At 40.3% G+C, this 144,179-nt stretch overlaps 1 protein-coding gene and 1 non-coding gene across 5 annotated transcripts; both read right to left on the bottom strand.

Annotated features, from left to right (window-relative positions):
- Positions 1-22,392: 22,392 nt before the first annotated feature.
- LOC131238060 (small nucleolar RNA R71) lies at positions 22,393-22,499 on the bottom strand. Its single transcript, XR_009167481.1, has one exon. It is a non-coding gene; the product is annotated as a small nucleolar RNA R71 (small nucleolar RNA).
- Positions 22,500-53,937: 31,438 nt separating this feature from the next.
- LOC131237320 (peptidyl-prolyl cis-trans isomerase FKBP17-1, chloroplastic-like) lies at positions 53,938-121,125 on the bottom strand. Of its 4 annotated transcripts, none has more exons than XM_058235029.1 (5): positions 120,668-121,122; positions 90,716-90,838; positions 88,566-88,682; positions 84,108-84,216; positions 54,069-54,206 (listed from the first exon to the last, which is right to left on the bottom strand). In XM_058235029.1, the coding sequence occupies exons 1-4, from the start codon at positions 121,073-121,075 to the stop codon at positions 84,154-84,156; spliced, it is 711 nt and encodes a 236-aa protein (XP_058091012.1). In that variant the 5' UTR covers positions 121,076-121,122; the 3' UTR covers positions 54,069-54,206; positions 84,108-84,153. The 4 variants fall into 4 exon arrangements, 3 of the variants coding, with proteins under 3 accessions (XP_058091011.1, XP_058091013.1, XP_058091012.1); XR_009167177.1 differs by lacking the exon at positions 84,108-84,216 and adding an exon at positions 81,232-81,605 and having other exon boundaries at positions 54,088-54,206; positions 120,668-121,119; XM_058235028.1 differs by lacking the exon at positions 84,108-84,216 and having other exon boundaries at positions 53,938-54,206; positions 120,668-121,113.
- Positions 121,126-144,179: the final 23,054 nt, after the last annotated feature.

The raw sequence follows: 144,179 nt of genomic DNA, 5'->3' as shown, positions 1-144,179 counted from the left end.
ACTCGTCATCCTTTCTCTGTTTGTTATTGTTGGTTGGGGTTTGTTCATTCTTAGGTTGTGTTTCCCTATCCAAGCTTCCCTTGTTCTGAGAAGTTTCTCCCTAGCTAAAAAGCTCCTCGGCGTTTGAGTATTTCTGAGCTTAATTGAGATCAGCTAATGTTATCGGTGGATTCTTACTGAGTGAGAAGAGAAACCACCCCTCCCTTAGGCCTCCCATCATGGTAGCCAAGGTTATCTCTTCCGGGTTGAAGTGTTTGATGTAGTCCTTCAACAGCTCGTCCTCTTTCTAGATAATGGTGAGGAGGTGAGCAGTCGGCTTGAGCCTTTCATTTCCTCCAATGAAGTTGGTGATGAATGCTTTGCTGAGCTATGTGAATGAGCTAATCAACTATGACTTCAATTGTCGGAACCACTTCTGAGCTGCTCCTATTAGGGTCAGAGAAAATGCTTGGCACATGATAGCGGTTGATGTGCCATAAGGTTCGATTCAAGCCCTAAAAGATTCCAAGTGTTTGGCTGGGTCAGTGGTTCCAGAGTATGAGATGATCTGGGGCATTCGAAACCTAGGTGGAAGTTCGGCATGCATGATGTCGGCGGTAAAGAGCGGCTCGATTTCTTCCAGTATTGCTTCTACTGAGGTTGGATTGTGTGTGCAGTAAGCCTGCCGTATGTCACCGATCTAGCCCCGCAGTTCATTAAGCTCGGCTTCCCAAGAATCTTTGCTTTCGGCCGCGGTTTCGGGAGCTTTGTCGCGCCTCTTCTTCTACAATTCATGGAGTAAGTCGGAGGCAGCTAGCGCAGCAGTGCCCGAAACATGAGAGGGTGCCGGCCTAGATACTTCAATCTTCTTGCTCCTTTCGGAGCCGACTGGTGCTTCAAATGGTGCAAGAATTTATGTGATTGCTCGAGCCGCTAGTTCCCTAGCTCCCTGGACAGGCGGAGGGTTTTGTTACTCTAATATTCGATTTATCAAGTCGATATTATTAGTCAGTGCCTCAATTTGCTGCTAGAGAGAGATTTGTCCTCCCCGATTTTGGAATAATTGCATCGGTCTTGCGGGCACAAAGTCAACCTAGAGTTGGGAAGATGAGTCCCGGTGGTTAGCAGACTGCTCTAGTGGCATAAGATCGGGTGCGGTGGTGGAGGTCTGAGCTTGCTTTCTCCCTTTCACCATTATTGAGCCTTGGTGAATTATGAGAATGACTTTTGACATCGTTTTCACAGACGGTGTCAAATTGTTGATGCAAAAATCTGGTTAGCCTTCCTTGGACCTTTAAGCACTCGCACAAAGAACGAAGAAAGGAAACCCTGTCTAATACAGGAGAGTCTCCGATGTCTAAGTCAGGTAGTGAATCTAGGTCGGTTGTAAACAAAATTTTAAGCTATAGAGTATACGTACCTTTCACCATTAGGGATGCTCTCATTTATAGGTGAGGAGTGGGTGGTGTCGTAGATCGCAATCTTCCCATTTAGTAGGAGCGTATTGTAGAAGGATTTGGATCCCGGACAAGTCGTGGATATTATCCAAGATCTTCGGTTAGGATCTCGGACTAATCTCTTTAATATGATCCGATTAGCCAAAATTAGAAGTAATATGCGATAGAAGGCCAAGGTCGAGCAGAACGTTCACAGTGGGCCGGATAGCCATCCCAAAGAATAGCACATCGACCTAGCCTTCCTCTTGAGCCGTGGCTTGGCTTTCCCTTAACATTGGGCAAATTGCCATCTTGCCGAGCTGAAGTAATGTTCGAGGCCGAGCAAGACGTGTTCCTTTCCATAGTCTCTCTCCGTCTTATTCTTCAGTGTTAGGGTCCTTCAAGCATCCAAAGCAGGGCGTGATTGACTCCACGCGGGATCATGCCTCGGGAGCTATACCGTCCCAGTGGACCTCTACACTATCCAAAGGCGAGTGTTACTTTGACTCTTCAGGGTCGTCTTGGCCTTGAGTGGCACTGGTCGGCTATGCTGACTCATCATGGGCATCCGAGCCGAACTTGCATTTCTGTCAAACTCATTTAAACCCATAACATAGACAATTAATTGCACTAAGGTGACCGGAACATGGTTTTTTCCTGAAATGACTAACTAAACTAATGGAATAAGGTATACAAGTCCTACAATAGATGAATAAATAATCTTTCAAACCAATTCGCAGTATGAGTTAGGATTATCAAGATGACGAGATTCCATTGAAAGTGATGCATGATTCACCTCAATAGGTAAGGCCGTATGACGTGATCCAAACATACCACTGTGAGTGGATTTCAAGATATCAAGGACATGCTTTTGCTGGAAAATAAAAATGCCATTAGCGAAACAAACAACCTCAATCCCTACAAAGTAGGGTAGGAGCCCAAGGGCATGCTTTAATGTTGCTGTGGCTAAGAAATGGACACATTTCACACGTTAGGATTAATTTGGAAGGATGTTCTCATCCACCCGTTTGTTTTGGATACCGTGGACCATCTAATTGGTGGACTGACCAGTTTTTGGATACCGTGGATACCTGGACCATCTAACTAGCCACTGTCTCACAACAGGTGGGCCAGACACGACGCAATTGTATAAGAAGTTTATTTTACTGGTCCCACGGAAGAACTAGCCTTAGCCTATTATCAAAGGTGTTGTGAGTGAGCTAGGATCATGCCACCAGCAGCAACTTTTATTTTTAATTAAATTTTCTTGACTCAGGCAAGTGACTCGGTCCGAGTCGTATTGAGTCAGACGCTCAGCAGGTTCCACCGTTATAACGTCCCAAGTGAACGCGGATTGGGTCCTGCCCACCATCTAGGCAGATCTATGGAGGATCCCACCGTGATTTACTGTTTATCCATGCTGTCCATCCTTTTTTCTGTTATCATTTTAAGCTATGAGCCTAAGAATGAGGTATATGGAACGCTCAAATGGACCACACCATAGATGAATCTTGTATTTAATGAAACCCAAGTGCCCAATTTGGTGTGTTCCACTTGAAAGTTGGATCTACCTCTTTCCTGAATTCATACCCTAAAATGATCCGAGAAAAAAGGATGGACGGCGTGGATAAACAGATACATCACGTTGGACCCCTCCACAGACCTGCCTGGACGGTATTCCGTCCAGGCGGGGCAGGACGCAATCCGTGTTCGTCCCAACTGGATTTCATGGTCTCCAGTCCCAGTGATTTTGCCAATGGGAATTGTCGTACAGCTAAGGCCATTTGGATGGACGCTAGCACGGACTCTAGCCTTTAGTCCATGCAGCATAACTGTGCGTCCTTTCAATTGCCTGGCCCACATGAAGCTGCTGTTCTGGGAAGCTATAAGGGCCCACATATATTCTCATGACAAATCCACTCCATCCATCAGTTTCTCTGGAACACAATAGTACAGAAATCAAAAAAATCAGACAGATCCAAAACTCAGGTGGGCCACATCGCATGAAACAGTGAGAACGGTGGACCCAATCATGACATTTATATGCCATCCAAACTATTCATAGAGTTGTTACCGCTCACATAAACTGAGGGCACAAACGCCTTTCTGATACAAAACTTCTATGGCCCTACAAATTTCCAATGGTGGCTGTTTAAACCCTGCTTTTTCGGTTTGAGTGGCCCACCTGAGTTTTGGATCTGCCTGATTCTTGGAATCCTGTCCTATTGTGATGTTGAGAAACCAATGGATGGAGTGGATTTGTCACCGGCATCTCCGCAGGCCCACGTAGCTTCCAACTACAGGAAGTACCTCCAGGGTCACAGGCAATTCCCGTCCTCTTTTTTATATGTGCCACCATGTACCACCAGTAGTACATGCAAACTGTACAGTCAGTAAGTCTGACCAGGTGTGCTGCAGAGCATAAGATGAAGATTTGAAGGAGATACACTTCCACGCTTGATCTACAACTTAGTCTCTTCACTAGAGTATCCACAATTTTATTGTTTTCTCTATATAGAAACTGTGTCTTTTAGTCTAACAAATTACAAGTTTTCTACCATCGGTGCTTGATGGATCTTGTTGGGGGATTTTCTGAGGTTTGTATCATCAGGGAATGAAGAAATGAAGACAAGTTCGATTTGAAACATATATCGCCTAACTTGTTCAGTTGTTTGCAGACCTAAAATGTTGTAATAACCAGTAGTAGATAAGGTGAGATGTATTTGTTGAATGATGAATCTTTGTCATGGGACATTATCTCCACGTGTATAAATGTGTGCATGTGTACACATTAATTAGATCTAGGAAGTCAAGTTGTATTTTACAGTTTATTAACATGTACTTCCTATCTCAAAGGACCTAGGAATTTAGTAGGGATTTGATTGATTACTTTAATTCATCATATATAATCTTTTAGTTTCCTTTTCTTTTTCTTTTTTGGTGAAAGGTGAATCAATGTGACTTGGGTGATCATGCAAGTTTTCAATGGGGGCTAGGATTTTCAATAAAGAATCGATGACCTTGACGAACTTGCAATTTTAGCCTTATATTAATTAGGAATCAAAATGGTTAATCAATATAGTTGACCAAGCTTACTTTTATAAATTGTTTTGATTAAACAATTGATTATGAAAACATCATCTGCAATTGTCTTGTAAAACCAATGGTTTTGATTTGTTTTTGGATTGATCAATCATGGTCATGGTATATGGGATGGGGCTTAAGGTGATTTGTAAAAGTATAAATATATAAAAGAATGAGATAGGGCGGTTGCATACATTTTTGTGCGGTGTACATAAGGATAAAATACCAAGTTCGATTAAACATACTTAAAGGTTTGACTTGGTCAATGACCCTACATAGTTAAAGTAACTTACAAGGATAGCCCTGTATAGATCCTTTGGTGAATAGGAAAGTTAAGTGGCAAAAATAGATAAGAAGTCCATGGAGTCTTGTAGAATTTTACACCTTTGAAAAGTTTTATTGACACAAAGTAGAAACTCTAAGCAGGCTAGTTGCAAAGGTTATATAAAGGAGCAACCATGCCAATCATTTTATTAGTAAAATAAATGGAGGAGACTAAATGCTTTAACATGGATCATCGACCACACGATCTTTAAGACAACACTGAAAAGGATTCCAGGAAGTCTGCATTCAGGAAAGATTGTTATTACACAATAGGTGCAGTACTATTACACAACCAAACACCTTTTAGACTCAGAAAGACAGAAGTAGAGAGGGCATTAGAGAGATATATTATAAAAGTATGAGATAATTTTCTTGTATCTAGAGGTTCTTTTATAAAATTCGAATGGTTGTTGGAGGGGCCTGAGAGAGTGCCTTGAAAAGGCAATTGACTATTGGCAATAGACACTTATGTGTCTTTTGATTTGAAATGGGATTATTATTATAATTAAATTACAACAGTCACCTTAACCAACTAGGTGAGCACCCTTTCACATCACCCTAGCTAATTAACATCTCAACTGCCACTAGGGAACCGCCATGTCATCCAACTATATAACACAAGGGTTTCATGTCATACAATGGTTAACCCTTCATTGAGCCTTCTTTCTTAGTCATATTGAGTTGTGGGTTAAGCCATAGTATGAACTATTGGAGTTGTGCTCTGAAAAACTAATGTGAGCCTAATTCACCAGCCATATAAGATATGACAATGATGATCTCAACAGTAAATCATGATGACCAAGGGCCTCAATGAGACTAATTGGTGTGCCTTGGTTAATACATGTGTTACCTTAAACATGCATAAATATGGGTTAAGTGGAGGAGTGATTCATCTTGTTGTCCTTGAGAACTCAAGATTGGATACAACAGTAGGGAGAGTTGTGGTCCATGGATCTTAATACCATGTTATATCATATCTCAATTTTTAGGCCAAACTTGTGATCATCACATGATAATGAGTATGGCCAAAGTGAACTTGTTTGACTTGAAAATCAGTTTAAAGCCATGTTTGATAAGAAAACTAGTTGAAACTAAGTTTTCATGAATTTTTAGGATATACAAAACATCATTAAAGTAAGAAATTTTTTGGATGATGGGTGAAGATTCACCTTTCCTTGTCCTACAACTTTCGTAGTAAATGAGTTCTCCATGAATAACTCATGCCCATCTCATAGGACTTAAACATGTTCCTATTAAAGGTGACATATCTTAAAGTGTCAATGTCAACCCACCATTTGCCTCATTTCCCATCATTTTTACTTCGGATATTACAACAACGGTGTTGTGTGTTGTTGATGTCTTAAATTTGACATTAACAAGGTCTGTCGATGCCATCGACGGACCACTCGATGCCATCAATAATTGTTCAATCCCATCAAGAAAATCTGAAAAATTTCATGTTGATTGCTGAAACTTTTTAGTGTTGCTAATCGATGACATTGAAGGAATTCAATGCCATCGACAGATCCTTGACGGGTGGTCGATGCCATCGAAGGTCCCATCGACGACGAACGTGGAATTTTGTAAGTGCGGGATTCCTTTCCTATTCCAGTTGTGATAGTTTATATATCGGGTGTAATTGAGATTTGGGAGTGAAAGAGTTGTTTTAGGGCTTTCTAATTCGCTTCTAAGGGTTTAAGGGCATAGCTAGGGCTTGTTAAGTAGATTCAAGGCTTGTTCGAATCGGTAAGATCATATCTCTTGTAATTTCTGCTTTCTTAGTGCATTACTCGTCCCTTTGTGCCATGGTTTTTCCTGAATGGGTTTTTCCACGTAAAATTTGAATTGTTCTTGTTTGGACTTGGTTGTGCAATTGCGAGTACTTTGTTTGATTCATCTATGGGTGTTGTTACAATTTCCAACAAGTAGTATCAGACCTAACATTAGGAAGCTGATCGAATCTAAAAGTAAGGTATTCATGGCATCTAACCTGAAGTTCGATTTAGAAAAATATTTTGACAAAAATAATTTTGAACTATAGAAAGTTAAAATGAACAGTGTCCTATTTCAGTAAGGATCAGATGAAGTTCTCCTTGAAAAGTGATCGGAATCTATGACAGAAGAAGAATAGAACAAGATGGATAAGAAAGCTAGAACCTCTGTCTAATTATGTTTAACAGATGATGTCCTCTATAATGTTATGAGAGAGAAAACTACAGTAAGTACATGAGCGAAATTAGAGAATATCTATGTAAAAAAAATCTCCTGAGAATCACTTGTAGTTGAAGCTACAGTTGTTCAATCTTAAGATGGCAGAGGGGGCTAACGTCGAAGCCCACATTAGTAGCTTCAACAGGTTGATTTGCAAATTATTGGTGTGGAGGAGATGATGAAAGATGATGATTAAGCATGTATAATATTGAATTCACTTCTAGCTTCATATGAGTCATTCAAGGACTCTTTGTGCACCAGTAAAATGACCATTATTGTTAAGACCATTATCTCACCCCTTCAGTTGAAGGCGATGAGAAAGAAAAATGGTAACGTGAATGCCTTTACAAACGCACTGGTTGCGAGGGAGAAAAAATCTAAGAAGGACAATGGATCTTCGCAATCAAGGTCCAAATCTAATGTAACGTCTCGAAAAAATTCGTACAAAAACCCAAGTACCACCTCAGGCAGAAATTACCCAGGACCAAATCCTTTAAAAATTAGGTTAATATTAGCAAGTGCTAAACTAGTGTGCTTATGAAATTAGCACTAATCACTTTAAATATGATCTGCAAGACCCAAAACGTGTAGAATCATTGACGCTACATTACCCTGAAATCTAAAATCCATCCTTAAACCCGGTTGCTCTCGGGAGCATCTCGAAACTCTGTATCGAACCTGGACCGCATGTCGAAAGTCCGATTACCCCGAAACTATATAGTTATGACTGCATTACTGGACTTGACAACCCCCTCGAAAATCAAGTCTTAATTGTGTCTAGAAATGCACAACTTGAGCCCGGACCAAAGAGTGTGAGAAACGTGAAAATATTTAGAAATAAAAATCCGAATTTAAGTAATCTGAGTCGTGTCACTTGTGGGCCAAATATAAGGATTTAGACCGTCAGAATCTGACCCAAATACACCCTCGGATCAGGAGAAATGTCCCACACATGTCGATGTACTTGTGGCCCTGATAGAGTGACCGTGACCGTTGAACTGAAACTGGTCCACCACAGCTGATCTATAAATCCAATCGGTACGAAAACTCAGCCTGACCTAGATCCATGGTCAGGGAGCTTAAGTCCGACCGCATGTGAAAAAGGGGCCACCAAAAGTGCTCCATTGGACCGGAACGACCCATATTTAGATATAACCTAAGTATACCTTGGCCCTGGGGCCATTCCCATCAAACCCGGGCCTATATAAGGACCTTAAACCCTCTCCCTCTCACCCCATACGAATTTGATAAAACCCTAGGAGACAGAAGAAAAAAGAAAAGGGAAAAGAGGGAAAGTGAGAGTGAGAGTTGGAGATTCCTCCTGGGATTCGATTCCATTGCTCATCGGCTTCAGCTACCGCATCTACATCACTAATCCGGCGTTTTCAACAACGTATTTGGGTAAGAAAACCTAACCCAAATCCGTTTTAGGGTTTCTGATAGTGTAGGTTACCAAATAACTAACCTAATTTATCCTATAGGTTGCCAAATCTGCCGTAGACAAAGACTTAGCTTTAAACTGAGTTCCTTACAAGTCTACTGGCGAAAGGTGTGTACTATAAACATATAGGTTATGGTTTTCAAGGCTTTCAATGTCAGTTAATGGTTTATTACTGTTGTGGGTGCAATTTCACATGCCAAATGCGATATTTGTATTGCGTTTCTGATATATATGAACTATATTGAGATTAGAGTATTCCATGTATATGTAGAAAGTATCGTATACATATGAGATATGAACATGTGTTTGCCATGATTAATTGTCATGTGTTTGTGCTAGTTGTATGTGTAACAACTCCTTGGTGAAAGGATTTGTTCTAATATGTGCTATCACCAACATATGTCATGTATGTTGGAATATGTAGTCTAAGTGTTTGTAGAAATGTTTGAATGAGCAAGTGTGTAATAAATTGTACTTTATATGGGTGTTGAGAAGAGATTCTCAACTACCTTAATGATGTGTATGATTTTCTCCATGCAACTTACATTCTTTGTCTGTTTAACTTAGACACTGCTTATGTGTGAATTAATGTTTAAGTTGAAATCCATCAAAAGTTCACATGCTTGTATGATTGGAATTGTTGATCCATTACTGTTCTGATTTTCTTGTATGAGTATCTATTATAATTGAATGGTTTGGGACTACGGAATAGTCTAGGCAATCGGTAACAGGTCCTGATATGGTGGCTGAGGTTGTCTCGCCACATAGGACGTGATCGATGAATCCGAGCCATACTTGGGTTGTCGGCAGTGGTTAGGCCACACGGAGTGCTCACGCACTTCATGTTGATCAACTCAACGTGCGCTCATACTAATCGAGCTCGTCAAGTAACCCGATTGACTCGATGTATGTTCACCATGTATGGACGTTACTACTTGAATTTAAGGTACCAAACCCACCAGTGAAAACCCTTTTAAACCTTGGTACCTCGATCCGCTAAGACTCATAAGCCGGACATGGTGGTATGGGACACCGTGGTGGAGCTGTTGGACTATGCTGGGGTGACGAGGCTCCCCCTAGTGACCAGTGAGCAACCCAGACTCGTGAGCCGAATACGGTGGTATGGGACACTGTATTCGAGCTGTAGGCCTATACTGATAAGGTGACGAGCGCTTTGTAGTAACCTCGAGCGTACACTAAGACTATGTAGAGGCGACGAGCCCTTTGCAGCGACCTAGAACCGTATCATCGTATGAGATTTACTAGGACTGAAGACTCTAAATGGATCATTGTTTGGGAATTGATATAAGGGAGGTACCTTAGCTTCCCAATCCTGCTGTATGAAAAGGACTAATAATAACTCGGTAATCACGATCATGTCATCGCACTGCATGTGCTCCGGGTTGAAGAGCATAGAGGGAAGAACGCATGCCGCGACCGTAAGATGGTGTCGCACGAGAGAGTGTAGGCGAGGGCATGCATCATGCTTACATTTCATCCTTGCATTAATCAGAGTACTTAGGGATGTTTGATTTTATTGCTTTATCATTACTGCTTGACTGAATTGAGAACATGTTAACCTTTGCTTTATTGTTCCACTGAGTTGATCACTCACTCCCACGTTCTGGGACGGTGTTCTGAACACCCACCAGACTCTGTCTTAGTTGCAGATGATGATGCGACTAAGGAGGCGAAGCCTGATTACTATAATGATTAGGACGAGTTCTCATATATGCAGTTCTCCAGGGGTTTCGCTTAGGCTATCTGGATTGACGGGGCCACAGGGTTTATTTTTGTAGTTGAACTATTTTGAACTATTACATGTATATGATGACTCAGTGATGTATTCATACTTTGGAGATCGATCGCAATCTTTTGGTTTATACACGTTTATATACATTTTTAGTCTTCCGCTTGCATTATATAAATTGATCTGGAGTATGAATTACTATTTTTGTATAATCCCACTCATGATTAATGCACTAACACAGACAACATTTAATCATCATTATTTATGTTGCATAAGTGATGCGTTGGAACTCGTGGATTGAGATTATACTTGACCCTCGATTTTCAGGGCATTACAAGTTGGTATCAGAGCATGATTTGGATTAAACCGGACCTGGGTTATGATCACATAATGTACACTGACGCATTTAGACATATTTGGGTGTGAGAGAAATGTAGAAACAAGCTTAGGTTTTCCAGATTTCCCCAATTGGCAAAGTTCACCGAAAACGATCGCTGAGATCGGGTCTGTACACATCTGTGATCACATGAGTCGACCCCAGATCATCCCTAGACCATCAATCGATGAGTTTAGACCATGATTTACCTAATCCTAGCCTTCAACAACCGGCAAAATACGTAGTTACACTAGAAATTACATAAAATGACCCGAAACAAGTCAAACCAGAGTGAGAGGCCAAACGACACCCTTCCAGGGGGACCCAGGGTGGGACCCACACCTTTTTGGGACCCAGGGGGCAGGAGGACCTTGCCCAAAGGGCGAGCCCTCACCGAAAACTCCAGTGGCCTGCGAGGACCTTGCCGGTTTGGCAAGGCCTCGCCGCCAAACGGGCTAGGCCAGGCGGGCCGGCTCGGGCCGATCATTCCTGGCTGTTGTGGGGCCCACGTACTCAGGGGGGTTGAGTAAAAACCCTCATACGCCACCTCTCCTTCACAAACCACCACCCCAAGCTTTCCTTTCCTCCAAAAATTTCAAATTTTTCACTCAAATCCCTCCTTCAAGCACTCCCTTTCTCATTTTCATGCAACCCTTGCACCACCCCTTCAAAAACCCTCTACCACCGCTGCCAACCCCTTCCCATTTTCTCATTTGAGCCCTTAAACCCTCCATTTGAGTCTCAAATTCGTGTAAGCTCATTAACCTACTTGATTCCATCATTTTTCCTCTTTATTTCCCTTTCATTGGAGCCTACATATCCCCCTTTTGTAGCTCAAGATTTCAAAAACCCAACAATCCCTCATCTAATCTTCCCTATTCCTTTTACTTTCTTCATTCCTTCTCTTTTTGGAGCACACAACTACCATTATGTGCTTCAATACTCTTGTGATCCCATAATCCATCTTATAACCACTTTTTCCTCCTAGTTCAATGGCTCTTTTTGAGCTTGTGGCGACTATTTTCTCTCTTTTCGTCCTTTTTTCTCTCATGGGAAAGAAAAGAGCTCCTGTGGAAGAAGCTAGGCCTAGTCGCCCTACTCATTCGAGGAAAGCGAGAGGTGCCGCCGTAAGTTCGAGCATCAATCGAGAGTTTTAGACTAAACGAGATCTTGATCCCCAGGCTCCCGTCGGAAGGACACTGTTGGTGGAGCTGTCGCATGGAGTTTATGAGGGCCGTAGGGTCCTTTTTGAAGCTCATGTGGATGCAAGGCTATTTGGGGAATACCTCTTGCTTGAGCGCCTGGAAGAGGTCGAGTGGGGTCCACTATTTGAGGGCGAGTACCACGCCAATGTGAGCACTGTCCGAGCTTTCTATGCCCACATTCGAGAGCCTATGCTGGAGCCCTTGCAGTTCAAGATCCCTTGTGGAAGAAATCGGGAAGCCACCATCGACGTTGGTTTAGTATCTCAGCTTATAAATGTGCCTCTTGGCGAGGTACATGCAACTGAGAAGAATCTAAGGAGTGTACGTGAAAGAGATCGCCACACACGGGCCCTTTATGGCCAACTAGTTCAATAGCAATCCAACAATAGCCTTTTAGCGACCCATATGTCTGGCGGCTTCCGTTTGTTTCACCATATCTTCATGTTCAACGTCTACCCCAGGTGGAGCAACTGCAGCAAGTGCACACGCCTGATGGTAGATTTCCTATATCAAGTGGGGCAGGGAGAGAAGCTGTGTGTGCCCACTTATATTCTACGACAGATAGTTCTCACCGCACGCTCTAACAGGAGGACGGATTCGCTCCCATTCGGTCGACTCATATGTAAGATTGCACATGACTTTGGCTATAGACTTGGGGCGAAAAAGCCGGTGCCAATCCATTACATCAATGAAGTGACTCTCAATCAGATGGGTATCGGGCTGCGGAACGACAAGCCCAACTTGAAGAGAGTGAGGATGAGATAGAGAGCGAAGAGGGAGAGAGTGAGGAAGAAGAGGGAGCTGAAATAGAAGAAGAGCAGAGCGAGGAAGAAGAGGAGGCCTAGGATATGGATGAGGACTCCCCTCCTGTAGAACCGGAGCATGGCACTGTTCAAGCTCTCTTAGCTCAACTTGAAGAAGGTTAGGCTGTCTTATGACAGGATATAATGGACCTTCGGGGCCTCGTGAAACATAAGTTCAAGAAAGTGACTAGCACTTTGAAGTCCATCCTATGCTGCCTACAGGATAAGAGTGCACCTCCTCCGTCACCAGACTCGGATGCCTAGTCATCCAAGTCATTGCCCCGTAGTTGTTTCGTTGCTGTCTTAGAATGTTTGTGTTTTAATGATTAAGAGCTTAGTAGCATCGTGGGTAGATAGTGTGTTTGTGGTTGGCAGTTGCTCTAGTTGGTAGTCTTGCTTTGTAATAGCTTTCGTGCATTTCCTGTCATGATTCATGTAATATGTATTTCATGTATTATGACAATTTTGAAAAATGAAAGGTATGCGGTCTCTTTTTAGTAAGAAGTTGTGTTGAATGCTTAAAGAATTGTGTATTGCTATGCTACCTCTTACATAAGTGAACCCTATTTTCATATAGGGAATGCTACCTAAGGTCACGCGGAGCACGGCACACCTCACACTTATTGATTCGATGGACCAGGCCCCTCCCCAGAGTGATGGTCGTACGGACCCTGGTTTGGGCCTGGTTCATAAGACTATGCCTGAGCCTCGGCCTTCTACTGGTCCTATAGTTGGGCCGCCACCTTATACACCACCGATTCGTGATCAAAACTATGCATCTTCTTCAACGCAGCATGAGCCTCAATCGGCCCCACCTACTGATACGTTGGAGCAGTTGATGATAATGATGCACAAGCAGCACCAGCAGCTCTTGACCACGATTGCAGGGGCCCTAGCTCAGGGTGAAAGTGCGACTCCACCTTCACTATCTGGATGCCCTGCTAGGACTATAGGGCCTTCTGCTCAGGATGAGGGTGTGCCTTCACCTGCACCTGCTATATACCCTACGGGGAACTTGGGTATGAGTGGCCTTCTCAAGCGATTCCAACGCTTGCAGCCTCCTACATTTGCAGGTTCTTACAGACCCGAGGAGGCCGAATATTGGCTAGACCACATCTCTAAAATGCTGAGGATGCTACATTGTACAGAGCCGGAGCAGATTGAGTTGGCCACCTTTATGTTTGAAAAGGAGGCCAGCTTGTGGTGGGATAGTGTCTTGCGGACCGTTGCAGTTGACTATGTATGGACGTGGCAGCTTTTGAGTTCCACTTCCATGAGAAGTACTATCCCCAGACGTACCGGCACGAGAAGGAGAATGAGTTCTTACGCCTCAAACAAGGAGGCATGTCAGTGATAGAGTACGAGCACCGGTTTACGGAGTTAGGCAGGTACATCCGTACAGTACTTGCTGACGTGCAGATGCGGATGCGGCATTTTTTAGAAGGCCTGCGACCTGATATTCACTAGAAGATATGTTGTGCGAACATACCCTCCTATACTGAGTTAGTACACATGTCTATGTAGGCGGAGCAGGATGGGGATCGACTGTCACATTCTCGTGGACTTATGGTCCCTAGGCCACGACCAGATTTGCCAAGCAGACCATTCCTTGGCAAGAGATCCCGTACCGACTCTCCTCCCAGGATCGCGGCGCTACCAGTCCCAATGAGGCGACCTGGAGTGACATGTACGTATTGTGGGAAACCAGGTCATGCGGCGGAGAGCTATTTTGCACGCATGAGAGATAGTGGGTTTTCACCGCCACAGAGAATCGACCGCCCTCACCCTCAAGCTCTATCGGCTTCAGCCCTATAGACAGCACCTGCACATCCTTCCTTCAGGCCCCCTGCACCTCGATTTAGAACACCTCAATGGCCTATAGCACCTCAGCCCAATCGTTTTCAGCAGGCTCGGGTGCACTCACTTACAGCAGCGGCATCAGAGGCAGCACCTACGCCACCTATGGCTTTCGATGTTACAGCACATATCCAAGGTACTCCAGTCTTTTTATTAGTGGACACCAGGTCCACTGTCTCTATCATATCGTGCGCAACAGTCAAGCAGCTAGGCTTGGAAACTAGTCCTATGGTTAGGGTGAGAATCCTTACTGCCACAGGGACTTTCTCGGACGCTACCAGGATCTGTAAGGGGTGTTCGATAGATGTAGGGAGCGGGACAGCGCTCCTCAACTTGATTGTCACCCCATTACATCAATATGACATCATTCTCGGTATGGATTGGCTCATGGAGATGAAGGCAGAGATCGACTGCAATTGTAGAGTGGTGATAGTTTATGGACCAGAGGGCACGACCTTTACTTTTCCGGTACAGGTCAGTTGGCCCTATCGCATTGATTGTTATGCTTCCATGCTAGAGGACGCTCATGGTACAGCGCTTGAGGACACTCCTGTGGTCCAAGAGTTCTCAGACGTGTTCAGGAAGATACCTGGACTACCCCCTCAGTGCGAAATTGATTTCACCATTGATTTAGTGCCTAGTGCGACGCCCATTTCACTTCCGACGTATTGTATGGCTCCATGTGAGATGGAGGAGCTGAGGAAACAGATCGATGATCTGTTAAATGCTGGTTTTATATGACCCAGTGTGTCTCTACAGGGAGCACCTCTATTGTTTGTAAAGGAGAAGGATGGTTCACTGTGATTGTATATTGATTATCGCAGGTTGAACCAAGTGACGGTAAAGAACAAGTATCCCTTGCCCAGGATAACAATCTATTCGATAAATTGAAGGGGGCAAGATATTTCTCGAAGATTGACTTGCTGTCAGGGTATCACGAGTTGCGCGTCAGGGATGAGGACGTGTAGAAGACGGTTTTCAGGACCAATTTTAGACACTATGAGTTTCTCATAATGTCGTTTGGCCTTACGAACGCACCAGCCGTGTTCATAGACTTGATGAACAGGGTATTTCGGCCATTCCTTTTCTGATTCGTCATCCTGTTTATTGATAACATCCTTATATACTCTAAGAGTCGGGAGGAGCACGAGGAACACCTGTGAGCAGTCTTGGATACTTTGAGGAAGAACCAGTTGTTTGCCTAGTATAAGAAGTGCGACTTCTAGAAAGAGGAAGTTAAGTTTCTAGGACATGTGGTGTCCAGAGAAGGGATAGCTATGGACCTTGCTAAGGTAGCTGCAGTTCAGGACTGGAAGTAGCCCAGTTCAGTTACTGAGGTGAGGATTTTCCTTAGCCTGGCAGGTTACTATCGTCGATTTATTCGGGATTTCTCGAAGATACCTAGACCTTTGTCTCAGTTGACATGGAAGGATCTGAAGTTCGCCTGGAATGAAAAGGTGGAAGCAGTTTTTCAGGAGCTAAAGGACAAGTTAATGTCTGCCCCTGTGCTAGTATTGCCAGAGCAATGGGTCAAGTATACGATATACACGGATGCGTCTCGCGTAGGTTTGGGCAGTGTTTTGATGCAGAAGGACAGGGTTATTGCTTACCTGTCGTGACAGTTGAGGAAACATGAGGAAAACTACCCTACGCATGACTTGGAATTAGCTGTCGTTATCTTTGCCTTGAAGATCTGGAGGCATTACCTCTACAGAGAGGAGTTCGAGCTCTTTTGTGACCATAAGAGCCTCAGATACATATTCACTCAGTGGGACCTAAATATGAGGCATCGGCGATGGATGGAGACCTTGAAGAACTTTAAGTTCGAGGTTTCTTACCATCCTGGCAAGGCCAACCTTGTGGCAGATGCACTGAGCCGCAAGAAGGCATTGGCATTTGCGGCTCCGTTGATGGTAGCAGAGTGAGACATGATAGAGTTCGTGTGAGACTTTGAGCAAAAACTCACGGTGGAGGAGCCGTATGAGGGCATCGCACATATTCGACTACAGCCCCTCATTGATGACAGGATTATCGCAGCTCAGGCAGACGATGAGCTGTTGGCGAAGATGAGAAGGCAGGTTAGCAGCGATGAGGACTCAGCGTGGAGTATTGGTACGGATGGGGGCTTACGTTACCGTGGCCGCCTATGCGTCCCGAACCTCCCTGACTTGAGGAAGGAAATTCTTGAGGCCGCTCACGATTCTAGGATGGCTATGCATCCAGGCAACACGTATCGTGACATGAAGAGGTCGTACTGGTGGGACAATATGAAGGCTCACATAGCAGATTATGTATCCCGTTGTCTCACGTGCCAGCAAGTCAAGGCAGAGCATCGCCGACCTCCTGGTTTGCTTCAGCCCATGCCCATAGCAGAATGGAAGTGAGACTTCATCTCTATGGATTTCATTTTAGGTCTATCGAAGACGATGAAGGGTTATGATTCCATTTGGGTGATCGTGGACTGGTTGACGAAATTGGCTCATTTCCTCCCTATCAGAGTTTCGAACTCTATAGACGAGTTGGTCATGTTGTACATCAAAGAGATTATACGTCTGCATGGAGTTCCCTTGGAGATCGTGTCGGACCGAGACACGTGATACACATTTATCTTCTGGACTCGTATCCAGGAAGCGATGGGTGTGAAGTTGAAGTTCAATATCGCGTTCCACCCACAGACTGACGGGCAGACGGAACGGGTGAATCAGATTCTGGAAGATATGTTGCGGGCCTGTGTGCTAGATTTCAAGGACAGTTGGGACGACTGTCTTCCCTATGCAGAGTTCGCCTATAACAACAGATTCCAGGCAAGTATTGGCATGGCTCCGTATGAGGCACTGTATGGGCTTCCGTATAGGGCACCGCATTACTGGGCGGATGTTGGCGAGAAGAGCTTGATTGGCCCAGAGTTAGTTCAGGCGACTTCAGAGAAAGTCGACATCATCAGGCACCGACTTCTGATAGTGTAGAGCAGACAGAAGAGCTACACCGATACGAGGTGGTGACCGCTAGAGTTCGAGGTCGGAGACCATGTGTTCCTCAGAGTTTCCCCTATGAAGGGAGTCATTCGGTTTGGCAAGAAGGGGAAGCTTACGCCTCGATTCATTGGCCCATTCCAGATACTGGATCGAGTGGGAGTGATAGCGTACCACCTTGCTTTACCCACACCACTTGCGGGCGTGCATAACGTATTTCATGTATCTATGTTGAAGAAATTCGTTCCCTATCCTTCCCACATTATCAGATGGGAGTAGGTACAGTTGAGTGAGGACGCTACATATGTACTGCGATCAACACGTATCTTAGACAGGAAGGAGTAGGTATTGCATAGTAAGGTCATTCCACTTGTGAAGGTGCTGTGGACGCATCACACAGAAGAAGAGGCTACTTGGGAGACAGAACCTAAGGTTCGAAAGAACTACCCTCAGATTCTCGAGGAGTACGAGAAGGTACTAATTTCGAGGACGAAATTTTTCTTTAAGTGCTAAACTAGGACCAAATCCTTTAGAAATTAGGTTAATATTAGTAAGTGCTAAACTAGAATGCTTATGAAATTAGGACTAATCACTTTAAATATGATCTGCAAGACCCAAAACGTGCAGAATCATTGACGTTACACTACCCTGAAATCTAGAATCCATCCTTAAACCCGGTTGCTCTCGGGAGCATATCGAAACTCCGCATCGAACCTGGACCGCACGTCGAAAGTCCGATTACCCCGAAACTATATAGTTATGACTGCATTACTGAACTTGACAACCCCCTCGAAAATCAAGTCTTAATTGTGTCTAGAAATGCACAACTTGAGCCCGGACCGAAGAGTGTGAGAAACATAAAAATATTTAAAAATAAAAATTCGAATTTAAGTAATTTGAGTCGTGTCACTTGCAGGCCAAATATAAGGATTCAGACCATCAAAATCTGACCCAAATACACCCTCGGATCAGGAGAAATGTCCCACACATGTCGAAGTACTTGTGGCCCTGATCGAGTGACCATGACCGTTGAACTGAAACTGGTCAGCCACGGCTGATCTATAAATCCGATTGGTACGAAAACTTACCCTGACCTAGATCCATGGTCAGGGAGCTTAAGTCCGACCGCACGTGGAAAAGGGGCCACCAGAAGTGCTCCATTGGACCGGAACGGCCCATATTTGGATATAACCTAAGTATACCTTGGCGCTAGGGCCATTCCCATCAAACCTGAGCCTATATAAGGACCTTTGTTGAGGGTCGAATATTGCATATCAGACCCCAGTTTTTGCCTGGATTTACAAACATAGTACTGTTTATCAGACTAATTTAATCATGTTTACGATGCAGAAAGTATTCACGAGCTTGGACTGGGAAAGGGTACTAAAAGCATGGATTTAATAGTCTGAAGTCACCAATGTAAGCGACGGACCCTAGGAGACCAAGATCGACAGATTTGCATGCCAAGGATCCAAGAAAATCGAGGAATTTAAGCTCAAGTGGCCTGAAAAGTGTTCAGAATGCAAGATCACGGGGTTTCTGTCATCTGATTAACTCAAAACTTCATACATGTGATAAGGGCCATAAATTATCCGTACATATTAAATTTCATCCATTGGATACCTCTGGAAGTGGCCCAACGGACTGATCAGCCCATTAATTCCTTAAGTGGGGCCCGCATGGTCTTTGGATATGCCTCAAAGTTGGTGTCAACCCATTACATGAGGAGATAAAACAGATGATTGGATCAGATTTTTCAAGAACATTACAGTGGACCCCACCTAGTGTGGAGTGCGTATGGTGCAAATGAGCACCCGCCGTGCGCCAAACAAACCAAGACAGTCAGGGAGTGCTGACCGACTCCCTGCCTAACACGGAGTTCCGTTTCCTTCTAGCGCAACAGGGAGTTGCGGTTGAAGTCGGGTGGGCCACCATCATCACAGATAATTCCGATCTGGACCATCCATTCATTTTAAAAGACTAAACCGACCGTACAAAAGAGTGGTTTTTCAGACCCATACACGGATATGAATGGAACCAGAGCTACTACATCTTACGGACGGTCGGTTCAAAATTCAATGGGCCACACTCAACCCATTCCAAAATTGACCATCTCAAAACGGTTTTATGAGGAGAAAATAATGGACGTAGTGGATTTCTGAGACACCAAGCGTGTGGACCCCACCGACTCTCAAACCGAATAAAAGATAAAACAGCAAACTCCGTTTCTACTGGCGTGAAACAGGGGCGCCGTTTGGTCATTAGTGGGCCTTCATCATGGCCCATGCAAACGATCCGAGCGGTCCATCATGCAGAGGGGCTCGATATGGTTGACTCCATGCTGACCGTGTGCACTCATGCAAGCACACGTGCTGATCTCAACGGTCACAAACAGACTGCTTTACAAAGTTCCGCAGCTAATTTTTCCTATGAGTCACGCCGAATCTGATCCGAAATCAACTCTTCCCAACCTAAAATCTCGTGAATGATCAGATTATCGGAGTGGATTTTCTCATAAAACGATGTAGTGGGCCCCACCGTCAGCACCGCGCAATTGGAGCACGTCCTGTTTCGCAGCCGGACGCTGTCCGACTTCTGCGGCATGTTGTACATCCTTAGAGGCCATCGGACGAATGATCTGAACCGTCCATCGTAAAGTTCAGCCAGAAAAGTCCCAGGAGACGTTGATTTCACGGACGAAATTCAAGGAAATCAGGAGTTTTTGAATCCCCAAGTTTTGCTGCGTAAAGGTGTCAAGCGGCTGTAGCTGCGGAAGCCATTCAGAAGCGTCTCCAACATGTCCTCTGCTGGGAGAGAACTGGGGGCCGGCTGTATCAGCCTATAAGAAAGAGAGGAGTTATGGAAGAAAGGGGAGAAAGGAAGAAACGTGAAGACAGGGAGCGTTTGGAGGAGATCAGCGTTTGGAGGGAGGTGGCTGGACGATTGCAAGAGAGAGAGATCCGGTTTTTTTTCTTTTCCTTTTATTTATTTCTTGCCTTTGATTTTTTTCTATGGTTCTAGCATGATCATGCTAGGCTAAACCTCTTAGCTGAGGCTAAGAGGTGAAGCTTGTAGCCTGATGGGAGTTTTGCCTTTTTTTGGTTTAAACAGAACTGATGTTGCTTTTAGTTTAATTAAAGGAATGTTTCTTGTCTTTAAAGGTTTGTTGTGACTGAAATTACAATGGATCTGCAATGGCCTTGAATATCTCTTTTTTTCCTTTTTATGTTTATGAAGTCAGGAAGCCCTGTTGTTCATCATTGCTCCATGTGCATGATAGGATGACAGTACCCTTCCTGATCTTCATACATTGTTGATTGGTTGGTAATTAGTTTAATCCTGTTGTTTGCTTTGTCTCCTGGGCATAGTTAGATGATGGAATCCATTCTAATTCATATACCTGTCATCTTGTGAAGACTAGATCAAGTAGGTTCAGTTTGATTTCCGTGATTCTTGATGCAGGCAAAAGACCTCCCTGATCCCTACAAGTGGATCCTCTGAATCCCTAGTTTCCTTCCTCTGAATTACTTAAGTTTTAGATAATTATTCCACAATTATTCCCTAAATTCTATTTGTTTTAGATCGCATCCTAGACTAGTTCTATTTCTACCTAGTTTCAGGAAACGTACAAGTTTCAGTCTCTGTGGATTCGACCTCGGTCTTACCGAGTTTATTACTACATCACAACCCTATACTTGGGGAGTGAACAAGTTTTTAGCGCCGTTGCCGGGGATTGACGGCTACGTTTTTCTGGAATTAATTAGTTTTAGAATTAGGTTAGGATTAAGATTTTACTTACTTTAGGATAAAAGTTTTATTTTATTTTATTCTATTTTTAGAACTTAACCTGTTTCCTGTTTTGTAGGATCCTAACATAAGTTCTTAAATTGGTAATTCCTTCCTAATTCATCTACTTTTTCTGTTTTTTAGAATTAAGGTTTAAACCTTAGAAATTTTCTAACTCTAGTATTTCTCTATTTTGTAGGAAATAGTTTATTTTTAGAAACTTTCCTCTTTTGTTTTTAGAAACTAGGTTAGTTATTTCCCTTTTTAGAGATTAACCTTCCTATTTTATAGGCCTTTAAAATAGAAATTTCTAATTCGGTAAGCTCCTTCTCTACTTTCTATTTTTCAGTTCTCTCTTAGTAATTTACTTTCTAGTTTAGGACTTTCCTAATTTATTTTAGAAGTTTCCACTTTCTTATAGAAATCAGTTTACTACTACCTTTCTTTTAAAGGATTGTTCCTCTCCTTTTTAGAATCTAACTTATTTTGTTTTATTTTGCAGGTCCTTAACTTAGGGGCTTCAATTTGGTAATTTCTTTCCAACTCTCTCTTTCTTTCTAGATTTTTCCTTTCTTAGGATTAGATTTTTAATTGAGGGCTGCGAGTGTTTCATGCCCAAGTGGGCCCGTGACGGCACTCGACGTCTCTTGACTGAAGGAGGATTGGTTGAGGGGTTGACTATCCATCGCAGGACTAGACACCGCTCGAAATCCCCTGAGTTAACTGAAGTTATGGCTGAAGACCAACCTCCTCTACTTCCACCAAGGGTGGAGGATACCCAAGATGAGAATGAGGTGCAACAGGCACCCCGCCTCGTACTTTACGAGATTATCTACAACCGGCGGGAGTGAGTATGCCCTCATGCATGATTTTCCCTAAAAACACAGGACAAATGGACATCAAGCTAGGAGTTATCCAACTCCTTCCCAAATTCCATGGACTTGAATCAGAGAGTCCAAATTTACATTTGAAAGAGTTCGATGAGATTATAGCTACATTATGTTTTCCTAATGTATCTGAGGATACAATTAGGCTGAAACTCTTTCCTTTTTCCTTAAAAGAGAAAGCTAAGACGTGGTTACATTCACTGCGTCCTATATCCATTGGCACATGGAACGACATGCAGAGGGAATTCATAAAAAAATTCTTCCCACATCATAAAATGATTACCCTCAGAAAAGCAATCATGAACTTTGCCCAAAAGAAAGATGAAACATTCTTCCAATGTTGGGAAAGGTTCAAAGATTTGGTCAGTTCATGCCCACAACACGGATTTGAAACGTGGCGCATTACAAATTTTTTCTACGTTGGACTGACATCTTCCATACGCCAAATGGTCGAGACAATGTGTAATAGAGAGTTCATTAAAAAAGATGTCGACGAGGTATGGGACTACCTCGACAGTCTGGCTGAAAAAACAAAATCTTGGGACTATTACCCAAAGTCGAACACCACGTCTAGGCCAACTCAATTAAAGGAGAAAGGTGGATTATATATCTTGAAAGAAGAGGATGATCTCAAGTGTAAAGTGACTACACTCATAAGGAAAGTTGAGGCTATGGAAGGAAAGAAGGATAAGGTCAATGAAATTGTTTGCGGCATCTGTGATTGCAACATTCACACAATTGAAAACTGTCCTACAATACCTGCCTTTCGAGGAGTGTTGAATGAACAAGCCAATGCCGTAAATAACTATCAAAGACCTTTTACTGGACCTAACTCCAATACATACAACCCTGGCTGGAAAAATCATCCAAACTTTAGTTGGAGGAATGGACAAACGGCTACTCCTCCAAATTTCTTCAATCAAAATCCAAATCAAGTGAAACCTCAAGAGGAACCGGTTCAAAATTCCATACAAGAGCTGGCTCAGGCAATGCGGGGAATTATAGATTTTATGCAAAAGATAGACTCTCGTATGACGGTTATAGAAAAGGGGATGCTTCCTGCACAACCTCTCCCCAATCCTAAACCGCAGTACGAGATTAATGATCCCAGTTCTTCAAATCAGATGGGGCATGCTAAATCCATCACCACTCTTAGGAGTGGGAAGATCATTGATAAAACTCTTCCGGTTAGACCCGAAAAACCTCAAGAACCAGAAGAGGACAACAATGATGGAGCTAGTGATGCCTCACAAAAATTAGAACCAGAACTTCTAGAGAAGTCAGTTGCTCCGTTCCCCCAACGGTTGGTTTCACCAAAACCTCTTTCTAACTCTCAGGATATCCTAGAGGTGTTGAAACAAGTGAAAGTCAACATTCCTCTACTTGATGTCGTGAAACAGATTCCTTCATATACCAAATTTTTGAAAGACTTATGCACAACCAAAAGACGGAAAATTATTTAAAAGAAAATCTTCTTGACTGAGAAAGTGAGTGCCATCCTGAAGCAAGACGTGCCGCAGAAATTCAAGGATCCCGGTAGCCCAACCATATCATGTGTAATCGGGAACCATCGAATTGATCACGCACTTCTTGACTAAGGAGCGAGCGTCAATCTGATTCCCTACTCGGTATACAAACAGTTAGGTTTGGGTGAATTAAAACCCACCCTAACCACACTACAACTTGCTGATCGCTCTGTTCGTGTACCAAGAGGGATAATTGAGGATGTGTTAGTCCAGGTCGATAGATTTTACTACCCTGTAGATTTTATCATCCTGGACACCGAACCCATCATAACATGAGCACTCAGATTCCCGTCATTCTTGGTTGCCCATTCCTTGCCACGTCAAATGCAATTATCAATTGCAGGAATGGTGTCATGACTATGTCTTTTGAAAATTTGACATTAGAGTCAAACATTTTTTTCAATAACGACAGCAACTCAGAGGATGATGATGATTTCCATGACATTAACATGATTGACTCTTTCGTGGAAGATACGACACCGCTGACCTTATCCTCCGACCATCTGGAGACGTGCCTGGCCCACTCCCATGATTTTGATGATGACATGATTAGGGAGACGTGTGCCTTGCTTGATACTGCACCGGTACTTGAAGTTAACCGGTGGAGGCCACAATTTGAAGAATTGCCACAAACCGATGTAGTGCCTCTACCGTCTAACCTCAAGCCGCCGAAGCTTGACCTAAAACCTTTGCCTCTGATTTGAAATATGCCTATTTAGGTCAAGATGAAACATACCCGGTGGTGATCTCTGCCCACCTGGAGAAAGAACAGGAGAGTATGCTCATATCTACTCTCGTTGAGCATAAAGGAGCCCTGGGATGGACGATAGCGGACCTTAAGGGAATCGATCCTTCGATTTGTACTCACCACATATATCTTGAGGATAATGTAAAAATCGCTCGGCAACCACAACGTAGACTAAATCCAAACATGAAGGAAGTGGTTAAGGCCGAGGTTCTTAAACTATTGGACATGGGTATTATATACCCTATATCTGATAGTCAATGGGTGAGTCCAACTCAAGTGGTCCCTAAGAAGTTCGGAATCACCATCGTAGCCAATGCTAATAATGAACTCATGCCAACTAGAGTCACTACTGGTTGGAGAATGTGCATTGACTACAGGAAGTTGAATACCGTCACGAGGAAAGACCACTTTCCTTCACCATTCATTGATCAGATCCTGGAAAGGTTAGCTGGTCATTCCTATTATAGTTTCCTTGACGGGTATTCAGGCTACAACCAGATAGAGATAGCCCCTGAAGACCAGGAAAAGACTACATTTACATGTCCCTACGACACCTTTGCCTATCGAAGGATGCCATTCGGACTATGTAATGCCCCTGCCACCTTTCAGCGATGTATGCTTAGTATCTTTTCTGATATAGTGAGGCAATATCTAGAGGTCTTCATGGACGACTTCTCTGTTTACGGTCCATCTTTCAGCAAGTGCTTGGAAAGTCTTAAATGTGTGCTGAAAAGATGTGAAGAAAAGAACTTGGTACTTAATTGGGAGAAGTGTCATTTCATGGTTCAGAAGAGAATTGTCCTTGGGCATATCATCTCGTCCAAGGGAATCGAGGTAGATAAGGCAAAAATCGATCTTATCTCTAACCTACCTCCACCCAAGAACATCAGAGATGTGCGATCCTTCTTGGGACACGCAGGATTTTACAAGCAATTCATAAAGGACTTTAGTCTCTTCTCTCATCCTTTATGTACTCTTCTTCAAAAGGATGCTCCGTACGAGTGGACTGAGTAGTGCCAGGAAGCTTTCACCAAGCTTAAGGGCACGTTAACCACTGCACCTATCATGCAGCCACCCGATTGGAGCCTTCCTTTTGAGCTTATGTGCGACGCTTCTGATTACGCTTTTGGGGCGGTCCCAGGCCAGAGAAAAGATAAGAGGCCCTACGTCATTCATTATGCAAGTAGAACTTTAAATTCTGCCCAGGTGAACTACTCGACTACGGAAAAGGAACTCTTAGCTGTAGTGTTCGCCTTGGAAAAATTTAGGTCCTACTTGATCGGATCCAAGATCATTATCTACACAAATCATGCGACACTTAAGTATCTTCTTTCTAAGAATGATTCTAAGCCCCGTTTGATACGATGGATCCTTCTACTCCAAGAATTTGATTTGGAAATTAAAGATAAAAAGGGAGTAGAGAACGTAGTAGCCGATCACCTTTCTCGCCTTAATACCTCTGATTCCCTTGAGACGACCCATATCAACGACATGTTCCCTGATGAACAACTGTTCAGAGTCTCCCATTCACCTTGGTTCGCTGATATTGCTAATTATCTTGCTACAGGTGCCATACCGACACACTGGACTGCGCAAGATAAGAAGAAATTTTTCACCGAGGTGCGCAACTTTTTCTAGGATGATCGTTATTTATTTAAATATTGCCCAGACCAAATCCTAAGGAGATGTGTACCAGACGATGAGCATCAGAGCGTCATCTCCTTCTGTCACTCACAGGCCTGTGGTGGTCACTTTTCTGCTAAAAAGACCACGGCCAAGATTCTGCAGTGTGGCTTTTACTGGCCCACTATGTTTAGGGGCACTCATGAGTTTTGTAAAGCTTGTGAGCGTTGCCAGAAATTGGGAGCATTGTCCTGTCGAAATATGATGCCTTTAAATCTCATCCTTATCATTGAAGCATTTGATTGCTGGGGCATCGATTTCATGGGACCATTCCTCCAATCATTTAAAAATCTATATATTTTGCTCTCCGTGGACTATGTCACTAAATGGGTTGAAGCGATTTCGTGTCGAACTAATGACCATCGCACGGTCATTAAATTCCTAAAAGAAAATATCCTTTCTCGATTCGGAACGCCTCGAGCCATCATTAGTGATGGGGGCTCACACTTTTGCAATAAACTATTTGAGAGCTTAATGAAGAAATACAGTATCTCTCATAAGGTGAGCACCCCGTACCACCCACAGACAAGTGGGCAAGCCGAGATTTCTAATAGGGAAATTAAACACATCTTAGAGAAGACGGTCAACCCTGATCGTAAGGATTGGTCAATTCGATTGACCGATGCCTTATGGGCATACCGTACTGCATTTAAAACCCCTATTGGAATGTCTCCCTTTAGACTTGTCTATGGGAAGGCTTGCCACTTGCCTGTGGAGCTGGAACATAAAGCGTACTGGGCGATCAAAAATCTTAATTTCAATCTGGACAACGCTGGCTCGCTACGCAAACTTCAATTGAATGAACTTGAGGAAATCCGGAATGATGCGTACGATAATTCGAGAATTTACAAGGACAAGATGAAAGCATTTCATGACCAACACATTTTGCGAAAATCATTCACGCCTGGTCAAAAGGTCCTTTTGTACAATTCTCGATTACATCTCTTTCCAGGTAAGCTTCGATCTCGTTGGACCAGCCCTTACATTGTTGTTACTGTTTTTCCTCATGGGGCCGTTGAGATAAGAGATCCCGACAATGGCAAAGAGTTTAAAGTCAATGGACATCGATTGAAACCATTTGTCGAGAAATTTGATTCAGAGGACATGTCCATGCCCCTGACTGCTCCTGTTTACCAGGATTGATCTCCTAGTCTGATGGAGGTACAGGTAAGTTTATCGCTTTCATAGGACTAGGGTAGTTGCTTTATTTGTCTGGCTGAAGACGGTAAACTTAGCGCTCCTGGGAGGCAACCCAGCTCTTCATTTCATTAGTTAGTTCAATGTTTGTGGGTAACATTACTACAAACCCTCACGAGACTACAACTCGTCCACTAGGGGTAACCTAGGGGTTTAAAGGCTTGTTGCATATGCTAAATGCAATCGAGAGTACCTGCGAAAGTGGTGTCGGTAGGATTTCATTTTTGTTATTTTTATTTTATTTTATTTTTGTTGGTTTCTCTCTTGTGCTGACCCGCTCTTACGTAGATATCTTTGGAAAGTCTCTTGATTTTTTCATCCAGGTACTATCTTTCCATCACTCCTCTTATATTTTCGTTGTCCCATATGCATTGCATGCTTATTTTTTTTTACATTGAGGACAATGTAGATTTTAGGTTGGGGGTGGGAGATTAGGTTTCCTAATCTGTGTTTTCTTAGTCTTGAGCGAAAATTGTGAAAATTTTAAATTTTTCTGAAATTTTGTATGAATTCAAAGTGATTTTGTTGGCCATCTGGGACACTTGGAATTACAAAATACATGATGTTGGTAATTTATGACTCTTGGATTCAGAGTTTGAACTATTAATCCATAAGTTTTAAACATTGATTGAATCATAATTTTACATGTCACATCTCGCTTACACATTAAGGTTTCATTCGATATTGAAGGATTAATTTGGTGATCACTAAGCTTGAAAGGAACCAACCTGAGAAATTGAAAAGATTGGGCGAATGGTTTTCACCATAGGTTTGCTCCCTACAGGTGAAGGTTTGACTCCCCAATATTGACATTCATAAACTTTTTGGCAACCGGTCTTTACCATAGGTTTGCTCCCTATAGGTGTAGATTCGATTCTCCTCCTTGGCTGTACTTTTTAAAAAAAAATTGACATAGTGTGCAAATCATCAAAAGCTGAAAGAATAAATCAAGCTGTGGTTTAGGTGTTGGTTATCATGAAATCTCTTATGGTTACCAATGATTACCTAAAATAGAGAAGTGAATCTTAATAATGTTAAGCTGAGATTACACTATATACTCATGAAACTCAATATTTTGAATCGTTCAAATTAATGGATTAATATTTGAGCCTGATTATGAAGGTTACCGTGAGCTTGATTCCAGGAGAAAGTAATGCCAACATTCATGAATCTTAGAATTCGAGTATCTGAATTGTTTTTCATAAATCTCTTGAGTTTGTAGAAACTATTCTGTAATTCTCAATTTATTTTTCGCATACCTTGCTCGGGACTAGCAAGATGCTGGTTGGGGGTTGTGTTGAGGGTCGAATATTGCATATCAGACCCCAGTTTTTGCCTGGATTTACAAACATAGTACTATTTATCGGACTAATTTAATCATGTTTGCGCTGCAGAAAGTATTCACGAGCCTGGACTGGGAAAGGGTACTAAAAGCATGGATTTAACAGTCTGAAGTCACCAAGGCAAGCGACGGACCCTAAGAGACCAAGATCGATAGATTTGCATGCCAAGGATCCAAGAAAATCGAGGAATTTAAGCTCAAGTGGCATGAAAAGTGCCCAGAATGCAAGATCACGGGGTTCCTGTCATCCGATTGACTCAAAACTTCATAGATGTGATAAGGGCCATAAATCATCCGTACATATTAAATTTCATCCATTGGATACCTCTGGAAGTGGCCCAACAGACTGATCAGCCCATTAACTCCTTAAGTGGGGCCCACATGGTCTTTGGATATGCCTCAAAGTTGGTGTCAACCCATTACATGAGGAGATACAACAGATGATCGGATCAGATTTTTCAGGAACATTGCAGTGGACCCCACCTAGTGGGGAGTGCGTATGATGTAAATAAGCACCCGCCGCGCGCCGAACAAACCAAGTTAGTCAGGGAGTGCTGACCCGACTCCCTGCCTAACACGGAGCTTCGTTTTCCTTCCAGTACAGCAGGGAGCAGCGATTGAAGTCGGGTGGGCCACCATCATCACAGATAATGCCGATCTGGACCGTCCATTCATTCTAAAAGACTAAACCGACCGTACAAAGGAGTGGTTTTTCAGACCTATACACGGATATGAATGGAACCAGAGCTACTTCATCTTATGGACGGTCGGTTCAAAACTCAATGGGCCACACTCAAACCGTTCCAAAATTGACCATCTCAAAACGGTTTTATGAGGAGAAGATAATGGACGTAATGGATCTCTGAGACACCGAGTGTGTGGACCCCACCGACTCTCAAACCGAAAAATAAAAAATAAAATAAAAACAGCAACTCCGTTTCTGCTGGCGTGAAACAGGGGCGCCGCTTGGTCATTAGTGGGCCTTCATCATGGCCCATGCAAACGATCCAAGCGGTCCATCATGCAGAGGGGCTCGAATTGGTTGACTCCATGCTGACCGTGTGCACTCATGCAGGCACACGTGCTGATCTCAACGGTCACAAACAGATTGCTTTATAAAATTCCGCAGCTTGTCTCCCCTATGAGTCACGCCGAATCTGATTCGAAATCAACTCTTGCCAACCTAAAATCTCGTGAATGATCTGATTATCGGAGTAGATTTTCTCATAAAACGATGTAGTGGACCCCACCGTCAGCGCCGCGCAATTGGAGGACGTCCTGTTTCGCAGCCGGACGCTGTCCGACTTCTGCGGCATGCTGTACATCCTTGGAGGCCATCGGACGGATGATCTGAACCGTCCATCGTAAAGTTCAGCCAGAAAAGTCCCAGGAGACGTTGATTTCACGGACGAAATTTAAGGAAATCAGGAGTTTTTGAATCCCCAAGTTTTACTGCGTAAAGGTGTCAAGTGGCTATAGTTGTGGAAGCCATTCAGCAACGTCTCCAACACGTCCTCTGCTGGGAGAGAACTGGGGGCCGGCTATATCAGCCTATAAGAAAGAGAGGAGTTATGGAAGAAAGGGGAGAAAGGAAGAAACGTGAAGACAGGGAGCGTTTGGAGGAGATCAGCGTTTGGAGGGAGGTGGATGGACGATTGCAAGAGAGAGAGATCCAGTTTTTTTTCTTTTCCTTTTATTTATTTCTTGCCTTTGATTTTTTTCTATGGTTCTAGCATGATCATGCTAGGCTAAACCTCTTAGCTGGGGCTAAGAGGTGAAGCTTGTAGCCTGATGGGAGTTTTTACTTATGCCTTTTTTTGGTTTAAACAGAACTGATGTTGCTTTTAATTTAATTAAAGGAATGTTTCTTGTCTTTAATGGTCTGTTGTGACTGAAATTACAATGGATCTGCAATGGCCTTGAATATCTCTTTTTTCCCTTTTAATCTATATGACGTAAGGAAGCCCTGTTGTTCACCATCGCCTCCTGGGCATGGTCGGATGATGATACCCTTCCTAACCTTCATGCGTTGTTGATTGGTTGGTAATTAGTTTAATTCTGTTGTTTGCTTTGCCTCCCGGGCATGGATTGATGATGGAATCCATTCTAATTCATATACCTATCATCTTTTGAAAACTAGATCAAGTAACGCTCAGCTTAAATTTCATAATTCTTGATGCAGGCATAAGATCTACTTGATCCCTACAAGTGGATCCTCTGAATCCCTAGTTTCCTTCCTTTGAATTCCTTAAAGTTTTACATTAATCTCCCACCATTATTCATCAATTCTATTTGGTTTAGATCACATCTTAGTCTAGTTCTAGTTCTACTTGGTTTCAGATAACGTACAGGTATCAGTCCCTTTGGATTCGACCTCGGTCTTACCGAGTTTATTACTACATCACAACCCTGCACTTGGGGTGTGAACAACCTTAAACCCTCTCCCTCTCACCCCATACGAATTTAATAAAACCCTAGGAGAGAGAGAAGAGAAAAGAGAAGGGCAAAGAGGGAAAGTGAGAGTGAGAGTTGGAGATTCCTCCTGGGATTCGATCCCATTGCTCCTCGGCCTTAGCTACCGCATCTACATCACTGATCCGGCATTTTTGACAACATATTTGGGTGCTTTAAACTAAGTTCCTTATAAGTCTATCGGCGAAAGGTGCGGACTATAAACATATAGGTTATGGTTTTCAAGGCTTTTAATGTCGGTTAATGGTTTATTACTATTGTGGGTGCAATTTCACATGCCAAATGCGATGTTTGTATTGCATTTCTGATATATATGAACTATATTGAGATTAGTGTATTCCATGTATATGTAAAAAGTATCGTATACGTATGAGATATGAACATGCGTTTGCCATGCTTAATTGTCGTGTGTTTGTGCTAGTTGTATGTGTAACAACTCCTTGGCAAAAGGATTTGTCCTAATATGTGCTATCACCAACATACGTCATGTATGTTGGAATATGTAGTCTAAGTGTTTGTAGAAATGTTTGAATGAGCAAGTGTGTAATAAATTGTACTTTATATGGGTGTTGAGAAGAGATTCTCAACTACCTTAACGATGTGTATGATTTCCTCCATGCAACTTACATTCTTTGTCTGTTTAACTTAGACACTGCTTATGTGTGAATTCATGTTTAAGTTGAAATCCATCAAATGCTCACATGCTTGTATGATTGAAATTGTTGATCCATTACTGTTTTGATTTTCTTGTATGAGTATCTGTTATAATTGAATGTGTTTAGGACTACGGAATAGTCCAGGCAATCGGTAACAGGTCCTGATATGGTGGCTGAGGTTGTCTCGCCACATAGGACGTGATCGATGAATCCGAGCCGTACTTGGGTTGTCGGCAGTGGTTAGGCCACACGGAGTGCTCACGCACTTCATGTCGATCAACCCAACGTGCGCTCGTACTAATCGAGCTCGTCAAGTAACTCGATTGACCCAATGTATGTTCACCATGTATGGACGCTACTGCTTGAATCTAAGGTACCAAACCCACCAATGAATATCCTTTTAAACCTTGGTACCTCGATCCGCTAAGACTCATAAGCCGGACATGGTGGTATGGGACACCGTGGTCGAGCTGTCGGCCTACACTGGGGTGACGAGACTCCCCGTAGTGACCAGTGAGCAACCCAGACTCGTGAGCCGAATACGATGGAATGGGACACTGTATTCGAGCTGTCGGCCTATACTGATAAGGTGACGAGCCCTTTGTAGTGACCTCGAGCGTACACTAAGACTGCGTAGAGGCGACGAGCCCTTACGTAGCAACAAGAGTACTCTAGGCCTGCACTGATAAGGTGACGAGCCCTTTGCAGCGACCTAGAACCGTATCATCGTATGAGATTTACTAGGACTGAAGACCCTAAATGGATCATTGTTTGGGAATTGATATAAGGGAGGTACCTTAGCTTCCCAATCCTGCTGTATGAAAAGGACTAATAATAACTCGGTAATCACGATCATGTCATCGCACTGCATGTGCTCCGGGTTGAAGAGCATAGAGGGAAGAACGCATGCCGCGACCGTAAGATGGTGTCGCACGAGAGAGTGTAGGCGAGGGCATGCATCATGCTTACATTTCATCCTTGCATTAATCAGAGTACTTAGGGATATTTGATTTTACTGCTTTATCATTACTGCTTGACTGAATTGAGAACATGTTAACCTTTGCTTTATTGTTCCAATGAGTTGATCACTCACTCCTACATTTTGGGACGGTGTTCTGAACACCCACCAGACTCTATCTTAGTTGCAAATGATGATGTGACTCAGGAGGCAGACCCTGATTACTATGATTATTAGGACGAGTTCTCATTTATACAGTTCTCCGGGGGTTTCGCTTAGGCCATCCGGATTGACAGGGCCACAGGGTTTATTTTTGTAGTTGAACTAATTTGAACTATTACATGTATATGATGACTCAGTGATGTATTCATACTCTGGAGACCGATCGCGGTCTTTTGTTTCATATACGTTTATATACATTTTCCAGTCTTCCGCTTGCATTATATGAATTGATCTGGAGTATGAATTACTGTTTTGGTATAATCTCACTCATGATTAATGCACTAACACAGACAACATTTAATCATCATTATTTATGTTGCATAATTGATGCGTTGGAACTCGTGGATTGAGATTATTCTCGACCCCCGATTTTCAAGGCGTTACATCTAAGGGCAAGGGTAAAGGTAAGTTGAAGTGTTGGAATTATGGCATGTTATGGCACATGAAGAAGGATCATCAGAATCCTAAGTTGAGAAAAGATAATTCAAAGGGTTCTTCTAAGGAAGCCAGTACGACGGAATCCAGTAAGGAAACAGCTGGTAGTGACATGCTGACTGCATCAAAATTTGGTTACTTCGATGAAGAATGGATTTTGGCTACGAGGGCTTCATACCACATGACTCCTCAATGGAGTTGGTTCACCAGTTATAGTGAGTGCGATGGTGGCTAGGTGTTTATAAGGAAAGATAATGCTTATAAAGTGGTAGGTGTTGGATTGGTGCACATCAAAATATTTTATGTCATGGAGCGTATCTTAACCAAAGTGAGACATGTTTCTAATTTAAGGAAGAGTTTGATATCTCTAGGAATACTCGAGGCACTTGGGTGCAAATTCACTGATTTCGATGTTGTCATTAAAGTTTCAAAATTGGGCACTCATAGTCATGAAGGTATAGAAGAATGGAAACCTTTACAAGTGGATCGAGAGTATTTCATCAAGTGGAGTTGCAACGCTTGTAGCAGATTCCACATTTGCACGTATGTAGCATGCACGTTTAGGCCACATGAGCGAACAGGGCATGAATGTACTTTCTGACCATTGTTTGATTTCAATTTTTAAAAGCATTGATTTTAGTATATGCGAGCATTGTATATATGGTAAACAGTCGATGTTGTCTTTTAAGTCTGGGAAACATGTTTGTAAGGGAGTTCTAGATTATGTGCAGTTTGATATATGGGGGTTGATGCTTGTGGTTTCTAGTGGAGGATCATCATAGTTTGTCATGCTCATTGATGATTATTGTAGAAAAGTGTGGGTTATCCGCTGTTTTCACCAACTCCAAATAGTGAAAGGCGATGGTGGAAAAACAATTAGGGCGAAAAGTAAAAATATTGAGGACAGATAATAGTAGGGAATTCAATCAGTATTACAAAGATGAAGGGATCATGAGGCACAGCACAGTGCGCCATACCCTAGAGCAGAATGGTGTGACTGAGCGAATGAATCGGACTCTCTTAGAGAGGGTCCGATGCATAATCAATAATTTTGGATTAGGCAAGGAATTATGGACTAAGGACGTTAATACGGCTTGTTACTTGGTGAATTAATCCCCTTCTACAACTATTGAAGTGTGGAGTGGTCAACATATAAACTACTCAGGACTGTGTATTTAGTTGCAATGCTTACTCTCATGTACCATCAGTTAAGAGAGATAAGTTGGACCAAATGACTAAAAAATACATCTTTTTCGGCTATGATAATGATGTGAAGGGATACAGGCTGTATGACCGGGTCACACGAAAAATCATCTATTGCCATGACATCAAATTCTACATGAGATCCTTATTCCGTAAGGATGACCACAAGGAAGTGGAAAAGTTGGTTGTGGACATTCAATTAGATAGAAATGAGACACAGGCTGATACTAATCTGGAAACATGGGTACAGGAGCAGGTGGACTAGCCATCTGTGACAAGTAATACACCGCGGGATCATAAGTTACCAACAAAATATAAGGATGACTCAAATGTCGCATTTGCCCTCATTACAGATGAGGGGGGTTCGTCTACTTTTTAGGAAACTCTTGATAAGCCAGATGCTGAAAAGTGAAAAGTAGAGATGAATGATGAGATAAACCTCTTCTACAAGAATGAGATGTGGGAGCTGGTGGAGCTTCTCATCGGCCATAAAGTAATCGAGTGTAAGTAGATCTTCAAGAAGAAACGAGATAGGTACAAGACAAGGTTGGTAGCGAAGAGATATGATCAAAGAGAATGTGTGGACTTCACTGAGATATTCACACCAATAGTAAAGCAAATATCCATCAGATCTGTGTTAGCATTGGTTGCCCAATACGATCTTGAGCTGGAATAGATGGATGTGAAGACTACTTTCCTACATAGGGAATTGGATGAGTAGATTTATATAAAGTAATTAGAAGGTTTCAAAACACAGGCGACAGAAAATAAGGTTTATAGGTTTAAGAGATTGTTGTACAGCTTGAAACAGTCGACTAGGCAGTGGTACAAGAAATTTGATTCTTTCATGGTGAGTCAGAAGTTTACTAGGAGTGAGTATGATCATTATGTGTATTACAAGACACTGAATGTTGGGAAGTTCATTATCTTGGTATTATATATTGATGACATGCTTATCTCTAGTCATAGCATGTCTGAGGTCGACATACTGAACACTCAGTTATCATGGACATTCGAGATGAAATATTTGGGAGCTATAAAAAGGGTTCTCGGCATTGACATATACAGAGACAGGAAAAGGAGCAAGCTATGATTATCATAGGCAAAATACCTTGAGAAAGTATTGATGAAATATGGGATAGATAAGGCAAAGCCGGTCAGCATTCCTCATGCAGATCATTTTAAGCTATTTTCTGAACAGTGACCTAAAACAGATGAAGAAAAGTAGGATATGTCTTATGTGACTTATTCGAGTGTGGTTGGTAGCTTGAAGTATGACATGGTTTGTAAGAGATCGGATATTTAACATGCAGTGGGTGTTCTTAGCAGATATATACCTTACCTCGACAAGCAACACTGGGAGGTAGTGAAATGGCTACTTCGATATATTCGAGGTACACAGGAGTATGTCTTATCATTTGAAAAATCAGGGGACAAGTTAGTATGTTATGCGGATTCTGATTAAGGGAGCAATTTGGATTATAGAAGGTCCTAGCGGGTGGAGCGATCAATTGGATGTCAAAGCTTCAGTCTGTAATGGCTCTTTTCATAACTAAAGCTAAATATATGACAGTGACAAAAGTGTTCAAGGAAGGTGTTTGGTTGAGAGGAATGATAAATCAGTTTGGGCTTCAGCAAGAGGTCATGCCAGTTAATTGTGACAATGAAAGCGTGATCAATTTGGCAAAAAATTATCTTGATCACTCACATACTAAATATATAAATGTACATCTTCATTTAATCTAACAGGTGCTTGAGAAAGGATGTATGTCTCTAGAGAAGATCTACACAAGCGTGAATCCGATTGACATGCTTACTAAGGTGGCTCCCATAAAGAAGTTTAAGTTCTGTGCAACTTCTCTGAGCTTAGCGAATGCGTAAATAGAAGACGGAATATGCACGAGAAGCGATAGTGGAGCTATGATGGAAGGCAGAATAAATGATGAATGATAAAGAGCTATGATGAATGAAGATTGAAGGCATGATGGAGATTGTTATTGATGTCTAAAATCTGATATTAACATGGTATGTCGATGCCATCAACAGACCACTCGATGCCATCGAGCAGAGGTCGATGCCATCAACAAGTGCTCAATCCCATCGAGAAAATCTAAAATTTTCAATGTTGATTGTTGGAACTTTTTAGTGTTACTACTCGATAACATCGAAGGAGTTCGATGCCATTGACAGATCCTCAATGGGTGGTCGATGTCATCGAAGATCCCATCGAGTGCACGCATAGAATTGTGTAAGTGCGGGATTTGTTTCCTATTCCAGTTATGATAGTTTATATATCAGGTGTAATCAGAATTTAGGAGTAAGAGAGGTGTTCTAGTGCTTTCTAATTTGTTCCTAAGGGTTCAAGGGCATAGTTAAGGCTTGTGAAGTAGATTTAAGGCTTGTTCGAATCGGTAAAATCCTATCTCTTGTAATTTCTATTTTCATAGTGTATTACTCGTCCCTTTGTGCCATGGTTTTTTCCCAAAAGGGTTTCTCCACGTAAGATTCGGATTGTTCTTGTTTAAACTTGGTTGTGCGATTGCGAGTACTTTACTTGATTCGTCTCTCAGTGTTTCCGTGGTTTCCAACATTGTGATCTTCTCTTACATTTTATGTGAGCCTTGCCCTTTTGTTTTCAACATTGTGAGCTTCTCTTACATTTTGCGTGAGCCTTGCCCTTTTGTTGATCCAAGTCTTAAATTTTTAATTTCTTTTTCTTTAAGTAGCCACAACACCAATGTTTGAAATGGCCTAGTTTGTCATTGAAGAGTTTTTCTATTTTTCTTTATTTTCAAGAGAAAAAAAAAGGGTATAGAATCGATCTCAACCTTTGATTGTCAAATCCTTTGGAGTTTGGACTTTAAACTTTACCCCTCTAGTCAATATTTTTACATATCTATGCTTACTAATCTTTGATAGGAATTTATTTCTTTGAGTTTTTTGGATCAATTGTTCATTTCCTACTAAGCAATCTTAGATTGTTGGTACTTTTTCTTTTCTTTTTTCTTTTTTTTATTCATACATATTGTTTGACAGTTCATTAAGGGTTGTTTTGTGGAATACAATTATCTAGTTGGTTGATCTTGAAGGTATGATCAATTTGGACTTGATCTTGGGGTCCCTTGCTGAGTTTCACCATCCATTTTGTTCTCTTATTCATGCTTAAATGCTTGAATTGATTATACTTCAGCTTTTTTGTTGCACTTTGGTATTGGTATTGATATTGTTGAATATATATCCATTTCATCTACAATATTACATTTTAGACCCTTTGTTCTTGCAATTTTGCATCGATGGTTGTCCTCTTCCAAAATTATATTTGGGATATCTAAACAAGCCTCTGAGATGCATTATTCTAAAAATCCAAGTCTCCAAATAACACATACTCAATTGACCGAAATTTTTTTTCCTACAATAGTTATGAGTAATGAAAATATTTTTTAAAGGCAAGCAAAAAATGCTTGGATATATTGATGGAACTTTAGTTAAATCTTCTAAGGAAGATCCTAATATCAAGATTGGTAAGTCAACAATTTACTTATCATGTCATAGTTGTTGATTCTATGAGTCAAGATATTAGAGGAGCTTATATTACTCTCCTCTCTACTAAAGAAGTATGGGACACAGTACATGAATTATAATTAGATAAGAATATCATTACTTGGATCTACCAGCTACATTAGGAGATAACTTCTCTTTACCAAGGAGAGAAATTGATTACAAAATATTACACAAACCTTCATAGTCTTTGGTAAGAATTGGAGCATTATAAGGATATGAAATTCTTTTGTTTGAAAGATATTGAAGAACAAAAAAGATAATGGAAACAGTAAGAATATTTGAGTTATTAGCAAGATTGAATCATGATTTTGAACCCATTCATATTCAAATTCACTTTATCCAACCTCAAAGCATGTTCGACCTTCTCCTCAAAGACAAGCGACGAAAGAGTGATGAAAACAATAGTTATTGCCATAAAATCAACACTTATCTCCAAAGGGCTTTTAAGTTGAGATAAAAAATTTAGCCATAACACGAGGGGACATGGTATTGGTCATCGTAAAGGAGAACAATTCCCTACCTCTCATCGGTGGAAGAATCATTATGATGATACTTGTTGGAAGGTTCATGATAAGCTACTTATAATGACTAAATATAGGGCTTATTATACATCTATTGAAACAAGAAACCTTTCATTTCTATCATACAAATGATCACAATCCTTATGATGATATGGTTCAAATCCCTTGGATTGAATATGACTCCATGCTTAATGGGATGGCTAGACTCTGGGATATCTTTGCATCTTATGCCCTTCACATTGTTTCTACTAGCAGTCCTATGGTGACTAACTCAGGTGACACTAATCACATGCTCCATAAGATGGTTCTTCTCTAGGGTAATTTTGCATATGATTCCTCTAACCTCGTGTAGATTGGTACCACATCTTCTGCCCATTATGTTACTTCTATTGGTAGTTCTTGACTGATTGACTAAGGTACCACCAATCACATGTCTGGTGCGTCCAAACTCTTTGCACCTATTACCTACTCTACACTTGGCAATGTGAAGATAGCAGACGGCACCTTCATGGCCATTATAGAAAAAGGTGTTATTCCCTTATCTTGACAAATCCCCTTGTCCTATGTCCTTCTTGTTCCAAAGCTTATTACAAACTTATTATCTAGTTGTTCTCTTAACAAAACACCATAATGTCCTGTAAAATTTTTCCATGTCATTGTATTTTTTAGGACCTATAAACAAAGAAGGTGATGATGATGGGTGTGAAAAGTAAGAGCTTAATCTCTTTTACTCTCATATAGGCTCTCAGGTTATTGGCTTTCTCATAATAAATAAACAACAACTCCCCAGGTAGTATTGTCTCTTCAGCCACCCTTTAATTCAAGTTTTAAATATGTTTTTACCATTTCTATTAGTTGTAGTGCATATGTGATACCTATGAACTCTCAACGCATTATAGGAATACTTCTTTTAATAGTAAGAATGAATGTCATACTAGTCTTTTTCATTTATTCATTCAATTGTATGGAAAACTCCAATGTTAGATTATTCTGGATTATGTTACTTCATATCTCTTATTGATGATGCATCTTAGGTGAATTGGATATTTCTCATGAAACATAAAAATGAAATAATTCATCATTTTCAAATGCCAAGTGAATTGGATATTTCCATTAAAACAAAAATGAAACAATTCATCATTTTTAACTTTCCATAAATGGGTACTTAATCAATTTCAAGCTGGTAGCTAAACTTTATACAATAATAATAGAGGAGAATATATGTTTGCAGAGTTTCTCACCTACCTGTAAAATTATAGAATTAAGTTATAGATTACATGTCCTCATACTCAATAAAATGGTTGTAAAAGAAAAAAAATTGTCACGTACTTGAAGTAGCTCGTGCTCTTCTAATGGAGATGAGTGTTCCAAAATTCTATTGGTCAAAATCTATTCTTAAAGTACAAGAATCGACTAAAAAAAGAGAACAAGTAAAGGCAACAGTCTAGAGCAACGTGGCTCAAAGACTGAGACAAGAACACAAAATTCTTCCACTATATTGCTTATGTCTAGACAAAGACTAAGATTTATAGCATATCGGTGGATGGGCTTAGAGTTGAGGAAAAATCATAGGTATGCAACGCTACAGCTCAATTCTACAAGAACCTCCTCACAGAGGTGGGTGTAGCCATGGCTTGACAATCCATCTTTTAATCAACTATCTGAAGGAAAAGCCAATTAATTGGAAACGCCAATTTTCTAAGAGGTTAAAGTGATAGTGAAAGTTTTGGCTAGGGATAAGGCACAGGGCTGGATGGGTTTCCAATGGCATTAGCATTCTTTTATAATTTTTAGAGTCGATGAAGGGACATTTAGTAATCTTTATCATCAAGTTCTTTGAAGGGGAGCACTTATTGTCAAAGTTGGTTGTATTTCACAGTAATTATTCTATGAAAATAGAAGTCGTTGAATGTCTTTAGGACTTTTAGGGGGGGGGGGGGGGGTGCGTTTATGATTTTAGTTAAAATCATTGCATCAAAAATTTTAGGGGTTCTATGATTTTAGCTAAAATCATTGCATCCAAAATTTTAGGGGTTCTAACAAGTGTTGTAAAAGATTATGTAAAAGCTAAAGAAATTCAAAATGGTTTAATCCTAATTCTTTCATGTTCTCCAATTTCATTTCTCTATCATCTTATATAGATTTACGTTCTCTTAATTTAAGGGATACACAATTAATCAAATAAGTTTAAATTTAAAAAGGATATTGTAACATCCCAGATTTTTTCCAACTTGGCAATGGACGTCCTAGGACGTAGAACTGCCCTAGGACCTTATTCTGTTGTAATTAGGGCGTAATTTAGTTAAGTATTAATAGCTTGGATCACTATGTATACAAACTACAAAGGCCCAAGTACCACCTCAGGCAAAAATCAAATAAGACTAAATCCTTTAAAAACTAAACGAGAATTAATTTAGCGCTAAACTAGATTCTCTGTACAATAAGCCTTAATCACTTTAAATACAAACTGCAAGATCCAAAACAAGTAGAGTCGATACCGCTATAATACCCTAAAACTTAGGATCAATCTCTAAACCCAGTTGCTCTCAGGAGCACCTTGAAACTCCGTATCTGACCTGGACCGTACGTCGAAAGTCTGATTACCTCGAAACCATACGGCTATGACCGCATTACTGGATTTGACAACCCCCCTAAAAATTAAGTCATAATTGTGTCTAGAAATGCACAACTTGAGCCTGGAGCAAAGTGTGTGAGGAACGTGGATATCTTTAGAAATAAAATCTGAATTTAAGTAATCTGAGTCATGTCGCTTGCAGGTCAAATATAAGGATTCAGACTGTCAAAATCTGACCCAAATATACCCTCGGATCAGGGGAAATGTCCCATACATCGCAATGCACTTGTGGCCCTGATCGAGTGCCTGTGACCGTTGAACTGAAACTGGTCCGCCACGATCGATCTATAAACCCTATCGGAGTGAAAACTCAGCCTGACCTAGATCCATGGTCAGGGAGCTTAAGTCCGACCGCACGTGGAAAAGGGGCCACCAGAAGTACTCCGTTGGATCGAAACAAATGCCCTTTGGCTATAACCTAAGTATACGATGGCCCTGGGGCCATTTGCACCAGTTCTAGGCCTATATAAAGCCCTTAAACCCACATCTCTCTCTCCCATACGAATTTCTCCAAACCCTAGGAGAGAGAAGAGAGAAATGGAGAGAAAAGAGTGGAGATCGAAGGGAGATCCTTGAAGTTTGCTGTCGTCCTTCTATTCTGCTACTCCACGCCTCGATTCACCCTCCCACATCGCTACACTGTCGATTTTAACTCCGTTTTTGGGTAAAAAATCCTAACCCTAACCTGATTTAGAGGTTCAAATAGAACAGAAGGTGGAATAACTAACCTATTCCCTATTATAGGTTGTCGTTGTGCCGTAGACAAAGGTGTTGTGTTCAAATTGAGTTCGGTTCGAGTTTACTGACGAAAGGTACGGACTATAAACATATAGGTTATGGTTTTCATGCCTTTCAATGTCGGTTAATGATTTATTACTGACGTGGGTGCTATTTCACATGCCAAATGCGTCGTTTGTTTCGCGTTTCAGATATATATGAACTATATTGACTATAGTGTATTCTAGGTATTTGTTGAAATGATTGAATACATGTAGAATTGGGATTCGTGTTTGCCATGATTATCTATCATGGATAGGGGATAGTTGCATTTGCAACAACTCCTTGGCGAAAGGATCTGCCCAAATACATGTTATGACCGATGTACGTCATGTATGTTGAAGGGTGTAGTTTAAGTGTTTGTTGAAATGACTGAATGAATATGAAATCATGATTTGTGCCTACCGTGGCTATGGGATGTATGTGCATGATGATGGTGTATGTGACAACTCCTTGTCGGAAGGATTTGTCCAAGTATATGTTAAAAATCAACATATGTCATGTATGTCGATAGGTGTAGTATAAGTGTTTGATAAATTGTCTGTATGAGTAAGTAATTGGTGAATTGTATTGTATATGGGCATTGAGATAAGGTTCTCAAATACCTTAACTATGTGCATAAATCCCTCTATGTACCTTATATTATATTGTTTGATTACTTATGAAATGCATATGTGTGAATTCATGTTTATATTGTATTTCATAAAATGCTTAAATGGTTGTAGGATTTGAATTACTTACTGCTTGATTATCTCACATGAACTCTTGTTGGTACTGAGTGTGGTTGGGACTATGAAATAGTCTAGGCAATCGGTAACAGGTTCTGATTTGGTGGATGAGGTTGTTTTCGCCCATAGGACGTGTTCGATGAGCCCGAGCCGTACTTCGGTTGTCGACAGCGGTTAGGCCATACGGAGTGCTCGTGCACTTCATGTCGATCAATTCGATGTGCGCTCGTGTTAGTCGAGCTCGTCAAGTAATCCGATTGACCCGATGTATGTTCACCATATATGGACGCTACTGCTTAAACCTAAGGTACCAAACTTACCAATGGAAACCCTTTTAACCTTGGTACATCGATCCGCTAAGATTTATGAGCCGGGCATGGTGGTATGGGACACTGTAATCGAGCTGTCGGCCTAAGCTGGGGTAACGAGCCTCTCCATAGTAACCAATGAGCAACTCAAACTCGTGAGCCGAATACGGTGGTATGAGACACTGTATTCGAGCTGTCGGCCTACCCTTGCACAGCCTGGCTGTGGTCCCCAGTCAGGTTGGTGACAAGCCTTCAAAAATAGACTGTCAGTTAGTAGGGTGTGAGTGGTAGTGACCTCGAGTGTACTCTTAGACTGCGTTGAGGTTACGAGTCTTTCCCTAGCAACCAGAGTACAAACTAGACCTGCACTGATAAGGTGACAAGCCCTTTGTAGTGACCTAGAACTGCAACATCATATGAGAATTGCTAGGACTGACGACCCTAGAATGGATCATTGTTTGGGAATTGATATAAGGGAGGTACCTTAGCTTCCCAATCCTGCTGTATGAAAAGAACTAATAAGAACTTGGTAATCACGTTCATGCACCGCACTGCATGTGTCGTTTGGCATTGGGCAGAGCACTAAGGAAGTGACTGACATGCGCGATCGTTAGATGAAGATCGCAGAGGGAGTGCAGGTGAGGGCATGCATCATTTATACATACCATTCTTGCGTTAATTAGAGTACTTAGGGATGTTTGATTGTATTATTTTATCATTACTGCTTGACTGAATTGAGAACATGTTAACCTTTGCTTTATTGTTCCATTGAGTTGATCACTCACTCCCACGTTACGGGACGGTGTTTTAAACACCAACCAGACTCTATCTTAGTTACAGATGGAGACCCGACTGATGAGGCAGAGACGGACTTCGCAGACGATGAGGATGCTTTCTCTTATATGCAGTATTCAGGCGGGTTTACAGAAACCGTTCTGATCGGCGGGGCTTCAGAGTTATACTTGTAGTGGGCTATTACATTTTTGTCATTTTGTATTTTGAAACAATACATGTAATTATTGACCTGACAATGCATACATACTTTGGGGACCTATACTGATTTATAAAGCTATACATATTTGAGTCAGTCTTCCGCTTGCGTATTACAACTATCCCTGGATTATGTTTTGCTAATTTGGCTTAATCTTATTCATATTTTATACACTAATACAGACAACATTTAATCATCATTAAATATGTTGCATAAGTGATGCGTTGGAACTCGGGAGTTGGACTTCTGCTCAACCCCCAATTTTCAGGGCATTACAGATATACACTAAATTATACAAGGACATTAAATCCTTAATTAAGGGAGTGAATTATTCTTAAGTTGAGTTATACAACTGGGTGAATCCAATTTGAATTGAGAGGAAGATTGATTAACATAAGTATAGTTATTATATTGTATCCAAAGTCCAATGAGCTTTTATGACTGGAACACAAATCTTAGATAGCGTGCTTACTGCTCATGAATGCATCTATTCACATCACAGAGAAGGAAAGAAAGGAGTTGTGTGCAAGCTGGACTTGAGGAAGTATATATGATTATGTAGAATGGAATTTTCTCAAATATATGTTGAGACGATTGGGTCGTAGATAGAAATGGAAGAAATGTATTCAAAAGTATCTTCAGTCAACTAAGTTTTTTGTGTTAATTAATGGTGTCTCCCATAGGTTTCTTCAAATCTTCGAGAGGGCTTCAACAAGGGGATATGCTCTCCCTTCTTGTTCATAGTAGTAGCAAAGGCTTTTAGTTAGATGTTGGATAGAGGTTTATTAGTGGGCCTCATTATTAGGTTTAATGTGGAGAATGAAGAATTTCATATTTCTCACCTCTAGTTTACTTACAATATCATCCTTTTATCTGACGTTGATGTGGATAAGGTGGATAATTTGAGGAAAATTATTAGATGTTTTAAAGTGATTTTGGGATTGAAGAGTAACATTCTAAAGAGTAATATGTTGGGGTTCCATATTTTTGAGGAGGTAGCAAGATTGGCGGAGGTATTCGGTTCTCAAGTTAGATTTTTTTCTTTGTGTCTTGGTTTTTCTTTATACGTAAGCAAACCTGCAAAAAATCTCTACAATAAAGTAATAAAAATAAAAATAAATAAAATAAAAGTGGAAAGAAAACTGTCGAGTTAGAAGAGTTGGCTCCTTTCATTTAGGTAAGTTAACATTAATTAAAGCAGTTATATCAAACTTAATACTTTACTTTTTCTTTTTAGGTGTCAAAAGGTGATTTTGAATAGGTTGGAGGGGTTAAGAATAAATTTTTATGACAATGTATAAAGGAGAAAAAGAAGTTTCACTCGTTGAGATGGAAAGATGTGTGTCTGTCTTATAAGGAAGGGAGTGTGGGTATTAGGAAGCTGGGATTAATGAATTTTGTGTTGCTTGGCAAATAGTTGTGGCAATTTGGCATGAAAAAAGATAGCTTATGGAGAAAAGCGATAGCCAGAAAGAATGGTATTGAGGAAAGAGGATGGTGTATAAAAGGCTCTTTATCATATAAGGTCTTAGCATCGTGAAAGTTGCTTGTGAGGTTAGTGACTAAGTTTAAGGAATCGGGTTCTTTTTGGGGATGGAAAGAGGACTAACTTTTTTTAAGGATAATGTTGGGAGTGGAGAGATGACATTAAGAGGACTAACTTTTTTAAGGACAATGTTGGGAGTGGAGAGATGACATTTAAAGAAGAGTTTCGGAGGTTAGTTATGTTATCTTCGAAAGCAAATATTTCCATAGTTTAGTGTTTCTCTATATTTAGTGACTTAGCGATTTGAACCCTTCATGTTGGGGGAATTTGTCAGTAAGAAAGTGGCTGACTTCATTCCAACTCTTAGATCGACTTCAATGTTATCATCTTCTCATTAAAAAGAGAGATTAATTACCCAACATCTATTAGAACTGGGAGAGAATCTATCAGAAGTTCATTGGATTTAGGAGAGCATTTATTAGTTCTCTTTGCATTACTCTCTCCCTCCATCACTCAAGCAACTAATGCTCTTGTGAAATATTGCATTGACATGGTCTCCTTCCATTGAGTAAGCTCTACTTCCCAGCCCTTGCTTAGCTCATTTGGAAGGAGAGGAAGAATTGTCAATTTAATGTTATTTTCCTCCCTAAAGAGATTATGCTTAGGTGTATTCTTAAGGAGATAAGGTCTGGTGCCATTTTTATTATAGAGCCTTCCATTGGTATGATCTCTCCGAGCAATATTTGTTCAACCCAAAGCTTGTCAGTTGCTATTTTCCATCACCACAAGTTGGCTACCTCTAGTAGGACTAATTTCCAGATGACCCTGGCCTTCATTGTGTAGAGAATACATCATCCAAGATTCAGTCCAGCAAAGCAAATCAGTCTAGCACAACAATTCAGTCTAGCACAACAAATCAATCCAGCACAACAATTCAGTCCAGCATAGCAAATCAATCCAACACAACAAATCAGTCCAGCTAGCAATAAATCTCTTCCGTGCTTATCTATAATTATATTTAGTCAAGATAATATTTGATTGATTCTGTAAAATCTGTAAACATGTGTGTGTGTGTGTATCACAAAGCGTAATGAAATTATTCATACAGCCAAACAATATTTTGTCCTTTTATGGTATCAAAGCCTTCATCTCCAACGAGAAACCTTGATTCTTCATCAATGGCTGCACAAGAATCAATCACCACAACTCTCATGGTTACATCCGTTGTAGCTTCCTTTGATTCAAACGCGCCATTGATCGCCATTGCTAACTCACATCTCCCTCGCAAACTATCGCCCTTAAACTATCCAACATGGCATGCCCAATTTGATTCTCTCTTGATTGGTTATGACCTAATAGGCTACATAGATGGCTCAAAACCATGTCCTTCTGACAACTCAATCACATCAATTATTTGGAAGCGCCAAGATCAACTTCTGTTACACGCTATCCGTATCTCAATCTCTTACTCGATTGCGACTCTAATTGCATCTAGAAAATCCTCCAAAGAAGCGTGGGACAAACTCAAAGGCCTCTATGCAAATTGCTCTCACTCACATGTTATGAGTCTCAAGGAACGACTCACTCAACCTCGTGTGGTAAGTCTATTGCTGAATACCTGCAAACCCTCAAGGCCATCTCTGATGAGTTAGCTCTCATTGATATTCCTCTACTTGATGATGATCTTGTTATTCACATCCTCAATGTAGTTGGTGATGAATTCAAAGAAATCACTGCCGGCATTCGTGCTCGGGAAAATCTCATCTCCTTTGAAGATCTACATGATAAACTTGTTGATTATGAAGCCTATCTCAAACGACAAGAAGCCCATAGTGAATCCCCAGTGCTTTCCACCAATGCAACTCACCGTGTAAGCAACAATTCTCCTCACCATTTTTCCACCAATCGGGGTGGTACTCATGATCGATCCCAACAATTTCGGTTCCCTACTAATCAAGGCTCTCAATATAACTCCAATCATTCCAATCACTTCTCGAATCATACCAATTAAGGGTACTCATACAATCTAAATCAGCGGACCAACCTCTCTCAAGGTCGTGGCTACAAAGGGTTCTATCAACTATGTGATCAACAGGGCCACACTACCAAACGATTCCCTCAGGCTCGTCATTTCTCCTATCCGGAACTAACAACCAACTACACAGCCACCGGATTTTCTACTTCTCAACCTTGGCTTGTCGACTCTGCTGCAACAAACCACGTCACCTCTAACTTGCACAATTTATCCCTTCACTCCCCCTATGATGGACCCGACAATATTGTTAATCCATTGTTTGCACTGAGTTTAATCCCACTAATATTCGGCTTCTTTGTTTCACCTCAACCTCTAGAATTATTTTGGGTGTTATCTCTTTAGGGTCCTAGGGATAAAAGCTTACATGTCTTGTTATATGGGTTACTTATACTATCTTTTACCATGGTTTCAGGTATTATGATTGAAGTGCATAATGAAGACTCAAGCGGTTATTAAGAATCCTATAGACTCTTCTTGGAGTATGCATCTTTATGCTTGTACTTTGAATTCGCGGACTCCTTCCTATATAGAAAAGTGGAAGTTGTTAGGAGGTGCAAGCAAGCTTTAATTACTAGACTCCTTACCACCCCTACTAACAATCTCCATCGGATTATTGCTCCTTCTGAGTTGGCCTTCTTAATCCCTTTCACCTTGCATGACTAGTCCCCTAGTTTTGATGGGCTAACTTTGCTTCTTTTCACTCTCTAGCCCGGGGTGTGGGTTCTCTTTGGGCCGAGGTGAGGGTGTTTTCTCCTTTCCTTGGCTCAAGGTATAGGCTTTTCTTCTTTTTTTCTCTTTTCTCTCCCTGACCCTGGGTGTGGATCCCTTTTTTTTTTTTAGACTACATGCACTTTGGGAAGAAATAAGAGTGTTTTTGCTTGCTTTCCTCCCAAAAAATAGAGAGATTATATGTTATGAAATAAGGAGAAATCAGTCAATTTTTTAATTCTTTCATACTATGAATTGATGCATGAGTCTTTTTTAGGAGTGTAGAGGGTACATTTCTTATGTTTGGCATTAAAACGTCCCTCCTAAGGTATCGGCATTTAATTAGTTGGAATGAAGAAACAAAGTGCTTATAATTAACAATCTTGAAAAGAGGAACATCATGATTCCAATATTTGTGTATTGTGCATACATAATGTGAAGTTTGTTTATCGCCATTTTATTCATTGCCCCTTTGCTAAAGAGGTGTGGGAGAGGTTTTTTGATACTTTCAAAGTGACGTGGATAATGTCGAGATCCATTGAAGACCTTCTTACATGGCATGGGGGTAGGTAGGGAAAAAAATAGAGTGATCTAGAGGCCAGCTCTTTTAACAAGTATTTGGGCTCTATGGGGGAATAGGAATAATAGATATTCCAAAATCTAAGTGGGTCGGTGTCGAATGTTTTTAGAAGGGCTAAGTTGGAGGTAATGGAGTAGGCATCATGTTTAGAGTCCTTTGCTGAACGTAATCTCTCCCCTTTTTGAGATTCATTGTTGTAATTTGCTTTGGATCTCCTTTAGTTTTTGCTAATAAAATATTGTTATCTTTAAAAAAAATAATTAATCGTCCACCGACTAGAGTTTTGGATGGAAGTGTCCATTGATATATTTGGCACCAAACATCATGTTTCAAATATCCCTATTAGGTATTGGGTGCATCTCTTTTGTCCACAATTTTGATCCCAAAAAGGAGTAAACTCTCTTAAAATCCAGAAAATGCATGTTTGTGGGATATGCTCACTCTAAAAAGAATGCTCCAAATATGTATGGTATTCTGCATGAATATGAACGAGGTGAACTCCAACAAATTCAGTGCGGGAGAAGCATGAAGCAAAGCAGCAACAGATATAGTGTGGGAGTGGGGAAGCTTTTGTTTTAAAATGTAAATGAGAACAAATGTAGGAAACAGGAGAGTAAGCTAGAGTCCAAAGTGTAATTTGAAGCAAGAACAACACCTATAAGTTAGGAGAATCCTGCAACAAAGCATCCAACCACCCCCTTTTTTTTCAACACATGCACCCACACATACTCTCCTCACATGGGCACTGGAACCCATGATTTCAGTGTTCAAATGCAGTGTGTCTACCACCTAGTCATGCATTGAGACCCAAGCATCCAACCACCCTATTGAAAGCATTCCCTTGAAAAGTCATGAAGAATTCCTCACGGAAAGGCAAGGCCAAAAATATTGTTCCCTCTTTTTTAACAAAATTTCCTTTAGTATGCTGTTCAATGATGTAACTTTTTCTAGGGGAATGTGGATGGTAAAACTAGAATTTATTAATCAAAATTATATCCAGGTAAGGGAGAGGGAATGTGGAACCTTACCCTAAAGAAACTAAATTCTAACATTAAACAAGCCCCCTGTCATCCAAGAATAATTTCATTTCTTGCTGAAGAGGAAGCAATGATCGAAGATGGAAGAATGCATAAGAAAATAAATCAGACACCCAATTAGCAAGAGCATCAGCCACCTTATTTCCTTCATAAACGCGTGAACAAAATAAGTATGCACATCAATGCGAAGCTTCTCTGACCACCAATTGCAAGCATTCCAATTTTTAGAGAACCAGAATTTATCAAACCAATTGAAATTTTGGAATCACTTCCACAACTATTCAGTGAATATTGAGGCCCACACAATAACGAATCACATCCACCAAGGCTTTAAATTTCCTCTAGCATATTACAACAAACACAATAATGATGGACAGTAAGCGAAAAACACAAGCCGTTCTGATGACAAATGATACCACCCCCACCAACCATCCCAAATACTTAGTACGGAACGGGTACATAGTATGCTAATTCCTAGAGTACGTGGTAAGCTAGAGGTAGTATCATGTGCATCACTACAATACATACACTGTGTATGGAATACAGTTTTATATATAAAGTCATATTGAAATTTATATATGAAATGATGAGTGTTATTATTATAGACCTTGCATGCTTAGTGTTGTATTGTAATTAAATAAACAAAGTATAAATCTCTATATTGTATATATAAATTTGTATTAACTTAATTAATTGTAAGAATACAGAGCCCTAATTTCAGGTTGCTAGAAATAGCTATTTGTATAGCAAATGACCCATAATCCATTTTCTCAAAATTTTGACCCCCTGAAGTCATTTTTACACTGTTTAACAGGTTGAAAATGATTTCCTTTGGGTCCGGCTCTATGGCTAGGTGGTAAACAGACTTTGTTTCGACATTGAGATCATGTGATCGAGAGCCCGTGTGGTGAGTGTGGGTGTGTGTTAAAAAAATAAATGATTTATGTTGCTTCCCTTCCATACCTCCCACATAATAAATGCCCACATTCAAGATGGATATCCGACAAATTGGATTTATGTCAAATACATTGGCAAAATAAACGATCATAGACCTCATTTGAATACACTCCCATGGAGATTTCACAGACTTCACTGTAAACTGACCATTTTGTCATCAGCCTCCAAATGAATATGCCCTCTTACGGACCCAAACAGGTTGAGCCAATGGAATATCATGGTTAACATCTTTAGCTAGACTATCCCAAATAATAGAGAAGTCCCAAGACCCATTGGGCCTAACAGCATCTTCCTAACATTCTGAGGAACATCAAGCAGATTCTGCATTTTAATAGGAAAGCGTCGCCCACCAGAGGCTAATTCCCCCATTGGCATCTTTTAATTCTCCATTTCATTAGGAAATCATGGCCACCAGAGGCTAATTTCTCCATTGGCATCTTTTATCCTAACATTCTGAGGATCATCAAGCTGATTCTGCATTCCAATAGGAGAGTGTATCCCACCAAAGGCTAATTTCTTCCTTGGCATCTTTTATCATAAACATTCTGAGGAACATCAAGCTGTTTCTGTGTTTCAAAAGAAGAGAGTTGCCCACCAGAGGCTAATTTCTCCATTTCCAATGAATGACATAATCTATCAAAAATCTCATTTCAAAGTCTATGGACTTCCATCAACTAGAGCAGGTTCTAGACAGATATGCCTTACCAAAATGAATTGCCTTGATACATTTGGAACAAATTCATTTTAACCATAAATTCATTTGATGATAGATGCTTCCAGTCCAAGTGTATAGCAAGACTCAGGATATCTACCAGGCTTCTCAAACATAAACCACCATCCAAAATCAGTTTGTAAATACAAGACCAAGACACCCAATGCAGCCTCTTTTTTCTTTTCTTTTATTCCAAAATCCAAAGGCCCCAAAAAAATTGAGACAGATCGTTTTGACCAACTTCAGAACAGAAATTGGCACTTGCACAGCCGAAAGATGAATTGGCATACTACTGAGAACACGTTTTGAGGGAATAAAATACCCACATGATGATAACAATTCAGCCTCCAATACCCTTTTTTGTCTGTTTTTTTTTTTTTCGAAGTTGAAATGAAAAGTGAGTCTCAGACACCCTAGGAAGGATTGGAGAAGACTACAATGCAACTCTTTCCCTACCTAACAAGTTGCCCATGGCAATTCCTATACCACCAAGAAAGTTGGTAACTTCGTTACGAACTTTCTGACAAAGATTGCTCATTTATCAAAGAAAAAAGATAGTATCATCAGCGAAATAGACTGTAACATATCCAATTCCCCTAGTACAAATCAGCATGAATTTTACCAAAGACTTTTTTTCTAATGCCTCTACTCAGAACCTCTTCGGCTATGATGGAGAACAATGGGCATGATGTATCCGCTTGACAAATACCTTCAGTAAATTTGAAATATTCACATAGCTCGCCATTCACCACCACTAAAAAGAAGCAGTTGACAACCACTTTATAGATTAGGCCAGCCAACTTGACAGAACCAAACTCCCTCAAGATCGTAAACTACATCCAAACAGTCACAAGGTTTTACCATATCATGTTTAATAATGACATTTCCATTGCTAGATCGCTTATTCCAGATTATTAAAAAAAAAAAAAAAAAAGTTCGTCGTATACTAGTTTGGAATAATTGCACCCAACATGTTAGTCAACAAAATTACAAAGACTAATGGTGTAAAATTTCCTAAAATCTGGCCAGCAATTATATTTTGGAATAAGAGCAAAAGAGGAAAACTCCAACCTCCATGGAAAATTTCCCAAACCATATTGAAAACATTCTTTTTAATGATATTCCCACAACTCAGAGAAGAATCCAACGGAATGATGGCCATCCGGACCCAGAGCACTATTCCTATCCAAACTGAAAGCAGCTTCAAGAACTCATTCTCACACTAGGACACTCATAGATAAAGGCCAAATGCCGACAGTCAAGAATTCTTGTTCATCTGCTAAATCTCATCTAGAGATTTCAAACAGATCTTTCCCATTAGCAACCAAATTATTGCATCACAAATATGCAACTCCACACAAGTAGTTTAGCCCCCAAATATCCAATCCCTGAAAGTCAAATAGCATTGGAAACAGAAAGTGGCAAAAGTCCAAATTCAACCACAAAAGGGCCACATGCACACAGATCAAATGGTTAGGACGGTAGATACCTGGATCATGGTATGTCCATAGAGACCACCAGATCAATGGTCCCCGCCATTTAGCCATGAAATAATATGTACAATGGTGAAGGACAACAAACTTATCTCATCCTGGCTCATGTGAGACCCAAAACAAGCTCATGTTTTAAGTGTCACACACTAGCCTTCCCTTTCGATTTACACATACATCCCTTGCGCTTACAGAATTCTTTTTTTTTTCCAAGACAGTTGTTGTATGGAACTCTGAAAACAGAAAATGCAAGGACACTGACACAGGTTTTGATCTGAAAAGTGCTGTTCAACTTCTCTTTCAGTTGACACAATCATACAACCCCTATATTGTGACATTTTTTTCAGATAAACCAAAAATCATTAAGAAAAACAGGACAAAAAGAAAAGAAAAGAAAAGACAAGAAAGCTGCAGGGCAATTCTCAAGAAAAAGGAAAAACACTGCCACTAACCAAAAAGAAATACAATCCAATGATCATGAATCCCTTTGAAACTACCGAGATAATGACTAAAGGCTGAAAGACTATCCTCAATCAACCTGCTGCGTTTTCCATCATTTGATTCCAATCATGAAAAGCTCACCTCTCAAAATGCCATGACATTCAGGAAGCACCATAGTCGATTCCACAATCAAATATAAGCTCTTCTTAATTACTTAATTAAGAATACTTTGCCATCAAATATTCTTTAATTTCTCACCTCCCGCAGTCACCATAAGATAGCAAGAAGAAACATCTTCCAGAATATCCATTAGTCAAGAAAGGCCAAACCTTGCCATCCCGACATAAAGGTCCACCAGCGATCTGTTCTTCATGACCCACTCAACCCCAAATAAATTGAAAGAAGAAACACCATTTCTGTGCAATGAGGAACACTACATTGTGACCTAATAATTGCACTTTCATCTTTCAACAACATTTTGATTTTGGAAACTGGGAGACCAAATTTACAGAAGAAAAATGCCTACCGATTCGCTTTCAAATGCAAAGTGCTTAAGGCAAAACATTTGGATGCCTTACACTAACCAATTCAATGTCAAATATAAGAGTGCCTAATGTAGAGCCTTCTCCATTGGCGAGACGGGTTGGATTGAAAATAGTGGTAAACAGCCTCTGCCTGTCGAAGAACTGAAAATCAAAGAGAAAACAAAGCAATTGTAAATAATAAACCGACAAATGGAATAATGATAATAGTAATAGCATGTGCATGTGAGATGAGTACTGAATCCAAATCTGATCAACAGAACACCACATATAGCAGAATGAGGTCAGGTCACAATCTGTTCATGCTGAGGTACTTGGACCAACCACCATGTATGCATCATACAGGAGAGGGTACCTCTTTCACCACATCCAAGTTTATTTCTCAGCTCCTGGAATAGCCATAAGCCGAAGGCAACCTACTATTTTGACAAAATAACAGTTTCAACATAACTTTTACGGGGTTTTCTATGTTCTTTATTTGGATTACATTAATCAGTTCAGGTAAGACTGAAACATGTAAATCAACAGAACTCATTTCCAAGTCTCGCATCCCTACTGTTTCCCCTGCAGTGGGGTCGTGCAATAACCAACTCACCTAGCAAGCTGGATGCACTTTTAGGGTGAAAATGTTAAAAAATTGGATCTCCCCAATTTCCTGTTTTTCACCTTCAAAATCAAAGTTTTGTGCTTGAGATCAATGTCAATGCATGAGATCATGCATAGATATTGCTTTCAACTTGATTTCTTGTAATCTATTGAAAAAATAATAATTAAAAATTAATTAATTAATTAATTAATTAATTAATTAATTAAACAACTAAAATCACACAGCCTACCTTTGAGGTTATGAGCCCAAATCCCTCTCCAATCTAGTGTTTTGATGCCAAGCAACTTGAGTGGAGTGGTTAAAAAAGATTCCCCAAAATTTTTGCCAAATAAAATAAAATAAAACAGATTTTCTTTTCTTTTCTTTTTTTCTCAATTTCACGTATTTACGTTGTTATCAATCAATACTTGCGAAATATATTCCACTCAGTGTTCGAAGTATCGGTATCGCTACAAGTTTCGCTAGCTGGGGATATGGAAATAATATTGATATCGCCGATAATATCGTCGATAACCAGAAATGCAGGGAAACATTGGGAAACACGGGGGAAATGATGGAATTTTTCAATGAAATTTTAGGAAATGCTAAAATACACATAACAATATATTTAAGAATTAAAATATATTTAAGAATTTAAAAAAAAAAAAATACAAAACAAATGCAGATACATAGTGAATTTCCATTTAATGGGGGCCTAAAAGCATGTGTTGTTGTACAGAATCAGGCCAACAATCCCATCAATCCCATCCATGCATCCAACCATCCAGCCTTCCATCCAAACATCCATTGATATTTCAGAATATTGACAACACACGATACTTCTCCGAAAAATTGACGAAAACTAGAAAGGAAAGAAAAGATTGTGGTCTCGATATCGCCCATGTTGCAATAACGATAATATCGCGATATTACAGATATTATCGTCGATAATTTGAATACTACATACAACCGTGCGCCCATAAAAATTTTTGAAATGGTAAGTTTTTTTTGTGACATCGATACATCAGCGATATTATCGAAATATCACCGATACACTGGTGATACAAGCGACACCTAGAATTTACACAATCGAAAATATTGGCGATATCAATACATTGGTGATAGAAGCAAACACCTGGAATTTACACAGTCGAAATTATTGGCGATACATTGGTGATACATCATCGATACCTGGAATTTCTGATACTACCACTATTATTGGTATCGTTGAGCTGGAGAGACAGATAATATCAGGGATATTTCTATAATATCAAGGATACTTCGAACAATGATTCCACTAGGATTGTAATTGGTACAATAGTGATGAGGACATCACTTCATGTAAACCCCTGCGTACGTATCAAAGGAGGAGGCAGGTCGCATTGATTTCCATGTGGCTAGGCGAGTATCCATGATCGTGCTGAAGACCCCATGTGTATGTGCGAACATCTGGAAGACTCCACACTGAGAAGATGCACAAGGGCTGCTTTATGGAGTGATCTAGACTATTGGATCGGAGGGACGTGACGATCGGGCCATTGGATCACGTGGTCGGGCTATTGATCGTGGAGCATCTACACTAGTTTTTCTTAGATTTTATCAGCTTGTGGGGTTTAGTTTTGTTTATGTTATGTTTGGACACCATTATGACTGTTTTTAATTGATTTTAATTAGATTAGGGCTATTTTTGTCAAATTTCACAAAACAGGGTGTTTATTGTAATTTTCGAACTTTCTTGGAGCTATAAAAGAGGATGGGCATGTGACCCTCCCCCTCATTGGATTTTGTGATTATTTTTTTTTTAAAAAGAAGCTCTTGCTTTCTTCTTCTATCTTCATGCAATTTGAGGATACTTCCATGCGATTTGAAAGGGAGATTGGTGCGAGGTTAATCTTCATCAACAGAGATGCGAGGTCTTCATCCATCCCCACACCATCTTCTCTCTTCTCCTCCATCAAGGTATTTTCTTCAAATTTTGCGATTCTCTCATCCTAAGCCTTCATCCTTCCATAAATCCATCTTTCCTTTACCTTTCAACAATCACAAACCCTAACCGACCTAACCTATCCATCCCACGCCACACATGTGACCGTACGGCCACACGTGTGAATCCTTCGGGTTGGCTATATGGTCACACCTTGCCCCTTTTGGCTTTCCATCATCCTTATATCAAAACCCCTTTCTTCTATTCCCAAAACCCTAAACCTAAACCTAAATTCCCTAATTTTCCTACTTTCCCAAATTACCCAAATCCTAATTTTTACCCTAGGTTATATTAGATTTTCTACTTTGAAATAGACTATACCCTATGCTAATTGGATGTCCCTACATCCATTAGATCCTAGTTTCTTTTTATTTAATGATCTTATGTGACGATGTTGGTAACTTAGGCTAGGATCATGCATGATGTTCTCTTGGGTTTCATGGGATTCGTGATGATTATGGCAATGCTTATGTTTTTTTGTTAATTGTCTTAATTCTACTACTTGGTCTCACATGTTAATTGGTTCATGCATTGGTCCTGTGTCAAATAGACTTCCGCAATGTATGGTTGACCGATATATCATGATTGATTGAATACGGTGATATATTGACATTCATCAAGGATATACATGGTATTCAAGTATTCTATAGTTTTCTAGGCTTGTATCGTAACTCTAACCCAGCGATACCAATATACAACTGATATACTGTCTGACAAAATAGATACATAAAACACGAGATACACTTCATCAAAGCTCCAAGTTAAAAAATCAACTGCCATTTCGTGTTGAACCTCAATATAAAGTCCTACTTTTATACCTAGAGGCCCTTTACACCTCACTCTCTTACCCAATTCTGAATAGTAAGTTCTTGAAATTCCATTAGTATAATCTTCTACAAACTTAGTTCCTAGTTTCGGAAAGAACAATTTTCCATAAAAGGTCTATTTATAATCAGTTGGAAGGTGTTGTTTCATTTTAATCTCTATTTTGTCCTAGAGTGTGGTGTTCAAAAATGGTTACATAACGGCCATTACAGCCGTTGTTGTTGTTGGTACGTAATGATACAATGGGCACAGTTAAACGATATGGCGCCATAACAGCCATTACAAATGGCCTGTAACAGGCCTATAGTGGCCGTTATGCCTGTAACGGGCCATTTTGTAATGAATACTAATAGAATTTTTTACCCTTTTTTCCACAAATTTCATTAGGGAAAAGGTATAAATGACTAGGGAAAATCAGCATGTTTCATGCTAGGGACGTGTACAATTAAAGCTATTTTCCTACTAAGACAATTGATTGAGAAATATAGGGAGAGGAGGAAGGATATCCACATGGTATTTATTGACTTACAGAAAGCTTACGATAGAGAGAATTAATCTAGTCGGTGTTGGGAAAGAACGGAGTTTCAACAAGATATATTAAAATGAATATGTATTTGGGATTAGTAACAAATGTAAGGACCATTAGTGGAGAGACAACTGAATTCCCAATTATTGTAGGCTTGCACCAAGGGTCAGCATTGAGACTATACCTTTTTACATTGGTTATGATCTTATGGACAAGTTAACAAGGCATTTGCACGAAGAGATCCCATAGTGTATGTTGTTTGCAATGTTCGAAGTATCCGTATCTCTACAAGTTTTGCTGGTCAGGGATACGAAAAGAATATCGATATCGTCGATAACCAGAAATGCAAGGAAACATTGGGGAAACATGGGGAAAACAGTGGATTTTTTCAGCGAAACTTCAGGAAATGCTAAAATACATATATCTGCATATTTAGGAATTTTAAAAAATGCAAAAAGAATGCATACATAATAAGTTTCTATTTAATTGGGGCCTAAAAGCATGTGTTGTCGTAAGAAACAAGTCCAACCATCCCATTTCTCCATCTAACCATCCCATATATCCATCCAACCATCCAACCTCCCATCCAAACATCCATTTATATTTCAGAATATCAACAACAAATGATATTTCGTCGAGAAATCGTCAACAACTAGAAAGGAAATGAAAGATTGTGGTCTCGATATCACCCATGTTGTGATAATGATAATATTGTGATATGATCAATATATTGTCAACAATTTGAACACTGCATACAACCATGAACTCATAATAAAAAAATTAAAATGGAATTTTTTTTAATAAATAGATTGGCGATATTGATATATTGGCGATATTATCGAAATATCGCTGATACATTGGCAATACAAGCGACACTTGAAATTTACAGTCGAAAATATTAGCGATACAAGCGACACCTGGAATTTACACAGTTGAAAATATTAGTGATGCACTGGCGATATCGATACATTGGCGATACTTAACAATACATCGCCGATACCTGAAATTTCTGAGACCACCAGTGTTATCGGTATCACGACCAATGTTATCGGTATCACTACTAGTGTTATCGGTATCGTCGAGCTGAAGAGAGGGATAATATCGAGGACATTTCGATAATGTCGGGGATACTCCGAACAATGGTTGTTTGTAGATGACATAGTTTTGATTGACAAGACAAGGGCATAAACACGAAGCTAGGTTTACGAGGGGTGCCTTGGAATTTGAAAGATTAAAAATTAACCAAACTAAAACAGAGTATGTTGAGTGCAATTTTAGTAACAATAGGAGTGAAATGGGAATCAATTAAGATTGCCAACCAAGAAGTTTTCCAAAATGACCACATCAATATCTTAGATCGATAATTCATGAGTAGAGTGATTGAGAAGGATGTTGCCCATAGAATTCAAGCGGGACGGAAGATATGGAGATGTGCCTCTGGAGTTTTATGTGTTCATCATGTGCAAATTGAAAGGGAAATTCTATAGGATAGGTATAATACTAGCAATGCTTTACGGAACAAAATGTTGGGCAGTTAAGAAACAACACCTTCATAGGACGAATGTACCTGAAATGAGGATGTTAAGAAGGATGAATGGAAAGATAAGGATAGAATTAGAGATGAGAACATTCAAGCAAGTATTCAAAAATAGTAACATATTGGCTATTACGTAATGAAACAACTATAGTCGTTCTACAATATGACGTCGTAATGGCCTATTCTAGGAAAAAAAAAAAAAGGTCTGTAACGGGACTATAACGGCCATAACATAGCCATTATGGCCCGTAACGGACAATTACAATAACAGCATCACGCATGTATAAGCCCTTTAAAGAGGGTTTTTTTTTTTTTTTTTTTTTTTGTATTTTTTGCATATTTCTCCCTCTCTTTCACGTTTTACCTTCGATGGAGTGATTTTAAGCAAATTCTAATCGAATGTTCACAACCATTGAAGATCAAAACACAAGATTTAAGCTTCAATCGACGAATAAAAAATCCAAAGCCAGATAAAGGGAATTAAGAAAATTAGGTAAAAATTTCCATTTATTCTTGTTTTTTTCCTATAGTTAAATTGTTGAATCAACATGATATGACCAAATCGACCAAATATTGCTAAATTTTGCTCAATTTGGCCCTTTTTGTAGTTTTTTGTATTGGCTATTCTTTTATATAATTTTTTACAATTTCCAAAAAAAGAAAAATAACTTTCCATAAAATGTTCCATATTTAAACTGATAACGATGGGTGGAGTTTAGGTCTACACATCGATCCACCAAATCAATGTTTTTAATCTCCTTTTCTAATTTTTGAAAATATTTGGCAATTTCGGGCCATTTTTTGGATCAATAGTGACAATTTTTTTTCCTCAAATTTATTGACACAAAAGGTGTCAAATGGTTAAGGATATGCATTAGTGCGATATATTACACATATTGCATAAATTTCGAGCTATGTTGTGATCATTCAAGTGTACCCAAATCGACCCAACACTTCATTCAAACTCTCTTATTTTTTGCTCAAATTTCTCAAGAAAAATGGTATGAAACGGTTGGGGATATGCATTATTGGAATGAATCCCATAAATTGCATGAATTTGGAGCGGGTCATTCAAGTGTACCCAAATTGGCCCGACACTATTCATCCAAATTTTATTTTCAATTTCTACTTTATATTTGTTTAAGATAATGTTGTTTTAACACTATGTCTATACTTTGTTTAACATAATGTTGTTTTAACATTATATGTTTATACTCTTGGCAGGAGATTAGGACTTTGGGACTAGTTTCAGGTTGACGACTTGAGCCACGGGTTGGCTTAATACTTGGAGAGTGGAGTTGGAGTTAGTTGGTGGCTTGATGTCTTTGGTGTGGACGTGGTGACAGTACTTATTGTTTATGATTGTGAGTAGAAAAAAAAAATGGCACAGATTCTAGGGAATTAAGCTATTGGGTGTGATGTAGGAAACATGATTCAATCCTAGCATGCAACATGGAGATTGTGAAAGAGTCTATAAAGTAATTCAATTAACAAAAAATGCTAACCCACCACGTAATTAAGAGTAAATAATAGGAAATAAAATCTGATTTAACATAAATCACATGCTCGCATGCTAAGAAATCACATAAATCAATTAAAATTAGGCCCAATGGAAGGATAGAACTTCTAATTTAGCATACGCACGTTCCACACTCAAGGGACTGACTTGTAGGTTCTATGATTAGGGCTACGAAGGGGAAAATCTGAAAATTGAAAATTTAGGGTTCATGAAAATTGGGAATTTTGGGATTAGGGTTTTTTAGAATTCGGGGAAAAGATGAAATTAGGAATAAATTTGGTGAATTGGTTAAGGGGATTGATGGATTTAGGCATTGGTAGAGGGGAATTAAGGTTTTGGATGAAAGTAAGTTAGGGATTTTGGGGTCTTCAATGGTTAATTTCGGTTAGGGTTAAAGTTGGATGATGAAAAGTTAAAGAAAAAGATGATTTGGATGGTTTTGGATAAGAATGGATGAAGATAAATGAAGTCTTTTGGAAAAATACATTTTCTTGGATAGAAAGGAAGAGAGAAGGAAGATGATAGATGGAAGCCTTGCACCTCCAAGGAATGGGGAATGGAATCACACCACACCTAAGCTCCAAATCACATGGAGTATTCTTCAAATCACATGAAGAAGAGAAAACACGGCATTTTTCTTTTCAAAATAATGGCAATAGGGCTTCACACACTCCCTTTTCTCTTTTAGTCTCAGAAACGACCTTTTACAAAAAGGCATTCCCAGATAAGATTCTCAATATAAATATGCTTAATAAATTAAAAGTTGTTCCTAACTCCTTAATATCAACACAAATATAAGTTATACCAAAAATAACAAAGCATGTAAATAATCTAAACAACTAAACTATTTCATAGCCCACAGAGGTCCACGATCAAGATGTATGATGATGATGATCCAACGGTCCGATCGTCGTGTCCATCAAGCTCCTATATACAGCCCACGTGCATCTTTCCAGTGCGAGGTCTTCAAAGATGCACGAACATGCCTGTGGGTCTTCCACGTGGCTAGGAACGTGAATTGAGCCAAGTAGGCCCCGCTATAAGGAGACTGGCTCGGCCCTCCTTCAGCATGGTGCTCGGATGTCCTCATCAATTCCCCTCAGTTGAGGAGAATTCGCCTCTAGTGAAATAAAATTGTGGTGATGCTCGAAGAGATCTGGGTCTCGTTGTTGAAGCTCTACCGTCGTGATCCACGTACTATCTGACTTTCTTCTAGTTGACAAGGTACTCCTGGTAACCTCCATGTCGTATGGAAACCACTTCTTTGTGTAAGATATCATGTATCTCCTCTCTTCTCGTAGGTATGGATGGTACGAGAGGTAAAGGTTGAGAAGAGGGGTCAGGTAATGGCAATGGGTTATGGGACGGGTCAGGGGTAGAGCTGTACACGAACCGAGTTAGCTCGGTTAACTTGCTCGACTCGACTCGAAAAAGGTCGATTCGACTCGGTTCGAAACTGAGTTCGAGCCAAGTCGAGCTGATTTTTTGAGCTCGAAAAAATTTTGAACAGAGTTCGAACTCGACTCGACTCGGATCGAACCCCGACTCGAATCGAACTCGGATCAAACTAGTTCGGTGACTCAGTTATTTCGATATTGATGTTGCTCACCAAGTGTTTGATGAAATGACTCAACGAAGTGTCAGCTAGTGGCAAGGAAGGTATGGATATGAAACAAATACCCTTGTATCTTGATTTTGATTTTGCCTACTGAGTGTTTGATGAAATACCTGGAAATCGTTGTTGTTGTTTTATGTACCGTGAGAAATTGAATGTGCACTTCATGTGTCTGTGAAAATGTCGCATGGGCAAACTTAGCTCGATCTTGGCTTGAACTAGCCCAAGCTATTGACCGAACCGAGCCAAGCTAGCCAGTCAAGCTCGAGGACTGAGCCGAGTTGAGTTCGAGCTGGGGTAAGCTAGTGGTCGAGCTGTGCCAAGCTCAACTCAGTTCGACTTGTGTACACCTCTAGTCAGGGGCATCATCATCAAAGTTCGTGTGAGGATTAGGGGAATGTCCATGAAACGGTAAAAGATCTTCTACATTAAATGTGGAACTGATACCCATGTTAGGTGGAAGATCTATCAAGTAAGCATTAGACCCAGTCTTTTCAAGATTTTATACGGTCCAACGCTACGGGCTTATAATTGTTTTATGGTTCCCTGTGGAAACCTTTTTTAACGTATTCTAATCATGACTTCATCACCCACATCAAACTCTTTAAACCTATGGTGTGAGTCACCAATCATTTTGTATGTTTCATTACTTAAATTGATTCTTTTTCTAATCTCCACATGCAAGTCATGCATATGTCGTATAGATGCATGTGTAGATTTTGAAGGCCTATGGAACACTAACATAGGTATGCAATCTATAGGGGTCTTAGGATCATCTACTTGTCTTTATAGATCCACTTCCTCCCCGGGACTCATTCGATCGTGACGAATGTTTGGTAAAGTCAACACATGAATGTCCTGCATGGGTGTAAGCTCAACCAGTATGCCTCTGGAATAACAACACTAGACTCCTCCAATACCGGACTCACCTCAGGTGATAACTCTACACTACCCTCGGGTGTAACCTCAGGTGGCATCTCCATAATAACCTTAGGTGTGACCTCACTTGCCACATGGGCATACAGCGTCAAATCATTTTTAATATTTCTTTCAAACTCTTTGGCATTAACTATAGTTATAGGAAGAGACTCAAGATGGAGTTTTGTCACATCTTCAGGACCACGTTTCTTAACACCCTCCTTTTCCGAGGTGCTTTTAGGTAGGAGAGGCTTCAAGACAATCCTTTTGCCTTCATACAGAAACAAACACATATTTGAGCGACTGAATAGTGTTACGTCTCTGTCATACAACCAAGGCCTGCCCAAAATGATGTGGCCTATATCCATAGGCAAAACATCACGCCACAACATGTCCATGTAGGAACCATGGTATGCCAAATCGGTTACGAACCGTTACGCAATTCGGGGCCGAAACGGCCGATTCGGATTTTTGTACCTGTATCGGGCGATACGGGCGTAACGGTCTGGCGTAACGGTCAGCGCCGTAACGGTCGGTTTTTACTGTTTTTTCGAAACTTCTTGCTTCCAAACTGTTTCTCACTCCTTCTACTACTAATTTCAACCAACCTTGGCTGGATATTTGAGGAAAAAACACATTATATTGCGGATTTTGTTGAATCAAAGCTTGGTGGGCCATTTTTCATAAATTTGTCAAAAATAGGTATTTATACTTTTTTAATATGTTTTGCTGTTTTAATCATCTCATATGATGTGTTAATCATAGTAGAACATGTTAATATGCATTTTACAGATTTGGGGTGCCATTTAATTTTTTTTTAATATTTTTTTCTATTTACGCATGAATTTTGCCCTTTTTTTAAAAAAATTCAAAAAATCAATTTTTAATGATTGTTTTGCTGTTTTAATCATTCCATATGATGTGTTAATCATAGTAGAACATGTTAATATGCATTTTACAGATTTGGGGTGCCATTTTATATTTTTTAAATATTTTTTTCTATTTACGCATGAATTTTGCCCCTTTTTTTTTAAATTCAAAAAATCAATTTTTAATGATTGTTTTGCTGTTTTAATCATGCCATATGATGTGTTAATCATAGTAGAACATGTTAATATACATTTTACAGATTTGGAGTGTCATTTTATATTTTTTAAATATTTTTTTCTATTTACGCATGAATTTTGCCCCTTTTTTTTAAAATTCGAAAAATCAATTTTTAATGATTGTTTTGCTATTTTAATCATGCCATATGATGTGTTAATCATAGTAGAACATGTTAATGTGTATTTTACAGATTTGGGGTACCATTTTATATTTTTTAAATATTTTTTTCTATTTACGCATGCATTTTGCCCCTTTTTTTTTTTAATTCAAAAAATCAATTTTTAATGATTGTTTTGCTGTTTTAATCATTCCATATGATGTGTTAATCATAGTAGAACATGTTAATGTGCATTTTACAGATTTGGGGTGCCATTTTATATTTTTTAAATATTTTTTTCTATTTACGCATGAATTTTGCCCCTTTTTTTTTAAATTCAAAAAATCAATTTTTAATGATTGTTTTGCTGTTTTAATCATTCCATATGATGTGTTAATCATAGTAGAACATGTTAATGTGCATTTTACAGATTTGGGGTGCCATTTTATATTTTTTAAATATTTTTTCTATTTACGCATGAATTTTGCCCCTTTTTTTTTTTTAAATTCGAAAAATCAATTTTTAATGGTTGTATTGCTGTTTTAATCATGCCATATGATGTGTTAATCATAGTAGAATATGTTAATGTGCATTTTACAGATTTGGGGTGCCATTTTATAATTTTTTAATATTTTTTTCTATTTACGCATTAATTATGGCCCTTCTTTTTTAAATTTAAAAAATAATTTTTTAATGATTGTTTTACTGTTTTAATCATGCCATGTGATGTGTTAATCATAGTAGAACATGTTAATGTGTATTTTACAGATTTGGGGTGTCATTTTATAATTTTTTTCTATTTTCGAATTAGTGACTTTATGTTTTTATTTGCTTATATTGGACAGGTTTTGCCTTGGAGCTTCTTAGGGTTTAGTTAGAATATAAAATCATCTTTATTAACATAGGTCATACACTCATACTCAAATCTAATTATCTAGTGTCTACCTAAGCCCTAAAGAAATGTTTGGGTCTGGCCAACAACAAGTAAGTGATGATATTGGATGGCAACATTATGAGAGGGTTGGTGGTATTAGGCACCAAATGAAGCGCAAGTATTGTGATAGACTAGTGACTGGTGGAATTACCCGTCTTAAACAACATTTGGCACATCGAAAGGGTCAAGTTGCGCCATGTAGTAGAGTACCGAAAGAGATAATGCTTTTAATGCAAGCTAGTCTGGATGAGTCGAAGGGTAAACGTGCTGCTGTACAAAAGAAGAAAGATGATATTTTGGATGCAGCTCAACAGGAAGTGTTTGGTCCTGAATATATGGGCTTTCGTGATGAAGATATTATTGATTCTGACGAAGATTCAGATCGAGAACTTACTATAGCTAGGAGAGAGAGCTTGCGTCTAGCTCGTGAAGAGGAAGAACGTCGCCGCATGTTTGGCACGCATAGGTCAGTGCATGATACAGGGGGGGGGGGGAGTGGGAGTGGGAGTGGGAGTGCAACTGGAAGTGCAACTGCTTCTGCAGGTAGGGGTGGGGGTGGGGGGGGGTAGGTTTGGTAGGTTACGACGTATGTTTGGGAGCCGACGACAGACATCTTCACATAATGCCCCTATACATTTGGATGAAGAAATGAGCCTAGGAGACCCTCTATTGATCCAATCCTATTTAGGAAAGAATCAACTAACAAAAGAAGATAAAACAAATGTGGAGTAGAACTTCCGTTGAGAAATTAGGTAGAGCAGCAGAAAAGTTATTTATACATGCCAACATACCTCCTAACGCAGCCAATTCTCCATATTGGCAGGTGGTAATTGATGCAGCAGCAGAAGCAGGTGAAGGAATAAAAGCTCCCACGGCTAAGGAGATTAGGGGGAAATGGACAGATGCAGAGTATGCGGATGTGAAAGCATACGTGGCTACCTTTAAACCTGTATGGCAAGCCAGAGGATGCACAATCATGTGTGATGGTTGGACTGGCCCAACCAGACGCAGCATGATCAACTTCATAGTATACTGCCACTTAGGAACTATATACCACAAGTCAATTGATGCCTCAGAGGCAACAAAAAATTCTACTTATATTAATGGACTAATGGATAAAGTTGTGGACGAGATTGGAGAGGAGAATATAGTGCAGATTGTGACAGATAATGAAGCAATATATAAGCTTGCAGGACATATGTTGATGGATAAGAGAAAACATCTTTTTTGGTCACCATGTGCTGCCCATTGTATTGATCTTATATTGGAAGATATTGGGAAGAAGAAGAATGTTAAGGAAATGGTCGAAAGGGCAAGGGAAGTGACGACGTTTATTTACAACCATAATCAAGTAGTTGCAATAATGAGAAAGTTCACGAAAGGACGAGAGTTGTTGAGGCCTGCGGCGACTAGATTCGCAACAAACTTTATAGCATTAGAGAGTTTATTCCAGCATAGGGAAGAGTTGAGTGAGATGTTCGCTTCCCGAGAATGGCTCAACACAAAACATGGGAAGAAGACATCAGGAATACCGGTCGAAGTTGCGAACACCATACGGGACAACAAATATTGGAAGAAGGTCAAGGCGATCCTAAAGGTGATGGAGCCACTAATGAGGGTACTCCGTCTTGTTGAATCAGATGAAGCACCTACCATGGGCTTCCTATATGATGCCATGGATAAGGCAAAGCTTGCAATTCAACGTGATTGTAGAAGCTGGCAGACTTATTGGAAGATGATCGACAAGAGATGGACAAACCAACTCCATCACGATCTTCATGCAGCAGGTTACTACCTAAATCCTAGGTATAGATATGCCCAATCATTTGTTGCGGATGATGAAGTTCGTGTCGGGCTAAAAAATGTGATAAAGAGATTAGAGCCTGACTTAGATCTGCAAATAAAGGCATTAAATGAATTAGATACATTTGGAAATCGCCTTGGTAGCTTTGGAGATGCTCTTACACAGCATGCAGTATCTAGATTACAACCGGCCGAATGGTGGATTAATTTCGGAGAGAGTACGAAGGCTCTCCAAAAAATTGCAGTAAAAGTTTTGAGCCAGACAACATCTTCCTCTAGCTGCGAAAGGAATTGGAGTTGTTTCGCGCTCATTCATTCAAAGAATAGGAATAGATTGCAGACTAGAACATTAGATAGACTTGTCTTCATGCACTACAATATAAAACTAAGAATGCGACGACATCATAGGAGCATTACAGCTGTCGATGCGGAGACTACTGTCCAATAAACTTGGATAATATTTATGATGAGGATGACCCACTTCTACCTTGGTTGGAAACAAGGGAAAAACAAATTGAAGAAGGATAGTGAAGAATTGGAAATTGATGACCCGTGAAATACGCAGAGCGCAACAAGAGAGTCGTGCGGATGTGTTGGACCCAGTAAGAGGGCCAACGTTTATCCACGCACGGATACGGCTCAAGATCAACAAAGGGTACGAGCAGCGGTGGTAGCGTGACCGTGTCGGATGAAGACGATGACCCCCTGCCCCTGGTCTGGCACTTCCGGTGTTGCTCAGCGCCCTATATAGCCGCCTACAGATCACGATGTCGATGAACAACAACGAGGTGGTACACGAGGTCGGACTTATGAGTATACCGAGTCACGATACAGCCAACAGGAGGTGGGTACATCTAGTGGTGCACCGGGTCCGAGAGGTTCGAAACATCAAGCTCATGGTCTTGGTTATTATGATGGATATTCTTATGGTGAATTGAATTATGATGGTTATACTTGAGCCTGCTCCATCACATTCATGTTGGAGTAGCCCTCCGATCAATATCCATATGATTATAGATATCCGATTCAAATCCAAGTTACTCATCACAGATGTACTCTCAATCTCAAGATTCTCAACAACTTGAGTACGGGTACCAGTATGGCTATTCGACGGGCACCGGTGGACCTTACTCGGGTCGGAGTCGTTGCCTAGTCGGGATCAGCATCCTCTAGTTTCGTTAATATAGTATTTCCTTCGCACTGGATATTATGGATATGTAGCACCTACACCTATTAGACAGCGGCCTGATGGTGACGATGACGATGATGTGGAGGTCGAGCAACCACAAAAAAGCAGATTTTCATTTTGGTGGTGACTTGTGATTGTGAGTATATATTTGTGTTAAGGTAAGTATTTGTTGCAGCAGACAGCTCACAACAGTATTATTGCAAGAAGCCATGCACACACTTGACACTGCCGAACTTGTATTTAAAATAGCTCCCCTGACAACCAATCAAGTAATCCTTAATCAAGTTGCAGGGGAGTATATCAGACACTACTAATTATTATTTTTATTTTTTTTTAATATTCTTGACAAGTCATAGACAGGAATTACACTATCACAGTCACGTGCACGGTGCACCACACTGCACAGGACCACAGGTATGTTCGAGAAATTCCTCAAAAATAATTGCAAACACCTAATGTAAGATATTTTCATTTTACATTCATTCTAATATATCTATCATTGATAGTAGATAGTTAGAAAATTAAATATATGAATTTTGTAGTCAAATTCAGGTTATCTGGTTCATAAATTCATCAGACAATCCGATACAACTTCTCACCAAAGAGTGGACCGTTACACCACCATAAACATGTTCCAATTTATAAATGAATGCATATTTGGAATGCTTAGAATATTCTGGATTTAATTCATATTTTTTTGGCAAAAAAAAAATTTTGCGCCGTTACGGGCCGTTACGCCCCCGTATCACCGTTACGCCCCCGTATCCGTATCGGTTTTGGAGGACACCGTTACGCCAACCGATACCGATACAGGACACCTTGATAGGAACCAAACTGGATGGTAAAGGGACAATGCAAAGAAACCGGAATCAAAGACACATCAACCCATGAAACTCGATAGGGCTAAGGGTGAGGAATGACTAGCATACCTAAGCGGTCCACAATGCTAGCAAAGACCACATTGATGCAACTGCTACTATCAATGATCACCTTACAATTTTTGCCACCACAATTGGCATAAGTGTGGAAAATTGAATTCCTGCGTCAATCATCAATTTCTAAAATATAAATTAAGGCGTGGCTAACAATTGCAAGTGACACAATCTCAACTTCTTCAATTTGATCACTAGCTTGTGAATGGACATCTTCCCCAGTGTAGGGGTTCGCCTGAGGGGAGGCTTCAAGCTGTTTGACACAAACATTGATCGTGGTCAATTGAGTCGCAATGGTCCTATGGTGTGCTTCAATGGCTATCAGATGGTTGTTGATAGCATTCAGGGCCTCGGCAATATGTTCTAGATTCAAAGTAGGATGTATGCCAAAACCATGTCCAGAACAAGTGGGCATACACAAGGTAACCCTTAGGGTAAAACCTAAATCCTAGGGTAATGTTATTACAAAGGCAACCAACCTAAAAATCAAGTTGGACACACTAGGGAACTAATTTGAAAATTCAGCAAGCCGTTAACCTAAAATATTATGCTGAAACTTCAGCAGGATAGCAATTTGTGAGTACCAAGCTGAAAATTCAGCAAGAGTGTAATATGAAAACTACAAACTGAAAATTCAGCAAGGCGACAACCTGAGATTACTACACTGAAAATTCAGCAATGGCAATGTGGAGAACGCAAGCTAAAAATTCAGCAATGGGACATTCCAGACCAAGAACAAAATTCAGCAAGATGAACATAGATTCTATATGTAATGTATGTTCTAACAACCCTATATGTAAATTCTACCCTAAATATGACTCTATCCTAAGTGCAACACAAAAATCATATGGTAAACCTATGGCTCTGATACCAAATTTGATGTAGGGCACATGATTTAATCCTAACATGCAACATGGAGATTATGAAGGAGACTATAAAGTAATTCAATTAACAAAAGATGCTAACTCACCACATAATTAAGAGTAAATAATAGGAAATAAAATCTCATTTAACCTAACTCACATGCCCGCATGCTAAGAAATCATATAAATTAAAATTAGGCCCGATAGAAGAATAGAACTTCCAATTTAGCATACGCACATTCCACACTCAATGGACTGATTTGTAGGTTCTATGATTAGGGCTAGGAAGCGGAAAGAATTAGGAATTTTGGAATTAGGGTTTTTTAGAATTTGGGGAAAAGATAAAATTAGGAATAAATTGGGTGAATTGGTTAAGGGGATTGATGGATTTAGGTGTTGGTAGAGGGGAATTAAGGTTTTGAATGAAGGTAAGTTAGGGGTTTTGGGGTCCTCAATGGTTAATTTCAGTTGAGGTTGAAGTTGGATGATGAAAAGTTGAAGAAAAAGATGATTTGGATGGTTTTCGATGAGAATGTAAGAAGAGAGATGAAGCTTTTTGGAAAATACATCTTTTTAGATAGAAAGGAAGAGAGAAGGAAGATGATAGATGGAAGCCTAGCACCTCCGTTGAATGGGGAATGGAATCACACTACACCCAAGCTCCAAATCACATGGAGAATTCTTCAAATCACACGAAGAAGAGAAAACACAGTTTTTTTTTTTCCAAAATAATAGCATTAGGGCTCCACGCACCCCCTTTTCTTTTTTATAGTCTCAGAAAAGATCTTTTACAAAAAGGCGCTTTCAAATAAGATTCTCAACATAAAGACCCTAAATAAATTAAAAGTTGTTCCTAACTCCCTAATGTCAACACAAATATAAGTTATACCAAAAATAAAGAAGTATGTAAATAATCTAAACAACCGAACTATTTCATAGCCCATGAGGGTCCATGATCAAGATGTCCGATGATGATGATCCAACGTGTTCATCAAGCTCCTATATGCAGCCCACGTACATCTTTCCAGTGTGGGGTCTTCAAAGATGTATGAACATTCACAAAGTGTTCGAAGTATCGGTATCGCTACAAATTTTGCTAGCCAGGGATATGGAAACAATATCGATATCGCCGATAATATCGTTGATAATCGAAAATGCGGGGAAACATGGGAAAAACGGTGGAATTTTTAGCAAAACTTCAAGAGATATTAAAATGTACATATTTGCATCTTTAGAAATAAAAAATTTTAAAAAAAAATTTTGTAAAAAGAATGCATACATAACAAGTTTCCATTTAATGGGGCCTTAAAAGCGTATAGTGTTTTAAGAAATCAGTCCAACCATCCCATCCGGCCTATTTAACCATCCAACCTTCCATCCAAGCATCCATCGATATTGCAAAATATCAACAACATATAATACTTCACTAAGAAATCATCAACAATTGGAAAGGAAATGGAAGTTGTGGTCTCAATATCATGCATGTTACGATATTGATATTATCGAGATATTATCGATATTATCAATGACAAATTAATACTACATACAACCATGTGCCCATGAAAAAAAAAATTGAAATAAAAAATTTTCTAATAAACAAAATTTTAATGATATCAATTCGTTGGCGATATTATTGAAATATCATCGATACACTTATGATACAAGCATTACCTAGAATTTACATAGTAGAAAATATTGGTGATACAATGGCGATATTGATGCATTGGTAATACAAGCAATACCTAGAATTTACATAGTTGAAAATATTGGCGATTACTAGAGCTGAGCAGAATCCAACACGATCCGACAGAACCGATCCGAACCGAAGGCTAGGATCGGGTTGGATCGAGTAGGCCCACTCAGATCCGACCGTATATCGAGTCAAGTTCGGATCGGTGGCCAATCCGGACCGATCCGATCTACACAATGTTTATTCAACATTGTTTCCTATAATGTTGTCCACTTAAGATTGGGATATACCTCATTTTTGGTTTAATACCATAAAATGATCTAGAAAATTAGATGGATGGCATGGATGAAATAAATACAACATGGTGGGGTCCACATAGCACGACCACCAGCCATTGGCTGGTGGCAGGGGGAGTAGGCGATCCGTCGTCTCAGTCTCAGGACGCACACGACTCAAGGTGCATCAAGCACCGAGCTGTTTGACACAATAAAAGGGAGGGGATTCTCATTGACGACAGTCTATGCCATGTGTCGGCGTGCTACTGTCTCTATTCTTCCTTCTCATTCATTTGTGCCACCCGAACATTTGGCACATCTTGTTGGCGATCAGTCCTCTCTTGGTCTTTGGGTACCATCCTTGAGTTCAGGACGCATTTCTGGTTTTGGTGGTCGTGGTAGAGGCCGCGAGGGAGATCGCAGTCATGGCGGCCATAGTCTTCGTGGTCATGGTGGACGTGGACGAGGACGTGATGGTTCCCGCATTTGTTCACATTGCGGTAGAACTAATCACACTGTTGATTATTGCTGACAGATACATGGTCATCGTACGTACGCCGCTACTTCTGTTGCATCCACTGTTGCTTCTGAGACACAGTCTTCCACCCCGACAGTTGAGCAGTCTACTTCAGGGGAGTCTCTTATCATTTCTTGGGCTGCATATGATGCCCTTATGCGGCTTCACATTCGTGATATTCTTGAGCCTTCTCACGCAGCTTCGGCCCAGTCAAGTACTGCCCTTCTTGCGTCATCCTCTCGTACCTCTTAGGTCATCGACCTGGAGCTTCCTCCCATATGACTGGTAACTTTCAATTCTTTTCTTCTTATTCTCTTTCTCCTCACACTCAGTTTATCATTAAACTTATTGTCTGTTAGCTCTCTTACTAAATCATTCAATTGTTCCATTACCTTCTTCCCTTCTTATTGTCTGTTTCAGGACCTACAGACGAAGAGAGTAATTGGTGGGGGGCATGAGCGAAGAGGCGTTTATCTTCTCGATGATACACCCATTGCCGCTTCTAATACCCTTTATCTAGATCAAGAGTCCATGACTCGGTGGCATTGCCACTTAGGGCACCCATCCATAGCTAGATTGAGACTTTTATTTCCCTCCTTATTTGTTGCTAAGCCATTATGTTGTGATATTTGTGAATTGTCTAAACATCATCATGCTATGTTTCCTCCTAGCTCTTCTGGGAGAAAATCTCAACCTTTTCTTCTGGTTCACTCGGATGTCTGGGGACTAGCTCTGGTTACCTCGACTTTTGGATTTAGATATTTTGTTACCTTTATTGATGATTATTCACGCATGACTTGGATTTATCTTTTGAAATCTAAAAGTGAAGTGTTTGATGCGTTTAAAGTGTTTTATCATGAAGTGTGCACTCAATGTCATTGTTCCATCAAATCCTCCATTCTGATAATGGGGGAATACATGTCTACTGCCTTTGTCCTTCTTACAGGAACGTGGTATTTTGTCTAGGACGTCATGTGCTCGCACACCTCAACAAAATGGTGTTGCAGAACGAAAGAATCGTCATCTTCTTGACGTTGCACGCACCATTCTGCTTGGTATGCATCTACCTAAACATTTTTGGGGTGATGCTCTCCTAACTGCTACTTTTCTTATTAATCGTATACCCTCACGTATCCTGTCTTACAAATCTTCATTTACTATATTATATCCTCATGATAATCCATTTCCTCTACCACCTAAAGTTTTTGGTTGTACATGCTTTGTTCAAATTTTGGATGGGAGTAATGATAAACTTAGCCCCAGGGCTATTAAATGTGTCTTTCTAGGGTATACTCGGAGTCAGAAAGGGTATAAATGCTTTGACCCATTGACTCGCAAGAAATGTCTTTGCCGATGTAACCTTCTTTGAGGATATTTCTTTTTTCTCCACTCTAGGCCGATCCCTCTGTGATCGTCTTGCGAGGCAGGGGGAGTATGACTCTTATCCTCTTTCCACTAGTGATCATGGGAAAATTCCTCTCCCTCTATTCAGCGTCCTGTTGGTAATATGGGTGAGCCTAAGCCTCTGCAGGTGTATCATCGTTCAGATAAATCTTCACACGCTCAGCCATCCACCCTTCCGCTCACTTTGGATGTTGGCTCAAGTGACTCTCCTACCTCGAGTTTAGATCTTCCCATTGCCTTGTACAAAGGGTCACGATCTTGTACTCAACACCCCATTAGTAATTTCGTTTCATATGATCATCTTTCACCGTCTTGTCAGTCATTTGTAGCTTCCCTTTCATCACAGACTATTCCTAGATCTCTCTCACATGCTCTTCAGAGTCCTGATTGGACAAATGTTTGCTCTTGAGAAGAATCATACTTGGGACTTTGTGTCACTTCCTTTTAGGCCATAAACCTGTTGGCTGTCGATGGGTTTATACGATCAAGTTTCTTCCAGACGGCTCAATTGATCGCTATAAAGCCCGTCTTGTTGTTAAGGGTTACACTCAGACTCATGGTGTGGATTACTTCGAGATATTCTCTCCAATAGCTAAGCTTAATTCAATTCGCGTTGTACTCTCCTTGGCCGTTAATTTATCATGGCCCTTATTTTTGCTTGATGTTAAGAATGCATTTCTCCGTGGGGATCTTGTAGAGGAAGTTTACATGCATCAACTTCCTGGCTTTGTTGCTTCTCACAACCCTGCACTTGTATGCCGGTTGAAGAAGGCTCTTTATGGACTCAAACAATCCCCACGTGCATGGTTCGAAAAATTTAGTCAGGCTCACTTGGAGTTTGGCTTTGTTCGTAGTCATGCCAATCATTCTCTCTTTATATGTCGACGATCGACGGGCATCATGGTTCTCATTGTCTATGTGGATGATACTGTTCTGTCCGGTACTGATTCTGCTAGAATGAGGGAGGTCAAAGATTTTTTTAAGACTAAGTTTGAGATCAAGGATCTTGGTCTTCTTCGCTACTTCCTCGGAATTGAAGTTGTTCGCTCATCATCCAGATTGGTCTTATCACAAAGAAATTATGCCCTCGATCTTCTCATGGAGACCGGCATGTTAGGGTGCAAGCCTACTACCACTCTCATGGATACTTCACAGAAGCTTCGACCAGATGATGGTGCTCTCCTTACCAAGGTGTCCCGTATCGGTATCGGTTGGCGTAACGGTGCCCTCCAAAACCGATACGGATACGGGGGTGTAACGGGGATACGGGGGCGTAACGGCCCGTAACGGCGCAAATTTTTTTTTTGCCAAAAAAATATGAAAAAATATGGATTAAATCCAGAATATTCTAAGCATTCCAAATATGCATTCATTTATAAATTAGAACATGTTTATGGTAGTATAACGGTCCACTCTTTGGTGAGAAGTTGTATCGGACTGTCTGATTAATTTTTTAACCAGGTAACTTGAATTTGACTACAAAATTCATATATTTAATTTTTTAAATATGTAATTTATATACTTAACATCTTGATATCATTTCTCCCAATAGTTCTTTAAAAAAATGAAATTAAATTCAGGTAGATGGCGTTGCCAATTTGGGGCTGACTTGGAGGACCAATTTATTCTCCAAATCAATCTCAAATTCATGTCATTTATTGTCATTATCCCACTTATAAATTGGTGGACATTTATTGGATAGTGAATCATAAAAAAATAATAATAATAAAAAATCAAAAGGTCCTATTTTAAAAAATAAAAGTTCACAAATTAACAATTAAAACTATTCAAATAATTTGATTTTGGCATTGTGAGTTAGCAATTGCAGTCCATAATTTAATTGTCAAATTTCAAGTTAATATATGTCTCGTGTACAATTTTTTAAGGCTTGAATTAGGAGGGACTCGGATGTAAAGTGCAACACACATGTCAAAGTTTTTTGGGCCTCACCCGTGATGAATGTGTTATATCTACACCATCCATCCATTTTGCCAAATAATTTTAGGGCATGAGCCCAAAAATGAGGCACATCCAAAGCTCGGGTGGATTGCACCGTAAGAAACAATAATAATTAAACGTTCACCGTTAAAAATTTATTGGGGGCTAAAAAAGTTTTAGATCAAGCTAACATGTGTGTTTTCCCTTCATCCACGTCAATGTGACCCAATTAACAGGTTAGATTGAAAATAAACATTACAGTGGACTTTAGGAAAATTTTAATGGTGAGCATTCTATAACCACTATTTCTTATGGTGTGGTCCACCTGAGATTTGGATATTACTAATTTTTTGAATCCTGACTTAAAATGACGTGGCAAAATGGATGGACGATATGGATAAAATATATACATTATGGTGAGGCCCACTTGGGTCTGATCTGATTGGATGGAAAATAAACGTTACCGTGCGCCCTAAAAATTATTTAACCGTGAAAATCATTATCCCTACTGCTATTTTTGGTGTGGTCCAGATGATCTCCGGATATAATTCATTTTTTGGCTGGTGCTCTAAAATGATCTCTGAAAATAGGTGAACGGTGTAGATGTAATAAATACATCACGTGGAGCCCATATAACTTTGATCTCCTTTGAACCGTTCGTACAACTCGGAGCTCGAGGAGTGTCAGCGCTCGTCTTTGCGTGACACGTACCTACAGCAGTCAGCCGCTGCAAATAAAAAAAATGGAGAGAGGGGGAAACGAAAAGAAAAAAAGAGGGAAAGAAAGAAAAGAAAAAAAGAGGGAAAGGGGGAAAGAAGAGATTGAGAGAGAGAGAGAGAGAGAGAGAGGAAGAAGAAGAAGAACAGGAAGCAGCCGGGCGCAGCCGCAGCTGCTCGAGAAGAAGAAGAAGAAAGAGAAGAAGAAGAAGAAAAGAAAGGAAAAAAAGGTAAGGTTTTTTTTTTTTTTGTTTTTTGTTTTTTTTTTTTCAGGGCCCGTAACAGCCGTTACGGGTCTGTAACGGCCGTTATGGCCCATAACGGCCGTTACGGTCACAGAATTCCATAACGGCCATTTCGACCCCGTATCACGTAATGGGTCCCACCGTTACCGTTACGTATCGGCTGTTACGGCCGATACGTAACCGATTTGGGATACCCTGCTCCTTACTGATCTCAAGATGTATCGACAACTTGTAGGCCGGCTTATTTACCTAACTATTACTCCCCCAGATCTCTCATTTGCGGTGGGGGTTGTTAGCCAATTCATGCAAGCTCCCCGTACTTCCCATCTCACAACTGTCTACCGCATACTTTGGTATTTAAAATCAGCCCTGGGTCTTGGCCTCCGCTTTCAGTTGCATGGTCATCTTCATCTTTCGGGCTATTCCGATGCTGATTGTGTAGGTAGTACTTTTGATCGCCGCTCTACATCTGGCTTCTGTACCTTCCTAGGTGGTAATCTTATAACCTGGAAGAGCAAAAAGCAGTCAGTTGTTGCCCGGTCCTCGGCTGAAGCAAAATATCGTTCTATGGCTCATGCGACGTGTGAACTCATGTGGCTTCGCAACCTTCTTTAAGAACTTGGCTATCCTCCTTCGGATCCTATTCCTCTTCACTGTGACAACCAAGCGGCAATACATATTGCTCGTAAACCAGTTTTCCACGAGCGAACCAAGCATATTGAGGTCGACTGTCACTTTATTCGGGAGAAAGTCGCTTCTAAGGAAATCGTCACTCCTTTTGTTCGATCTGGGGATCAACTTGTTGATGTTCTTACAAAGTCCTTGAGTCAAGATGCTCTTCATCGTATTCATGACAAGTTGGGCATGATCAACATCTATGCTCCAACTTGAGGGGGAGTATAGAGAATGCTAGTATATTGTGTATGTGGTTAGTGGTGGTTAGTGGCCCCTTTTAGTGTAAGTGCATGTGCACACTTCCCTCTTCTCCTGCGGTGTACTATATGCTTTATTATAATAAAATATTGTGTTAGGGCAAGCAAGCCTAATACAACATCTCTCCCAAACTCTCCTTCTTCTCTCTCAATATTTTCCTCTCTTCTTCACATTATCATCATCAAATCATTCTCTACTTCCTGCGCAAGGATGCCATGTGGGACCTACTTCAATGTATGTGAGAAATCCATTCCATCCATCTGTTTTGCGAGCTCATTTAAGGACGTGCCACCAAAAATGAGAAGGATACAAAACTAGAGTGGGTCACACGAGAGGGAAAATTGGGGAAAGAAATTCCTACGTTGAACTTTCGGGCTCCACCTTGATGTTTATATGGTATCCAATCCGTTTAAAAGGTCATTCCCAATGGGATGAAGTGAAAAAAAACCAGAAAGATAGCCTGATACAAAACTTTTATGGCCATATGAATGATTCAACGGTGCTAGCTAAATTCCCACTATTCCTTCTTGTGTGGCCCAGTTGAGTTTTGTATCCATCTCATTTTTAGTGGCACGTCCTAAAATGGAACTCAAAAAACGGATGGACGGAATGGATTTCTCATATACACAAATTAGGCCCCACATAGCATCCTTACACAGAAACTACGGAAGGCTTTCAAAGGAAATCTGCGTGAACGCATCCCAAGGAAAGAAAGTTTTATAAAGGAAGCGGATTGGCGGGTGTACCAGGCATGTATTGACGTCAACAAGTTCTATGGGTCCCATCATGAGGTATGTGTTATATCCAAACCATCCATCCATTTGGCAGGCTCGTCTTATGGCTTGAGCCGAAAAATAAGACAGATCTAAAGATCAAGTGGACCACACAGCAAAAAGCAGTGGGGGGTTAAACGTCTACCATTGAAACTCTTTTAGAGGTCACAGAAGTTTTGGATCAATATGAAATTTTTTTTTCCTCTTCATCCATGTAGTTGTGACCTTACTAACAGATCATATATGGAAAATAAACGTTATGGTGGGCCCTACTTATTTTTTAATGCTGAAAATCCTTTTTTTTATTATTTTTTTAAAATTTTCAAAAAAAATAAAATAAAAGATTCGATCCGAACCGTACACAACCCGATCCGACTCAGTTTCTCTAACCCAGTCGGACTCGGTTCAGATCAGGCCAGCAGTGTAACAGATCGGATCGAGTCAGAGCACCCGGACTCGGTCCCGGATTGGATCGAGTTTGGGTTAGTGCATTTTAAATTTTGGACCGAGTCGAGTTGGACCCAATCCGGTCCGACTCGACTCGATGCCCGCCTCTAGCGATTACATTAGCGATATTGATACGTTGGTGATACTTAGCAATACATTGCTAATACCTGGAATTTTTTATACTACCAACGTTATCGGTATCGCTACCAATGTTATCGGTATTGCTAAGCTGGACATAAAGATAATATTGGAGATAATTCGAACACCGCATTCACACGTGGGTTCTTCAACGTGGCTAGGAATATGAATTGGGCCAAGTGGCCCCATGTAATGGTTGTCTAGCCATAAGGAGGCTGGCTCAGCCCTCCTTTGGTATGGTGCTCGGATGTCCTCATCAGGGTGGCAACATTGTCAAAAGGTAGGTGCAAATAGGTATGTAAAAAAATGCAATTACTGTGGTAGATTACTAACTAGAGAAATTAAAACAACATTTAGCACAACAAAATGGGCAAGTTGTAGGGTGCCAAGCATTCCAAAACATAAAAGAAAAATGATGCGAAAGAGTCTGGAATATATTAAGGAGAAGAAAGCTATTGTACAAAAGAAGCAGGATGTTGTTGATGCAGGTCGAGTTAAAGTTTTTTGGCCTAATTATATGGATATGGGTGATCACGACAGTGTTGACTCTAATGAGGATTCTGATGGAGAGGTGACGACAGTGAAGATAGAGAGCCCGTGCACCACTCGTGTAAGGTGAAGAACGTTAGCAAATGTTTGAAGGTGGTTAGTTTCTGTCATAGGGGAGGTAGTGGGAGTGGTGGTGGGATTGGGACTGGGACAGGAAGTGTTAGTGGGAGGAGGGGTGAGAGTGAGAGTCATGGTTTGTTCGGGAACCTAAGGCATGCCTTCAACTGACGACAACCTTCATATGCTCCTCCAACTCCAAGCGAAGGATATGGAGCTCCTGCTAGAGACTTGGATGATGTTGTTGTGGAGATGGGAAGAACTTCGTGTGATTCCATTTGTGTAGAAAATAAGAACAAGCAAAAGAGGTAGAAACAAATGTGAAGAAAAATTGTTGTTGAGAAGCTTGGTAGAACAGCACTCAAGCTATTCATACAAGGCAACACAGCTCTAAATGTTGCAAACTCTCCTTACTGGATTACTAACTCCATTCCCCAGATTCTAAGCAATTTCAACAAAAGAAAATAGCTTAAATTAACAAAAACTCACAGATTGAGTTTTTGGTACCACATGCTCTCCGTTCTCAATTTTCATACCCAAATCTCCTTTTCTCTCCAAACAAATGAAACCGATTGGTCGAAACCCCCTTAGGAACGTAATCCAAGTAAAAGAAAATCAGAGAAATTGGTTTTTTTAAGATTTTTGGCAATTTTCCCTTTTTTCGCATGGGGACTGATGCAGGTATGCAATATTGTCGATAAGTATCGCACGCATCGATGATATCAAGCAATACATATCGGAATGTATCGAAATATCGTAGATATATTTCGATATTATCACGATATTTCAATTGAAACGACATTGCCTATAGATACTATTCGCAGATGTTCCTACCATATTCCAGTCCATCTGCTCTACCATATCATCTACCTTACACTAATTGACAGGGAGACAAAGTTAGAACATCTCTTCTCCATCTTCATCTATATTTTGTACAGAGATGGAACGAGAGAGCTATTCATGATAGAGAGAGAGGGAAGAAAAGAGGTAGGCTGGCAATTGAAGACTCTAAAGAGAAACTAAGAGAGAGAGAGAGAGGTAGAACATCTCACCTCTGTCTTCATGTATACGCCATGAAGAGAGAGGGTGACAGTTGAAGACTCTGAAGAGAAGATGGGTTCCTCGAGGGCACAGATTTGGATGCCAGTTTTGTATCGGCCAATACAGCCTTAATACATCTGTATCAGCATGGTGCTATACATGATACGAATCTATATCGGCCAATCTTAAAAACTGGATATTATCCATTTGATACAGCATGTATCAGCCAATACAATGCCGCTACCTCATATGCGTATCCGTCAAACCGATATGGGCATAAAAAGACAACCAGCTGCCATTTTCACTTTTTCCCCTTGTTTCCTTCTCATGTTGAATTTCTTTTGCTTGGGATTTGTTGTATGCCCATTTACGACCAGATCCACACCTGTTTCAAAAATCAAAACAACAATTTTGGGCTACAATCAAAGGATCAAACGCAGGGTGGTTGATTTGGAAAAAAAAAAAGGATAGAAAAAACCATTTTTTTAGTTTGTTGTAATCATGTCGAATTAGCATGATAACTGCAAATTGATCAAATCATGCTTGATCTGCGTTCAATTTGGGGATTTTTTTTCATGTTTTTTTTTTTTGACTTTCATTGGTAGTTTATAAAACTTTTTCCAACAAATTGTTATGATGATGCATGAATACAATGTTAATACTATAGATCTACGGATTTCACACATGCATTGCTTAAATAAAGTTTTTACAACATTTGGGCTACAATCAAAGGATCAAACTCATGGTGGTTGATTTGGGGGGAAAAAAAAGATAGAAAAAAACATTTTTTAATTTGTTGTAATCATGTCGAATTAGAATGATAACTGCAAATTGATCAAATCATGCTTGATCTGCATTCAATTTGGGGATTTTTTTCATGTTTTTTTTTTCAACTTTCATTGGTAGTTTTTAAAACTTTTTCCAACAAATTGTTATGATGATGCATGAATACAATGTGAATACTATAGATCTACGGATTTCACACATGCATTGCTTAAATAAAGTTTTTACAACATTTTTTTGTATTTTCGGACCCTTTTTTTGGCATTTTATAACATTATTATTCTTTTTCCAAAATAAGTTCAGGGAAATAAATCAAATCATAGATCAAGGTAAATCTATATTTTTTAACATAAATCTACCATTTGCTACCAGATTTTAATTATTTTTTATTTTGACCTTCTTTTACCATCAATTTTATTTTATTTTTTTGGTTTTTCCAAAATTTCTTTAGGGGGAATGATAGATTTATGTTGTTTAAGCATAGATCTAAGTTCTTTAAACATAGATACACATTTTATATGCCATAATTTTATTTTTTAATGTAGCCCTTTTTTAGCAATTTTCAATTTTTTTATGTTTTCAAAAATCAAATTGGGGAAATCAAAAGTTATTGTTGTTTAAACATAGATCTACCATCTATGAGCTGTAATTTTGTTTTTTCATGCATTTTCAACCATTTTCAAAAAAATTGTATTTGTTTTCAAAAACTGATTTGGAGAAATGGACATATGGATGAAATGGTAGATGAATACATTCATTTTCACGTCTTTTTTTTTTGTTTTTGGTCATTTTTTTACATTTTTTTTATGTTTTCCATTTTTATGAAGACATTCTATTTTGGTGTATTAGGTTGCAGTAGTCTATTAGGTTGTGGTGTATTGGTGTGGTGGGCACTTATTCAATGGAGTGGACTTGTTGTTGTGTTTATTGGGTAACTTGGGTTAGATCGTTGCCCATTGGAGATTTGAGCCAATGATTAAGCTTGTCAATTAACAACTTGACATCGGGAAAATGGTTGTGAATGACATAGGGAAAATTGCATCCCTCAACATGTTGCAAATTCTCCGTATTTTTAGGTATTTGTAGATGCAGCAGCAAATGCAAGACATGAGATTAAAGCACCCGGTTCTCACGACATCAACACGAAATATTCAAATGAAGTGTACAATGAAATGTGGGGTTATATACAATCATTTAGAAGAACATGGGAGAGCAGAGAATACACAACCACGTGCGTTGGTTCAATTATCCCAACGAGGTTGAGCATGAAAATTTTCATGGTTTACTCCCACCATGGTACAATGCTCATTAGAGTCATTGATACATCTGATCAAGTGAAGACTACTCCATATATATTTAGCCCGATGGCCGGAATGGTGGATGAAGTTGGCAAGACCAATGTCGTGTAGATTGGCACTAATAATGAAGCATCATACAAGGCAACTGGAAATATGCTTATGAAGAAGAGGCCTAATCTATTTTGGTCACCTTGCGCAACCCACTACATTGACGTCATTCTCAAGGATATTGGGAAGAAGAAGAGTGTATTGAAGTTACTTGAGAAGGCAAGGTTGATTGTAACATATATCTACAATCACATTTGGATAATTGCTCTCAAAAAGAAGTTCACACGTAGACGAGAGTTATTGAGGTCAGGGGGTCTAGATTCACCATGAATTTTAGCCCATGAAGAGCTTATATAATCATAGAAGGGCATTTAACGAGATAATTGCATCTCGGTGGTGGATAGATTCTAAGTATGATGGAAAGCTAAGGAGTCGCACGCCTGTGGCAATGCGCGCAATGAGAGACAACAAGTACTGGAAGAAATTCCTAAAAATTATGCAAGTAATGGAACTTTTTATTAAAGTTCTTCGACTTGTAGAAAGTAACAATAGGCTGACTATGGACTTTCTTTAGGAGGCTATGGATGAGGCAAAGTTGTCTATTTTACACAATTATAAACACTACACGGATCACTGAAAGCTGATAGATAAGCATTGGAATAAACAGATTCATCATGATCTCTACACAGTAGATAAAAAGGTTACAATCATTTAGCTATTTAACAGTAGTTAGTTCATACTCTTTAATTCATACTTACAGTTATAATTTGTGAGTTACTTTTGTTAAACATATAATGTCAAATTTTAATATGCTCTCTTCTTTAATAGTTGCAAGCTACTTCTTAACCCTTTTATTCCGACACGCACCTACATATCAGGAAGATGATGAAATTAATGTCAGTCTGAAAAATGTTATCAAGAGGTTGGAGCAAGACATTAATTGACAAGCTGATGCTACAAATAAGATACCACTATTTAAAATTAAGGTTTTTATTTTAAAATGCATTACATATGGCATATACAGAGTACTTATTACTTTATCTTTCATAGGTGGAGACTTATGCACTTGCAATGGGAAAGCTTTGTAGATCCACTAGCACAATCTATTACACACAGAACCAATCTAGCTATAATGAGTGGTATGTAAGATTTAAGATAACTTAGGTGTAAATTTTAAAATGAAGATAACGAGTGCACCTACCTGGAGGAGTTGTAGTCAAAATTTTGAGTCAGACAACATCCTCCATAAGAAGAATCGGTTAAAGCAGAAGGTGGAGAAAAATGTATTCATTCACTACAACGTGAGACTAGGTTAAAAATATGAAGAAATCAAGAGGGAAGGCTAATAACCTAATGCAGTATTGTCCAATATATTTATACTGCATTTTGGCTAAAGACGACCATCTTCTTCTCTCATGGCTTGAACAAAGGGAGAAAGACAAAAATGTAGCCAATGGTGAGGAGCTAAAATTCCCGGATCTCATTGCAGAAACAACCCAACCTCCAAGTCATCCAAAGTCGATTATTAAAGATGGTGATGAAGGACACAGTATCAGTGCAACTAAGTCTGATAGTCGTCACAGTTGCAGCAAAAATGGTGAAGACAGTGATGACCATGTTGGTAGTACCGGTGGACATGTATCTGTTGGTGGTGCCAATGAGACTGAGACGGTAGTGGCTAGCACCTATCATTATCCACATGACACCGTACCCAGCCCAAGCTAATCCAGTCAAGACCACAGAAAGAGCCCAACTACGATGACTAGCCATAGAGATTATTCAAAGGTGCCTAGTTTGAGAGATTACAATGATGGTGAAACTGGTAATGGTCAAAGGACACATGCTTATTATGATGATGACAACTACCAGGACATCGTAGAGCTCATACCTACACCTACCTATCAGATCCTACGGTCTCCATGGCAGAATTCAACGGCGCCACACCCATACAATCAATATAGAGATTATTCACAGCAACTACCACCACAACTGCCAACTAGTGATGATATATGAAGTTACTATTTTTTTCTGAATTGTAAAAAATCAATTTATTAAGAAAGCGCAAAGCATTACAACCTAGGCAAAAAGAAAGAAATATTACAGTCTTATAAAGATTTTATATAAGAAGCCAATTCCGCTACAAAGCGCTTTGCTTTGGAAGGGACCTCCTCTGCCTTACTGCACTCGTTCCGGAAGCACCATCCATTCCCTTTCCCCACGTATAGACCATAAAGCAGTCAGCAGGGCCAACCTCCAAGGATCTCAACAATTACAACCAAGCCAAACACCGTGCCCATTCAAGAAAAGGTCCATTAATGATTCTGGCATTACCCATAATATATCAGGACCTATGAGGCAGCTCCACAATTGCCTTGCAAACACACAATGGATGAAGAGGTGATTTATAGATTTGGTATTATTCTCCATATAAATAATACAAACCATAGACAATCTTTCCCCTACCTACAAGCTACCCAAAAGCTGCAATTTTCAGAGTGGCTCCATATTGTCACACATATGTCATGTGCTCGCTAACTCCTCCCTCTCCTATCTCCGAAGGGACTCATAATATGACCAAACCGAGAAGCATCCCGACTTATCTTTTAACCACACCATCCTATCCTCTTCTTCATTAATCGGAACATGAGCTTGAAGGCGATCGAGGAGCCTCATAAATTCTTCAATTTCCTCAACTAGCATATTCCTTCGACAAGGTGGTGTCCACACCACCTTAGATCCAATGACAACGAAGCACTTAGATACCATTATATCCTTTTCCACTGCTAAGCATGCCACTCTCGAGAAAGCTTTTTGGAGGGACATGTCTCCAACCCACACATCCTCCCTGAATATGATTCTCTCCCCATTTCTAATCGCAAAGCCTATCCCTACAATAAAACTGGACTTGAGCCTTGCAACTCCCTTCCAAATCCACAATGCTTCATAAAGAGACATGTCTTTTACACCCCATCCTCCAGCTACGCACCTGTACTGCCTACCATTCCTCGCACAAGGCATTCTCTTCTGTCCCGAACTGCCACAAACACTTCCCTCACCCCGTGTGCCATTTAAAATGTTTGGGGATGTTGCTAACCTCCCCGTGAAGGTGGGGGCATTAGCAAAACCCACTATAATTATAAAAGCTACAGATAAGTGAGAGAGTGAATAGTGAAAAGGGAAGAGAAGGAACTGTGTGTGTGTGTGTGTGTGTGTGTGTGTGTGTGTGTGTGTGAGAGAGAGAGAGAGAGAGAGAGAGAGAGAGAGAGAGAGCTAAGAGTCGTTGTCTCTTTTTTAGAGCACGAGAAATATGAGTTTTTGATACTCTAGCTACGTATGATGCTTGATACACAGGCACATGGAAATGGTTTGTAAGGATATAGTAACTCAAGATAAACTGACTACATGGTGCAGCCTGCTGTCTCTGAATAACAGTCCAAAATCAGATTGTCAGACAATCCTACCTCTTATTTGTGGATAACTGTTTGTTGAAACTAGACCATTGGATAGTTTTTAACATTTTATTTTAACTGTCCAATAAATAGGCACCAATCTGATAGGCAGATAATCAAATAAGCATGTATCTTGGTTCATGGTACATCTAAATCAGTGACCATAAATCAGACAGCTTCAATTGAATTACTTAAATCTCACATATGCACTTTTGAAGATAATTTATGAGTACCTATGTATCATCATCACAGTCAACCAGAGTATCAAACTTCTTCTCTACGATACGCTTACAAAAAAGGGAAACATTGGCATCACAACACCTGGGCACTCAGGGGCGTGGCCTATTGCTTCTATAGGTCGAACAACTTCATCTGTATGAGATCAATACCATCCATCAGGTGAGCCACCTAATGTTTGGCTGACTCCAAACATCACACGAATCCAAAACTATAGGAAAGAGTGCAAAATCATTCCTAAAACCTATAAATTCACATGGTGTGGTCCACATGTGTCAGAACAGCGTAATCTTTGCAACATCCTTTCCTACCAGTGATTTGGTATCAAATGATTGGATTGGATGGCATATATAAACAACAGTGACACCCAGATCCATAGCTCAACTGGTAGACTGAGTAGAGATACCTCGTTTCAACACTTGAGGTCTTGGTATCGATCCCTAGTGGGGGTGGCTAACATGGAGTGTGTGTATTGACATGGGTGTGTACTAACAAGCAAACCCCAAAATATATATATATATAAACAACAGTGGGCCCCAATTCAACAAATGGTGGGCCCATCCAAACTCTTCCCTACAGTGTGGCTTGCTTGAGTTTTGGACCGGCCTGATTTTTGGGTTCAGGGTGAACATGTTGCAACACATAATGGACAGGGTGGATCTCATGCACGTTGTGCCCCACAAGCCGCTCAGTTAGCAGTAGGAATGGCCTATCCACCTACTCATCAGGCAAGGACGGTTCATTAAAAAACACTAAAATTTTACTATATTTTTATCAAAAAATTACGGTGATGCACATAGATACGAACGATTACGGTGATGTACATAGATACGTATCTAGTAATTATAGACTTGTCAAATCCAATTAACAAAAAAGATGCAATCTAACAACCCAATCGAGTTATTTGTATTTGCAATAAAGCCATAGAGAGCATGTTTGGTGAAAATTGAGATTTATTAACAACCAAATTTTACCAAACATAAACATTAACAGCTATATGTGCATGCATGTACCTTTAGTTTTCATATATGAATGAAAGATTGTTTATATTTGTCATCATACTTCATTTCATGGATGTTTTGTTTGGGGTTGAGCAGCAATAAGGCAATATTTGAGAAACAAATTTTTTCCAAGATTGAATGTTAGAATTTCGAGGTTGCATTTAAAAAATGAAACCTCAGACCACATTTCCAGTGGAGATGTTTTAAGGCCATTGCACACTGGAAGGCATGGCTTTGGAAAGGCACACAAAGTAGAAACAAGATCAGACAGTTGATCCGCTTCCCGTCTTCCCAAAACAAAACAAATATTTCGCTCATCATAGGCAAGAAACAAGCAGGACATCAATTTTGCACAAAAATCAGTTCTATGCAACCATGTTCACAGGGCATCCAAAACCCATCTTAGTTAAAGTGATATTTAATGTTATCCATGTAGACCATCCTGAAGCCTTCTTTCATGTCATTGACATTGTCCTCTTTTACTTAAACAATCAAAGGAAAATAGGAGGCAGTATAACAGAATACGTACATTGGGTGGTATAGGTTCTTGTGATGTGTTTTGATATCCTTGGGATGGTGGGATAATGACCCGGCGAATACCTCCAACTTTCATTGACTTTACAGCCGCTTCAATGCCTGAGATAACCTGGAAAAAGCATTTCAAGAAATTAAGAATAATAGCTTCCCCAAGTTGATTCCACAATCAATATGACAGGATCATCAAAGTCATTTATTTACATTGCAGTGATTTTAAAGGTGAATGTAAGGCACAGTGTGAGCTAAGAGCCTCCTTGAGCCCTTGAAGCATGAACCTCAGACATTTACACAATTTTGTAGGGCGTGTTGGATTGTAGGATGGAAAGAAAGGAAATGTCCTTCACAACTACTTTTCCTGCATTTGTGAAAGATTTTTTTTTGTAGAAAAGGCATTTTCCCACAGTAGGAATTTCCTGGAACATTTCCAATGTTCAAAGGAAAGGATTTCCAATGTGTCAATATGTCACATGTGCGACATGAGCCGCCATTCATCTCCAAGCACACCACATGTGCATGTGCCAATTTACCACCTGCCCCAAGTGCAATTGTCCATCTTCAAGTGCCCCACATGTGCCATGTGTGAATGTCCACATGTGCCACTATCCATCTTCAAATGCATGTGGCACATAGACAATCTACCATGTGCCACCATCCAATGTTTACAGATATATCAGCCAATATTATCGGTATCGTACGTGGGCGATACGAAACATGGGTGGAGTTTCAAAAATCCTGAGTATCATGCAATGTATTGGCATGTATCGCAGTGTATTGCCGATATCACGAGATATCGGCGACTTTTCCTTTGTAAAGTTCTTTGGTATCCACGATACCTGTCGATATCGACAGATATCGTCAACACCTGACAGGAACCACAAATCTTTCTTCAAAAAAGCTCCCAAAACTCTTTTTTTCTACTTTTTCCTTCAATCTTCTCTTCTAAACACATTGTGGGTGGATTTTGGTCCATCCTTTGGAATCTTTTGAGAGAAAAACCTATATTTCAAACTGGAATGAAGATTTTCCTGGATTTGGGGCCAGTTCTCATTCGGTGAGTGATTTTGCATTTTGATCCTTTTTTTTAATCATACAAAATCAATGTCAAAAAGTTAGAAATTCTTGATTCTAAATATTTTTCATGGAAAATCAAGGATTTGAACCTTCGATTCGAGATTTGAGGGTATGTGGTCTGATTTGGGGGAGAGGAATAGGAGGTGTTTTGAGAATAAGTCAGAAACAGTGGATGCCTCTCCTCAATGAGAGCTATGTATTGGGTTAAAGATTGGGTTTCGAGTTTAAAGGACTTGGATCCTTTTGTGATTGCTCCCTGTTGGGCATTTGATTTTCTTCTGTTGTTTTGTGTCGTCTTTCTTGTATTGTTTTCCGCCTTTGGGCGGCTTCCAATAAAGTTTCATAACCTTTCAAAAAAAATGCTTTTAGACCCCTATTAAAGAGAAAATTATCATGTGCCCATTTCTTTAGCAATTATTCGATTCCTAAATATGCAAATTTGTGTATTTTAACATCTCCTAAAGTTCCATTGAGAAATTCCACCATTTCCTCATGTTTCCTCAATGTTTCCCTAGTTAATGATACATTTTTGGGCATCAGAGATAATATCGGCGATATCTATACATGTTTCCAAATCCCCAGCCAATGATACATGTAACAATATCGATAATACGAACATTGTTTGGTGGAAGGTGTAAAGGTGTATCTAAAGCATCCTTCCATGTGGGTGATGCTTATATTGCCTTAATGGATAAATTTCACTGCATTTTTGTTTTTGCTTAATAAAAAAATTTTGCCTACAAAAAAATGGAGATTCATGGTTTTATAAAAATGTTTTTCCAAGGATCTACAAGGGGGAAAATAAAAAATGAGAAGTACGCCAACTAAAACAATCCATAAAGCATCTGTTCTAGATAATTCCATAAGTTTATTGCTAATTCCTCAAAGAGCGCCTTCTGTCTAAGGTGTATACAACTGAGGTAGGATGACTCTAGGAGTACACATTAAGTATTTCACTTGATGAGGTTCTGCCTCAAGGCTTTGAAGCCGCATCATATGCCTCAACAGATCATAAAATCAAGATATTTCACTTGTATTTCCTCTAGACATCACATTGTCATCAAATCTTACTTTGCCCGATCCAACAACAAATATGAAAGGAACTGTGTCGCCCATTTCGTCCTTGTGATCGTACGTTGAATCAAAGCGCCACCCTTGTTTTGCTGCCAGCCTTCCATAGTAATGAATTGCAACCTTCACAATCAAAAGCAGCAAATAAACCGTATTAAATCAGTGTCCTTACAGTGATATGGCATTTAAAATGTGGACGTCTCATGGAATATAGGACAATGTGAATTTACGGGCCAAAACCAATAATATCAATAGAAATTCTAACTGACATGGTGCATATAATGCACCTATTTCTTTGTTTCACCCAAGACCAAGTTGAGCTCCCATGAAATGTGGAACCCACTGAGATTACTGGTATGTACTTGCAGGTGTACAGAAGGAGCTGCCTCTAACACATGAAAATCGATCACAACTCACCTTGAAAATGAATGCAGCTTCTCTAGAAGATATCTACAGCATCATCCCTTTGAAGAGATGAATGCAATAGGAATATTTTACCATTATTATGATCATTTTGGTCAACTCTGAAAACCGACAATATTTCTCTACTAGATTCATTCAAACCAAAAGGCTTTCTGCAACTCTACCAATTCCTCTTTCTTCGTTGTTGAAAGTGAGATGGTAATATCATGGTTTTAAATAGCAATTTTGGAGTGCAACCATGGTATTCAAAATGGTTACTTAATGGCCATTACTTAAAGTTAACTTTGGGACCCGTTACACGATATTGGGCGGTAACGCCCATTCTGGAAGGAGAAAAAAAAAAGGCCCATAACGAGCCTGTAAGGACCATAATGGCCGTTACAGCCCATAACAGGACGATACAGGGCTGTACTGGGCCGATGCAGACATTTTCTTCCTTTAAAAAAAATTAACCATTATAGGGCCGTAACAGCTGCTATGGCCCATACCATAAGGGCCATAAGACTGGCCAATAGTGGCCATTACAGCCAATGTTAACATTATTGAATACCTTGAGTGCGACTCACCTGAAGAACCAAACCAGAAATTTGCCCCAATCCATTTGATTCTGCAATAATACTTTCTCAGTTCCATTTTAGTCTGGTGACTCATTTTGTTCCCCACCGAAATTAAGACAACTGGGCAGAGTTGATCAGTGTTGAACAATATTTAGAACTATGAGTAATATCCAAATTCTTATATGGAAACTAAATTTGACATTATATACTAAAGGAGAGGGAAATTTGCAAAAGAAAGGTAACAGGAAGCAATGTTCAGTGTGTCGAATGTATAGGCCAACATATCGGCTGATATTTTTGGTTCCACAGGTCAGATATGCAAAACCATCCAAGAATAGAAAATTCCCCGTGTATCAACAAAAATCCACAATTTTTATGCATGCCGATATGTCGCGATATTTGCAATAGTTTGTTATATTGTAGATGTCTTTGCGATACATGCAATATTTCAACTAAAACCAGCATAACCAGCGAAATTAGAAAAATAATAGCAATAATAAACTACTTGTTGCCCAAAGTTTTTTGGGATTCTCTTTGTAGTTGTGGTTAACAACTCCACTTTGGTTGTTTGCATCAGAACATGAATTTAGTGGAGAAATAGTGATCAGAGAAATATTTCTCAGCATAGTTTTGTCCGAGCACATTGTTTTATCACTTAAACAAATGGAAACCTATTGTGTATAGCTTTTTGTTATATTTTGAATTCTAAGTTAGTAATCATGTCCTGAAGTTTCACTGAAAATACCATCATTTTCTTATTGTTTCCCAATGATTCTTAGGCCATTATATATTATAAGATACATGCTACATTTCCAATGTTTCCCATGATATTTCTGTATCCAAAGGGCGCGATGCATGGTGCAAATTCATGGGACCTCCAACAGACTCGAACCCAACCCTAGGCATCAAAGCCATTCTCCACTTTTGCCCGTCTTGGATGACTGATGGAGAACCCCACCACAACATGCAAATGAACATTTAAAACTAAAAAGGCCACTAATTCGTGTTCAAATCAAAAGTCTATCACGGGAACAGTTAGGATTGTGAGTCACCTACAAATAACTTTGATTTGTCAAGAGGACTTTATGTGGTATTGTCACACATAATTCATATGCGTTCTCTCTCCACTACCAACATCCACTCTCTTCCACCACATAACCAACACTGCTTCCCTCTCCCCTCTCTTAATCTCTCAACCCTCATAATTAATTTCTACCCTTTCAATTAATCTCTCAACATGGTGTTTAGTAAAAGATCTCGACTGAATGATTCTCATGTACTTCCTTCAAACAATGAATATGATGCCGAAGATATGGTCAATATCGATGATACCAACATTGAAGAGCTTCAAGGGGAACATTTCGAAGAGGATGGTGGTGACTACTTTTGTAGCTTCTACACAAGAACGGACAAGATCCGACAGTAACTTAAAACCGCTACTGGATGAAGTTATTTTATAAGGGGTGGCGGAAGGAAAAAATTAATAATAATCTAGGAGGTACAAAGAGTGGGTTTTGTAAGCACAATAAGAAGAATTTTGTCAGTTCCTAGAAGAGATTCATGTACACTTCTTTGGTCCGCCTGAGAAGAAAGTTGCAATTGGTAGATGCGTGGCTTGATGAATAATCGCTCGGAATATGAACGAGTGCGTCAAGAGGTTGAAGCTGCTAAGAAACAAAGTAGGCCTTCTTCATTGAGGAACTCAACACTAATGCAACGATGTGTCCAATCATCGCCTAGCCCACTTGAGGATGCATTCGCTGTACAAGATAGAAATTTTGTGGACCTCAAGATAGTCAAAGCGTTGTGTACTCATGGAATATCTTTCAATGTATTGTGAAACCCTCAATTCCATGAGATGATATCTGCAATAAACAGGGGTCCGAAAGGTTATAAATGTCCTTCATTTTATAAGGCTAGAACGTTATCATTAGATGAGGTGAAAAGGAACAAAGACAGAGAATTATATACTATGAAAGACACTTGGCATGCTAATGGAGTGTCAATTATTTCAAATGGGTAGACGGATGTTAAGAACAAGCCACCAATAAATAGAATTGCAGAAAACGAGATAATTTTGAAGCAGAAAATGAGATAAGAGCAAATATTGCAGAATTATTATTGAAAGATATTGAAGAGGTTGGACCATCAAATGCTATAAAGATTGTGACAGACAATACGGCAAACTGCAAATTTGAATAGAAGCAGGTTCTCAAATATTTTGGTCTCCATATGTTGTTCACACATTAAATTTGATTTTCAAAGGCTTAGAAATCTCATTTGATTAGTTAAGAACAATGTATTTGATGGGTAAAACAATTGTCAAATACTTTAGAAATCATACCCATGCATTTGTTATATTTTGAGCTCCAGTCAAAATTAGAATTATTAGAAGTGGCAAAAACACAACTTGCCTCACACCATATCATGTTGAGAAGGCTTGTTGATGTGAGCAAATCCCTGTCTACTGTAAATTTTTTTCAAAATCATGGAAAGAGTGGGTGAAAAGTGGAAAGGAAAGTACAATAGAAGCAGAGGCCGAAGTGACAGAGCGCAAAAAGAATGATAAGTTCTGGAACAATGTGGATGTAACACTAACGATGACAAAACTCATTTATAAATTAATCAAATTTTGTGATAGAGATGGTCGAATCATGAGCAAGGTATATGAAGGAATGGGTAAAATGCTGGGTGAAATCAAAGATAATTTATGAAGTACTAAAAAGAATAATAATGTCCAGAAATTGAGAGTATTGTGCTAAAGTGGGAAAGAATGAATATTCCTATACATTGTCTTGGTTTTGCTTTGTCGCCAGTGTTATGATCCGATGGAAGTATGCCTGCTCTTAGGGGCATGATCCGAGAGAGCCTTAATCAAGATAAAGAAGTCAATATTGGTGTTTTCAAAGCATTTGATAGAATAGCACGAGACCAAAATGAGGCAAAGTTATTACACAAACAATTTGCAGATTTTCACATGCAAAGAGATCATCACTCCATGGCTACTGCTTGCATGGATACTGCGAGTATGGATTGGACGCCATAGATTGGTGGGCAAGGCATGGATCGAAAACACCAAAACGAGCAGAAGTGGCTAGAAAAATATACTCACAGCCAATCACAACTTCATCTGCCAAGCGAAAATCAGATTACTTATTCATTTATTCATAATGTCAAGAGAAACTTATTAAATTTGTTACAGGCTAAAATGTAAAAAAATAAACGGCAAGTCAATATGACAGAAGACATGAATCTTGTAGCCGTCGTCTCTGAAGTTAATATGGTAAATGAGGATGTTGAATGGTGGGTAGATTCTGGCACTACCGGACATGTTTGTAGAAATTACAACATGTTCAATTCCTACAAAATAGTGGAGGATACTCAAGAACTATATATGGGGAATGCCCCCACATCCAAGGTTGTAGGAAAAATGAAGGTACGTTTCAATCTAACTTCCGGAAAAGTCCTTACTCTGAACGATATGCTGCATGTACCGGATATTAGGAGGAATCTTATATCAACTAGTCTACTGACTAAGTTTGGATTCAGACTCCTATTTGAATCCGATAAATTAATTGTATAAAAAAATGGTGTATATGCAAGGAAGGGTTATAAATCCAATGGAATGTTCAAGTTGAACCTTATGAATGAAAATTCTTCTTCCGTTTTTATGCTCAATTCACATGATGTTTGGCATGCTAGATTAGGACATTAATTATCGTAGTATGGATAATATGTCTAATCTTACTCTAATTCCTAAGTATACAAAATGATGCAGGATATAAAAATTAAATATGATATGCGAGATTTCAGGCTTAAGATCACGTTAGTTCAAAAACAATTACACAAATTTCATATCCCACATGAAAGTCCAAACATTCAATTAAGGGGAATCTAGGCGGGTCCAGGCCTACACATGATAGGGCTGGATCAATAAAAATTATGAACCAAACGATACTCAAAGATAAGAAATAATCATCCACACATGCATAGTAATCAGTCCCTAATCCAAGGGATTCAGAAATTCCAATTCCGGGAACCCTAGGGTAAGAAAATGGGCATAAAATTGGAGATTTGAGTAATTTAGGATTAGGTTTAGGGTTTTGGGATGAAAGTGGAGTGAAAGAGAAGAGAGATACAAACCAAAGAAGTACCGCATGCGTGGACAACAACAATGGCCCAGACAAACGTGCATGTGATCTCAGCCGCACGTGTGTGGGGCACACTATTCAGAAAAAGGCCACCTTGGCCCTGGTCGGCCAGGGATGGACTCCAAAACCCCCAAATCTCAGCTCGATCCGATGTACAGTTTGTGCGTGGTGCTCCGCCTAAGTTTCAGCCCTCCTGTAGGGCCAGATTCTGAAATTCTGATGTGGGGAAAAGAATTGCTGCAGTAGATGATTGATTTGAAGTGTAGATGATGTGGTAAGGTGAGAAGAATGGATGGTAGAAGATGGGTAGTAGAGATGGCGATGGATAGGGGCGAATCGGGATAGATGTGGCTTCGCACCATGGTAGTTAACCCTTCGATGAAGGGAAGGCTTTGCACCCAATTAGGCTTCACAACTCAGAGAGTAGGAAAACGCAAAATTTTTATTAATCTTCAATGAATAAAAAAAGCTACAAGGGGTGCCTATTTATAAGAAAATCCTATACCCCAAAACTCGCACTATGTGCGCAACCTATTACTTGGTGATGAAGTAAACCAAAATAAAAACTAATTAAATAAATCTAAAGCGTCCATGATGTTCTAAATTACATTAAGAAGCAAAACCTAAAATATAAAATCAATCTAACTAATGGGTCACGATCATGAAATCCCATGATGGGCTTTTCTTGACTAACGGGCCCACTCTTTTGAATCAAAACTCCGTCTTCTAGCTAGGAGGCCCTCCCTGGACATCGTCATCAATCCAGATCGATGGTGGGGCCCTCCTTCTGGCATACGAGCATAGGCGGGTAGTGTGCATGCACGTGTGGACCGCGTGCGCGGGATGTCCCCATCAATTCTCCCCAGTTGCGAAGATTTCGCCACTGGCGAAATAAAACTCCTGAACCGCTCCGAGATGTAAGGATCAAGTCTCTGAAGCTCCTCCTCAGCGAGCCACGTATTGATTGAAGCTGGACATGACTTCCACTTAACCAGGTACTTCTGAAACCCGCCGTCCGACATTGAAACTATCTAATGGTCCAGGATATCCTCTATTTTCTCTTTGGGTGTGTGAAGGTTAGGTATAGGAGGCAGAGGCTGAGAAGAAATGTTAGGAAGAGTAGGTATGAGAGATAGAGGCTGGGATAATGGGTCGGGACGGGTAAGTATGGGACGTAGAGGCTGAGAGAATGGGTCGGGACGGGTAGGTATGGGACCTAGAGGCTAGGAAAATGAGTTGGGAATGGTAGGTATGGGAGGTAGAGGCTAGGAAGAAAGGACAAGAAGAATGGATATGGGAGGTAGAGGTTGGGAAAATGGGTTGGAAAGGGGCCATGGTTCAAGGGATAAATATGGAAAATCAGGATGGGTGGGCGAAGAGCCGAACAAAGTATGAGTGGTCTTCTGAAAAGTAACTAGACCCTCTAAATCAAATATGAAAATAATTCCCATAGAAGGTGAAAGATCTACCCCATACACATTGAGACCGCTTCGTTTTATAATTTTGAAAGGTCCAGCGCTACGCACGTATAACTTATGAACGGCCCCCGGAGGGTACCGCTTGAGCCAGATGAGGACCATCACAGAGTCCCCAATATTGAATTCTTTGAAACATTTATACTGGTTTGCAGAAAATTTGTAATGTTTAGTAGTGATCTTTTGCCTGATTTCTTGATACCATGAATGAATGTGATGTGCAAAAGACTCTGCAGGCTCTGACACCCTATGGGACAATGACATAGGGACAAGATCAATAGGTTTCCTAGGTTTATAAACAGTAACAATTTCATAAGGACTGAGACCTGTGGACCTATCGACACAACTATTAAACGCAAACTCGGCTGCAAGTATTACGGTGTCCCATATTCTGGTGTGCTCTATATCCCTCCTAGGGGGAGACACATCTGGTAGATCATCAGGAAAGACATCACGTAACTTATCCATTACCGAAATGGCCTCAGTAGGCAACTCTGCACTAGCCTCTGATGCACTCTCTCTAGCCACAAGGCCGCACATGTTGTACCTCTCAAAATAGTGGTCTTGATGTCTCTCATGGGGTGGGTGCACGAGTGCACACCCATAATTGATTCCTTGACCAACTCCATTCATTGGTCTATCCTCTAGGCCACTTACCTGAGATTGGACATCTACCCCAATTGTTAGGTTTGTCCTGGCGATGGTCTTTAGTCGAGTAATGTATACATCAAGCTGTTCAAAGCATTGGTCCATTTCCAAGCACTTAATCAAAGACTCCAACTTCTGAGACAACATATTTAGTGACTCTTGCAATTGTTCCATGTTTAGTGTAGGGTATCAACCAAAATTCAGCAATATAATTGTCAAAATATAAGAAATTTTTTTTTTTTTAAGAAACAACCTAGTTTCTAAAAACGAAAAAGGAAAGTTTTTTAAAACAAGTTAGGAAAGTTTCTAAAAAATAAAAAAAATAAAAAACAACCTAGTTTCTAAAAACGAAAAAGGAAAGTTTCTAAGAAAAACAAAATAGGAAAGTTTCTAAAAAAAAAAAATTAGGAAAGTTTCTAAAGAAAAAAACAACCTAGTTTCTAAAGTAAAAGAAAAAGGAAAGTTTCTGAAAATAGAAAGTAAGTTAGTATCTAAAAAAGAAAAAGGAAAGTGAACTAGTTTCTAAAAAAAGAAAAAGGAAAGGAAATTACTTTCTAAAAACATATTAAGAAAGTTTCTAAAAAACAGAAAAGGAAAGTTTCTAAACCTAGAAATAGAAAGCTAAGTTAATTTCTAAAATAATTCAAATAAGGGGATAACATAAAATTTCATCAGCTTATGTCAGGGTTTATGGACCTCTAAACAGCCATATATGATGAGAATTGATGTGTAATGGACATAAACAACCAAACCCTAAATATGTAATGAATTCCCCTACAAGAACCCTAGGCTCTGATACCAAATTTGATGCAAGACATGAAAATTAAATATGATATGCGAGATTTCAGGCTTAAGATCACGTTAGTTCAGAAACACTTACACAAATTCCATATCCCACATGAAAGTCCAGACATTCAATTAAGGGGAATCTATGCAGGTCCAGGCCTACACATGATAGGGCTAGATCAATAAAAATTATGAACCAAACGATACTCAAAGATAAGAAATAATCATCCACACATGCATAGTAATCAGTCCCTAATCCAAGGGATTCAGAAATTCCAATTCGAGAAACCCTAGGGTAAGAAAATGGGCATAAAATTGGAGATTTGAATAATTTAAGGTTAAGTTAGGGATTTTGGGTGAAAGCGGAGTAAAAGAGAAGAAAGGGACGAACCAAAGAAGTACCGCATGCGTGGACAACAACAATGGCACAGACACATGTGCGTGTGATCCCGGCCGCACTTGTGTAGGGCCCACTATTCAGAAAAAGGCCACCTTAGCCCTGGTCGGTCAGGGATGGACTCCAAAACCCCCAAATCTCAGCTCAATCCGATGTACGGTTTGTGCGTGGTGATCCGCCCAAGTTTCAGCCTCCTGTAAGGCCAGATTCTGAAATTCTGATGTGGGGAGGAGAATTGCTGCAATAGATGATTGATTTGAAGTGTAGATGATGGGGTAAGGTGAGAAGAATGGATGGTAGAAGATGGGTAGTAGAGATGGGGATGGATGGGGGCGAATCGGGATAGATGTGGATTCGCACCACGATAGTTAACCCTTCGATGAAAGGAGGGCTTCGCACCTAATTAGGCTTCACAACTCAGAGAGTAGGAAAACGCAGAATTTTTATTAATCTTCAATGAATGAAAAAAGCTACAAGGGGTGCCTATTAATAAGAAAATCCTATACCCCAAAACTCGCACCATGTGCGCAACCTACTACTTGGCAATGAAGTAAACCAAAATAAAAACTAATTAAATAAATCTAAAGCATCCATGATGTTCTAAATAACATTAATAAGCAAAACCTAAAATATAAAATCAATCTGACCTGTGGGCCACGATCATGAAATCCCATGATGGGCTTTTCTTGACTAACGACTCTTTTGAATCAAAACTCCGTCTTCTAGCTAGGAGGCCCTCCCTGGACATCGTCATCAATCCAGATCGATGGTGGGGCCCTCCTTCCGGCATACGAGCATAGGGGGGGTGGTGTGCGTGCATGTGTGGACGGCGTGCACAGGATGTCCCCGTCACAAAACCTAATGACAAATGTAGTATTTGTGTACAATCCAAAATAATCAAAAAACCGTTTCCAAGAGTGAAAAGAGAATCACAACTCCTAGACCTGGTTCATAATGACATATGTGAAATGAGCAATTTAATAACAAGAGGGGGAAAGAGGTACTTCATAACTTCTCCCGTTATACCCTAGTATACCTATTGAAGAATAAAGATGAGGCATTATAGAAATTCAAGATATATAAAGCAGAAGTAGAGAACCAGTTAAACTGAAAGATTAAAATCCTAAGGTTGGACAGGAGAGGAGAATATCTATCCTTAGAATTCTCAAAGTTTTACAAAACTCATGGCATAATTCACCAAATTACAGCTCCCTGTTCACCCCAACAAAATGGGATAGCAGAACGGAAAAATAGATCTATCATAGACATGGTAAACTCTATGCTAAATAATGCAAGTTTAAGTTTAGGATTATGGAGAGAAACCCTATTGACTACCTGTCATATCTTTAATAGGATACCTCACTCTAAGACTTATAAGACTCCATATGAACTATGGAAGAATAGGATTCCTAACATCTCATTCTACAAGTTATGGGGTTGTAGAGCCTTAGTTCGGCTTACTGAGCCTAAAAAACCCAAAGACAGGGTTGAGATCTCTTGAGTGTATTTTTAAAGGATATGCATAAAATAGTAAGGCTTATAGGTTTCTAGTTGTAGAATCTAATTATGCAATCCCAGTAAACACAATAATAGAATTAGGGCTATACACGAGTCAAGCTAGCTCGAAAAGCTCGCTCGACTCAGCTCGAATTGACTCGGCTTGAAAGGCCGACTCAAGGCGAGTCAAGCTTGTTTACTAAAGCTCGAGTTGAGTTCAAGCCAAGTTCAACCATGGTGTATTTCAACTCGACTCGAACTCGAGTTCGAGCTCGAGCTCGACTCGACTTGAGTAATATATTTTACTAATATATATTATATATATTATATTAATATTAAATATAATATATATATATATAAGTTAAAAAAAGAAGTTAAAACTTAAAAGTTTTTACTAAAAAACCCTACCCAACCCTACCCGTCCCCATTCCCCCTTTTTTTGTTTCCCTTACCCTATCGAGGTAAACTCGACTTGACTCGAGATAAACTCGACTCCACTCGACTCGAACCACTAGCTCGACTTGAACTCGACTCAAAAGCTTTGGCAAACAAGCCAAGCTTCAATGTTGAGCTCGATTGCAAGCTCGAGCTCGAACTCGAGTATAGCATGGACGAGTCAAGCCGAGCTTGGCCCACCTCAACTCGACTCGAGTCGATGTACAGCCCTAAATAAAATCTAAATATGTCAAGTTTTATGAAAACTCATTCTCTTCTATAACTAGAAAAGAGATAAGATCTCACGATCCTAATACAAGCAGTAGTTTTCAGATACCTGATCAAGATATCAGCAGTCTCGATAAAGAGGACATAGAACCTAGAAGGACCAAGAGGATTAGAACAGGTACATCTTTTGAACCCGACTTCTACCTTCTGTTAATAGGAGATAAAGATAACATAACAGAGGAAACCATGTTGATATATAACATAGAAAATGATCCGGTAACAATGCTTCTTCTTGAAAGGAAGCTATAAATGATGAGATGGATTCTATATTGCAAAATAGAACATGGAAGCTTGTTGATCTGCCCCCAGGATCAAAACCAATAAGCTGTAAATGGATTTTCAAAAGAAAACTAAGACCAAATGGAACTATAGAAAGGTTTAAGGCTAGATTAGTGGCTAGAGGACTTACACAAAAAGAAGGTATTTATTTTTTCGATACCTATGCTCCAGTAGCAATGATATCAACTATCCGAGTTTTAGTTGCTCTAGCATCCATTTATAAGTTAGAAATTCATCAGATGGATATAAAGACAGCTTTTCTAAATGGTAACCTTGATGAAGAGGTTTATATGGAGCAACCAGAAGGTTTTATAGTTCCAGGACATGAAAATAAAGTGTGTAACTTGATCAAGTCGCTATATGAACTTAAACAAGCACCTAAGCGATGGGATGAAAAATTCGATAAAGTAGTCACCTCATATGGCTTTAAGATTAATGAATCTGATAAATGTGAATATTTGAAATTCTCTGATAATAAAGGAGTCTGATGCAGGACATAGAAATTAAATATGATATACAAGATTTCATACTAAGTTAGAAATAATCACAAAAATTCCACAACCCACATAAAGTCAAGCATTCAACAAGGGGGATCTACAAGGGTCCAAGCCTACACATGCTAAGGCTGGATCAATTAAAATTATAGACAAAACAATGATCAAAGGAGAGTAGATTCATCCACACATGCAAAGGATTATTTCTCAAATCCAAGGGATTCACATGTTTCAATTCAAGAAACCCTAGGGTTATAAAAGGGGAATAGAACTTGAGATTTAGGATAATCTAGGGTTAGGGCTAGGGAAATAGGGTGAGAAATGAGTGAAATAGAGGAAATAGACGAACCCAAGGTGATCCACACGTGTGGACAGCGGCTGGGCCCAGACGCACCTGTGTGGGATCCTGGCCGCACATGTGTGAGGCCCACGAATCTGAAATCGGCCAACTTGGGTCTGGTCAACCAAGGGAGGTCCACCTTCACACCAAATTTCGGGACGATCGGATGTCCGGTTTGTGCACGGTGCTCCTCCGAAGTTTCAGCACTCCTGCAGGGCCTAATTCTGCAAATCTGCTGTAGAGGAAGGATTAGCTGCAAAACGGGATGGATTTGGAGATGGGATGGCTTGGGAGATGATAAATATTGAGGGTAGGAGATGGGGGCGATTTGAGATGAGTGCGGCTTTGCACCACAGTAGTTAGCCCTTTGATGAAGTGAGGGTTTCGCACCCAATTGGATTTCCACAACTTAAAAGAATTAGAGAAGCAGGAAAACGCAAAATTTTATTCATAATATTCAATCAGAAAAAACCTACAATGGGTTGCCTATTTATAAGAAAAACCTATACCCCAAAAGTCACGCTATGTGCGCATCCTATTACTTAGAGACGAAGTAACAAAAATAACAACTAATCAAAGAAATATAAACCGTTCATGATATTCATAATAACAATAATAAGCAAAACTCAAAGTACTAGATCATCTAGAGTAGTGGACCACGATCATGAGATCCAATAGTGGGATCCACGTGATGATCAGGTCCACTACAAGGAACTAAAACACGGTCCTCTAACTAGGAGACCCTCCCTGGATGTCGTCATCGATCCAGATCGATGGTGGGGCCCTCCTACTTGCGTACGTCCGTAGGGGGTGTGCGTGTGTGCGAGATGTCCCCATCAACTCTCCGCATATGCGAAGATTTCGCCACTGGTGAAACAAAACTCCTGAACCGCTCCAAGATGTCAGGATCAACTCGTTAAAGCTCCTCCTCAGTGAGTCACGTACTATCTGAAGCTGGGTGTGACTTCCACTTAACCAGGTACTTTTGAAACATATCTTCCGACGTTGATATTATTTAATGGTCCAGAATATCCTATCTCCTCTCTAGGTGTGGGAAGAAAAGGTATGGGAGGTAGAGGTTGGGAAGAAGGGTCGATAAGAGGCCATGGATCAAAGGAACGGTCTGGGGAATCCGGATGGTTAGGCAAAAGGCCAGATGTATCAGGGGTCCCCTAAAAAGCAACTAGATCCTCCACATTGAATGTGGAACTAATTCCCATGGAAGGTGGAAGATCTACCACATATGCATTGAAACCGTTTCGTTTTATAATTTTGAATGGTCCAGCGCTACGCGCATGTAATTTACGAACGGCTCCCTAAGGGTACCGCTCTGGCCTGATGCGGACCATCATAAAGTCCCCTACATTGAATTCCTTGAAACATTTATGTTAGTCTGCAGAAAGTTTGTAATGTTCATTACTAGTAATGATCTTTCGCCTGATTTCTTGATGCAATGAATGAATGTGATGCGCAAGAGACTCTGCAGACTCTGATAGCCTATGGGATAGTGACATAGGGACAAGATCAATAGGCTTCTTGGGTTTATAACCAATAACAACTTCAAAAGGACTCAAACCTGTGGACCTATTGACAAAACTATTAAATGCAAACTCGGCTATAGGTAATACGGTGTCTCATGTCCTGGTGTGCTCCCCCACTAAACATCTAAGCAAACTCCCTACGCGCCTATTGACCACCTCAGTCTAACCATTGGTCTGAGGGTGGTAGGCAGAAGAAAATTGGAGCCTAGTATTCATCATATGTCATATTGTCTTCCAAAAATAACTCATGAATTGCACGTCACGGTCAGACACTATGGTTTTTGGTAACCCATGAAGTTTGACGACCTCACTAAAGAACAACTTGGCAACATGAGATGCATTAGAAGTCTTAAAATAAGGAATGAAGTGGGCCATTTTAGAAAAACGGTCCACGACAACAAATATGGAATCATGTTTCCGAATAGTCTTGGGGAGCCCAAGCACGAAGTCCATACTGATGTCCTGCCAAGGGATGAATGGAACTGGCAAAGGTGTGTATAGTCCCATATTTATTTATTTTTTCTTTGCCGGTTAACACGTATGACATTGCCCTATAATTTTGGTCACGTCTCGATTGAGGCTTGGCTAATAGAACCTATCGTCCACTAGGGCAATGGTCTTGTCTCGACCAAAATGACTCGCAACCCCTCCTGAATATAACTCTCATATAAGAAAATCGCGGAGGGAGGTGCACGGTATGCATAAGCGATCACTCATAAACGAATATCCGTCTAAAATCAAGCACTCACTGCTAGCTCCTGACAGACTCTCTAACAACGACGCATACACAATTCCAAAATCTGGGCACTCAAAATAATCCTCCTTAACACGCTCGAGGCTCGTGACTTTGACACTCATAGAATTGAGTAACGCGACTCGACGACTCAACGCGTTGGCAGGCTTATTCTCTACACCGGCCTTGTGCTTAAGCACAAAAGTGTACTCTTGAAGGAATTGGACCCACTTGGCATGAGAGTTCAGATATCTCAAGGCCTCGTGATCTGAGAACAAAAAGAATTCTTACGGCAATTGATAATAACGCCAGTGGCACAGTGATTGCACTACCGCGTAGAATTCTTTGACATGAGTAGAATATTTTTGCTTCGCCTCATTCAGTTTCTCACTAAAAAAAGCGACAGGGTGCCCTTCCTGGCTAAGTACTCCTCCTGTGCCGACTCCTAACACGTCGCATATGACTTCAAAAACTTTCGAAAAATCGAGAAGTCGCGTGACTGGAGCTTCGGTCATCCTGACCTTTATCTCCTTGAAGGCTTTCGAGGCTGCCTTCGTCCATTGAAACTCTCCCTTTTTAATGCAATCCGTGATGGGAGCCATAATGGAACTGAAGCCTCGAATGAATTGCCTATAGAAGGTGGCCAAGCCGTGAAAGTTACGCACCTCGTGAATATTGCAGGGTTCAGGCCAATTGACAGTGACTTTGACCTTCTTCGGATCCGCCAATACACCCTCAGCTGACACAATAAAACCTAAGAAGATAACACTACAAGACATAAACGCACACTTCTTTAGGTTAGCGTACAGTTTATCGGCTCTAAGGATCCCACAAACCTGCCTCAAATGATTGAGGTGTTGTTCCTTGGTCATACTATAAATCAAGATATCATTAAAGTAGACGACCATGAACTTCCCCATAACGGGTCTCAACACTTGGGTCATCACACGCATGAAAGTACTTGGGGGCATTAGTCAGCCCGAAAGGCATGACTAGCCACTCGTATAACCCATCCTTCGTCTTGAAAGCCGTCTTCCACTCATCACCAAGGCGTACAGGGATTTGGTAATAACCACTTTTGAGGTCAATTTTTAAGAAGATAGTAGCATTGGCCATCATATCCAACATGTCATCAAGACGCGGTATGGGAAACCGATACTTAACTATGATTTTGTTGATGGCCCTACTATCAACACACATCTTCCATGTGTCATCCTTCCTAAGTGTAAGAAGGGTGAGCACGGCACACGGGCTCATGCTCTCTCGAATGAAACTCTTTTCTAGGAGTTCATCAATTTGTCTCTTCAACTCTGCATGCTTCTTTAGGTTCATTCTGTAATGAGGGAGGTTTGGTAGAGTCGTCCCAGGGACTAAATCAATGGCATGTTGTATATCCCTCATAGAGGGAAGCCTCATCCGGTAGATCCTCAGGAAAGACATCACGAAACTTATCCACTACCAGAAGGGCCTCAATGGGTAATTCTACGCTAGCCTCTGGTGCACTCTCCCTAGCCACAAGGGCGTATACTACCAAGTCCGACTCAGTCTCTCGCTCAAAATCCTTGGCATTTAGAATATGGAGAGGCTTAGACTTGGACTTCGATTCCTTCACTTCTTTTGAGCCGCTCACACCACTGTGCGGTAGATTCCTTTCCAGTCGTGTTCTTGGGTGGAAGTGGGTTTAGCTTGACTTTCTTGCCCTCAAACCAAAATGTATACACATTCGAACGACCAAATATGGTAACATTCCTATCAAAGACCCAAGGCCTACCCAGAATGATATGGCCAACATCCATTGGAACAACATCACACCAAAGCGTGTCTTTATATGATCCAAACTGAATAAGAACAAGACAACGGTGCGAGACTAGAATGGAAGTTTCATCAACCCAAGACACTCTATAGGGTTGAGGATGGGCTTCAAGCTTCAAGCTCAAACGGCTCACAGTGCTAGTTGATGCCACATTGGCACAACTACCACTATCCACAATCATCTTACAGCTCTTTTCACCACATTTTACGTAAGTATAGAAGATCGTGTTGCGGCGCCAATCATCAGTATTCTTAGCTTGTGCAAAGGCGCAATGCACAACTGTGAGGGTCGCAGACTCTTGCGCTCACTCTTCTTCATCACTAGGGGTTTCTGCTGGCTCATATTCTTCTCCTTCGCTATCACTTTCTGGGGGTACTACTTCTACTTACCCATCAATAAGGAAGACCTTGGTACCCTCTTTCGTGCCACACTGGTAGGCAAAGTGACCAAACCCTTGACATCTAAAATACCTAGTTGCCTTACTTTTGTGCGAACGAGACCCAACAACCTCTTTACCCTTATCATCCCTGGGCCTAAATTGAGAACCACTAGAAGGCTTGTGTTGATATCCAGTGTTGGGCTTAGCCTCAAAAGGGTTGGCCCTAGCGCCAGAATCACGAAACTCAAACCGCCTTCCCACAAATGCTTTAAGGTATTGCTCGACCTCTAACACTAGTTGATACATCTGTTCAAGAGTGTCTATGTCCTTGGCGAGCAACTCTCTCCTAATGTCAGAATGGAGGCCCGTCTTAAATCGAGCAAGAGTGAGTACGGGGTCCTCATCAACTTCCCATTGGGTCAAGTACTCTTCGAACTTTTCAATGCATTCAGCAACACCCATGGAACCTTGTTGAAGAGATTGTCATTCCTCAACCAACCTCAAGTAATAAGAGAAAGGGAGGTACTTTTCCTTAAGAGTTTCTTTCATTTCTCCCCAGTGGACTATTGGGGGCTCCCTCAACCTTTCTTTCTTTCACTCTATAGTAGCCCAAAACCTCTTTGCTTGGCCCACAAGCTTCATCTTGGCGAAATGAACTCAACAAGCAGCCGACATATGATACCACTCAAAATAATGGTCCATATCCGCCAACCAATCTAGAAAAGCCTTAGGGTCGAAGTGGCCATCAAACGTAGGGGACTCTACTCTAACTCCCTTGAGGAGTTGCGCATCTAAGTCATAATAATCATGATGCCCCTTGCGGTGTGGGTGCACGGGTACGCGCCCATGACCAATTCATTGGCCATATCCATTCCTTGGTTTATCCTCCTGACCACCTGCCTGAGATTGGGCATCTTCCCCAATGGTGGGGTTTGCCCGGGCAGAGGTCTCTAATTGGGTAACACGCACATTAAGTTGTTCAAAGCGTTGGTCCATACATTGTTCTAAGCGCCTACCCAAATACTCAAACTGTTGGGTTATATTGTTCATTGATTATTGCAATTGCTCTATGTTTAATGTAGGGTACAAGCCAAAACCAAGACCAGTACGTGTAGGCATACAACTACTCGCTCAACTCAAAGACCCTCTAACATAAATATATGTACCTAAATAGGACTAAATGATCCCACTGGACTCTATATGAGGGAAACTACACAATGCTACTAAATTTCCAGCAACCTAACTGCCTAAAGAGTCTGTCAACAGAAAATTCAGCCAAGAAATTTGGGGATTTTCTGACAGTAAAAAATTCAACAGCCCCTAAGGTGAATGATGGGTCCTAAACAGCCCTATATGATGCGATTTAATGCAAATTAAACGTAAGTAGACTAAACCCTAAACATGCAATGCAATCCTCTATGAAAAACCTAAGCTCTGATACCAAATTTGATAAAGGACATGGAAATTAAATATGATATGGAAGATTTCATACTTTAAATCATACTAAGTTAGAAACAATCATAAAAATTTCACATCCCACGTAAAGTCAAGCATTCAACAAGGGGGATCTACAAGGGTCCAAGCCTACAAATGCTAGGGCTACATCAATTAAAATTATAGACCAAACAATGATCAAAGGAGAGTGTAGATTCATTCATACATGCAAAGGATTATTTCCCAAATCCAAGGGATTCACATGTTTCAATTCGGGAAACCCTAGGGTTGTAAAAGGGGAATAGAACTTGAGATTTAGGATAATCTAGGGTTAGGGTTAGGGAAATAGGGTGAGAAATGAGTGAAATAGAGGAAATAGACAAACCCGAGGTGATCCACAGTGGGGACAGTGGTTAGGCCCAGACACACGTGCGTGGGATCCTGGCCGCACGTGTGTGGGGCCCACGAATCTGAAATCGACCCACTTGGGTCTGGTCGGCCAGGGGAGGTCCACCTTCATGCCAAATTTCGGGACGATCGGATGTCCGGTTTGTGCACAATGCTCCGCCGAAGTTTCAGCCTTCTGCAGGGCCTGATTCTGTAAATCTGTTGTAAAGGATTAGCTGTAAAAAGGGATGGATTTGGAAATGAGATGGCTGTGGGAGATGGTAAATATTGAGGGTAAGAGATGGGAGCGATTTGAGATGAGTGTTGCTTCGCACCACGGTAGTTAGCCCTTCGACGAATAGAGGATTTCGCACCCAATTGGATTTCCACAACTCAAAGAATTAGAGAAGCAGGAAAACACAAAATTTTATTCATAATATTCAATCAGAAAAAACATACAAGGGCTTGCCTATTTATAAGAAAAACCTATACCCCAAAAGTCGCGCCATATGCGCACCCTATTACTTAGAGACGAAGTAACAAAAATAACAACTAATCAAAGCAATCTAAACCGTCCATGATATTCCTAATAACAATAATAAGCAAAAATCAAAGTACTAGATCATCTAGAATAGTGGGCCACAATCATGAGATCCAATGGTGGGATCTGCATGACAATCAGGTCCACTACAAGGAACCAAAACACAATCCTCTAACTAGGAGGCCCTCCCTGGACGTCGTCATCGATCCAAATCGATGGTGGGCCCTCCTCCTTGCGTACGTGCGTGGGGGGGTGTGTGTGCGCGAGATGTCCCCATCAGAGTAATTATATGTCTTTACATAGATAATATGTTAATCTTTGGTACATGTTTAGAAGTTATAAATAACAGTAAAAGATTCTTATCATCTGGTTTTGACATGAAGGATATGAGTGAAGCTAATGTGATTTTACGTATCAAGTAATTAAAAAACAATGATGGTATAACCTTATCTCAATCACATTATATTGAAAAAATACTTAACAAGTTCGATCACTATAATAAGAACCCAGTTTCTACTCCTTTGATTCTAATATTAAGTTAATTAAAAATGAAGGTCGTGGTGTATCTCAGTTAGAGTATTCCAAGGTGATTGGCAGTCTTATATATGTTATGATTTCTACTCAACTTGATACTGCTTTTGCAGTAGGTAAATTGAGTAGGTTTATAAGTAATCCAAGTTTAAATCATTGGAATGTTGTCTCTAGAGTACTTAAATACCTAAGAAAAACAATTAACTATGGTTTACATTTTTCTGGTCACCCTAGTGTACTTGAAAGGTATAGTGATGCAAGTTGGGTCACTGATTTTAATGAATCCAAGTCTACCAGTGGATGGATTTTTATACTTGGAGGAGCTGCCATTTCTTGGGCATCTAAGAAGCAAGCTTACATAGCTCACTCTACCATGGAATCTGAATTCATAACTTTGGCAGCTAGTAGTAAAGAGGCAGAATGGTTAAGAAACTTGTTATTAGAAATACCATTATTGATAAGGCCTTTGTCACCGGTCTCTATCTACTGTGATAGTGAAGCGACACTATCAAAGGCATATAATAAGACTTATAATGGAAAGTCCAGACATATCAGTCTAAAGCATAGTTTTGTGCAGCAACTACTTGGTGACGGTGTTATAACAATACAGTATGTACGATCTATCCAAAATCTAGCGGACCCGTTCACCAAGGGACTGGCAAGGGATGTTGTCCGTAGAACATCAAGAGGAATGGGACTTAAGCCAATTTCATAGACACCAGATGAGGAAAACCCAACCTAAGTTAATAGGTTCAATGGGCAAAGTACCTCACAGGAAGTGTCTAAAGCAGCGTTGTACGTTTTGTCTCATTCCTAGATGTATGTATAGTGCTGGGTACCTGTAATGATAAAAATGAGGATGAGTCATTGCTCTTAATGAGTCCTTTCAAGGGTGCTATAATTACAGGGGCATTCACAAAGACTCACCTATATGAGTATTGGAAGTGAGGCCGCTTCTTGATGTTCGAGAGTTTTGGTTACTCTCATGAACTTATGAATCCAGGACAGAGCACAAGGTCGTTAATGTGCTATAATTTTAGAACACATGACAATTGAAATATATGTGTGTGTAACATGTCCGGTTGTGTTATATAGAATACTTAGATCAAGACCATAGTCACTAAGGATTCTGATTCAACTTTGATTTGTTTATACTAAGTGAAGGTTCAAGTTCATAAAACACCTTCTCCTATGCACATATTTTCCTTACATACCCTGACCTCTGTATTTTAAAAATTACTGGGGGATTTTTGGGTTTTTTCAAAATAAGAAGAAAAGAATTTTAATTTATATAAAGAACTTTTGGGAAAAGGGTTGTGGCTTTTAGTGATTATTAGTGACCATTGGAGGTGCCTCTTGGTAAAGGGAACATCATTTAGATTTGAAATGGAGGGATGTCATTATTGAAAAGACACCACTATTATTGAAAAGACACCATGGAAGAATGTCTTTTTATGAAAGGGTCTTAAAGCATCTCTTGTGATTCTATATAAACCCATCTTTGGGTCAATCCAAAATCACAATTTCCAACAATCTCCTCTCCATTTTCTTTTTCTTCTCCATTTTCGTTTTTGGATGGTTTTTAGAAAGTTACAGTTTTCAGGTATTAAACTGTAAATAGTTTTTCAAGCAGTAAATTGCAAACAGTTTTCAAGGGGTAAATTGTAACAGTACAAAAGTCAGGGCTGTATGCTGTAAAAGTGTGTTCGAGGTGCAGTTTTTCGGTTTTGCAGGCCAAAACCCACATTTGTCCAGTCTTGGAGAAGAGGCTTATTGTCTCTTGGAGGCGGATTTGCTGTAACCCTCTTGCAAATTGGTTTAATCACCAGTAGGGTGCGAATATCGCCTTAAAGATAGCGACATCGTAACGCGCCTTAAGCCTATCTTTAAGTGATTAATTTTCTATCTTTCTGCCTCAACCCTAACAAACCCTAGACCCGGTCCAAGAACCTGTAACTCATCCCTAATCTCCCTCTCCCATGTTAGTTGCGCTGCCTGTGTACTTTACCCTCTCTGAATACCTTCATCTCCATTTTCACCTCCTTTGAAACACAGACAATCCTTCAAATTCTTGTACCCCCCCTGCCAAGCACATTATGGATGGTCCACATTAATGATAGAACCTTTTCTACCACTAGCCATTGATAAGATGGTTAGGATCATACAATTGAAGTAGTTTTCAAAATGGATGAGCATCAAAGGCGCATGATGACAGTCCATACCAAAGATCAGAATTTTTCTAGTCTAATCAGCATGAAACATCCTACTAATAGTTAGCATCATCCAATCGAGGTGATTCTTCTAAAGGGATGGACAATTAAAGGCACATGATGATCAATATGAATGGTCCATTTCTATAACCATGGGTCAAATGCATAGTGTCATTCAATCAAAGTGATTTTTGTGAGTGATGGGCAATCAAAAGTGGATTGAACAAGATGAACAATCCAAATCAATGACCGAGCTTTTTCTAGTATGAGTATGACCAATATGAATATTACATTTTCTCGACCATTGGCCAAATTTTTAGGCACATCCAATCAAAGTGGCTTATGAAAGTCATGGTTGGCCGCACATGATGGATGGTCCATATCAATAATTAGACCTTTTTATAATATAATCACCGTCTCCTGCTCATTAGATGAGCTGGTGGAGATAGTGCAGTGTGTGCAGTTGATCCAGGGTTCAATCCCTGGCAGTGTTACCTTTCAAAAAACAAAAATGGTTAGGGTCATCCATCCATTCCATGGTGTGAAAAATCACCCAGCATGACTCAAAATTATTTCAGCCAAGACCAATTTGAGTCAGACCCCCACTACAGCTAATACATATGACTTAGTCCTGACTTGTTCCGAATCGAAATGCCTTACCTTGTCAGGGCGAGCTGTAAAAAAGAAAAAGAAAAAGAAAAAAAGGAGAAGAAAAGAGGGAGGGAACGAAAGGAAAAGAAAAGAGAAGAGGTAGAGAAAAGAGATGGCAAACATGTCTCCTATTTTAGTTTTGCACCATTTGAAATTGTTGGTGACACTTCAAACATACACATGGCATAGTTGCATGACAATCAAGGACGTCCAAATCACTGATCCAACTACAGCTGAAGCATAAAAGAAAGTTGCACTGAGAAGATAATATTAACCATTTATTTTATTTTTTTCCCTTCAAATTTGGACCTTTTACTTTTAACCTTCCATTTTATAGCCATTAACTGGAAGGTTAGATTGCTTGATTAGTGTGATGTGGAGATCTATTCTAGCAAGGGACGCACAATTTGGATGGTGGATAGCTAGACATTAGTGCCACATGTGAAGAGGACGAGCCACCAGCATTTTCAAAATGATGCAAAACTAACATAAGTGTCTAGCCTAAGGAGAATTTTGTAACACCCAAACACATGTATAAGGCAACTCATTACACAATTATATGTGCCAACATAGCACATAGCTACTAGATCCAATCCATCCATTAGGGAGTACACACCATGGAGATGCCCTAGCCCAAGAATCAAGCCAACCCACTAATTATGTAGAGCACTGTTTATGAAACAAATCTACATGTGTAGGAAATTTTGTTAAAACTTTCTAAGCCTGTCAGCTATTTTCTAATTTAATAACCCACCTTTTGTGTGGATGAACCTGATTTTGGATAAGAACATCATCAAGGTCAATTCCACCAGGTAGACGGCTTGGATATTGCACAGGTCTGCCATGCTAGTGCATTTTCATCATATGGCATCCTTGCACATGCATATGGAGCCTAAAAAAGAAAACATAACAGAGAGCGAGAGAGAGACCTTTCCAATCCCACCACCTTTCACTTTCCACCCAAAATAGGAGGTGTCCAACTTTATAGGGATGGGAGAGAGGAAACCTCCTTGTGAAGTTACCTTGTCGGATTCAAACAGCACCACATTGGTGACTCTTCAACTATACACATGGCATGGCTACATGACAGTTTAGACTGTCCAAATCACTGTTCCAATTGTGGAAGGATGATAACCAAAAAATTAAACAAAGACGATGATATTTACAATCTGATTTTTCATTTTTTATGTTTATCATTTGTATTATCTTATAGATTCTTGGGCGACTCATCCCATATCGGATGAATCATATCAGCATCCTAACAGAAAAAGTCGTACCCAAGCTGTTACTTTAATCCTTGATCCATTCTCCTAGCCATTGATCAAAGGATTAGGGTCATTCAATCAAAGTGGTTCTTGACGGAGATGGGCAATCAAAGTTGGGCGGTGCGTGATGAATGATCCAGATAAATAAGTGGACCTTTGCTTGAATAATTAACATGGACCATCCATCGTCTTAGCCATTGATCGGATGGTTAGGATCATTCAATCAAAGTGGTCTTTGAAGGGATGAGCTGTCAAAAGTAGATTGCACATGATGGATGCTAATTGGACCTTTGTAGTACAGTCAATATGGATCTTCCATTTCCCAAACTATTGGAGCCAATGCCTAAAGTAGCCATGCCCACTGGATCTAATGCAAGTTGGGGAGCCCATGCAGCAAGGGGAATGATGAACCAATACCATCCATCTAGTTAGCCCAACTGTGATAGCCCACAATTTACATGTATATATAATTAAAAACCAAATTTTCTTTTCTTTCACTATATTGACTCGATGATGACAACAGTCAAATAGTTTATCCAAACAAATGGACAAATTAGCACCACTATGTCTATGGATCTTGGTGTGCCATCAAAAAGTTTAGTTCTGTAAAATTTCAGACGAGTGAAAGTTGTTTTCTTTCCACTATTTCTCCTAAGGAAAAAGGAATCAACAGAAGAAGTTCTCTCGACTGCTTTCAAAACTTCGAAACACTCTTTAAGGTGGCATTCGAATGCCTGTAAGTTCTCTAGGTTGTAAGTGATTTACAGACAAGTCATTTACAAGTGAAAGTCACTTATAGGTAATCCGGTTTTGATGTAATCTACAAGTCCACTAGATGGTTTTTGTGTTTGGGTAACCTGTAAGTTAGTTACAACTTACAAGCAAGAAATTGTATATTCACACCAAGGAGAACTTGGAGTGGGGAATCGTTTCAAAATGTTATAATCACATAAGAAAGCTTGGCACCAAATATGCCATTTTGTTAAGCCCATCTAAATGAATATTTGAGCCAATTCTTAGGCTAAACCAATCATCAAGTGGGCCATAAAAGTGGGCCCACGGATTCAAAATACCTATCATGTAGAGCTAGGATCACCAATGAGTTTCACCTATATATTTTCTACATGTGCCATATGTATGGAAAGAGTGCTTGATAACTTAGAAATCAATGATAGCATCATAAACTTTCTCATAATTGAAATGTAAGAAGGCTCAAACAAAACAGGTGAGTAGAGATAGGTAATGAGCTCATTCAATAATGTAGCATTAGAAGGAAGCTGCATGCACTCACTATCCTTTTAGTTAGGCTTCTGGAGTATTCGAGTAATTAGTATATTTTGAAGTCATCCAATCGGGAAATTGCAATTCTGGTCAGTCATTTGACTCATCTCATACAGAATGCAAAAACGTAATAAATCAGCAATGGATCTAACAGATAGTTGCCCAGTTATTTTGGCACATTGAGATTAGGCAACCGAGAATACACAACACAATACAATGCATCAATACATTCATCAAATAGGTGGACCCACCTATAAATCCACATGGATCAGCTTACGACATAATTAAAGAAAACAAGAATTTTAAACAATATAAAGAGCAATGGTCCACATTCAACCGAGAAAGAGAGAGATCATGAATGTGATTCGGTGAGGCCCTGACCGTGGGGCTCACCAGCAGCCATGTTACATGTGCACGCAACGCCACCCGCACGTGAACACAAGCGAAAGAAAATGCTAAAAAATCAGAAATCTAGCAATAGAACTCAATAGTCTCAGGTGAAAGGAACATTATGGGGAAAACATACAAAGCAAATAGCGCAATTTGAACCGTTCAACAAGTGAGTCCTACAATGGATGGATTCAGTGAGGTTGTGACCATGGGGTCCACCTTGATGTGTGTTTTGTATATCCACAACATCCATCATTTTTGCCAGCTCATTATAGAGCAGGGGTCCAACAAAAAAATCTCAGGTGGGCCACACCACAGGAAACAATGGTGATTGAATGCCCACCAATAAAACTTCTTGTGGACCACAAAAGTTTTGGATCAAGCTGATATTTGTTGTTTTCCCTTCATCCAAGTATGTGTGACCTTATCAACAGGTTGGATGGCAAATAAACATTACAGTGGGCCATAGGAAGCTTTTTATGGTGGACATTCAATCGCCACTATTTCCTGGGGTGTGGCCCACCCGAGAGTTGGATTGGCTTCATTTTTGGGCCCAACCCATAAAATGAGCTGTAAAACTAATGGACGGCGTGGATATACAAAACAGGCATCTAGGTAGGCCACACGGTCACAACCTCACCAAGTCAGGCCCCATTCAAATGCAAGAAAAGAAAAAAGATCGAAACCCTACTGCCCACCGATTGCAAAGTGGGAGAGAGGGAGATATAGAGAGGTGCACAGCGCCATTGTAGAGAGAGAGAGAGAGAGAGAGAGAGAGAGAGAGAGAGAGAGGGAGACGATTGCATAGAGGGAGAGAGGGAGAGAGGGAGAGATTGGAGGAGGATGGAGCTTCTTCATTGGCTTCAATGGTTGCTCTACTGCAGGTGTTGTAATGGTGGTTGCGGGTAGGTTGTTGGTGCGTTCCCCCCTCCCTCTTTTCAAAAATCCGAATGTTTGGCCTACAAGTCACAGGGAGATGACTTCTCACAGCCAGCTCCCTACAGTTTCCTGAAAGTTTTGCTTGTAAGTGATTTACAGGTGAATTTCCTCCCCCAAACACCACCTGTAAGCGACTTCCTTGTAAGTCACTTCACACTACCGCAACTTAGAGGCATCCAAGTAGGCCCCCTGTTTGGATGGGAAATGGAAAGAAAATGGATGACTTTGCCCATGATGAGATGTTTCACCATGGTTCCGAACAAGACCCCCAAAGTGTAATCCATAGGAAATCGTGCTTATGGAAAACTTTCGGAAATCATCATTAGATGATCATTACAGTTCTCTTTTCTTTTCTTTTCCCACCATCCAAACAGCCCCCAATAAAATGGTGCTGCCAATCCGGGTAAAGAACAGTAGAAATAACCAAATCGTATTCCTTCAAATTCATATTGAGGTACTAGGCAACAAATTAAAGTCATTGTACTTCTCAGATGAGGTTGAAATAAACATTAGGGGTCGTTAGGATGGTGTTAAATGATTTACTAGTAAATCATAACTTGCGTTTGGATGCCCTAAATTGCTTGCAAATCATTTACTAGTTGCAAATGATTTACCACCTTTTCCCTATTTTCATTTGCTAGAAAAAAGCTGGGATTTCATTTGCTAGCAAATGATTTACTAGCGAGAAGCCTCAAACGGTTCTTTTTTTAAAGGCTGGGAGATGCACACCTCCCTCTCTCTATTGTATCTGAGAACTTGACACAGGGGAGGACGTGATGAGGTCGATCATCATCTTCCTCAATCGATAAATACCTTGAATCCACAAGGTGCTCTTGAATCCATAAGAGAAAATCTTGAATCCACGAGAAGAAATAGAATTTCTAAAAAGTTTTAATTGATAGCTAATAATAAAAACGAGTTTAAGACCTTTAAATAACCTTAAACCAATACCTAAAAATGTAATCAAAGAGTTATAATCAAACTAGGAAACAAATTTAGAAAATTGTGCAAATTTCCCGCGTCCGTCGACCTGTCTTCGACAGGTTGAAACAGCCAAAAAGTGTACAGAGATTTAAACCAAAAATTCTGTGATTTTCGACCTGTTGACCCGATCTATCGACCTGTAGAACAGTATTTCGACCTATCTAAACTGGCAGAAATCAGCCAACAAGCAATCTGGAATTTCTGGCGAAATTTCGACCTGTTGAAACTATGCTGAATTTTGTCAATTTCTCCTTGAGTTTCTTCTGGTCCATGTTTGTTAGGAATGTGCTTGATCCTCGTCCTACATCAGACCCCTCCACTTGAATATAAAAAAAACTCGTCCTCAAGTTTGGTTCACAGTATGTGTTCAACTTCCTCGAGTTCTGCAACGGATTTGGTTCACAATACTTACACCGGACTACTACATTGAAAGTCCTCGAGATCTCCATGCCCTCTAAATGATTAAGAACAAAAGCGTTATCATTGATTTTCTTAAGGATTGGAACAGGGCTTATGTTCTTATTCACAACTCATTATACTTCACAGTCAGAAACTTTTCCTTGCGTAAGTAAACTAGCACATTATCATCCACTTGAAACACCTTCTGGCACCAATGTTTGTTAGCATCTTCCTTGTTCTTGACGTTAGACTCCTGAGCTAGCACAGAACATATACTCATGCTCTCCTTGACTTAACCCTTATGGATCAATTCCTCCACTTGTGCCTATAAGATCTCGCATTCTTTCTAATAATGCATGCAATTAGGCAAACTTGTCCCTAAGACAAGATCAATGTGGTTTTGTAGATCTCATATGGAAGGCAAATCCTTAGGAGGTTCATCGGGCACAATTGCATTGAACTCCTACAACACTGATTTCAAATTTTCTGGGATGTTAACGGGCTCCACATCTTTGTCCTTTTCAATTAATGCATTTACATCCCTTGTCTCCTCAGATTGTTTGACGAAATCATGTTCAGTTACGAGAGATTGTCTCTCCACTTTAGAAGTCTTGGGTTGGTTCTCCGTTTCCACAGGGGTCACACGTATGCCGCCGATGAATCCGACGGCCTGTAGCAACTCCTTCTCAACCAGGTCGCCACTCGCCGACAAACAATTGGATTGCTCTGTGTAACCCCTTACCGATTGGCTATCTTCACCTCTCGCCGACAAATAATAGGATTGCTATGAATAATCTATCACTGATCCACTATTCTGCTGACAATTTTGGCATTGGAACAATACTTAATCGTTGTCGCTAGGGAGAAATCATGTGCACAACAATTGCTTCATCCGAGGCCACGTACGGATTAACGCCTTCATCTGTCTCGTCCGCTCGACTTGAAGTTGTTCTCACCAAGTTGAAGCTCCGCCCTTCAACTTAAATGCCACAAATTCAACTTAAACGCCACAAATTTAGCCTTCTTCTCTTAAGGGATTTCCATGTAGTCGAAGAAGCATTCGACTTCAAGCGGCCAATCGATGAAGTCCTCGTGTAGAGTTAGCCGTTGAAATTAGGAAGATTGACTTTCATCCTGAATTCTCAATCCGTCCGATCTACCCGATCGATGCCTTGTTTGGATGTTGGGGAATCATGTCGATGGATCCCAGCTTCTCGAGTACAATTCTGCGATCCACCGCCGGCATCGCCCTACAATCAGCATGATTATAGATTTCAACGCCTACCAGGGGCGGATCACAGCCACGAACACGAAGCTTCCCTAAAGACTCCATCATGCGATCGATGGGAGCTTGCGACCCTTGCATGACTTACCGATTCACTCGTTGCACCACCTCGAAATCCACCACCGTTAAAGGATAATTCCCTAGAGCACCGTCAATGGGATTGTGCCCAACCCGTCTTTAGAAGCCACCAACCCGAGGAAAAGCCTCGCTTTGATACTAATTGACGTAAGGGAGGCCGTGATGAGGTTGATCACCGTCTTCCTCGATCGATAAATACCTTGAATCCACAAGAGAAAATCTCGAATTCATGAGAAAAAATAGAATTTCTAAGAAGTTTTAATTGATAGTTGATAATAAAAACAAGTTTAACACCTTTAAATAACCCTAAACAAACCCTTAAAATGTAATCAAAGAGTTCTAATCAAACTAGGAAACAATTTCAAAAAATCGCACAAATTTCTCGTGTCAGTCGAGCTATCATCGACAGGTCGAAACAGCCAAAAAGTGTACAGAGATTTAAACAGTAAATTATGTGATTTTCGACCTGTCGAACAGTATTTTGACATGTCTAAACTAGCAGAAATCAGCCAGCAAGCCATCTGGAACTTCTAGCGGAAGTCGACCACAAAGGTTGACCTGTCGAAACTATGCTGAATTTTGTTGATTTCTCCTTGGGCTTTTTCCGATCCATGTGTGTTAGGAATGTGCTTGATCTAGGAACGTGTTTTATCCTCGTCCTACATCAGAACTCTAACAGCTCTCTCTCTCTCTCTCTCTCTCTCTCTCTCTCTCTCTCTCTCTCTCTCTCTCAACGGCAGCAGATCTTGCTATAAGCCTTATAAAAGAGCATTTGAATTTGTGGGCCCACTTCTATGGCTCACCTACTGCTTGGTTTTATGTGAGGATCAACCCTAAGCTTTAGTGAGATGGGCTTAATCCAAAGATCCACTCTTATATGCCATTTGAATGTTTTTTAATGAATTGCTTCTCTAAATTGCTTCAGGTGTGAATACACGATTACAGGATATAAACCATTTGGAAGCTATCCAAACACTGCAAATGATTTACTAGTAAATCATTTACAACTTAAAGCCAAAAAGAAAGGCTGTAAATCATTTACAACTTAAACCATTTACCAACATCCAAACGACCCCTTACTTCCTCATTAAAGAAATTAGGGACACAGGACGACCATGGATAAGGCATGGATGAAGCACCATTATTTTTTGTCATTCCCTCTTGATTGAACTGAGTGGACATTCACAATTCATGAGCATCCAAACGCAATTCAAATCAATGCATATTTGATTCATCTTAAATAGAAGTTTGTGGTTGCCATACAGAGGAACTGAACTAAATTCTAGCACGTTAGTGCCTTAAATTTCAAGGAAACCATGAGATGCTCCCTCTCTTTCTCACCTGGTCGCCAATGACAGGAACCTCTCCCTCTCCCTCGCGAAGATCGAGTGCTTTCACTCCGCCCGAGTTTTCAAGCTCGAAGAAATCAGAAACAGCAGAAGCATCAGAAGAACGAGTAAAAGACGGAGAGAAGATGAGAGAAGATGTTGCAGTGAGGAGCGAAAAAGCTCTCCTTGTAGTATTAGTGGTAGTAGCAGTAGTGGTACAAGAAGAAGAACAAGAACAAGAAGATGAAGAGAAAGGAGAAGAGAATTTATAAAGGTCTTGGGGAAGGAAAAGAAGGTTTGGCTGAAAGGAGACGGAAGATGGTGAGAATGGATTACAGAAGCTCATCTCCACAACTTTGCAGCAAAGGGAATACGAAGGGCCGTACCGTGTATGTTGAAGCTTCAGATTAGTGGATACCATTCAGGGGCCGTTTGGATCGTGAGTTACTTTGGATATCTTGGTTTACCGGGAGTTTGGTTGGTAAGCAGTGTACTTACCAATCAAAAAGTAGAAAAGCATAGTTGGTTTCTAACACAACGAGGAGTTATCCCTCGAGCCTTTTTGTTCCCCCTCACATCTACCATCCATCATGCAGGCCAATCTTTGATGTGGACCATTCATTTGTGTAGGCCCACCAGAGGGTCGTCCATCATGCAGGGACATTCATTATTATGGCCTGACCTTTGATGTGGACCGTCCAACACGTGAGACCTACATTGATGTGGATCATCCATCATTTGGGGGCCGCCATTGTTAATTGCCTATCATTTGGAGCCCACCTTTGATGTGGACCGTCCATCATATGAGCCCAACCTTCAATGTTGGCTGCCTATCATGTTGGGCTCACCTTGGATGTGGGTCATTTATCATTAGGGGTTGACCTTTGATGTGGATCGTCCGTCTTGAAGGGTCAACTTCAATGTCCACTACCCATCATATGGGGCCCACCATTGATGTGAACCTTGTCCTTCATATAGGCCCTAGCTTTAAAGTGGGTTGTCCATCATTCCAACCCGTTGGGATGCGTGTTTTTTATCATTATGAGTCAACCTTTGATATAAACCATCCATATGTGGGCCCACATTAATATGAGGTCATCATCATATGGGCCCCACCTTTTATTTAGACCATCCATCATGTGAACCCCACCTTCAATGTGATCAGTCCAACATGTGGGGCCTGCTTTGATATGGACCAAGAGAGAACCTCCTTTGACATGGACCATGAGAGAGAGATAAGTAGAAAAGTCAGAAGTTAAAAGGTAAAAAAAAAAAATGCTTATTAAGATAAATAGCTTTTAGCACATAAGTTACTTTTACAATAATACTTACCCAATTAACTTAAGTGAAAAGAGTAACCTAATTACTTAACAAAAGTTTTTTTTTTTAACTTATTTGGTGCTATCCAAACGCGCCTTTAAGATAAGTTACTTATGCTTGTAGTAGTATATATTGGTTTCTAATAGGGGTGCACCTGGACCAAACTGTTCCTATCGGTTCCAGAAAAACTAGAACAAAATTGGACAGTGTGCATCCCATAATCGAATTGAAACCTGACCGTTAAAAACCGGTTCGGTTCCAGCTCAGTTATACGGTTCTGGGCTTTTTATAATCTAGTTGAATTGCATGGTTTGTTTTTATAATCCAGCTCAATTGCATGGTTTTTTTATAATCCAGCCCAAGCTCCTCTACTGGAAATTTTCGCAGAGAGTAATCTTGTGATTGTTTGTTTTCATGTCTATTCGTGTTGTAATCCATTTGATGAATGGTCTAGTTTTTTATCTTTAAAAAAATAAATATTTATTGACCAAGGGGTCCAGTTCCAGGGTTCGGTTCTACAGAACCTCAAACCGAGAACTGAACCAAACTAACCGGTTCTTTGATTTTTGAAACCGGAATTGATTCGCTTCATAACCGGACCAAATCATGTGGTCTGGTCGGTTCCGATCCAGTTTACCGATTCTACCGGTTCCATGTGCACTCTTAGTTTCTACTTTATTTAAGCTGAAGTGATTAACTTTAAGTAAAAAAAGTTGCTTATAATTGATCTTAAACCAAACTTATGTCAAATAAGTTATTTATCTAATATTGTAGTGGATGGCACGATCCTCTCTACCCACATGTATAAATACCAGGGGTTCCTATTGCCACAAGTATGTAATATCTCGCACCCTCTCTCCACATTACACGACTTAAACCAGATTCCCTAACCTGACTTAGGCATCGGAGGGTCCCCTGGCTGAGCCAGGGTCTCCTTTGCTCACCCCTTTGTGCAGGACCAACGTTCATTTGAGGTTCACAGCATTGAGTGGAGGGTGGTCCAGATTTTGACCTCAACAATTGTAATTATAAAAAATTAACTTACTTGGTAGTATCCAAACAACTCGGTGGGCGCGGTTTAGATGGTGACCTGAACGCCAACCAACTATTTGGTGTCAAAGTATGTAGGGCCCATGATGATGTACATGCTTTATCCATGCCATCCATCCATTTTTCTAGCTCATTTTAGGGCATGTGCCAAAAAATGAGGCAGATCGAAAGGTCAAGTGGAGCACACCACAAGAAATAATGGGGAGAATGATGCCCACCTATGAAAACTTCTTAGGGTCGATGGTGATGTTTAATTGTCATCCAACTTCTTCATTAGTTAACAACAACGTGGATGAGGGGAAAACACAAATACCAGCTTGATCCAAAAACTTTTGTGGCCCAAATAAGTTTTCAATAGTAAGCATTCAATTCCCATTGTTTCCTATGTTGTGGTCCACTTAAGGTTTGGATCTGCCTCATTTTTAGCTCATGCCTTAAAATTATATGAAGAAAATGGATGGACATTGTGGATAGAACACATACATCGCAAATTTTTTACACCAACTGGCTAGTGCTAGGTCGCCAGCCAAACAGCATCCCATTTAGTAATTAGTTGAGTGACAAATTTACAAATTTACTACGAGACATTTAGATTTTAGCATTTTTCTCATGATATTATAAGAAAATGTCACTGAAATAAAATGCAAATTTTTCTTACTATGAATTACTAAATAAAAAAGTTGAATATTATTTGAAATATTTTAGCTTATAAATAACCTTACTATTAAAAATGTTGATGCAGAAATCTGGTCGTCCTCCTTATACCACCTGGGAGTTGCAAGATAAGACAAAGATGGTGACCTTGGCTGCTACAGGGGGCCCTTCGATGCCAAAGTTAGGTAGGAAGCTAGGTCTAGTAAAACGTAAGGTTTTTGTGCGTGAGATTGTGCGTACCTTTCACCATTGGAGGTGTCCCTATTTATAGTTGAATATAGGTGGTGGCGTAGAGGGTGATTTCCCTATTTAGTAGGTGCGAATTGTAGAGGGATTCAAATCCCGAACATGTCGCGAGGATCTTCCTAGATCCTCGGCTAAGATATCGGGCAGATTCGTGCTGCAGTCGTCTCCCTCGATCTTCAGCTGGGATCTCGGGTATATTCCATTAGGACTAGGTCGGCACTAGTAAAAGCGCATAGTGAGAGTTCGAGGTGTACAGTCGTTCCAAAGATAGGTTACGCCGGCTTGTATCCCTCAACGAGTAATAGTCGAGTTTTCCCATGGTGTCAAGCAGGTTGCCGACCTGCTTTTGGGGTATGTGGTTGAGCATTGGAGTCGAGCTCTTTTCCTTAGTAGGATACAGATGGAATATCGGGGGATGACCATCCTCTTCATCTTGTCAGATGGCGGAGGTCATACTTCGGGTCTCTTTTTCAAGGGATGTTTCGAGCATCAGCTCGGAAATGTATGGGTCCATGGAATGGCTCAATGTATGGTAGGGGTCGATGTCGGTTGGAGACGAGGGGATTCTTTCTATTGATGGCTGAGCCCCTCGTACTGTGCATATATGTCCAAGCTAGTTTTTCTTAATTGCTAGTCCATTTTTACCCATAACGGTAAGCCCCTTACTTTCGAGCTTGTGTAGCAAGGTCGAAAAGTAAGTTATCTTTGGTGAGGTCGAATACTTTTGCACCTGGGGCATCAAGTCTGCTTGTTATTATTGTAAAGTAAGGCGGCGTGCATGGGAGTCGAGACATATCTGCAATCATGATACGCCATGCTCGAGGTGGCGTGCATTGTTAAGGCACCTATTCGATCATTGGCATATGGGGTGCTTGCGCATGGCGTCCTTTCAAGAGTCGAGCCGTGTAGCAAGCGGTAGCGCTCCACATATCTGGGCCGGGCATCTAAGGGGCGTTTTGGCAGCGCATTAAGTGCGAGCATTAAATGCCCGTACGAGTGAGTTTGCTATAAAAGGGGGGAAACCCTAATTGTGAAAGGGCTATTTGCATTGTCGCTCCTCTCTGCCCATTTCTTTGCTCACCCCATACTAAGACGATTTTGGGGCAATCTTCGACAATCTATTAGAGCCTTTCTTCTCTGGAGAGTTCAATTTCTGTCTTCCTCTCCCCCCTCCCCCTTTTGTTTTATTTTTCTCTCGGGTTCCCGGCTTCCAGCAACCTTTCTGTATAAACGATATGTCAAGATCGTCGGACCAGTGGGGGGAGTCATCCCGGTGTGATGGTGGGCCGAATGATCTTCACCCTATGTTGAACCCACCCTCACCGCTGGTGATGACAAGTGAAAGGGACTTCCAAGCATCCCATGAGTTGATGATGGTTACCCGATCCTCGGCCGAGTAGCTAGAGGATGCTGAGAATATTGTCCCAGCTACAGAGGAGACCAACGAATCCTTGTTGGAGGCAGAAGAAAAGGGGTCAGATGAGTCAACGCTGACGGAAGCCAATCTGGTACGGATCAGGTCGGGGTACCATATACCAGATTCCGTGTTACTTCGAGCTCTCGTACTTGGTGAGCTTCCAGGCAAGCCCCAAGCCAACAAAGTGGCCATATTCCTAGTCGCCCTCTAGTGCGACCTGAGGCTTCCTCTTCAGCGTATAGTGAGGAAAGTCCTCTTGCATCTGGAGTTGGCTCCTAAGCAAATAATCCCAAATGCCTGGAGGGCGTTGGTGGGGTCATTCATTCTCTAGTTCGAGCTTGACCAACCCAAGTTGACTGTGAATGAGCTCCACCTATACCAGGTGAAGTCCAACCGCTTTCTTAAGGGTTGGTATTATTTTTCCGCTTGGACGAAGACTAGTAAGGCCTTAATCACAAACTCCTTGACCTCGAACAAGAATTGGAAGAGTAAGTGGCTTTAGGTGTCGGGAGATTAGGAGGCTCCAGGAGCTTCCGAGCTACGTTCTTGGGTTCTAACCCGCTTCTCTAAACCAGGTCGGTACGTCCAAATTGCACTTTTCTTAACTCATTTTGCTTTCATCTCTGATTACGATCATTTTTGGCAGTTCTACCCAAGTACCCTGCTGGAGTGGGTGAGGAGGAGTGCTCGAATAACTAGGGCAAGGTCGGCAGACATTAAATCAAGGTCTTAGAGGTGGCTAATCACGCCCGAGTTGCTTCTAAAATCAGGTCTTGCCTTATTAATATCAGGTATATCCTTAGGAGATAGTAAAAAAAAAAAATTTATTTCGTTCTCATATGCTTGCTGAACATTTCTTTTTATTGTGCAGAGATGCCTGAGCAATGCCGGTTTAAGCACAATCTTCCTCTGCGGCCAAGTTGGCCTAGAAGAAGCAGGGGTTGGCTTCGAAGAAGAAGGTCGCTGCCCCCTTTGCGGTTGGTCAGTCAGGCATGACTATCGACCCCACTGTTGTTCCTACCACTTTTCCTCCAGACCTGCCAACGATCTTAGGGGTGGTTGGGGTCGCTGCGATGGCGATCTCTGTTGTTGAGGCCCAGCCTTCCCGGTTCGGGCGGCTTCTAGCTGTGAGGCCCAATCCCTCTCACCTCGGGCAGGTAGTCTGGATGGTGGCCAAGGTGATGAGACTTGAGGGTCCCTCAAATCTGCCAATACCACGATAGAGGGCTTCCTGGCCTAGATAGCTCAACACATTCCAGATTTTGAGTTTACCAGGGTGATGGACTTGCCTCCGACAGCTGTCGTAGGCTAGTTGGCGGCACTTTTCTACAGGGTAGGTCATTTCTTCCACGATGGTTGTCCTTTATCACTTAAAACTTTTATTTTTTATGTCTTCTAACGTAGATCTATTTTCAGTTCGCCCCCTCCATTTTGAATGTTTGTTGCGAGAAGTTGTGTGGCGAGATAGAGTGTAAAGAGGTGGAGGCGGTTCTACTGCAGAAAAGCGACAAATCCGAGCAACTTTACTCCGACGTCGCCACTCTGAAGGCCTAGGCGGAGGAGGCAAGGGCTGAGCTGGAAGCATCAAAATCACTTCTTAAGGATGCTCGGAAGAAGGGTGCTTAGTGGAAATCCGAGTTGGGTGAGATGAAGTATTACTTTAGAGTGAAGCTGAAAGAAGTTGAGGCATCTATTCCGGCAGCTCGAGCGGTAGTCGTAGAGGAGTTCAAGGCCTCTAAGGAGTGGGAGGAAGAGAGGGATGTGCTCTATAGCGTCGGGTACGACAAGTGCCTTGAGGACATTAAGGAGGCATACCCTAAGCTCTACCTGTTCTCTTTCAAGTATTGCTTGCTAAAGATTCGACTCCACCAGAGGCTGAGGACTTGCCTTCCGAGCAGCCAACCCCAACGAAGTCATGAACTCCCTTTCTCTTTTTGTATTTTTGGCTTCTCGTTTTCTTTTCATTATGTACTCATTTCATATCGATGAAAAAGAAAGTACTTTTTGTGGCAACCGTGCGGCTTTTTAAGTGGATTTTTCAGATCGGCTTATCGCTTACTAATAGCTCGGTCGAATGGGAGCTCGGGGGTTAGCTATTGAGCCCTTTCCTTGATTTTTGCTTTTGCATGTTGGATGGTCGAGCTACAATGGTCCCTCCATAGAGAGCCTGGCAGTTTGCTTAGGAGGGTTGTTTTCCCTTGTACTAAGGGGATAGCTTAGTAGGTTGTGCAGTAGAATCAATTAGTGCTCTGAACTCTTCTTTAAGGGTCAGGTAACTGGTGAGGACCACTTTTCCCTTACGCTAAGGGAGGTCCTCAATAGACTATGTAGTTCGGCTACTTGTAGATAAGTAGAATGCGAATTTTTTCCAAATTTAGGATTTTTATTGAAAAATCTGATCAGTAGACATGTAGATTATGACCCAATAGGTCAACTGTTTGTAGATTTCGAACTGTAGATAAATAGACTCCAACTTGAAATCCCGGTCGGGCTTCACGGGTAGTAGATCTTCAGATGTTCAACATTCCATGGACGCGGTAGAGGTCATCCCTCCATATCTTCGAGCTAACAGGTTACGGATCAGGTGGTGCCCATGATTCTATAGGGTCCTTCCCAATTTGGTCCCAAAGTCCCTGTGCCAAGTTCCTTGGTGTTCTGGAAGGTCTGTCAGATGACCAGATCTCTAGCCAGGAACCTTCTCGTTTTTACTCTAGAATTGTAGAATATGGCGACCTGTTATTGCCAAGTTGCGACCTTGAGTTGGGCATGATCCCTTTTTTCTTCGAGCAAATCGAGGTCTAATGCCATCTGCTCTGCATTTTGATTTTCGTCGTAGGAGCATATCTGGGCCGTCCGGAGCCCTATCTCTACCGGGACTACAGCCTTGGCTTTGAAGGCCAAGGAGAAGGGAGTTTCTCCCGTGGCTATTTGGGCGATGCACCGATATGCCCAGAGAACATGGGGGAGCTCCTCAGCCCAGGTCCCTTTTGCTTTCTCGAGCTTGTTTTGGACATGGTTCTTGATGATCTTGTAGATTGCCTCCACCTGACCATTGGCTTGGGGATGCCGAGGTGATGAGTAGGCTTTCCGAATTCCAAGGTTCTCACACATGCCTCGAAACTAATCATTGTCAAACCGCTTTTCGTTGTCCGAGACGATCATGTGCGGGGTTCCGTATCAACAGATTATGCTTTTCTAGATGAAGTCAGTGATTTTCTATTTGGTAATCTTAGCTAGGGATTTGTTTTTGGCCCACTTTGTGAAATAGTCGACCGCGACGACTATGAACTTTGTCTGGCCTTTAACAGTTGGCTGGGGGCCGATAATGTCTATCTGTAACATCTTAAATTTTCATGGCCAGAGTTTATACTCATACCCGAGAAAATTGGGTGTTAATAATATATAAACTTGGATACTTTAAAAATCGCACTATATATATATATATATATATATATATATATATATATATATATATATATATATATATATATATATATATATATATATATTCACTTGGATCACATTCAGGTACATTTCTGAAGGTATTATTTACAAGAATGAAATCAACTGTCATTATTATTAAAAGAATTTAATAAAACATCAAGTGTCCTCTCTATAGGAGTTTATTACATTATCAAAGTTCGCAGCGGAAGTATAGAACTAAATAGTAAAATTATCTTTAGATTCTTCCAGTATAGTCTTCTATAGGGAGATGGTCATTTAGGCCTTCTATCTGTACATCACCTGCATCAACTATACGGTTGGGAGAGGGTCAATACCCTACTCATTGTGACGGTTATCCTTTAAGATTAACGGTAATTCAAGAGATTCATAATAATAATGTAAGAGTTCTGATATGTCCCGTAGTCCACTAATACGAGGATATCAGAATGCGCAAATAACCCACATGAGATACATACCTAGTAGAGCGTATGTGGCTCATCATACATAGTGATCATCACAATATGGAAAACAGGTTCATAATATCCAGCTCAACCCGCACTCTAGCTATACGGATATTCACTGACATGGCCAACGCTACGGTGGATTTACGTGAACACCTGAAGGCGCACAACACATGAGTCAGATGATTTACATGACACGATTTGTTCATAGAGTGACTATTTGCGACATCCAATCTCGGAAGTGATGTGGCACTGCATTTGCGAATTACACACATCAATTTGTGCACCACTACCCAAAATCTAAGGAATTACGTGACGACCAAGAGGGTCTCTACCCAGAGCGCATTACATCCATGATAAATTATTTGAATCACTAGTTGTGATACATCCGAACACATTGCTTACACTTATAGAGAATATAAACTCAATCATGCGAGTTCTGGAATATCAAGATACATGTCCAAACCTTAAAGATAAATAGCACAGTGCCAATATAATAAAGAGAAGAGTGACAATGGTCAACTCAACAAAGATAAAAGTGGCAATGGCCAACATAATATAAAGGAGAGTGACAAGGGTCAACTCAACCAAAAATAGTAGCAATGGCTAACTCATCAAATAGAAAAGCGGCAACAGTCAATTCAAATATAAGGAGAGTGGTCATAACCAACTTAATAAAGAGGAGAGTGGCAAGGGCCAACTCAATAAATCGATAAAGACAATGACAAGGCTTGTATCCAGGGCTCACATAAATTCATAAATATCACATATAATATCACAGATTCTCAAAGGATAAGTAAACGATGATATTAACTAAATCAATTGAAAGGATAATTCTCAGAAAACATATGAACATGAAAGGCATGATAATTTATATCATTAAAGGCATGAAAAAGTGGATAAATAAATCAACTTAAATTATTACAAGCTTAAAAGGATAAAAACCTCATCTTTGGTTGACTGATCGCCTACTACCAAAGTTAAATACCTGGATACACACTTTAAAGTCAAATTTTATCCTAATTTATATGATTAAGAATAAGTTAGGTCCCATGTTATGATAATGTTAGATATAGCTAAATTAACGATTCTAAAAGCAGACCTCCGTTTAGGCATGATTTAGACATGTCATATGTCACATGGGTTAATAATTTTCCACCTAGGAATCTGGAGATTTCACCGAGGCGACTCGGTTCGACCTGGTGAGGTATTTCTGCACCTTTGCTACTGAAAAGAAGGAAAGAAAAGGAGAAAAGGACGTGTAGTTCTACCTAAGCAGTTTTCTTCGGCCAGACCAACCTTTGCAGGAATATCAGCGGTGCTATTCCCTCTTTCTCCTGTCCTGTTTTGCCGTGGATGTTTTCCGGCGGCAGAGGGTGGACGTCTCTTTCTTCCCTATTTTCTTTCTTTCCTTCTCTCTTTCTTGTTTCTCTCTTTCTCTCCTCTTGCTGTGTCTTCTTTCCAGACGCTGGACAACACACCTATTTATAGGGTGTTGTGCCTCTTCCAGATTCTTCTAGCAAGGTCTCTCGCGGAACCGGTTTACGCAGCTCTGTTTCTGTGCAGCGAAAATGCGGAGACTGTATGTGGTTGATCTGGGTTTGGAGTGAAGGATCATTCAGGCCAACCAATCCGACCTCATGCGAAGGGTCGAAATCCCCTTCTCTGGTGGTTGAACGGTCTGGATCTGCTTTTTGATCCGTAGGTGGGTCATCCAACATGCCGGAACGTCCAGGTCGCTCCAGATTGTCTGTTGCTCGCGTATTGCTGCAGACAATCCAATTTCGCGTTAACAGTGGGGTCCACATACTCTGATGTTTGCGGAATCTACTCCTTCCATCAGTTTCGTGGTGCGATCTTGGATTAGGATGGAATATTTCAGTTTACAGTCGGTGTGGCCTACCTAGTTGTTCACATGGTGATGGTACAGACGTTCAGCACGGCGAGGGCGATTTCTGCTTGCACCTCTTGGCGAAATTATGTGGTCTAGGTCAGACCTCTCGTCCGATCAAATTGGCGGTTCAGATCGATCATGTAGATCGAGATGGTGGGCCACGGAAGTCGTCCGTAAGACATCCTGCGGCGTTTCATGCATTCATGCGGGTCAAACTAAGTTTGACCGTTTCCTAGATCGGCACAACGCAGGTGTACACCTGCTGTGTATGCTTGCCACTTCGAATGGGGCCCAAATCACTGTTTTTGAGAAATCTACTCCGTCCATCTGCTTTCCCATCTGATTTAAGGGGTTAGGCCCAAAATGGAAGCATATCCAAAAATCAGGTGGCCCCAAATCTACTGTTGATGTCTGATCTGTTCATTGGGTCATTTGTACAATGATATAAGGTCTGAAATTCGACATGTACGGTTAGTTTAGGATTTATAGGCCTGGTGTAAAATTTTAGGTTAAAAGGATGGTGAGAACTATGTAATCTAGAATTCAGTGGTCTAAGTTAATGGCATTTTTGTAATTATTGTTGATCCGTGAGTTTTGGGAAATATAATGGCTCCAAATGGTTTTAGGCACGTTTCCAAGTAATTCTTATGAAAGAACTTATATATAAATTCTCATAAATGAGGAGTTATTCACCGATTTATTTGAAGGAAGGTACATATGTCAAATCATTTGATGGATGGTCCTGTCTCCAAAATCAATGGTCAGATGGCTTGATCTATGAATGGGGATCACTCCTGATGGTTAGGTTAGTGTCAGGACAAGGATGTAAGGCTAGAATAGCTGGATTGGTAACATACACACGTATATTTTGCGTTGAATCTTACGGTAACACGCTCAAGAACTTTCAATACTCAGGTATTAAAATGTTCGGGGCATTACACTATCTCCTATTAAGTGAATAGCCATGACCCAATCATGGGAATCAGCTGCTCAGGTGGCTGATGAGGTATTGCTTCAAACCTTTAACACTTGTCGCATCTCTAGGTGTACTGCTTGGCGTCCTTTTGGATGGTTGGACATAAGTACCCTTGTCGGATGACCTTGTGGGCAAGGGCATGGCTACCGAAATAGTTGCCATAAATTCCTTTGTGTATCTCTCTCAGAACATACTCGGCTTCTTCTGGTCTGAAGCACCTTAGAGAACCCTTTTTTTGTACAAAGTGTCTCCAACTATGGTATACTGGGCTGACCTAGATCGGAGCCTGCGTACCTCAAGTCGATCTTCAGGTAATTTCCCTTCCTGAAGGTAGCTGACTATCAGGTCCATCCAGCTCGGTACTAAGTTTATCGGAAGGACCATGCTTGGGTCAGTCTCTCTGATACTTGGCTTGGCGAGGAACTAGATTGGGGTCGACTTTGAGATGTCATCTTCAGCTGCTGTGGCCATCTTTGCTAGAGCGTCTGCCTTGGAGTTTTCCGACCTGGGGATTAGGCTACGCCGCACTTAGGGAATTTGTTGATGAGTTGCTGAGCCTTTTGTAGATAAGTGATAAATCTTTCTTCCTTTACTCGATATTCAATGGCTATCTTGTTAACGATGAGCTGTGAATCATTGTAGACTTTCAGGTTCCGAGATCTCATCGTTGTTGCTAAACTCAATCTGGTGAACAGTGCTTCATATTTTGCTGCGTTGTTCGATGTTTGGAATCTATATCTTAAGACATATTGCATGCAGTTTTAGTTAGAAGCTTCAAGCACTACCCCGGCCCCGCTGCCTCTAAAATTGGATGAGCCGCCTACATATAATGTCCAAGTTGGCAAATCTTGTTCGGCTACTTGATCTGTCGGTTGATCGGTTTTGCTGCTCGGACTGACTTACAAGTCGCTTCCGCACGCAAGCTTGATAATAAAATCAACTACTACCTAACCTTTGATGGTGGTTCGGGGTCGATACTTAATGTCAAACTCGCTGAGTTCGATCGCCCATTTTGTAAGTCTCCCTGACACTTCAGGTTTTTGGATTACCTGGCTAAGAGGTTAGTTGGTCAGGAATATGATAATATGAGCCTGGAAGTAAGTTCAAAGGCTACAGGATGAGAAGACCAAAGCTAGAGCTAGCTTCTCGATGTCTGGATACCTTGTCTTGGCTAGGACCAAGGCTTTGCTAATGTAGTACATCGGTAGTTGTTTCCCTTACTGTTCCCGGATAAGGGCCGAGCTTATTAATGCTGTTGAGACTACTAAGTATAGTAAGAGCGACTCTCCTTGCTTGGGCTTTGAAAATAGCGATGGCGAGCCTTAGGGGTGTACACCGAGTCGAACCAAGTCAAGCTGGCCTCAGCTTGACTCGGCTGGGCCACTACCTGACCCCAGCTCGAACTCGACTTGGCTTGGTCCTCGAGCCTTACTGGCCAACTCGACTCGGTTCAGTCGGCAGCTCGGGCCAGTTAGAGCCAAAATCGAGCCTCTGAGGTATTTTCACAAACACATGCAGTGCACTTTCAAATTCTCAGTGTATGTAAAACAACAACAACTGTTTATAAGTATTTCATCAAACGCCTTACAAGCAACATCTAAATCAAGGAAAAATAGTATTTGCTTCTTATACATAACTTCATTGCCACTAGCCGACACTTCGTTGAGTCATTTCATCAAACACTTGGTGAGCAACATCAATATCAAAGTAACCGAGTCACCAAACTAGTTCAATCTGAGTTCGATTCTAGTTGGGGTTCGATCTGAGTCGAGTCGAGCTCGGGCAAGCTCGAACTCAGTTTGAAATTTTTTTCAAGCTAAAAAAATTAGCTCGACTTGGCTCGAACTCAGCTTCGAACCAAGTCAAATCAAGCTTTTTCGAGTTGAGTTGAGCTAGCTAACTAAGCTAACTTAGTTCGTGTACACCCCTAGTGAGCTTATGTACTATTTGAACTGTTTAAGGGCTAGTTTGTAGTCCTCGGTGCATTCTATTTTCTGTTTTCCTTTCAGCTGTTTGAAGAATGGGAGACACTTATTAGTAGCTCGGGAGACGAACCGGTTGAGAGCAGCCACTCTCCCCGTGAGGTACTGGATTTCTTTTGCTATCTAGGATGAGCTCATCTCTAGCAGAGCTCAGATTTTATCAGGGTTCACCTCGACCCCCCTTTGGTTGACTAGGAAACAGAGGAATTTTCTCGAGCCGACGCTAAAGACACATTTGCTCGGATTCAACTTCATCTGATATTCTCATAGTATTGTGAACATTTCCTTAAGGTCGGTGATATGGTTTGGGGCTTTGATGCTCTTAACGAACATGTCATCGATGTAAACCACCATGGAGTGTCCAATCTACTGAGCAAATATTTTGTTGATGAGTCACTAGTACGTGGCCCTAATGTTCTTCAGCTCGAAGGGCATGACCTTGTAGCAGTAGTCCTTTTTCTATGATAAAGGTCATCTTTTGCTTGTCATATGGATGCATGGCGATCTAATTGTATCTCGAGTAAGCATCCATAAAGCTTAGGAGTTCGTGCTCGACAGTGCTATTGACCAGCTAGTCAATCTATGGGAGGGGAAAACTGTCCTTGGGGCAGTCTTTGTTCAGGTTAGTGTAATCAACATAGACCCGCCACTTCCCATTCGACTTTTTCACTAAAATGACGTTGGCGATCCAATCTGGATAGTAAATTACTTCAATGAAACCTGCTTTGAGAAGCTTGTCGACCTCTTCACCGATGATGGTGTACCGTTCTAGCTCGAACGCTCGTCTTTTTTGCCTTACTGGTCGGTGGTCGGGGTCGACATTCAATTTATGAACCATTACTTTTGGGCTGATGTCGGGCATGTCCTAACGGGACTAGGCGAATACATCAGCTTGTTGTCGGAGGAGATCCATGATCTCGTCCGGCAGAGCTGGAGTCAGCAATGAGCTAACCTGTATTGTTCGGGTTGGGTCAAATTCGTTGAGCGGGATGGTTACAAGGTCTTCCATCAGACATCCTCTTTCGATTGAGTCCTCCCGAGGATTAAGGGAGGTGATGGCCATTGTGTGATGCTATGTTCTTAGGGCCCGTTTGGCCGGGTGGTTTGGGAGGGATTGAATGGTATTAGGGTGGATGGCATGGATTTCTAGGTAATGATGGTGTTGTCAGTGGATTGTCTGGAGATCCATGAGATTGCTATATTCCTGATTGCTATATCCAGTCTGTTTGGTGCGCCCGGCCAAATTCGGGATTAAACCTTCTCATCCCTTCCAATCCCTCAAACCAAACACGTCCAGGCAAATTTGAAAGGATTAGGGTGGCTTGGACGGGATTTAAAGGTTATGATGGTGTTGTCAGTGGATTGTCTTAAGATCCATGGGATTGGGATCAGATCACCGACTCTGTTTGGCACGGCAGGCCAATCCCGGGATTTAACTTCCAATCCCTTCCAATACCATCCAATCCCCTCCAATCCGACCGGCCAAACGGGCCCTTAGTGCGATGGAGTAGCACTGATGGGCTTCCTTTTGCTCTCCCTTGACCTGCCCAACTCCATGCTTAGTCGGGAATTTCATTGCGATATGATAGGTTGACACTACTGCTCATAAAGCATTGAGGGACAGTCGTCCAAGAATAACATTATATACAGATGGGCAATCGACTACAAGAATTTCGATCATAGTTGTTGTCTATTTTGCGATGAATGAGATGTGATTATGAATGCAAATAGTGTGTTTGACTGCGATAGTTATGAAGATGGTGATGTGTTGATGATTATGGATTAATAGAGGAATGCGATATGATGCATTGTACATTTCATGTTGATCATACTCATGCATCATTGAATGATGGTACGTGCATGTGTGCCAAGTGCACCCATCCATGCATAAGATACGTCCTTTATAGTTGGGTCACATGGCTATGTATTGGTACAACTGATAGTGGATCATGATGATCATATATGAATTTTCTATCCTAAAGACTATGTAAACTCTATACTCATGGCATTACATGCATACCGCATTCACTTGAAAGTATGCCGTAGCATACATGCATGACAATGATACACTTGATGATGGTAATACCACAGTTGTGCCGTATAATATGAAATGGATCTTGGTAATGAAATGTGGATCTATGTAACACCTCGGATTTTTGCCAACTTGGAAATAGACGTCCTTAAGCAATGGGTCGATCATAACACCATATTAACTTCTCAGAACTCAATCTCAAAGTCTAAAATCACTTTTTAGCCCATTTCCTTCAAAATCTCACCTTTCACCACCTTATTCTTCAAAATTTTCTAAGTACTTTCATATTAGACACAAATCCTAAAGTTTAAGTGATGAAGAACAATACTTAAACTAAAATTTACTATAAATAGTAAATAAATAAATAAATAAAATGGATTTTCTTGACCATTAACCTTTCGAAATCTCATGAAATAAATAGGTTATTTAGATAGAGCAGCTTCTCCTACCCCAAAATCATATATTGCACGTCACATAACTCATTTCAGATTGAAAAATACACCTGTTTCAAATATCGGATGGTGAAACCACCCCCGACAGGACAGCAAATTGGTGATGGCTCGCCGTCCAGCAGACCAGGCGGGCCGCAGCGGGTCGGGCGGCCCGTTTTCTGCCCATTTTCTACAGTTTTTCGTCCGACTTCGAAAAGTCATATCTCCCTCGTTATAACTCTGATTTAGGTGATTCAAAAGTTAGATTGAAGCTTGATAAGTCTAGTTTCATATAAAAATAAGTAAAAAAATATAATAAAAATTTAAATATAGTTAAATATAAGTCGTTGTGACAACTAATTGAAAATTATTAGTTTGAACAGCTGTTGCTTCTAGAATTTTTTAGAAATTTTCTACAATATAGAATCTAATGAAATTTGGTAGAGACGAAGTGAACTCGATGAGGAATAACTAAAAAAATAATTAAAATAATATATTAACTAAAAGTGCCAAAAAGGAGCGTAGAACTGCCCTAGGACTTATTCTGTTGTAATTAGGGCATAATTGAGTTAAGTACTAAACTGAATAATCAGTAGAATTAGCTTGGACCACTTTCTATACAAAATACAAGACCCAAAAACTTTAAAATAACTAACTCAACATTACTTAAAAACCTATAAGCAATCTCAATACCCAGTTGCTCTCGGGAGCACATTGAAACTCCGTATCGGACTTGAACTGCGCATCGAAAGTCCGATGATCGTGAAACTATACGGTTATGACCGCCTTATTGGGCTTGAAAACCAACCTGAAAATCAAGCCCAAATAGTATTTTAAACTGCACAACTTGGGCTCGGAGCGAAGTGTGTGAGAAATGTGAATATCTTTAGGAAATGAATTGAAACTTAAGTGAATTGAGCGGTTCACTTACAGGCCAAATTTAAGATTTCAGACTGTCAGATTCTAACCCAAGTACACCCTCGGATCAAGAAAATTTTTTAACACATGTCAGTGTACTTGTGGCCCTGATTGAGTGTCAATAGCTGTTGAACCGAAACGGGTCCTCCATGGTCGATCCACTGATCCGATCGGACCGAAATCCTAATCTAGCTTAGATCTATTGTCAGGGAACTTGTCCCTAACCGTGTGCAGGTAATGGACCCCCAGATGAGATCCGTTGGCCCGAAACAAATGCCCTTTGGCTATAACCTAAGTATACCATGGCGCTGGGGCCATTTGCGTGAGTTCTGGGCCTATAAAAAGATCTTAACCCACCCATTCTCTCTCACATATGAATTTGCTCCAAACCCTAGGAGAGAGAAGAGAGAGAATGAGAGTAAAGAGTGGAGATCCTTGGAGTTTGATGTCGTCCTTCTGTTCTGCTACTTCACGCCTTGATTCACCCTTCCACATCGCTACACCGTTGATTTCAACTCCGTTTTTGGGTAAAAAATCCTAACTCTAATCTGTTTTAGGTATCTAAGTAGATGAATCGACGAAATAGCTAATATATTTCGTGATTCAGGTAGCCGTTGTGCCGTAGACAAAGACATAGTGTTCAAACTGAGCTCGATACGGGTTTACCGGCGAAAGGTGCGGACTATGAACATTTAGGTTATGGTTTTCAAGGCTTTCAATGTCGATAATGATTTATGTTTGACTTGATTGTTGCTATATGATCTTAGGTACGATGTATTCGATAAACTATACATGTGTGTGAACTATGTGGTTATATAATGCATTTTAGGTGTTTATTAAAATGTTTGAATGAACTTGAAATTATAAATCTTGCTTGCTATGACTATTAAGCTAGAATACATGTTGGTTGTACGTATGACAACTCCTTTGTGAAAGGATTTGCCATAATATATGTGATAACTATTTTTGTTCATGTATGTTGAAATGCGTAGTCTAAGTGTTTGCTAAAATGTTTGAAAGAGAAATTGCTGGTTGAATTATATTTAATGAGGGTGTTGAGATAGGATTCTCAATTACCTTATCAATACATATAGTCTCCTACATGTAATCTAAATTACTGCTATGTGATTTATAGATGAGATACATATAGATGATTACATGTTTAATATGTTTTTTAAAATGCTCGAATGGGATTTATTTTTGAAATGTTCGTTAAATGCTCATATGATTCTGACGTGTATTCACATGTTATCTTTTAATTTGATTAGGACTACTTTTTGGTCCAGGCAATCGGTAATGGTTTACGATCGGTGGCCAAACTGTTTTAGCCACGACGGATACGTTTGAGGAATCCGAGTCGTACGGTGGTTATTGACAGTGGCTAGGCCACGAGGAGTGCATATGCGCTCTATGTCGATTAATTCAACGTACGCTTGTACCAGTCGAGCTTGTCAAGTAACCCGGTTGGCCTAATGTATGTTCACCATGTATGGACGCTACTGCTTGAACCTAAGGTACCAAACTTACCAGTGAAAAACCTATTTAACCTTAGTACCTCTATCCGCTAAGACTCATGAGCCGAGCATGGTGGTGTATGGGACACCGTGGTCGAACTGTCGGCCTATGCTGGGGCAACGAGCCTTCCCGTGGTGACCAGTGAGTAACTCAAACTCATGAGCTGAATATGGTGGTGTATGGGACACTATATTCAAGTTGTCGGCCTACACTGTTGCAGCCTGGCTGTAGTCCCCAGTTGGGTTCGTGACGAGCCTTCGAAAATAGACTGTCAGTTGGTAGGGCGTTGGTGGAGTGACCTTGAGTATACACTAGGCCTACACTAAGGTGACAAGCCTTTTCGTAGTGACCTCGAGTATAACTAGGCCTACGTTGATGGTGACGAGCCTGTCCGTAGCGGCCTAGAACTTGCCTGTCGTATATGATTAACTAAGATTGACGACCCTAAATAGATCATTATTTGGGTAAATGATAAAGAGGGAGGTACCTTAGCTTCCCAATCCTGCTGTATGAATATGCCTAATTAAGAACTTGGTTAATCATGCACATGCACCGCATTGCATGTGCCTTTGGCGTTGGAGTTGAGCACAGCGGGAGTGTTGCATGCCGCGATCGTGAGATGATGTCGCAGAGGGAGTACAAGCGAGGGCATACATCATTATCGCATATCATCCTTGCATTAACAAGAGTATTTAGGACATGAGTGTTGTACTACTTTATCATTACTTCTTGACTGAATTAATAACATGTTAACCTTTACTTTATACCTCCACTGAGTTGATCACTCACTCCCATATTCTGGGACGGTGCTTTAAACACCAACCAGACCCTATTGTAGTTGCAGATGATGGCGATGCTTACAAAGCGGAGCCAGACTTTTATGATGAGGAGGAGTTCTCCTATATGCAGCTATCAGGCGGGTCTATGTAGACCATGTTCTGATCGACGGGGTTTATAGGGATGCTGACTAGATGTCATTATATGTGTTATTATGTATTTTAGGACACACATGTATATTCATTTTATCCATTTTAGGAGTATACATGTATATATATTTAACTTGGTATCATGTTCATACTCTGGGGACTCACCACACTTATATGCTTTATACATCTATCACAGTCTTTTGCTTGCGTAATTTAACTTTCTCTGGAGTATGATATGCTGTTTTGGTATAATCCTACTCATGTTTAATGCACTAATACAGACAACATTTAATCATCATTATCTATATTGTGTAAGTGATGTGTTGAAACTCAGGAGTTGGGCTCCTGCTCGACCTCCAATTTTCAGGGCGTTACAATCTATAATGATGACATGGAATATTCTTAAAAGGGACAAGATACCGAAAATGTGGAAATAGTGAGGGATGATATGCTTCTTGGGTTGAAAGTCCTTAAACCCCGATGGTAGCTAGGGATGCCTTACAATCGAACCAAGTGGACACATGGGTCATAGATTTGACTCCCACTAACGCAGTCAAGTTGAGAAGAGGTGGGTCTAACCTGCTTAAGGGCTAAGGTGCAAACAAGGACCGATCTGACCCATCGATGAGGATAAGCACGATTGTGGTTCACTATTGGCATGTTGGGTGGTAGTCTTACCACACCACTATAGGGCAGGTATGCAAGGTCGATTATTGATGCCTAGTGTGCATGGGTGTTGACCACGGTGGTTTCTAAGATTATATAGTTGCCATAATTTGGCATAACAATATGATGTTGATAAAATGGCTACAGACTTGTGTGATGCAATTATGCCTGTGTGTAACAGATATGTGATAGCATGACATGGTGGTGTTGGAGCATTGATTCAGATCATGATCCTGATGCATATACATTATATTGCATCATATGGGTATCGTCATCGTGCCTTACATATTACATGTATTCCACCACACATGATTTCTTCATGGCATATTTACCTTACTTGCCTACATGTAGGACATACCATGCACACATGTGTACTCACTATGCTTTAAAAGATCAAGCCTTTCTTTTATAATTTTTTTCAAGAAAATATTAGAAGTAGGAGTAGTAGATGATGCCTATCATGTGATTTTTGGATACTACACTTTCGATTCATTTTCATGGATATGTATTGTTGTGAAACAATTGTAATGTAAACATATTGTATAATGAGAGTTAGTTATTTTCTTGTGTTGTAAATGTCAATCTTTATGCCTGCTATCTATTAGCAAAAAAAAAAATGTTCCTAAAATTTATAGTCGGGCATCAAGCTCAGGACGTAGTGAGTGGGCGTTAGGTGCCAAACTTGGAGTTCGAAGCATCACGAGCTAGGACAGGCCATTATAGATCAGTCGCGTAGGAGGCCTGGTTTGGGGCACGACTGCCCCTCTCCCTCCCACTCTCTCCCATCTACTCTAATGCCATTGTTGGTTCCTCTTTCTCTCTCTCCCTCTCCCAGGTCTAAGCTTGGGCACGGGCCACTAAAAACAATTAGGATCAGACTTAGGTTGTACCACCACTTTGGCTCATCATGGGCTACAGCTAAGTTCGGGTCTACATTGAACAATGATGGCCGGCTTAGACAGAGCTTAGTCCTTCCATAGCCCATCCCGTTGACACCCCTAGTTAAACAATTGACCCGCTGAATAATTGGGGTTTGGAAAAATAACATGCAACTATAACACTTGGGATTATTTTTTTTTGGCGTGGGAGTATTGGTTAGATGGGTTAATTAGCTCTACCTTGATGATGATGTGAAATCCACTCTAACAACTAGGTGGTCACCTATGTTAGGCTCAGGGCCCAAATATCAGTCCCATTATGATACAGGTGAACCACATAATTAGAAATAGTGTACAAGGCAACACTCACCCTACTAAATGTTTATCTTGGTATGGCCCACTTGCATCATAGATGGGTTGGATGTTTGGGCCTTACATCTAAATTGTAGTACAACATCTGAGGGTTGGAGTAGATTTCTTGTAATCATGGCAATGAGCCCTATAAAAATCAATGGTGGATGTCTCTCAAGCAACTGTTTCAACAGTTTTCTTTCTTAATATGCAAGTAAGAGCTCGATAGAGCCTGATTGCTTGTGGCGATGGGAGGCTATGTAGGGTCCATTGTGATGTCTGTGAAAAATTCATCATGTCCATCTATTTTTCAAATCATGTTAGTAGATGGGCCAAAAAAATGAAGAAGATCCAAGGCTCAAGTGGGCCGCACGATTGAAGACTTTAACCAGGATAATACCCAATTTCCCTGACATTTCCATCTCACGATCACTTTTCCCACCGTAATGTCCTTGACATCTGTCTCGATTGCTCTTCCACTCAATTTCCCTGACATCTCTCTCTTTCTCACACGCTCTAACCACCCTAATTTAGAGATGATACACTATAATTTAGTAATTTCAACTAAGGTTAATGTATGTTCATATTACAATTTTTATTACCACTGATATTGTACTATGTAGTTCAGCCAAATCACCTAACTAATTTTCTAATTCCTGGGCGTAGAATCCTCAATGACACCATACTTTGTAGGGCTCACAATGTTGTATATGAGATGTTTACTCCACTCCTGAGATCTACACTCCAACCGACCACACGATAGAGACTAAAGGTGATACGATGTCATAACTTTGTATGTAGGATAAATACACACTTAAGGCCCATTTGGGTACTACCAAGTAACTTATTTTTTAAAAACTTATGTTAAGTAATTAAGTTACTTTTTTCAATTAAGTTACCTTGTTAAACATCATTGTAAAAGTAACTTATGTGCCAAAAGCTACTTATGTTAATAAGTAAATTTGTTTATCTTTCTAACTTGTGACTTTTCTACTTCTCTATGTCAAAGAAGACTGTCATTTTTGTATCAAAGGAAGCTCCATATGGTGGACTGTCCACACTAAAAGTGGGGCTCAGATGGTGAACGGTATACATAAAAGGTAGGCCCCACATGAAGGATGACCCCATATAATGTGGGCCAACATATGGATGGTCCACGTCAAAGGTTGGCCTATAATGATAAAAAGCCCACATTCAAAGTGAGCTAGTATGATGGACAATCCACATCAAAGGTGAGCTCCACAATACTGGTTAACATGTGTCCAAAAACAGGGAATATACTACATTCATTATATAGACGCTATCACTAAAAGACATAAGCCACAGTCAATGATTTAGTTACATGCAACAAACAGAAAACCTCATTTTTTTTAAAATCACCCAAATATCTTTGGTTCTTCTGTCATGTTCCTCCAATCTCCTCTACATGAGGACCATAATGTCTATGTAGTTTGATAGATCAGAAAGATGGAGACACCTTATAGATCGTGAACCAGAGACATGAATGTTTGTTTGCAAAAGCAATGCGAAATATGATGAAATCCTAACTCATTTTCATGCACGTTGTAATCATCTATAAGAAAAAAATTAAAATGAGATGTTCCAAGCCTTCTATAGAACTTACACAATCCGATGGAATCAAGTTTCGAAGTTGGAGTACCGCCTGCGTGGTTGTTTGGTGCATGACCTTTTTGTAGAAAGAGGCTGACAACAAGGGCATTCATGGCTAAAGTGCTTAGTAAATCAATTGCGACCCAACTACAAATAAAAGAAATTTGTTGGAACGCAAACCATACCTCGAGAAGGAGAAGCATCGTACATTAACCCATCTAGATATGCGTAATGCATATTCTTTTACTAGGACTGACTACTACCTATACATGTCCGAATGATGTCCAAATGTGATGACCTGTAATGTCAATGGGAAATGGAAATTCATACCAATGTAAGACACGTACTCCAATCCTCTGGTAGTTACCCTCCATGATAAATCTTGCCTACAAATGCGTTCACGAATGAAATAGATTTATACATTAATCTGATCACAAATTGAACACATCATACCTAGCCCTTGGGAAGTTGTGTTCAGGTGTCAGGATGGAATGTGGTGAACTCCATACTCATGGGAATGAAAAAGGACAACAGTTATAAGATTTTAATGCATGAAGGAAATTAAAATACATGTTACATTCAACTGGAACATCATAGTACTATGAAATACAGGCATATTGAGAGATAATTACAACGTATTTGTATCTTGCAGTTATACATGCCATTAAAAAAGCCTACTGGAACCAAATATCTGATGTCTACCAAAATCAGAGTGAGAATAAGTGCTGAAACATTGAAACTATAGCGTAATGA

This window comes from Magnolia sinica, chromosome 2 (genome assembly GCF_029962835.1).
Source record: "Magnolia sinica isolate HGM2019 chromosome 2, MsV1, whole genome shotgun sequence".
In the NCBI taxonomy this organism is placed as follows: domain Eukaryota; kingdom Viridiplantae; phylum Streptophyta; class Magnoliopsida; order Magnoliales; family Magnoliaceae; genus Magnolia; species Magnolia sinica.
The sequence above is the reverse complement of the archived record's forward strand: the minus strand, read 5'-3'. Positions and strand labels throughout refer to the sequence as shown.

What these genes read in the sequence shown, in the direction of transcription:
- LOC131237320 (XM_058235028.1), bottom strand. Translation starts at nt 121,075, where the DNA reads ATGGTATCCACTAATCTGAAGCTTCAACATACACGGTACGGCCCTTCG. An exon ending in TTCCTGTCATTGGCGACCAG is followed by an intron (nt 90,839 to 120,667) that starts GTGAGAAAGAGA and finishes TTGATTGTGAAG; the next exon opens with GTTGCAATTCATTACTATGG. An exon ending in AAGAACCTATACCACCCAAT is followed by an intron (nt 54,207 to 88,565) that starts GTACGTATTCTG and finishes TTTGATTTTCAG; the next exon opens with TTCTTCGACAGGCAGAGGCT.